This window comes from Telmatherina bonti (assembly GCF_933228915.1).
Source record: "Telmatherina bonti genome assembly, chromosome: 7".
In the NCBI taxonomy this organism is placed as follows: Eukaryota; Metazoa; Chordata; class Actinopteri; order Atheriniformes; family Telmatherinidae; genus Telmatherina; species Telmatherina bonti.
In genome coordinates, this window is record NC_136625.1 from 17871223 (window position 1) to 18001785 (window position 130563).

Below are 130563 nucleotides of genomic sequence, written 5' to 3' on the forward strand. Positions count from 1 at the left end.
TATATATATATATATATATATATATATATATATATATATATATATATATATATATATATATATATATATATATATGTATATATTCAGCTTCAAGGCACAGAAGTTTTTATTATTTATAACTAAAACCAAAATAAACTGAAACTATGTGTGGTAGAGGATTAAGAGTATGTGGGGAGTATGTCCAGATCACTTGTTGGTTTTTAACTTTTCATAGGATTCGGTGAGGACAGCAACTCTTGTTCAGATGGCAGTGGTGATTTGAGTCAAACACAGATCATTTGAGTCCTCCCAGCTTTGATAAGGCATTGAGGACACATCCATGGCTAGTCATACGGGCCTGGCCTGCTTCGTGTCTCCCCGAGCGTCAGTGGGGTACGTGTGATCCCGCAGGGTGCTTCGAACTCTGCTCACTCCCTGACAGTCACTGTGTCCCTGAACTCCAGGGCAGCAAAAGTCCCTGAAGCACCTCTTAAAGTTCTCATCCAAGAATGCATAGAGAATGGGGTTGAGGCTGCTATTGGTGTAGCCCAGCGCCACACAGAAGAAGTAGGCAGCCATGACAGCGGTGGTCTCGGGCACATTGGTTGAAAGAGCTTTGATCAAGATGAAGATGTGGATGGGGGTCCAGCAGACGACGAACACAGCGACAACCACAAGCACCAGGCGGGTGATCCGACGCAGGTTGCGGTCCTTCTCACGCGAGCCTGACAGGAGGCGCACACTCTTCAGCCGCAGAACCATCAGCGTGTAGCAGACAGTTATGATGATGAGGGGGGCCACAAAGGCAAAGATAAAGACGCAAATCTTCATCAGGGTGTCCCAGTAGGTGTAAGGCTCAGGGAACTGCAAAGCACACTCTGTAGTTCCTATTGGTTGCAGGAAAAATAAGAGTTACAGAGCGTTTTAGACCAGAGTTGACATTTTTATCTGCATTTTGTCCGACGAGTTCTCAGCTTTAACACAATACCCCAGAGCTTTCGCTCAGAGAGGATGATACAACCAAGATGTGACTGCAGGTGGTTTGAAAGTTGCCACAGACTATTTATTTTAACCCTTACTAAGCTGTTAACTGTGTAACATTATTGACTAAACACAACCAGAAAATTGTTACGAAGTGTTTCAAGGGCAACAAGTAAAATGGCATCCATAATGGTAGTCATTTTTTCCAAAATGACTCTGCCAAGACTTCATGGTTTAAACAGCTGAGGATAAGTGTGCTCGTTTTACAAAGCCTACAAAACACCTTATGACAATCACTTTAGAACATTTCACTAAAACAGCACAGATAAAACATGAAATAAAAATCCCAGTGCTGGATAATGTGTTGTTGTACATGATCATTATGAAAGTTTAAGCTGAGTTTAAATTTGAGCGCTAGTTTGTCTGCTTTTGGCAGTCCATTGGACAATCACTGACGGCCAGGTTTCTATGAAGCCAGTTGTTCGTTACGTCCTGTTCTGGGAATTGAACCAGTCAGAGGGGATAATTGAGAAAGCAGACTTGCTTTGAGTGTGAGAAACACCATTTGCAGCAAATGAAAGGTATTTAGTTTCTATTACATATGAATAAAACACTGAATGAGAAAAAAAAAAAATAAACCCCTCGAATCTTTACTTAATAGAAATAGAGGACTAAGAGCTGTGCGAGGCCAGCATACCATTATTGGTATTAGTGCTTCCGAGGACCATGGCAGGGATCCCAGCGGCAGACGACAGCGCCCAGATAATCACATTGATGATCTTTGCTTTGATGGGCGTGCGGAAATCCAGGGCTTTAACAGGGTGGCACACAGCTACGTAGCGGTCCACGCTCATCATGGTCAGGGTGAAAATGCTCGTGAACATGTTGTAGTAATCAATAGAGATGAAGACTTTGCACGCCACTTCTCCAAACGGCCAGGAGCTGAGAAGGTAGTCGGTGCTCTGGAAGGGCATGGTGGTTGTGACCAGAGCGTCTGCAACAGCCAGGTTGAAAATGTAGATGTTGGTGGCTGTTTTCATTTTGGTGTATCTGTGGTGAGAGAAGTAAACTGCATCTGAAAAAGTTGATCCACTGCAACAATGCAACAAAAGTAAAGAAAGACTAAAAACATAATACAATGACATCCAAAAAATGTATGCCATATTTTGAGATATTACGGTGTGTTTTTATCCCAAACCCAAATCAACTGTGACTGAGAGTCCAAACATGAGAAGATGCTGGATGATGTTGGGTTGGAAAGGAACCGAACTTAGTAACTTCGCCTGACAGTCTGTGGTGTTACACCCCTGTTCAACCAATCATGCTCTCATAAGCATTTTTGAACATATATTGGTCATGCGACGTCACATTTACGACAGCTTCACTTCAACTCGTCACACCTTTTTCAAACATAGGCATTCAGCAACGTCATTTTTAATGCTGCACCTTCCATATTGAATCATATCCTGTTGTAAAAACTCTCCTAGCATTGAAGTACATGAAGACCAACCAATGCAGCTCTGAGAGTAAAATCTCTGCCCATCCATGCAACAAGTCAGCAGTCTCAGTCGTATTTTTCATTTCTAATGTGCTCAATGTTTTTAGTGCGTGGCAGAGCTGGACTGCAGACAGGTCAGTTGAATACCTTAAGTTGTTGTTACTATGGAGCTATGCTGTTGTAATACCTGCAAAATACGGTTTAGCATTTCTTTCTTAAATGACCAACGCCTTCCTTGAGGACAGTATTGTGTATTACTTCAAGACCTGTATGTGAATTCTTTGGGATCAAAGTTGCCTTTCAAATTGTGCAATTTACATTTGGACATCTTGCATTATGAGCCCCCAAAACCATCACTGGTTCTGGTTTTTGAACATGCCAGATGGTATCACTCCTCTTTAGCCTGAAGGACACAGCATCCATGATATCTGAAAAGAATTTCCAATTTTCATTTGGCAGACTGCAGGACAGTTTTCCACAATGCTCGAGTCTATCTTAGGCGAGCTGAGGCAATCATTTCTGCTTTTAACTCTGTGCTGCCTGAAGGCCTAAAGATCTCTGAAGAGCTTGGTCACTTGCAAACAGAAAACTCAAAGATTTTTTGAAAATTCAGAAGCAAAGGCTGAATTGATAAACTATTTGCTCATTGAGGCTGTGACACAGAACAGATTTCTCCTCATCTTTGCTTCTGAAAAACTCAGCTTCTCTGCAAAGTCCTACTTAGTCATCAGTCACTTAACCTGATTAGCTGAGACGTTTCACAATGTTCTTCTTTTCATTTTTTTAAATCTTAGTATCACAAACCTTCCATTCTTTTGTTTTAGCTCCACATATCTGTTTGAAAACATGCTGCTGTTATCAAAATGTAATAACTTTTATTTTTATTTTTATTGAATTCTGCTGTCAATTTACATTTTATTCAGTACCATTTTTTTTCTGTAAATGTTGCATAAATAATGAAAATTGCGCTGTTAGTCTTTACATAAGTGTTGATTAAATGACTCAACAAATAAAGCTCACTCCAACAAACCACCTTTTTTTTTTTTTTTTTTTTTTAAATTCAGCTGTTTAGAAAAGGCAGATAACAATTAATTTTTCATCATTATGTTAATTTCTAATAAACTATATTTAAAAAAAAAGTCTTACTGCCTCCATCATTGGATTTTGCAGTCAGCATTAAAAGCTTTGTGCAAATCTTTAGCACACGTAAAATGTGTCCAATGATGTTTGAAAAACAATAAAGACTGCCAATCTTGTTACAATCACTAATACATTGTATCCATGGGTAACAGGCAGAAAGACAAAGAAATATACATGAAGAAGAATAACAATTATTTGCAGAAGGTGCACCAATGCCATAAAGAAAACCCCAAAATCTATGTAAATAGTTATTATTTGTGTAAAGCTTCCCTTTTTTTCCCCTGATGCAGTAAATTTCCCTGCAAGGACCTGGATGCAAGCAAACCTAAACCTAACACATTTCTGACCACACATGAACGCACAGCAATCTCACACACGCACCAATTCTCCTACAGCTATATGAATTGCGTGCATACTTACTTATTCCTAGCTTTTAACATAACATGCGCATCCTAAACGCATCATATACAAACATAAGAACTCACCTGATGATGACATACATCACCAAACAGTTGCCCACCAAGCCCACTACAAACACCACCGAGTACACGGCGACTATGATGGGGATGATGGGCGACATCGGTTCGTGTTCAGTGTCCCAGGTACCGTTGGGAGTGTAATTGAAGACGTCCGATAAGCCAGGCTGCCAGGTGAAGTTTGGGATGCACTCCCCTGGCTGGCCCGAAGGACACCGCTCCTCTTTGAAGATGTGCACCACGCCGCTCTCCATGGTGCTGAACGCCGCTGCTGCTGCTACTTCTGCTTCTGCTGGGCGTAAACTGAGCTCTCAACTTCTGCAAAACAGCTGAACGTCTCCTAAAATGAATAAATAAAATAATCAAATAAATAAATGAATGAATAAAGAGAGTATATTGCTTAAGTAGCAAAGGTTTTTGTCCGTGTGAGAGCAACAGTCCGCGCTCAAGGACACCACTAAACAAGTGTAACACCTCCTTACCTTTTTTTTTTTTTTTTTTTTTTTTTTCTGCCTCCAAAAAGTTCATTCAAATAAACCAAGCCCGAGGAAGAGTAGCTCTGGACGTTCTGTCACAGACTGAAATCTGGATGCGAGAAACTGAGCAGGGACGACAGGTTTCTGGGTGGATGGTGAAGGAGCGGGAACATTCGCAGCCTGTGCCGCCGTTGCGCCCCCGAAGGTGCGGACTGGAAGCCCGCACTGCTCATTCAGTGACATCAGAGGCAGAGCCAACAGACATGACAGCCAGCAGAAAAGCTCTAACCACACGAATCACTGTCAGCACTGTCGTTTTATTTCAATTTGGTTATTCATTTTTTTTAACTTTATTTCCAGTAAAACGCACCCCCAACAAGCCTTGCCACTACATCTGCTCGCTAATTCAGCCATTGTAACCTTGAGAAATCTCTTTTATGTGTTGTCAAGTTATCAAGAGAAATATAGAAACTAAGTATGCCTCAATTTTATGTCCATGTATTTAATTGAAAGGCAAAACTCACATTATTGGTGCCTTAAAACGTGCCCTTGCAACTCCTGAAACAGCAGATTTATTTAAGCTATTACATATTTGCAGGGCAGCTGCCATTAAGTTAGTGTATCCTTCATGCCCTTTATTCTTTCTGTCTGTTTTTTTTCCTTTCTTGCCAGAAACACAATGCAATACACATTTCAGGAACATCATGAAAAGGAACAAACATTAAGAAAGAGTGGAATTTTGCACATCTTCAAAGTGAAACTGGTCATTACTTCATCAGCACTCCTTTCCAGTCAGAATTGGTTTAGCAGCCAAAGAAGAAAAGTCTTGTTTTCACCAGTCTTTCAGCCAGTCCCATAATATACACCCTCTTTCATGTGCTTTCTATCTGTATGATAAATTCTACTTTCCCTCCACCTTAGAGAATGAAACTGCACATCTCTCCCACCGTTGTGTTAACATTACCGAAGGCTCAACATAAAATGACACTGCTATCTTAAATGGAGGAAGAGCTCCTCTTAATGGAAGTCATGTTATGCTTCTTTAACTGGTTTCCTCCTGCAACAGTCAGAAGGCAGGTTCTAACCAGTATGTCATTAAGCAGGTGCTGCTTCCTTTCCCTCAGCTTTCAGGCACTAACAGTAGTTGCTTAGAGACCTATCATGGCCAGGTGTTGCTTGAGTGACAAAGCCTTTTTGTCGGTGTGTTCCCTTTGTCAAGGACCACAGAGGCTTGACTTTGTGAGATGGCCTGTGTTTGTCAGTACAAATATTTGATTAAAAAAAAAAAATCACTCAGAGGTCCAACTTGAACCTTGAACCGGCAACTGCTGAATCACCTCTTCTTTATTAAAAGGTTTCAGTGGAGGAACAACACATTTGTTTACCTTGAATCTTAATTTTGCAGTGCCCAAAGTCTGTTTATGCACAGATATGATCTGCTTCCCCTGGAACTGGTAATAGTTTTTTATTATTTATTTGATTGGAGATTTTTTTTTTTCATTTTATTCTGCCTCCAGGAGGAAGGGTCAAGGATAAATTCCTTTTACTTCCTCGTTATGTAACCTGAGGTGTTGTCTACTTGCTAAATGCTTCAGCTTGTTGTGCATTAACATTGAGACAAAACATCTAGCGAGATGAATAAACTCCACTTTTTGTGGATGATTCCCCAAAGGATTACACAGAAACGCATCAGTTAAAGTTACTTCACCATGATTATGCTCTCAATTTGGGGTTTTTGTTTCTCCTGCCTGAACTGAAAATAGAGCCTGTGTTTGTCTTGTCTGGTACACATCTATTATTATAAAGCTTCAACAGAAGCAGACAGCTGTGTCAGTCATTGAGCAGCTTTTAGGACATGTGAAGAGGTTTTTCCCAACTGCAGATAAAAATGCAGATTTCATAAAGAGATGCACTAATAAGGAAAAATCCAAAACTATTTATCAATAAAAAAAAGTGTTTGCATCCCCAACACTTTGAATGAAATGTCTTGTACAAGTAAACAAAATGCTGCTGGCTGAGTAACAACAAGAGCAGACACCTTCCTCAGTTTCATAAGAGAAAGAAGGGACTGCAAGAAGTCGTCCACTGCTGGTGGTGGATGACATTTCACAAGCTGTGAGCTGTCAAGTATATCTGTGGCTGAAACATTCAATGTGATCATTTGTAGAGCAACAGAAAAGCTAATGACCCCAGAACCAAGGCAAATCAGTATACTGTTCCACTGGCCCCTGGCTCTGCTGCAGACACACCCACTCCTGCCAGGTTTCACCGCCAGATTACTGTATGATCACAACTGCATCCAATTCCATACCTGGTTTCTTATTCTCTTTCAATCTCACATCTTGTCGGACCTCCTATTAGCAATGTTACTTGTCTTCCCTTCTCCTTCCCTGTGCCACTCACCTGGCTGTTGTCTGGACTTTTGAGTGAAATCCTTCCTTTGCCTCCATCGTAAGCAGCCAGTTGGTTGCAGTTCTTTGTTACAACAGCTATGAGCTCAAGCTACAGTCAGTATTATTTTTTAACTTGTAATTTAAGCTTCGACCTTTCTGTGTGGAGTTTGTATGTTCTCCCTGTGTATGTGTGGGCTCGCTGGCTTCCTCCCATTGTCCAAAGGCATGCGTGGTTACTCTAAATTTACAGTAGGAGTGTGTGTGTGTGTGTGTGTGTGTGTGTGTGTGTGTGTGTGTGAGCATTTGTGGTTGCTGGTCTTACGGTGTTGCCATGTGATGGACTGGCTACTTGTCCAGGGTGTACCCTGCCTCTCGCCCAAAGACTGCTGGGATAGGCTCCATCTTCCCTGTGAGCCTTAATCAGATTAAGCAATTTCAGAAAATGAATAAATTTATCTTTGTCTTTATTTTAACAAAAAAAATAAAGCTTGTGTTTATTTAGAAGCGAATTGCTGAATGTGTAGGAAAGAGATTTGTACTTTAAATTGATAATGATTCAACATACACAGAGAGGAAAAAAAAGAGGAACATATGGAAAATGGAGCTAAAAGTTGCCACACTCTGTGCATCTCTGCAGTTACAGCTGAAACATTTGAGCCTCTTTATGCCTCACGTTCGCTCACAAAATGTGAGTGGATGTGTGAGTTGCCTGGAACTCCACTGCAAGTCCTGGAAGGGATTTTAAATGCATGAAATTCTTTATTTTCTCTAACAAAGATATCTGACTGTAGATTGGAAGTTTTAGGAATAAGAACAGGATTAATAATTTATTTCAGGCAAATTAAAATGTATAAAAAGACAACACTGTCTGCTCTATGATGGACCATTTGGTTTGTGACTGGATTTCACCATCCAAATCAGGTTGTACATATTTGACACACTTTTCCTTTGGATTTAATGGAAACATGTCCAAACTTTTGACTGGTACTGTATACAAGCACCTCTACAATTTAGTATGAGTTGTGTAAAAAACAAACAAAAAAAAAACTAAGACCCGTCTCTCACAAATTCTTTGGCAAATAAACTTAAAATGCTCGGGGTGGGGGTTGGATGGGGTGCTTGAATAATGACACACTGGAACCATTCGTAGCCACAAATTGATAATTTTTTTCCCCTAGATGTGTTTGCTGTGAAGGTTGGATGTAAATCTTGATGGAACTGCAGAGGCAGGTTATGAAGCTCCCATTTGACTCTGATCATGTTGTTGAAAGTATGATGTAAAATGTCAGTGATGCTTAAAGAAAACTCAGGATGACCTGTTCCAGTTTTATCCAAACTGTTAAGAAGCTACAACACATTAAATGAGAAAAGTACATGCAGGCAGTTTTATGTCTGCAATTAAATTTACTCACCTGTTATAATTTTAAAGGTTCAAATTAGAAAGTCTCCTTTCACCTTGAAACATCACCTGTTACTATCCTGACAGTAAATGGCAGGTAAATACTATTTTATTGGACTTTATTCTATTTTTGGGGGTCTAATGCTCTCTGACATGAGTTATTTATCAGAAATAAAATAGAAAATAAACCCACCATGTGAAACATAGCTTTCTACATCCCCCACTGAAATTGACCAGAAAACATTTTTTTCCACACCGTTTCCAGAGAAATAATGTCAATGATGCCAGAGACATTTTAACGGGAGTGTGGCTCTCAGAAGTTATTTCCTGTGTCACAGGAAATTTGTCACTGAGCAGAACATTTAAGAGCACAGTGGCAGATCCTGAGATATTTTTTTTTCCTCTTTTTCAGTTGGAAAACTAAATGATTCTTCCACCGTCATTGCTAAAATAAATTCTCCGCCTGTTTTGTAACAAGCACAAGCTTTTTGATGAGTGATATTTCCAGCTGAACCAGGCAGGAGAAAATCATTTTGTTTACATATTGATGTCACTCATAAAACGTGGTGTTCTGGAAATATGAATCTCTGCTAAAAGTACTTTTCATCTAAATCTACTCATTTCTATTCATGAAACTCTTCCCTATTCAAAAGTGCCCCTTTTCAAAGTGTTACTGTTTAGGAAGCCAGAACCCAAAACTCAACAAGGAAGTTTAAACAGATTTATTGAAATAATGGTGTTAAAAGGTGGTCTTGGTAAGTCTGATCTTCAAGAACACACACACACAAAAAAAACAGGTGAACCAAAAAACAGGGGTGAGATAATACCGGAGAGGCCAAGAAATGAATGTTTACTAGGAGATGGGAAATAGGCAGTCTCAGAGCAGTCCTCCAGAGCAGGAAAAACAATCTCCACAATCCAGAATCTCAAAGTCCATAAACAGTCCAGGGTCCGCACTAAAAGACACAAACAAGTAGAAAGAAATCCAAGGAGAAAGCAAGAGGCAGGGCCCAGCAACAGGTGATCAGTTCATACCAATAAGGACATAGCAAAGATGATGGTAGGGGACAGGTAGTGTCAAGACCAGGATTTCTCTCAGAGTCAGGTACATGAACAAGGCTTGAAAGCTGTGGAAAAGACAGACAATCTCACACTGAGCAAATCTCAGGAAGGTGTTTAAGCAGAGGGCAGAACAGGTGAGGATAATCAGCAATCAGGCAGAGGAAGAGAGCAGCTCATTAAGGGCAGAGCAGAAACCATGACACAGAGAGCAAAGTTGCTTGTTTCTAACCATTGCAAGCCATGTATTTTCAAGCATCTTTGATCATGTAGTACTTTTTTTTTTTTACTTTTCAAGTACAGTGTTCAAGATAAAAAAAAAAGGTAATTAAATTACTAGAATTAATACAATGCTTCTGTAATATAAAACTATTTTCTTCTCATTTTGATCCGTACAAAACAAGCAAACATGATTATATTTTTTAAATTCAATGCAGCACCAAGTTTTATAAATGTAATCTTATATTTTTTCAATCTATCCATAAACAACCCATCATCACCAGATAAAAACACATTACCTCTTCAACACAAGTATTTAGGTACTTAATTCAGCCCTTTAAAGAAGCCACTTTGGAATTAATTAAAGCTCTGAGTCTTCTTGGGTAAATCTCTGCTGGTTTGTCACACCTGCATTTGGGAAGTTTATCATATCCTTCCAGAAGGATTCTGTCAAGCTTCGTCAGACTAAACGGAGGGGGGGCATCTGTGACCTGCCATATTCAACTCCCTGCTCAGAACGACTCAGCAGCTCAAGGACAGTCACAAAGCCCTGAAGCCCCCATGGTGTGGTTTTACCTGCATAGTTTACTGATGGGCTACAAGCCTTGATTCAGTTTTAAGGCATTTTGCACATTTATTTATCATTAATCAGTGTCATCAACACACGGTGCATGTCTCAGTGTAGCATCACGTCCCGATTGGAGATGTTGAACAGTGCTCCTGTGTTAAATATGGGTGTTGTTGGGTCTCTTTTAAAAGGTCTGGAGCCACTCTAAAATATTCTGAAGCCCTATTAAAAATAATAAATTTATTGATTTTACTACTGGTTTTAATGATTGTGGTGTGAGACATCAACGAAGGTCCAACCCATGAAAAATGGTTAGAAAAGTTAAATGTTTTAATAATGAAGTCTTTATTATGCCTCTTAACAAAAGATAGCTAAAACAATAAAACATTTTAAGTGGGTGTATTAACTGTTTATTGCCATGTAATATGTCAAAATTTTGATCATGTAATCTTCTGCTTTCTGGTATTAATTAGGGGGCAGAAGACCAGTATCAGATTTTGTTCAGGATTTTAGCCAAGTATTTACCATAAAGTGATGCCTTTCAGAAAGTGTTTTTCATTTGAAGCAATGGGAGCCAGTTTGTTTATGATCACTCCATGTTTTCATTCCCACCTTTCACTCCAGCTGTATGTGCAGTCGCACGTATCACTTCATGTCCAGATAAAAATAGATATATGGATATCCGTGCTTGTTTGTTTTTTTCTTTTTGTGTTTGAAAGATCTAAGGTAGAAGTAGTCACAAACTCTAGTTAACAGCAAAAACCTGTAAATAATTGATGATGTAGATGTTTTTAAAATAAAGCACTTGCTAGTTGTGTTTGGTTAAACCTTAGCATAATGCAAAGTTCTGTTATCAATTAAAAATAAAATAAGTCTTAATAATTATTGCTCCTTTATATCTATGCCTTGTATACACAGACAGTGCAGGGGACAGAGACAACAGAGACGTGTGGAGGATGTGAGTCTGAAGAATTCAACACATAAATGTGGGGTTCTGTAATTATATTCAAGCAATGTAAGTAGCTAAAATGATATCAACCTCTCCATTAGAAAAGGACATGGAGATCGTAGGAGAGAGAAAGTAAAGCATAAGTTAAAAGAGAAAGAGAGCAAACAAAGACATTCAGAAATAGGTTTCATTTAGATAACAGAATTACTGGACCAGAATGATGACACTAAACAGCTGCCCACAAGGTTTTATTCACAGAACAGAGCATTTAATCCATTTAATCCAATAATTTAGGTGAAGGCAGACTGGACAAATTTGGAGTTTATAAGGAATAAACAATGCGTTTAATTATTTTCACTTTGAGTTGGAAATGACCTCTCAGGTTCTTCTACTGTATCTATATGATACAGTATGATATGTCTCTATATGAGAGAAAAACTACAGGAAAATGACATCCCAGTTGAATAAATTTGCTGAGCAATGATTGCAAGCTCGGTTTTAGCCTTCTTATGTGGAAGTTTCCCCTGTGCAGAAATAACGTCCTCCTTCCCGGTGTTGTGTGTTCATTTTTTATTCAAACATTTAGAATTGATATAATTTGATCCAGAAGAACACAACAGGATCATGAGCTCCAAGTAACTTCATCATGTCCCATGCTACATGTGTGTCTAAAAAAACCTCCCAGTAACTGGAGACTATTACAAGAATTGCTCTTCAGTGTTGCTTAGAACTCATTGTTGTCATTCATTCATTATCTGTACCGCTTAGTCTGATTAAGGGTTGCAGGGAAGCTGGATCCTATCCCAGCAGTCTCTGGGCGAGAGGTGGGGCACACCCTGCGTTGGAAAGGTCCTTTTCATCATTGTAAAAAATACTGAATTCTTTGTTGACTCCTGAACTAATTTCCATGAACAGCATTTAAAACATGCAGCTCGATGTGTATTGCTAAATCTATGTAGCCATACTATTGAATCTGCATCACCATAGCAGCAATATTATCTTCATCACATTGAGGTGAAAGAAACTTTGTATGCAGATGCTGTTCAACCTTGCGGAGATCATCACCTGCACATCCAGGCATCCAGATGGCAGGTCTCTTCAGGTCTGTGTGTCTCATGCTCGGTAGTAAGTGTGTGTTGTGTTGTCCCTTCAGAGGATTCAGCTGCATTTTGGTGATGATGCTGTATTTTTATTCTTAGGACAAAAAAATGGAAGAAAATGTTCCCAAATATAGGAACGTTTGGACTCAAAACAGCACCATTAAAGCCTAGAGGATCAAACCTGGCCAAAAGCAAGCAGTTAAATGAGGAGTACATAATGTACTCAGATCAGTCTCATTCTTCTGTGAGTGTACTTAACCACACTCATGGAAAACACAGCCTGCATTTAGTTAGTGCTGTAGTCCAATTAGTTTTTAAGTGTTTCCAAACTTTTGACACATAATGTATATGTCACATACAGCAAATCTTTTTATATAACCAGCCGAGGTTTGGGCTTCATAATGCTAAAAATGAGCCTCCATTACAGACTAATTGTCTCTTGAAACCCTGTCAACACTTTAAACTCAGTACTTCATCTGAGTGCTGAGCAAGTACCTGGCTTATGTCCTGATTAATGTTTTGCAGGAAGACAACCTGGTTAACTATTATTTCTAACATGGGAAAAGGTTTCCAAAACAAGCCATAACATTAACAATAACATAACAATTTTCACACAGCCGGTAAATAAAACAATGGTCATCTGGGAAGGCGCAAGAGGGGCAGATTATACAGTTTCATTATTTCTGTTCCTTGTTATTCAAATCTTTGCAATTTATGATGTATTGATTGTTTTTATTATTAGTAAAGAATGAGATGAATACTTAAAAAAAGAACATGCAACTTGGACAATTTTCCAATATTAGATGAGGAGAGCGGTCAGTCATGTATCTTTACACTGTCAAGCAGTGTAAAGCAGTATTCCTGTCAGGGTTTTGTTGTTGGGATGTAGTGCATCCTGTTGTGTCCAATAAGAAATATGTACTCTAAGATATAAAGGTGTAGTAATGGTCCTAACCAGGTATGTTTTCTTTGTTGCATTTCATAAGACAAGTACTATACTTCACACAGTTCTGCACAGTGATTGGAAGTTACAACAACTCTCATAATAGTGAATGGACTTGGGGTTGAATACACACATAAGATAATGTAAAAACAAACCTGTGACAAATGTTTGCATTAATGTTCCTTTGCAGAAAGGAATCCATTGTTTATTTTTTATAGTCAAACATTAACTTAAAAGGTGTTTGTCTAAAATCAAAATATCTTCAGCAAAAGAACAACTTTTGCTTCTACAGTGACTTTATTTTCCATAATTATAATAATTCCATAATTTGATTACACATGCATGCTTTTCGACTGTGAGTAAAACATGTAAACTCCACACAGAAAAGACTCAGCCAATAATCTAGAGTCCTTGTTGTAGTAAGATGGCAGTGCATTTCTGTATGATTAATAGGGCTATGACGATATGCTTTTGTCCCAATTTGATTACATTCCGATTTGTTTGGGTGCCGATTCGATTTAAATTGCGATTCTCCCAATTTTTCGATTTTGCTGATTTTTGTAGATAAAAAAAGTACAAAACTTCTATTTGGCAGTTATTTTTCTTGATTTCAACTAGGAAAAAACAACCCAGTAGCCAGATCATCATTCTGCTGCTATAACGCCCAAGAAGACAAGTAAAGGGACCAATAAAAACAATAAAAATGAAAAAAAAATATATAAGGGATTATTTTCATTTGTTTAAAAAATATTTTCTTTGGTAAAAAATAGATTTTAAAATTGTGAAGCAAAAAATCCAGATATTCGATTTGATTTTCCCATCCCTAATGATTAATGCACATTTCGAGTATAAAAAAAACCTCTATTTTCTCTGCTCCTCAGACTATAATTCACTACAAACCATTTTGATTTGCTGGATAGGAGAAGATTAATTTAATAAATGGTCAGTTTTTTTCCTTTTAAGTAAACAAGGAGTTAATGTGCTTCCCTTAAACAAAATATTAAAGGAGAACATAAATAAAAAAAACAGAAGAACCAAATGACACCAGACTCTCTGGATGACGCAAACTGTGGTTAATGTAAACTATTAGAAATTCATTCACACCTTTGAGTGGAGAAGGCAGCTTCTCTTGTTGGTGTTAAATATTCCCACATAATACAAACAACTTGGATACCGCTCAACCAAGAGGATACTGACAGCAGTTTACATTAAGGCTACTGGTGTTATTAATATTGAGGGTTTTCTACAAATTACACATAAAACCTTTTGGGTAAAATACATCATAATCAGGTATTTTCCAGATTTGATTAATGGATGTCTTACACTTTAGATACCTAAATAGTCCACTCCTGAAAAATAAGCTGACTGACAAATGATCCTATTCAGTTCAGTAAATAATGCATTGTGTAAAATGAACTCAAGCTCCACAATGAGCTGAGAAAATACACAATACTACGGCAGCTGAGTGTTTAATGGGTGATTGTCTCAGTGCTTTCTAACCACAGGGATCTGAATGTGTCTGTTAAACGATTTTTACTGATTCTGCTTTAACTGTCAGACTGGTCAAGAGCAAACTGTTATTTTACAAGAGTAATTTAGTGTGTCATAAAATTTCAACCTGGAGTGGATGAACACAGCCCAGCAGGAGAGTAATTAGCTTGCCATTTCACTTGGTCATGAGGTGTATGAGGAGAAGCTGGGTAATTCCAGTGTCCACACAGCTCCGCTGATTTCTCAGCATGAGATCGAAGGTATACGCATTTAGTGCTGCACGCAGGGGCAATACTGTCAGATTTAACAGTGAAGCATGAACAACACTCTTGTGTTTGTGGTTCTGCTTGGATGCTGCCTTAAATCAAACTTCATGCTGCGTGGCTGTTGGCAGAGTCTTACTTTGAGTGTCACTATGGGAACGGAGAGTCTTTGACCCATAGTTACAAGAACAAAGGCAGGTAATCAATGCGGCAGGGCAACAACAGCTCTCTTTCGCCAGATCAGGCAGATGATGGTGTTAAATGAAGACAATTTAGGAGCTCCTCCCTTCCAAAAAGTAATTTTAATCACTCATTAAATAGTTGAATATTCAGAAATCATTCTTGTGCTCCTCAGAGAGACAGAGATATCTGCCTTAGGGGAGTTTCATTTATAAACCAAACTGCAGAGGCCAACTGTGTTCACAGTCAGTTTTATCTTTTCCCTCAACCCCAAATAAGAAATGTGGGAAGCATAATAAAAATGGCGATGGGGGAGCATAAACCATTTGTTGCAGGGTCCAGAGTTCACTCAGTTGGTACAGGTGAGTGTGCATTGGGAGAACAATGTGCCAGGCACAGCAAACAGTGCTTGGAAAGCAAAGCAGGGTCAGGCAACTGCAGCCAGTGGCGGTGAGCCTCTACATAAATATTGACTTTACATCCCCGTTCTCAACACCTTTTAGATGCTAAAGCATGAGGGATGAGTGCATCTGAGTTTTCAAAGAGAAAAGCCTGATTCGCATACTTCATGACAAAGATGAAGGACTGCTTACATACTCGGGAGACTGTAGGTGTTAATGTTGAGTGCGGTGCTTTTAAACTATCAAGGTTGAACCCTTTTAAAACAGAAGAATTAAGCTTTTAGAAAGTTTAAACATCCTGATGTGTCCATGAGTTGGTTCAGTTCATGTTTGTACATAGTGACTCTGAGAGACGATAGTGTGACAGCCTCACAGGAATCAGAGTTGGAAAACAAAGCCAGTGTCCTCATGGAGTTTAACATCAGCACCGAAGGCATCTGGAAGCTGGTTTTAACCCCCCAGAGGAATATATGCTGCCAGCCTCCTAGGCTGCTTGGTGTGTAAACAGGTGTGAGTCAGGCAGTGGCTGTTGTAAATACTAATAGATCACTATGTGAAGGTTCGAGTACCCCAGGGCAAATACCACAGTTTGTTAATTTCTGAACTGGAAATCTGTATTCAAGCACCTTACAGGCATTATAAATGAGTTTTTCCTTTATGTGTCACTTTTCTGTGCAGTGAATTAATAATAAAAGAAAAATATTGATGATAGAAAGTTTGTACTAAAGGTTTTATAACCACAGAATTATGAATAACAACACAGATTTAATAACTATCTTATGTTGCCAGCTTCTGCGTGGTAAACCAATCAATTATACACTGAAAACAGGCAGATTATGCAGTATGGTGAATTGTTGCTTATAATAATACATATTATAATATATAATATAATATAATAAAATATAATATAATATAATATAATATAATATAATAATTGAAATCACATTTTCACTATGCTTAAAATGTTATTTTGTCACAAACCATAAATCTGTTCAGCTACTTCTAAAAAACCAAAAAAAAAAACCAAAAAAAAAAACCAACCTTGATCCTGCCATGCCACAAAACTACAGGCCAATTTCTAAATGGCCTTTTATGGCAAAGATCCTGAAAGAGGAGTCGTTTAGCAGCTTATTGATGTCCTAGAGCAACACAATGTCTTTGACATAATTTAGTCTGTCATTTGCATTTAACTAAAGCAGCTCTGCTTAGAATAAGTGATGACCTTTTGATGCAAAAAAATTTGCCCTTCTCCCCCAAAGATTTTACGGCCCATGACCCTTGGTTGGAAAAGTGGTTAAAAAAATGGATGGATGGATAGACTCAGGCAGTGGGTCCATATATCAGGGACAGGTTTTGAATGGTTCTCATCATACCTTTCTGGTAAATCCTTTTCAGTCAATGTTGGCGGTTTGACAACATCCTCTAAATACTCGTCTCCAGGTGTTCTTCAGGGTTCTGTTCTGGACCCACTGCTACTTGTCTTCTTGTATATGGTGTATACAGGGTGTATATTATAAGTGGTACAGGGCTGATATTCAGTTATGTGTTTCTTTTATAACCTAATTACTCCTCCAAATGATCTGTCCTGTTAAGCTGCATCAAGTCACACAACAGAACAACACAAACAAAAGAACAACAACAACAAAAAGGCATTTTAAATGTAAAAATGGTTAAATATAAGGCCTGGAATGAATTGTGAAAAAGTAGCTAATGACCCAAGAAAAACACAACTACTTCTATAGATTATTAACAAACTCTGGCTGCTTTGAAGCTAAATTTAAAAAGTCCCACATGATACAATTATACATTTTTTCATCAATTTCATATGGATGTCAGCATTCCAAACACTGTTTTTAAAGTTTATTGCCCCAAATTTAACCTTGGTCCTTGCTTTCAACCAGTCCAAAAGTGGCTCTTGCTTTCTTTTTGTGTCAGAATCTTTAAATGTTCATGAGTGACGCCTGTCCATGCCCAAGCTACACGCCTTTCAGGGAGGGGATGTAGCTTTCGCTGGTGCTCACTCTGATTTTACTGGTCAGGCTCAGCTAGCTAGGGACAGGTCAGTGACAGTATCTATTACTATTACTCAGGATGGGGCAGAGAACGTGGTGACTGCCTCTTCTGTAGATCACAAAGGGAAAGATCTCGGACTCTCATTCACTAAAACGTAGAGCAAGAATGTGAGAAGTGACAGAAATTTCTCCCTGTTGGGCTTCATAAACAGACTGTGGGGGTACACATGAATTAAAGAACCTTTTGAAAGGCAATTTTGCATAACAGGGGACCTTGAAGACATGAGGGGCAACTTGATTTTTTTTTTTTTTTTTTTTTTTTTTTTGCACAGTACAAACAAAACAAAAGAAAAAAACAGCACTTCAAAGCCAGATGTGATATATAACAAGATGAGATAACCTAGTTCATAACTGGCTGAGTTTATAAACGAAAAGGGAATGCTTCAGTTTAAATCGTGTAAATTTTTTCTTTAGCCCCCTCAGTTCAACTCTCTGTAAGTTATCACACAACATGCCAACAATGAAAAGTTTCTTGGTTCTGAAAAGGTTACATCTGACAGAAAAAAAGTTCTATCTTACGGTCATGGCATTGGTTCAAATGACATTAAAGTAATTATTTCATCTGTCAGACTTGCAGATGTAGGCGTATTGTTCTACAGTGATTCATTATAGGAAAAAAAAACTAAATGCAGCAGTTCACCTTGAATGTGATTTCTGAGTTTTAATCTAAAATCTAATTTTAAATCCTCTATCAACATCTCTGAGGGTAGAATCAGACATACATTGGAACAACAGGCAGGTGTGTGTTGAATGATCTGAAATAATGACAGACAACCTCTGCAAAGCATATACTCAATCAAAATCTGACACTTCTGATTTAATTCAAATTCTGATGGAAATGCACTCCACCAACTCAAATTGGCCCGTGAGACTGATGTTACTGGGTAAGACAGTCAGAAAATGGTTCTGCATTTGCAAGAATATAGAAATTGTGATTTTGGGGGCGATTGTGGACTGAAGGTTTTTGGGCTACTGCTATATATGTGATAACAGAAATCTGCAGCTGATGTTCAGAGAAAGCACACCAACCTTGTCATCTTGATAAAACAGGAGTCCAGTTCTTAGCTTGCCATCATGTAGATGAAAAATGATCACATCTGTCAGTGATTCATCTTAGCAAGGAGAAAAGGTTCAGGCACCTCCATAACATAAGTTTTCACTTAGCAGAAAAAGATGGCAGTAATAACTGGTAACAGGACTTTTCCTACTTTTCAGTGCAGGACGACCCAGTTTTTGAGAAATACTAATGGCATAGTGGTGTGACATCCAACTGACCTATTCAGGAACGATGTCCATCAGCTTAAAACTAGTAAAAAAAAAACTACTTTTCTATCAAAGACTACTGCAAAAGCCAGCAATACAAGCTTCTTTTGTGTCTCTATTACCTAATCTTGACTGCTTGAGAGCAGATGTGAGCAATCAGGGCATTAAACACCTTATTATGCTTTGCTGCGTTCACTTCGGGAACCAATTGAATTTGGTCTGATATTAAAAATCCAATCTCATTAAGTTCATTTTACTAAATCTTTGTTATTCAGTATTTATAATTTCACAAATAACCGAGAGGCAACACCACATGTAAACCTCTTTATTGTAATTTTATATGATGTTTTACAAGTAAGACTTAAATAACTGGTTGTTTTGTACATTATCACAGACAAAGTGCCACTTTTAAACACACCACTGAGTTCTGGGTACAACATGAAGCACAATCAAGTAACATTTAGGATAATTTAGAGAGTAGCTGGAAAAGGAAAACCACATTGTTTAATTTTTAAAGTTATTACACAAAACAAGGACCTGAACAAATGTGAAGTTTAAACTCATCCACACAATAATGCACAAACACACATGCACATGAAGAGTTCAGCTTCGAGCTGCCACAGCTGGAGCCTGCTGCTGGTCAGTGGACTGGAGCTGTCTGCCCAGGTACTCCCTGTGAAAGAAAAATACCATCAGACTGAACAGTTTCAACACAGTTACAGTTATGGATGGTAAAGTTACCTCTTTAGAATATATTGAGTTTTTTTGTGATATATATATATATATATGACTGTAAATCACCAAATATAATGTGGTCTTCGTTGTCAGTTAATCTTCCAGTTAGTTTACACAACACATAAAAAGCGCAATAAGGTAGCCTGTATTATGGAGATTTTCCAGAATTGATGTCAGACAAGGTGATGAGGAAAAAAAAAAACGTGTTTTTAATCATAGAATCAGCATAATTTCTACAAGGCTTTAAATGATCTAATCTCTAGAAGATTTTACTCCCCAAAAATAACTTACATGATTCATTGTTACCATAAGAATTATGAACATAACTTTGTATGTTAATATTTATGAAACAGCCCTTTTTACACTTCAACCCTATATTCTCCTGTTTGTCACTTTAACATATGGCGTTTATTTTTCAATAAAACTGGATAAGTGAGATTCACAAAATGATTTAGAGGGTTAGATTCAACTCGCTGATCCCTTTTTGTTTTCTTCCTAAAGACAAGGCTTTGACCAGCAGTGATAGGAAGATTACTATGCAGACCAGTAGTAGACTGGCCCTCATTTTACAGCTCAGTGCTGCATTTAACAATAACATTCAAGGCCACTTTCAAATCACCATTTATGCATTATTCAGTCTGCGTAGCAGAAATCAAAGTGAAATGTATAAAAAATAAAAAAACAACACCACACTCTTTTTCTGGCTTATGTTCTGCATTCAAACCCTTTTTTCATGGTGATGCAAGTGACACCAGCTGATTACTGATGTCCTAAGCTTTGCATCAGACAACTTCTGCAAATGTAATTATTTTCCATGAAAATCTGTGAATATTTACTGATGGAAATGTGTGATTAATGAGCTTTGGAGCTGCTGAGAATGTAATAATGTCCAGTTATTTCTCTAGTTAAATGCATGTCAGCTTTATTCCACTCATTGTCTGGGAGGAGCCACGGCACTTATTATCACTTAATATGAGTGTGAGCTTTCAACAAGCTTCTCATTTCACAAATATCAGCTTCTTCCACTTCCTGTAACCCAGACATTATGCAGTGCTTAGATATATGTCTGAATTTGGAAAGGTCACAGTTCTCCTCCAGGTATCTTCTTGGCAGCAACAATTTTAGATCATGACAGTCACCTTATTGGAACCAAAAATATGAAGGGCCTCTCAGTAGCCTAATAATGCAAATGGATAGCCAATACCTTTGATGATAGAATGTTCCCTCCTTAAAAAGCACCACTTATACCATCATTTCAATGTTTTTCTTTTCTTTTTCCACTCAACTGAGCAATGCTAGAATTCCCTAAAGAAACCTTTACCTATTTTCAATGAATGGTGCTCTCGGATATTTACACAAAGCATGAATCAGAGCAGTGAACTAATATACTGCAATTTGTAGCCATCACAGAAAATAGCAAAAATCCTTTCTGACAGACACAGAGTACTTTCAAGTGTCCATGTCACTCCTCCTCAAAATAAACACTGCATCATGTTAACTTTAATTCTTCATGCCAGAACTTAAATGTTTATCTTTCTGTTAAATACTGAACCCAACTTCATCAGCCAGACATGCTTTGCTAAACTAATAAATCATGTAGGAGGAAAGTTTGCACTGCATCAGAAGGTTAGCAAACAGGGACAGAGAAAATATGTTTTATGTAAAAATAAGGCCGACTCATCAGACCAGTCATACCCATCAGTTTTTCAGGCTTTGATCATAATGCAACCATCCCTTATCTTCAGGCAGACACAGTAAATATGTTGACAGAGTTGTGCCAGTGACTTAATAAAAGCAGGTGGAAATCATTTGAATGTGAGAATGAGTCATGAAGCCAGTGCTGTGCACTGAAGGCATTTCTTCATGTTTGTCTCGGTAGATGCTGCACAGCTAAATAGGCTGAAGGTATATCAGGCATGGACTTAGTATAAAAAAAGTGAACTAAAAACATTAAAGCTTGCAGAGTGATTACCTTTTAATTTGGCATGGATAAAACCAGTGAATAAAGTGTCTAAATCAACCAAACATCTGATCAACCATTTATGTTTCAGTACAAACAACAGAAATCAAAAGGTATGAAAAAACAATTTTGTTTTAATGTGCTGTTTAAAGAATTCTTAAATGACATCAATCTTTAAGTGCATTACATCTGTCTGCTGTTTTACGGCACTATACTGTATTTAGAATACAAGAGGCAATGTCACACTGGCAGAAAATTACTCAAAGTTCACGTCTGTCGCTTTAAACCATATCGGAAGCCATAATAATGTAAATGTGGATGTAAAATAATTAAATAAAAAATCCGGAAGTCCTAAAATCATACAATTTAAAATGTCTGTCTTTACATAAGAGATTAATCAACTTGAACCTTTTTCTCATTATTACACATCTTATCATATAAAAGTCAAACAGGCAACATGACCTTTTTTTTTTTTTAGTTTCCAAACAAGTTCACATACAATATACTGATGCAAATAAAAATGAGTTACCTGCACCAATACCACAGAAAAAACTTTTTAAATCCATGTTTACATCTAGAGCTGCAGAAAAAATGATGAAACCATCATGTTTTCCAAGGAAATGTCCTTTTTGTTATACCAGGCATAAAAACTAACATGAAACTTTGGAAAAAAAAAAACAAAGGATGGTCCAACATATTTATATGATTGTATATGTGGGTACTTTTAATCATAGGTGCCTTTGCTAAAACAATGCAGTAACGTTTTTTCCTCATATAACGTACAAATGTAAGGTACACTATTTAATTTAGCTTGTTTTGTTTAAGTTTTTATGCACTTATTTAGTCCACTGTGTTAGTGCATTTTCTGTTGTCCTTCTGTGTTTCATATTGTGTTTTGCATTTGTACAGTAAGTGGCATCTCTTTACTGCAAATTTACACTCAGTATCAATAAAGCTACCTTGACCTTTACAAAATCAAATAATTGCATTGCTTCTAAAAGTTGCATTGATCACATGTCCAGATCACTATTGTCTAAGATGATAAGGCTATTTTTTTTTTTTTTTAAATTCATGACTGGCCGAGCATAGCTGAATGCAGTGATGAGATGTAATAAATTGATCTACATCAATTAAATGATCAACAATTGAAAATAAAACCATCCATCAGATGTCAGTACTTTAGGCATTTCTAAGATATTCTTCAGACAGATTACGTGGAACTGTTTACATTTTTCTGTTCAAACAAAATTCTTCAATTCATCTGGCAAAATTTTTTTTTTAAAGATTAAAATGTTTTTTTACTTAAGTATGTAATAAATGTGTGTAAATGATCATATGCATGTCCTAGAGTTGTTTTTAGTTTGGTTGCATCGTTTTAAATGCAATGACAATAAACAGGTGATTTATTTATGTGGTATAACAATGTCTGTACTTTAGTTATTTCAACTAAGTTCTAAAAGCTGTTGAGGCTAAAACTAAGATTAAAGTTTACACCTTGTAGTTGCTTTAATGTAAACAAATAAAAAAGTGTGATTAGTTTTTTTTTTTTAGTTTACATAAACATTTAAAATTCTAATAAAATGAGTAGTTTTTTTCCTCAAAAACATTGATGATTTCCAGCTAGTCTTCTGCCCACTGCCTCCGGCAGTTTATAAGGGGTCCACTGTGATGTCAAGCATAGATCTGGGTGGTCTGATGACCAAAGGCAGGCTACTGAATTTAAAACCCCCCCAATAATATTCAAACAAAGGACAACAACAGGCTTCTAAAAAGTGGAATATACTGAAGTTCAATCACTGAGACAAGAAGAAAACAAGGACATAGACTCAGTCAATGGCTGACAGACTTTCAGACTGAGCCTTCAAGACAGAGTTGATAGACCAATATGGCATTCTTTTAAGATCTTGACAAACATTAAACAAAACGGCGTTTCAAAGCCATCTAAAGGGTACAGCGACAGATAACAGTGCACATTAATCCACGCTGTAGTCATGACAGCAGGAACCATAGATAAGTAAGGACAAGAAGAACTCTGCATGGAAACAAGACAACACACTCAAGGTGAAAGCAGCTGAGATGAGCTGCTTTGAAAATATCTGTACTCTGTGGGAGAATAAAGCCACACCATTCAAAGAAACCTCAGAAATGCTCTCCTCCTGCAGAAGCATTCACACATTTGTTTTCATAGAGGTGAGAGGTGGAGGCACTAGATAATGCAATGCGACAACGCAACCTTGAGACATGACCCACCCCCTCCCTCACGTCACAGATCCTTATGAAAGTAAAGCAAACCCGTAGAAAAGCGGAGGGACAAAACTTTGATGTCTCTTTAAAACCAATTACATGAACACAACATCGTCAGCACACTGTGTTGTCTCCTGAATCTGCACTCACAAGAGCAACGGGTGGTTAAACATCTTTAATGAAGTAGTCGTGTAAGAAGAACATTGGAATACATAAGTATTCGAAAATGATTTGTGTTGTGCTTTGACATGATACACTTTACTTCCATGACTCTTGGAAATAAGCTATGTGTTAATAAATGTCTATTTTAATATTACTACAGCATATGGCTGTGTTTGATAATGGCCAGTCCAGGAGACAGTGTGTGAATTTTTGACATAGAAGTAAAATTTCAATGCAGATGCAGTCAATTATCACTTTCATATCAAGAAGCTGTGTTCAGATCACTCTTTAATGTCTTGTTTATGTAGTTTGGGTACATCAAAACAGAAAACACCACAAGATCAATAAAGCTGTAAATGTGTTCATACCAGTTATGGACCATCAGCTTCTGCACAGCCAACAAGGCGTTGTAACGGACTAGTTGGTCCTCGTGGTGCATATGATTCATCACCAGCTGTTTTCCACCCAGCTGCTCAATCACCCTGAGATGGGAGATAATGGAAGATATCCTTTATACACAGAACACGGATGCTATTTTCATGTTTTAGGTCATTCAGTGATCCATCATGTAATCTAATCCGGGCCGACTGAAATTTTCTATGGATGTTATAATGGGTCACTGGCCTTGTGAAAGGACATAATACTGTGAAAAGAAAAATGGAGCTGAATGATGTTTTTGTAAGTAAATGGTGTGACCAGAGAAAAGAAAAGTACATAAATGTGCAAGAACTTTGCACTCATAATGTTTTTACATCGTTATTAGGCAACTGATCCAAGAGGGTTTAAATGTTAACTAGCACTTAAAAACTGAGATGTCAATTCTACAATTAACAAGGGATGCAAAAGAGACTGGCATGGGACATAACATGAAATATCAACCTTTTCGATAAGAACAATTGAATCAAGAGTTTGTATTCGTAAACAAAAGAAAAAAAAGACATTTTTTTATCCGTTTAATTTCACTATATATGAATATTTTGGATGGTTTAAATTAACACTACATGACAAAACCCTTTTGATCAACCCAATGTTATTGTTATGGCATGTTTAGACATACAAGTAGTTTTTGTTAACACACATTTGTCCTATATACAGTTCAATAGAGCTTATTGGGAGGAGGGGGAGGGAGGGAGGGAGGGAGGGGGAGGGAGTGGGGGGTTGAGACAGACTTGTCAGGTAGATGTTTTCCAAAGGATTTCTGATTCAGTTAATCTATTTCTTTAATAACTGGGCCAAGATGACCAGATCATAAGAAAAAAAGGAAGAAAAAAACCCCATAATAATTACAAACTGTAACTTTAATACAATTTATTTATTAATGCTTCCTTTAAATTTTTTTTTTAGCAAAATTAATTCTTTCCAGCAGTGTAGACCCTTTGTTGCTTTCATTCCATTTCGTATGAAAAGAACACCACACTGTACACTGTACGACCTCCGTCTTGCAACCATGTAACAGAGCAAACAGACCTCCAATTAATCAATCCACACATGTACTCATGTGATGAGCGTTGCCATGGAAATGCCTGTATTCCCCCCCCCCCCATTTCATTTGATTTGATTTTTTTTCCACGTGCTACAAGACTATTTCTGTTGAGGTCTTTGTGGTGCTTAGTGAAGTGTAACTTCTGCAGACAGCATGTCAACTTGCAAAAAAATTTAACTCCAGTGATGAAGAAAGTTCATTAACTGTATTTTTAAATACTAATTATTCCCCAAAAATGCGGCCTCCTTTGTTTGACTTTGATTTCTGAGTAAAAGTGTGGCTCATACCCTATTTTGGGGTAAGGAAATATATGATTGGAAAAAAAAAAAAGGCAAACTGTATTTTTCACTGGCTTTTTCTCACCTGTTTCCTGAAAGATACGCTGACATGACATTTTTTACTAAACCGACAGGCTTTCACAGAAATTAGGTCTTGTGTCAACATAATAGGTTTTTTTTCATTTATTACCAATAAGAAAAGGGCATATGGAGAGCGCTGCATAAAGCATCTTTTCTCAGAAGGCTCTGCCTTCATCATACAACTACAACATCTGACATTTCCAGCAAGGCACTGGTGTTGTCACGTCCTTTCACACATCACCATACGGGCAAAATAAAGAGACACCTTAAACCATCATTGTTCCTTTTAATTCACACATCAAACAGAAGAAGCTCGGTCCCACATTGGTGTGTTCTTACAGGTATCAAAATAATGAGGTTAGAGTGGCCACTTTTGTGATGCCAGCTTGGTGTTCCAGTTTTATGTCTGTTGCAACCTCTATTGCTAGCTCACAGGTTTTATCAGTGGGACATCAACATTTTGTTCCACCACTGTATTTCCACTGTATGACATGATGTGCACTAAATATTCATGAGTTTCAGCTTGAAAAATCTTATGTGAAAAGGCCTAAAATTACTTTCAGCAGGCAAGTGATCATAAGGGCAGAAACTGTTGCCCTGGTAACCAGGAAAATGGAGACAATTTATCTATTTATTTCAAGATGAATGAAATGTCAAATTGTAAAAACTGAAAAATCCAACTGTAGGAGTAAATAAGCTAGATGCTATGCTCATGGTCATAACATTGCCAATGTGATGATGGAAAAGTTTAAAGAGCCTATTTACGATTAAAATGGCTCATAGTGTAATCCCTACATGACAACAGTGCTCTTCTGTTAAGAGAGAAGTACTATGTGAATGCACATTAGGAAAATTTAAGCAAAATATCATTTAAACATATTGTAGGCAAGATATTTCTTAACATTAATCCACAAAACTGTTACAGTCTTTATACTTGTGTTGTCGATCTGCAATTCAATCATATCTCAACATAAGTGCAATGGCTATGGTTGTCAAGAGATTCTCTAGAGCAACTTTGAGGTTTAATGGTAATGTAAGAATATCATACCTTTTACCGCGTGGATAGTGTCGAACGTATTCTCCGACGTCGTGAGCTGCAACTGCTATAACCTGAGGATCATCAGAAACCTCCAGCAGCCTTGTCAATATCCTGTTGAGAAACATGCATTTGTTTTTAAGAAACAAAAAAAAAATCATTTTAAAAGAAGACAACTGTCATGTAATTATGCAATATTAATGTCACTGTCATTGAGATAATCCCAAACTTTTAAAGCTGAAAATATTAAATGTGTGTGCTCTTTGGAATAGTGAAACCCTGGGCTTCAGTGGACGAGACTCAGGAAAAAAGAGATGAATAAAAGAGGAAGGTAATTTAATCTGAGATGATGTCTGAGCTGATTACCGAAAGGACAGTGATAAGACAAAGAGATGGGCAGATTAGGATTTTTACAGAATGTCAATAAGCACACCACAGTGTGTGAGTGGAATAACAAAGAAAGGAGACACATACTGATTATTTATCTGCTGTACTTTGAGTTTTCTGGTGTGTAAAAACACTCACAAAGTCATCAGAGATGATGCTGGTAAGTGTTACAGAGTATTTTCCAGGAAAGGTGTTACCAGAGAACACATTAGTTCAATGTTTTAAACTGAGATTGTTATAAACACTGCAAGAAGTGAGAATTTTGTTCTAGTTCTCAAGGCCACAACAAATAGTTTGTTTTGGTCTGGTCAGTTCATACTCCATAAGAAGCTTAGTCTATAACAGGACGGGGACTCCTGCATAGTCTTTGTTTATATGTGCAAAAAAACAACTGACCCAGTTGGTTCTTACTTAACCTCTTCCACCACAAACCCCCAGTACCGGGGGCTGCAAGAGTAAACATCCCGTTTTCACGGGTATAACTTCATAAAAAATGAATTAAAAAAAAAAATAGACGTGTGGTACCTTATTTAATTTTAGGAATTTGATGAAAAAATTGTAAGTATTTCAAATTTCAGAAAGTCCTGTAAAGTGCAAGTTAAGATGCAGTGAAGTAATTTCCTTTACTGACAATGTCACAGTCGTAAAGCTCGTTTTGTGTCCTTCGGTGACTGAACAAGTTGCACTTTCAGCAGAATTGTTCTTTTCCTCCTATAGATGTGCTTAGGATGTAATAAATCAAGTTTTCAGAGGCCATGAAGAAGATTAACTGTCTGTGCAGAAAAGCCTTCATCTTACTTAAGGAGCTCGTAGTTCTTCTCATTCAGACGGACAGCATTTTCACGCCAGAACTTCTCCGACTTGTGCACAGGACTCCATTCAAGACGGCCAGACTTTAGTTCAGAGCTGTATTCGTCAAACGAGCTGAAGACACATCCAGACACAGGATGAATTTCATTCCCTAACAAAAAAAGCAGTCTGACCACTTTAATCTGTAATTTACAAATAAGAACAAAAATATCTCTTTACACGCAACCCTACTTAATCTCGAGCACAGATTTGAGGAGAGCAATGAAAAGTACAAGTTCATTCATGCATGTAATTAGAGCAGCATTTACAATCAACGCAGTATTATACAGCACTACAATATCCTTAATTCTAATGATCGTTTATTTATAATTACAGATTATTGCAAAAAAAAAAATTAAAGTGCATCACATATATAGTGGAATAAATTACAACAGAAAATGTGAACTGATAGCGACAGCATATCTGTTGGGTACCTGAGATCTTGCACACTCTCTCCCAGCCTCTCCAGCAGGAATTTAATGTCGTCAGTGATGTCCTCATCGTCATACTTCTGCTGCTCAAGATTTTCCAGCTGCTTCAGGACTTTGCACTGAATCATGGCTAAAGCATACTCCTGGCGTGTCTCCCTCTCAGCGGACTTCTCTAGAAGATTCTGTCAACAAGGAAAAGATGTTTGATAACAATCAGCCTTTATTGAGCAAGATATTCAGACCTGAAAGGTACGAAGAATAAATGAAAAAATCATGAAGTGCTAAGAGATTATACAAAAAGAAGTTACACAAAAAAAATGTACAATTAAGAAAACCAAAGACCCTTATATGGGCATGAAGCAGCTTGTCAAATGTGAGGACTTTGGTAATTACAGGACCACAAATGAAATGTCTAAAGATTTGGCTGTTGGGTTTATGCTGATGGAGAAAATTATAACTTATCAGACAAACCATCCAGACTCTGGAAGCTGAACATCAAACATTTAACAATGCACTTTGGTACTACTGAACTTTGATGCACTTTTTAATCAAAAGAGCTGTCCATGTAGGGATGAAATCATCATTTATTCAGGGAATTTTCTCATTTGATTTTAGGAAAATATTCCAATTCTGCATCAAAAGATCAAGGCACAAAATGGATGTAGTCTGTGGCTAACGTGTGTCTGAGTCTGTAACTAAAGTGGTTCAAAGTTTGTAAGACAGATCCAGATCCAGCACCACAGAACCTGGTGCTCTGACCAACAACACAATTGTTACCTGCTGACTGTGCAAAGCTTTACTGTGTGTAAGCAGACACTGATGCAGAACTGATCTTCCTCTGGTTTGTGTACAGATTAACAAGAATGTTTTGTTTTCTTGTTTTTGTTTGCAGATGAACCACAACTATGGTGTGAAAACACATTGATAGAACTGAGGGTTGAAAAAATTACAATACAATTTTGAATTCACCTTTTTTTTCTGCAAATATCAGTCAGTAAAGATAGGATTTTCCTCCGAGGTAGATAGTGTAGTTTGCACTTCTGAACCAGAACTCAGTATGAAGTGTTTACACTTCTAGGGAATAAAGCATCACAGTTTGAAGTTGCAGGCAAGAAAAACATGTTCAGGAATTGTAAAGGCTATTTTTGAGGAGAAATCTGTGCACTAAGCTCAAAACACTCCGCCTGAGGCTTGATGGATGAAAAATGATGGTGGCAACATTAACAGAAATGTAAGTCGTAGGGGTAAGACAGTCGAACGCGTCTACCTTAAGTACTCCTTATAGGCTACACTAAGAGCGTACCTACAACTAATACCTAAAAAGCATTTCACATGCAATCTGTTCACAGGAATCAAAGTGTAAATCCTGCTTGCTGATGAAAACATTAAAGTACTGAAATACTATCTTTATTTTTTAACTTGACTTAAGCCTTAGCTTCTTTAAAACAACATTCAAATGAAGAAAAGGAAGGAAATCTCCTCTTTAGCAACAGAGTTTACTGGAATAATATATCAAAAACACTGCAGGACTACAATTTGAGGATGTTTTCAAGGACATCCAGATGGTGTGGATAATCTAAGTTGCTTTACTCATCCCATGTGGTGAACAGAATCATTAGCATAATTAGCACTTTTGGGAAAACAACAAGAAAAAGAATCATGCTGAATATTATGTAATATTATTTTGTTGAAACTTCAACATGTAACAATCTCAACTTACATGGGGGGGGCAGGCCTCGGGCCTCGATTGAATTTCTCTTTTCTTACACAGTAAATCTCCTTAGTGTCAAGCATGCACAATGAAAAGAAAGCTGAATGACTCCAAGGAAAACTTGCTTTATGTCTACGGTTTTCCTTTGCAGCTCAGCATCGCTTTTAGTTATAGTTAATTAAATACAAAACTTAGACTAATTTTTTTGGACTAAAAAAAACAAGAACCCCTTTCTTTCAAGGTTTCATTTCCACATGTTTAATGAGATAACTGGAATGGTATGTAGTGAGATAAAGACGTTCTGAGGAAAATCAAAGCCAAGACAACATGAAGCCCACTGAGGCAAACACAGGATACTATGTTTACCCTACTACAATATGGTTTCATTTTTATTATATTTTCATCAGAAAATACATTAGAAACACAGTGAATCAAGAGGACGATGACAGCAGAAAAAAACGCTGATTCCAGTCTCTGAAAGAGAAGCCTTAAAAAATGTTGAATTAAAACTTGAATTCAAAAATTCAAACTCGGAGCTCATGTTTCAAACATGTAATCAGCGGCCTTTACATCACCATTGTGCTTCAAGAGAGGTTGCTGATGCTGTTTGACGTTGCCAGGGTTGGACAATGCCAGCCTTTCACAGAAGTCCACATTTCCATCTAGGCCATAGTTTTTTTTTACTATGGTTATTTTGCTACTCTCTGCATTACATTGATTATACCACTAAATATTCATCTAAAGACTGAAAAGAGGAAAAATGTAATGGGTTAAAACAGATATTTTTAAAAATCAATATTAGTATATCATATTGTACAGGTATGTTCACATGTAACCATTTCCATAATCAATAGCTAAGCCCAATGCTTTTCCTTTAGCAGACCTGGAAATTATCGTAATGATTTTCCATACATTTTCCAGATGCTGCAGATATACACTGGTGTTCTGTCTGACCAACTTCCTGCAGTTAAAAAGCATTTTAGCATGCAGAGATAAATGGGGTCCTTGCTAATGATTAAATTTTGTCAACCCGTAACTAAAAGGATTTCATTACCTGGAACAAACAAAAAAGTGCATTGTAAGTTTAATGCTGCTCTTACAACAGCAATAAACCTTCACGGGATGTTTTAAGCCATTCAAGCAGGGAGGTGAAAGAAAGGCACAATCATTAATAACATTTGCTTCAATTTGGGAGCTGACTGTCTTACAGGCTGATTCATTTGTTGTTTAATTGGGACCAATTTATTTCCCTTTTGTAGCCAATTCAGTTCTCTTAAAGAAGTATGTCACATAAATAAATATAGAAATATTTTAAAAGGTGAGGGTAAGGCTCACAGATAGCAGTTTTTTCTCAGGTGAAGTTGAAATTACAGAGGGGTGTTGGACCTTTCTCCCAGGGATGCATATTTTAATTTATATTAATGTAAGTAATGAAATATTTATCTGCATTTTAAAAAGAATAAAAGCATTTTAAAGTTTCCCTCTGCTTGTTCTCTGGATGAGTAGCCACCTGGAAGTAAATCAGCAGAAACTGTGTTCCAACACAAAGTTAATACTAATCCAGATACATTTCTGAACACCTACCAGCCAGTTAAATTAAAAAGTGATTTGCTTGTTATAAAAAAAAAACAGGTGTTTAATTATGATAGAATATGATAGTTTAAATTAAAAATGGCAAGTTTAACTTCTCATTATCTTGCCACAAATTAAATATAACCCTGTCCGCTCCCCTGACTAAGGATTTTGATCCAGTATGAGCTTAAATTTATAACTAAAGATATTCAGGTTACATTTAGACTTGCAATAGTCGAGTTGAAATCTTCTTCTGGGAGTGGAAACATCACCCTTTGTAATGAATCAGTTTTAAAAAGATGATCCAGCTAATAATTAGAGGCTTTTTAATTAATTATGCTTACTCACATTTCAAATTTAATAGCTGCCCCCCAAAAAATATATTTTTGTTTAAATAGATTTTAGTGGATAACTAAATAAAAAAAGACAGACATTGACAATGTAAACTCAAACTGTAGTAATGTTTGGGAAAATACATTTAATTGCATTTCAATTCAAAATAGTAGAAAAGAAATAGAAAATAGACCTGGCAAAGTCAAAGTGCCATTTTAAGTAGATACTTTAACACCTCCAGCTGTTCTCTAATTAAGAGCCTGAAACATGCAACAGCACTTTTAATCTTTTAAATGTTTTCATCAGTTTTTTCTTTTTTTTTTTTTCCATATTATGGGTAACACGTTACAAATTAAAAAGTAAAGCGTTACAATCGCTATATAACCTTCTTGGGCAGCAAAAAAAAGTAATGTATTATACTTAAAATATAAGAAATAAAATGATTTTTGTCTACTGTAGAAACACACTTTTCTGCATAAAAAAGTCATGATTGCCCGTGTGTAAAGTTCTGATCTGTTTAAGTCAGGGTTGCCCAAGTCCAGTCCAGATCTACTATCCTGCAATATTTAGATGCATCCGTTCTCCAAGACACCTGAAAGAAGTGGCTGAACTCCCTCATCAACGTCGTTCAGCTCTGCAGAGATCTGGTAATGCGCCATTCATTGGTTTAGTTGTGTTGGAGAAATGGACAGTAGATCTCATGGACCAATAAGATATGATAAGATAAGATAAGATTTTATAGGCCTCTGCAGGAGTACTTCACAATGTTACAGCAGCAGGTAAATATAAAGGCACACATATAGCACAACACAAACTAAATAAATATAAATATAAATTGTGCAAAAGAATGTCTGTAATCATAACAGAATAAAGTAATGTCAAACATGATGACATTTTTCTTTATACATAAAAAATAGTGTGTGCATGCACTGCCTGTGTGTGTCCTTGCCAGAGCATGTTTCCATAGAGATTGATACGAGTGACGTAACTCCTACTGTGTCCACTTCTAGACTTCATAAATTTCCTAATACTGACGCAAATTTCTTATCCTACTGATATTTTTTTATTTGACTTTACAGATCAGTAGAAGGTAACTCTACGGTGGCCGTTATATCAGCTGATCAGTCCGATTGATCAGCTGCTGTGTGAAACCACTGTGATGTCAGAAATCTGAAAACACTGATGTCTTACAAGATTATAGTTCATAACAAATATAATCTCCTTTAGTGCACTCAGTAAAAACCTCCTCCTAAGACTTGAGCAGGAAGTTAGATCTGAAGGGGTTGCAGTTCTTCTAGGAAAGCGCTGAAATATCTCACATTTGTGTGTTTTTTTGTTGTATTTACCCACAATCCCATATACTGAACCCAGAATGCCCTTTTATTTTGTAGTCCACTTCCTCTATTTGTTCTGCTAGAAACGGATTGAGACATCCGTTTGCAGGTGGACTGAGCCTGCCTCTTCGTTATAAATCATAATTTGTTTGCGCAACCACAACACCCCAAACAAAGCGGACTTTCCTAGCTAACAGACTTGAATACGAATCAAAAAGGCTGGTGTGAATGTGCCCCTAAGCTGCTACATGTTCCACCATGCTCACCATCTGGGTGCTTGCATTGTCTGTTTGGTGTTGAGAAGGTGTGACTTTTGTTTATTAAAAGCAGCTACCTCCTGTGGCAGAAAATGACTGAAAATAGTGAAAGTAGAGGAAAACATTAAGGATAAAGGGACAAAGGCTAAAACAAAGAACCAAGAAAATGAGTATGCAGTTCAGTGCTCCAGTCTTTCAGGGAAATGTTGCATTTCAGAGGCAAAAACAATGAGTGAGATATTTGCCACTAACCCTGAAGGCAGCCAGGATGATTCGAGTGACCTTCTCCTTGACAGACTCCTGCAGGATGTCAGACAGTGCTGGCACCACGTTGTAGCGTCTCAACTGCTCACAAAGCTGAGGACTGAAGGCCAGGAGCCATACGCAGAAGATCATCTGGTACTGGAGCTGGAAGCCACACTTGTTGCTCAGCACTGCTGTGATGCTTTTACAGGACACAAAAAATATTTATATGAAATCTAAAATGGACAAAACAAATGGTAGAAGGAAGCGTTGCATTTACATCTGCTATCTGTTTACTAAGATGAGCTCTCACAGCTGCGTTACCTTCAGCCTGCACCTCTATTATGTCTAATGAGGACAGAGAATAACACGTCCAGCCTTCAGATAATGGATGAGTTGGTGAGAATGCAGTACAGTTCGGACATTGTATGACCATGCAGTAACTCATACATTTGTAGAGACAGCTGTTAAGTGCAGGGATGAGGACTTTATAGATGTGCAATAATTATCTCCCAAATTATGCAGCCAGGCAGGTTTTACAATCCTGTTCTAAGAAAAAAAAAAAAAAAAGTACAGAGCCAAGTCAAAGATAATGGAAATTATTAATTTCATCTGCGTGTCATTTTGACAGAATCAAGAATTTTAAGCTGTCCTCTTTTCAGTCTCACACTTGTTTAACCATCCTCTCTATTTTAGAAATGAGACCACAGGATATTAGGTCTGAAACATAGTTTAAGATCTGAGCCTGTTTGTTCTTCATCTAAATGGTGAAAAAAAACTTAACATTTAGCTCAGACTGTCCATCTAAACCTTAAATCTTTTTATTCTAAATTTGAAGACAAGATTTATCTGTGTATCTATATTATGACAAGTAAATGCAGCAAAATCACAAGCCAGTGAGACATCGTAGAACAGCACAGCTGTATAGCAGGGCTGAGTGAGCTAGATTTAATTATTATGCCCATGTTTTAAATTCAGGATACACTGTTCCTTCATATTAATGTTTTGCCCCTGTAACAATCTCGCTCTTCTTTACAGTGTCACATGCTAAGTTCGTTTACAGCCAAAGTGAAAGAAAAAGACTTTATTTGACTAAGAGCAAATAAAAGTTGTCCTGTATGAGGGTTTTCCCCCTCCATATAGCTCAGGAATAGACAAGACCCTCTACCCTCATTTGCCACTCAGACAGTGGCGTCTGTCCTGCCAATCTGCTGCTTAGGTCTCTTTTAAACTCTTCTGCAAATGCCTCAATTGACAAAGGATGAAAAGTGCAGGTAACAAACGGGGCTGACAGTTGTCAGTGCAACATATTGTGTGTGATCAAAAACAGTGATAGTGTTAAATAATTACACTCAATATTGACCAAAATAACTGTGCTGATTACATGGTCCTATTCTACAGAGAAATTAAGTGAAACTAGAACATGCGTTATGTTTTATTCTGAGTCAGTAAACCTGTAATTATGATAATAGCTAAGTGCACAGCAGTCTAACACTGCCATCATCAACCAGATACTAATGTTTATATTTTATAATTATTAGTGAATATAATTTATTCTTTTACTTTGGTCGAGTAGCTTTTCATGTAAAAAATTTCTAGCAGCCCCGAAAATAATACTCTGGTTGTACAGAAGAAAGTCACGGGTTGAAAAATGAATAAGTTACATAAGGTGTAGTGTTGGTAATATTTTGAATTAGATGGATATATAAGTTTATTTTGTTCAAGAGTCATTTGGCAGACACTTTTATCCAAAGCAACTAACATGTGAGAAGTGATCAATTAACCATAGCAATTAACAGGCATGCTTTGTGGGGGGGAGGAAGCGGACGTACAGAGAAAGAACCCACGCATACACGGGGAGAACACGCAAACTAAACACAGAAACACAGTTTAAACCTCCTCCCAGCTCAAACCAGCGACCTGTGGCTGCTGTGCTAACCACTATGCCCCTATGCTGCCGCTTAAGGTCATAAACCAGGTACTGGAAAATAACTTAAAAACAGCATTCTTTGTTTTTCTAATTTTTTAATTTAAATGTCACTATTTGTGACAAAGGTGCCCCTCAATCTCCACAATACTTCCTGTGATGTTAGTGTATTCAATTAGAACCATTTGCCATCATTCATCTCCTAAACTTTTTTGAAAGAGTGAATATAAGCCAAAGAAGGAAAAAAAGATGTCTTCAATAAAAGAAATTAGAATTAAAAAGGTAACTTGTTCATTCCTTTCTGTATATGATGCATTTACATACATTACATATAACAAATGGAGGAAATAACTTGTAAAACATTGCATCATGCAACATTATGACTGGTAGAGTCAGTTACCCTCCTATTAGCAGATGAGCTAATTGGTCTTAATAGATGCAAATATTAAGCAAAGTTCAGAAAATGTCAAAGTCTAAATCCTAAGGTTGCAACTTAAAAGTAACACCTGGACGGATGAAAAAAAGGTTTAGAAGGAAAGCTGTACAACCAAATTATTCCGATTTATATGCCAATACTGTAAATATTAGGCTTAGTTTCTTTGTGAAGTAGACTTAAATTCTACCAGCGAGTCATAATTTTTACATTTTATGTTTGAACATGATGTAGCATATACTGTATGTGCAAAACCATGAGAAATACAGAACAAAAACTCAAAAAGAACAAACTCCTTGTGACCTTTAAAAGGTATAATTTGTCATATTTTTCTCAACAGTTCAGAAGTGCAGGGACCTTCAGGGAAGTAACTCATCACTCACCAGTTGACTCCATCAGCTTCCACCCAGGCAAACCTATATTCATTGACCCTCAGCATCAGCTGGAGGCATCCAGCCACACACTGGACATACTGGGAGCTCTGAAAAGGAAAACAAAATACTAAAAAGTGAAATACAAAAAGTGCAACACAGAAACATCAGATAGCTGATGAGCAGATAAGAGCATGAGGAAGAATATCTGTCCAAACCTTGCATTACGTTCACGTAGCAGACCTGAGGCAGTGCACATGCAGCCTGCACTACAATACATCAACACATGCTAGTTCACACACCAGATGTACAAATGTACAGCACAACAGCGGGAAAAGTGTCTCATCACACCTGAGCAGAATAATGTTAAGAAAGATTAGAGTGAAGGAAGCTGAGAGGAGAAAATTAATCTGTTAATTGAAATAGGCTGAGTCAAAGCAAAAGTCCAGCAAGAGTTTCAGGCAGCACTGAAGACAGAAGAGCAGACGAGCAGAGGTTACCTGGTTGAAAATGCAGGGGGAAAGGAGATGATAAGTTATTACACAGGTCTCACAAACATATTTCTGAGCACGCCTCTCAGAATAATTGTGCTATGCTTGACATAATATGGAATTAAAGATGGTAGGATGCTGCTGCTGTGCAAATGCTTGTTCAATTTTCTCTCGTTACACTAATGTTCAAGGAAAGCTCTTTGTCATGCGCTTTCAGCATTAGGGAAAATTGGCTTCCGGCATGCATTTTCACTTGTACACTTGAGCTCAACCAGTGGCAGCAAACACCATGCTGTCTAAATGGAGAATTATTTTTGAAACTCCTTCTGTCAATAAACTCGCGTCTCCAACCACCTGGTTATTAATAAAAAAAAAAAAAAATACTGCAGTGCATCAGTAGGATGGGAGAGAAAAAGGGAGGACAGAAGAGATGTGACAGTCCAGTGACTGCTGACAAATGCTAGCTTGCACGTACTCTGCTTTTTTTTTTTTTTCCTGGAGGTGCCAGAGTGAATGGAGAGGCACTTCACTCATACTCACTTCACTGGGGGAAATAGTTCCTGCTCCTGTGCCTGATTCTGGACCTGTACCATGTAGATTCTAACAAGAGATACACAAAAGAAACAGGTGCAACATTGTTCACAAGCCATTGCTTCCAGCTGAGTTATATTGGCCACAAATGCAGGGACAGAAAACGCTCACTGATTCCTTGCCTTGCTGTTGAGAAGAGAGGTTATCATCAAATGCAATTTCAAAATGCAGTTAAGGAAAGTAACTTGGGAAGCGTTTCAAAGAGATGGTGTTCTGAACTGAAGACATTGGTATATGTAAGACATTCTGGTGTGAAATCAAAAAGTGGAAAAGAATTGAAAAATAAATATTCAGCTGTTCCGTTGTCTAAATCTTTAGTGCATATATTTGCCAAGGCAAAGCCAGCACCTACTGAGAAGCTGTCATTAAACCATCTCAAGGTCTGACAAACCTGCTAAAACTTAATATAATGCATTGAATTACAATAATTCAGACAAGGTTTACACTGTCTGCCCAAACTATAATTGAGAATGAAGAAAAACTGACTGAAGGTAGAAATTAGACATAACTTTGGCTATTCAAATTATTAAATACTTGTGTACAATAAACATATGAATGCTTTATGAGGAAAAAGAGTCTAAAAGTTCAATGTCAGACAAATTAATTAACCATAATTTCAAAAAGAGAAAGCAAAGTAAACCCTTTACCTATAAATCTTAATACAACATGTATGCACAACCACATTAGTTTCCATTCATAATCCCAATGCATTGCACCTTTCACAAATACCACAAAATTGCTTCTTATTTACTATATCACCAGATGTTATGACCCTGCTGCATTTATTATAAGAAAATCATTATTTATATACATCACTGGAGTCATCTGAGTTAGCTTATCCATAATGTAAACAGTCACCATCCTTTACCATGTCAGACTAAACCACGACTGAAAGCCAAAACAGACAAACAAAATGAAAAAAAGTTGTTTTGGTTTCACATGAAGTTACATTCTACACAGCCTTGTGAGATGAAACCCTCTGAAAAGCTTTTTCTATTTAGAATCTCCATTTACATAAGGCATGAAAGTTTAGATTAATGTACCTGTGAACTGAGTTGACTTTTGATCCAGTTGAAGTAGTAGTTCAGATCACTCCCCTCCATCAGATCACGGCCCCAGGCAGCCAGCTTAGCAATGATCCTCGCCGCCTATTGTATGAAGGATGAGAATATTATTCCTTCTGTTTGTGTCTGACGACGGGAAACAATTACAGCAAGGCTCAGATGAAATGCACTAAAATCAGTTTCATGGTCCCATATATCCAATACTTTATTACTCTGGTTCTAGTGATAAACATGCCCAATACTTTCTATCAGAATTACAGTGACAGGTCATCCTTTTCTTGTCAACAATAGTTTATGTGTTACTACTTTGTTTGAGACTGATTCCCACAACAGGACAAGCTGGAAACGAGCTCTATCTTTACATGCACCAACCTACACAGAATAGCATTTTATGACTCATGAACACCATCTCAGATATAAATTTCAGGGAACCTTTTACACTAAAAAAAAGCTTAAAGTCTGGGAGGAAATAGTGAGAGCTTAACTTTAGAACAGCTAGTCAAGGAACACTTCCAAAACAGCTGCCTGAAAGCAACACCCATGTTTAGGCAGAACAATGACTGAGCTAAGAGTTCATGTCACATAAACAGTTCAGTATAGGGTAAATGCTCCCTGTGAAATAAAAAAAAATAATTCTCCAATTTCCTTCTTTCCAGGAGAGGATGTGTAAAATAAGTGAGGCTGTAATCCAAAAGCAACACTCAGTATGACTCTCAGATTGAGTTAAGTACTTTGTCACAGACTTGAGGTCCCATTATGCCCACCTACTGGATACCACCTGTCTGGTATTCTTAATTAGGCCATGTGTGCCCTGTCACAGAGCTAGATTTGTCGTTATGCGGTCACTCTTGAACTGCAGAGGATGGCAGAGAGAGGTCATTACATTAATTGCCCGTTTTTGAAGAAAAAGGGTAAGGATGTTTTGTGAGGAATTATTGATGCTTTGCGAAGATTAGAAATAGAAAGATCTGTTAAAAAAATTCATGGCAATGAAAAATCAAACACAAAAATATTATGTTAGATGAAAATGGGAGTTTTAAAAGTTTTATTATTCCTTTCAGCACAAAGTGTTTCCATTTAATTACTTTTTGTCCTTCCCTAAAAATTCCAAGTTTTGGTTCAACTAAGTAATTATGAATACTTTCTATCCAGACAACAGCCCACATACACAAATATAATGCCAACAAGGCTCTGCTTTTTCTTTGGTTGGTTGTTTTTGTTAGACTGTGTTTACTCAATTAGTATGGATCTAGTCAAATACTTTACTTGGTAGGGATGCTTATAGCTTAAGAACTGACCCAAAATACAATGAGAGGTTTTTGAATTCTCTGAATTTTAGGGAAAGGGCCTTCAGAACTTCCTTTGTTATTTTTTATAGCACTGTAAAACACTGGAACATCCTAGATAATAGAAAGGAGATAATTTTTCAACAACACCTTGTGGCCACAACTCTCAAACCGGTGGTCTGTTACGTCTGTCCAGTTGTATTGTAATTTGTCTTCATAAATATGAATAAAGTGAGTGAGTTTGAGCAGCTTATGATAACACACGTCACTTTTCTATTTTTTTTTTTTTTTTTTTAATTATTATTTTCCCAATTACGAACCTTGATAATAATAAAGTGCTTCAAATTATATGTCATTTTACTGATATGATACATACGGTAGTCTCCATTTGACATTATAAGAGTGCATTAAATAACAGAATTAGGTCTACAGCACTTTCAGTGCTGCAACATCTTTTTCTAAGTCTTGGTTTTCAAACAAAGTCAAAGGAAGAGCTGAAGAAAAGATAAGTTTATTAGTTTTAGTTTTTGACAAAACCAAATGTTTTTAATGTGAAATTAGCACTGTTTGCTCCAAGGAGTGTGAACAGGTCCCGTGATATACAGTATGTACACTGCACATGTATATAATATTGTATTTAGTGTTCTGGCTAACGCCAGTGTTAACTTTGACAGTGAAGCTATTAATGTTGTTGATGTCTTTGTCTATTTGAAATAAATCTGAGTTAATCAGTAAAGTTCTATCAGAAAGCTGTTGTCCAATGTGAATGGACTGAAAAAAAAAAAAAATACAAGCTATAACGTCCGTAACATCAATGACACCTTTTGGAAACTAATCAAACAACACACATAGCTAAATTATTAGTTCGACCTTGTCACATGTATCCTGTTGCCGATGATAACAAAAAAATCATGAACAAAGAGTCAGACAATCAACTGCTGCAACGCTGTTACAGCACATAATTATACAATGTTTGCTAAAGGATCTATTTAGGTTCATCCTGCGGCAGAGAAACTGAAGCACAACTTTTTTTTTTCTGGTATGCTACATCACAAAACAGCAGCATTTTGCTTCACAGCACTGAGTCACACACAAGCAACTGGACACCAAGAAACTGGCTGTTATGAATGTAGACTTCATCACAGAAACACTGGGGAACATCACTGGAGAAAGCAAGGACAAGAAAAAAAAAAGAAACACAGCAAGAGATAAGTCCACATCAGGTCAACTTTACTAGCCAGACAGAGGTCAGAGTAGAAGTAGGATGCAGGGTGAATATTGACTTAGTAATAGTTAGGGAGAACCTCACTGAGAAAATCTGCCAAAGTTCAGTAGTGCAGCTCAATTACTTTATCAAAACTGCATATGCTGTTGATAAATAAAATATTTATCTAGCTATTACGCTGATATTCAATATTTTATTCAGCAAATGTTATCTCAAAGTTACTCATTGCATGTTCACTCTCAGACAGTTTGGGAGGAGGCAGTGGACGGTGTAAGTCAATGCTACAATACATGTTTAAATGACATTACAATTTCACTTGCAAAAAGATTAAAGAAAAAAATAAGTGCAATTTTATTCACTTCATCTGGCGATTACTCAAACAAGAGACGCACCTGAGCAATTTGCAGTTAATACACATTCAATTAAATAAAACTAAGTGCTTGTCACAGTCACAATTCACAAATCAACTGTATGCAGATGCAATTTCAGAGCGATCAGTGGTGGTGAGTTGATGGGTTATTTGCAGTTTTCTGTGCTATGCGTGCGTATTCACCAAGTGTATTCTACTCTGACAATGTATGTCAAATAGAAAGAACACCTGTTGTTGTTCCTAACGTTTGCGAACACATTTTTCCTGAAGAGTACAAAGAAAAATATGAACATAATATGAAAAATAAGTTGGATAGATTTTGGATTTATTCATGGTTTGACATAAATAAAAGACAGTGGAAATAAGTTTGTTTAGTTTGTTGAACAAATTGATTCTGAGTGAGGTTAAAAGTACGAAGTAGCAGTGCAGTGAGAAAAGAAAAAAAGAAAAAAAAAAAGGGAAAATAGATACACTGACAATAATCTAATAAATAATCTAATTAAAGCACCCAGAATAGTAATCACATTGTAAAGTACCTAAAATAGCACGCCTCTCATATAAGGCTGGGCCATTAATTGGATTTTAATCTCAATTACGACCTGGGTTTTCAACAATCATAAAAATAAAAGGGTGCAATTTTTTTTTTTTCTCTTTGCAGTTTACTCTTGTTCTGGTTTTAGTTGCCAATCGAGTGTCACTGGCATTACAGCGCTGTGCTGTAAACTCCAACCACAGCCGCTTTGGTTTTATTCAGCCACTGTGTCTAACTTGGCGACTTTCTTTCAAAATCTGACAACTTTCAAAACCCTCTTGGCAACTTTTTTTTGTTGAAAGCAACTAGCGACAAATCTAGCGACTTTTACTGGAGTTATTGGAGACTTAACCTCAAACTCAATCTGTTGGTTTCCTTATATAGGCTATTATGAATTGGCTTTCATTATATTTTCTTCTCTGTCTGTAAAGCGTTTTGAGATGGCATTGCCGTGATTTGACGCTATATAAATAAAGTTAAATTGAATTGAATTGAACTTTTCTGGTGTTTTGGCGACTGACTTGAAGGTACATATTGTTCTGCAGTTACTGTCCGGAATGAGCAGCTGGAGCCTCTCCCCGTCCTTAAACACTCACAGGCAGCCAGTCGGCTCCGGCTGCAGGTGCAATTAATGAAGAAAAATTGTAGGTTGTGGAAGTTCACCACAACATAGTTTATACTTATCTATTCAGTTTCCAACAGTATTTGCACTTTGTCAAGACAAAGCTTCATGTTATTTGTTTGTTTTCTAAACTTTGTGGAATCCTAAAGACATTGTTTAAAAGCCACTGTTTAATGTTAAATATATTCATGTCGTTAAAGACAATGGATAATTGTGTTAAATAATTGAGATCTCAATTTCAGTCAAAATAATTGTGATCATAATTTTTACCGTATTGGAGCAGCCCTACTCTCATATGTGGAAATGTAAAGTTAGGAGGATCTCTGTCAAAGCATAAATGCCTGGATTCCCAGCAGCCCATTTTCCACATCAATGTGCTTTTACAATTCTTCCTTCTTCCAGTTGTGTATCCTACCTTTGTTTTGTTTTTTTACAGATAAAACCAAAACAAAAACTAGAAACAGAATAAATGTTAAGGCAAGATGTGTTTTAGTTTATAGAGTTGTTTGTGTAGTGGATTAGGAACAGAAATGAAAGAATGTCAAACAAGTTGTGGTATGCATATTAAGTGTTATATATATGTGTTTTATATGTATTTGATGTTTATCATAGTATGAACTAAAACTAATGGGAGTAGACTAAAAGACTCATTTAAAAAAAAAAGTTCAGTTAAATAAGGCTTCAGCCTACATAGTTTTGGTCCAATTGTTTTTCTTTTCTTTTGTTTTTTTCTTTTTTTATTTATTTATTCTGAGTGAAAATTGTTAACAGTGACTGAAATAAGCAATAAACAAAGCTAAAAACAGGAATACATTGCATTTGCATCTCTTCATCAATGTATAAAACCTGTTACATTAGGTCAGGTACAAACGATCAGTATAGGTACTCAGACCGATCTGCACTGCACCACACGCTGACATTTTTCCATCCCAACCAGCGTTAATGTTTTCCGCCATTTGCGTGACACAAACTCTTCTACAGAACTGAAACAAACGGACAGCTGTCTCTCCCTCCGAGCACTTTCTTAGAGGCCTTGTTGCCAGATCACGAGCTAGAAGTTTTATTAACCCTGGCAGGCCAGGGTTAAGCACCACTCAGATCTTCAGATGTATTACGACGTCCTGCTTTAAACAACAAATCCAATAACTAACATGTATCCCACCCCTTAACGGATGCCACTGTAATGAGAACAAGGGTATTTACTTTAGCTTCCAAGTTTTATTGTTGTGGCTGTTGTGTGTTTCAGCAACATAAATCCAGCATCCCTAATGATTGACATGCTCCAGCAAGGCCGTAACCTGGCTTTTAATCAACCTCTCCAAGATCAAATTTATTACTCACCATGTGGACGGTAAAGAGGTCCTGACGATTCAGCATTGGGAGGAAGTAGGACCAGGCGGTGTTTTTTGTCTTTTTGGCGTAGTCAAAGAAGATGGTCACTCTCTGATGGTTCTCCTAGTTGATACAGTTGAATGTACACTTGAATATTACACTAACTACATGAAATATGATTAAATTTTATTTTAAAAAATAATAACAGTTTGATCCTCGCAAGCCAAGATGTAAAATAAATCATGAGAAAGTCTGACATCTCCAGGATTAAAGGTGCAGTCAAGTAATAACTCTTCTAATGACTATAATTCATCAAAAATGTGAAGTGTTGATGATGGTGATATTTTTCCTCGATTTTGTGTCAAAGTCTGTTAAAATTCTTGATTTCCAAGAAATTCAGTTTTTCTTAAAAGTGAATGCAGCATTAAACTAAAAATCCTTTAATTGATGCAGATGCCACAGCATTTACTTAAAATAACATTTTAAGTTTGCTTTGCATTTTGTTGCATAATTCCATAATTGGTTGACTTTTTTTTTTTTGTTCATCCTAAATTTATTTTTAAAAAGCCTAAACTTAATGTCATTAAACATATTACAATAATGTAAAATGAAGGCAAAAATCTTCCTTCTTTATTTATACAAGCAAAGTGTAATTATGCAAAGCTGTACCTTCAAACAATAACCTAAAACTTAGAAGCATTTTAGGGTATTGTTAGAAGGTACAGCTTTGCATAATAACCTAAAACTTAGAAGTGTTTAAAATCCACATTGGAGATGTGGATTGGAACACATTGGAGAAAGTGAGTGTGCCCATGACCAGTGGTTGTGTCTTTGTACCTGCAGAGTATCATCGATCAGAGTCAGGATGTACTGGACGGTCTGCTCCTTGGAGATGTGAGCCATCAGGTTCAGAAATGTCTTTGCACACTAAGCAAAAAAATAAATAAATAAATTATATATATATATAAATATATATATATATATATATATATATATATAAATATATATATATATATATATATATATATATATATATATATATATATATATATATATAAATATATATATATATATATATATATATATAAATATATATATCTCCATAATTGTTTACCAAACACAATTAACTTTTTTTCTTTTTTACACAAGCTCAAGTTAGCAAAATGGCAGCTGAAGTGTCTCAAGTCTGAAGTGAACAGTGAGTGAGCACACCATAGGAAAAAAATGCATTAACACATAACAGGCTGCACTGGACTGAACATGTTAACACTGGGTTCAAATAGAATATTTAATATTAGCCAGGTCCAAAGTAGTTTTTAAAAAGCATGAAAGTTTATTTAATTGTTTCAATTCAGGTGTTTCATTCCATCTTTCTATTGTATGTGTTGTTAAAGAAATGTGAAGTCTGTCATGACACACATACAATGTGGCTTGCCTCCAAGTGCGATTACAGTATCAGGCAGCAGGAAACTCTTCTGAATGTATGAAAGTTATTGGTCTCAAATTGTCAAGAATCATTCAGACCAAACTATAACCCTAACAAGAGTTTTTTGGGATGTGCCAGAAAACACATTATGAATGTTTGACACCAGCATTAGTAGAAGGTCTGTGGGGAAAATGAATTCACTGAAACTGCTCCACAGGTCCGTTGGAGAGATGCCATTGCAAATTAATTATGAAAACTTAGGGTGAGCCAAAAAAAAACTAATTTCTTTCATAATGGGATTATACACTATATATCTAACTTTGTATGCATATTGCGTATTTAGTCACATCACAGTGACTCACCCAAAATTTACTATAGGAAACTGCCAATATTATTTGCTATAATGATATTATTTGATAAACAAATAAAACTTTATTTATAAAGTGATTTTCATACAATAAAAACAGCACAAAAAGTGCTTCACACATTTAAAAGCAGCCCAACCCCTTCTCCAACTCTCCACCCTTGCACATGCACACACACAAATATAGATACATTTACTCACACAGATAATGTGTAAAAACCTGTGGCTGAATACAGAGGAGCCAGGTTAGGAAACCCCATCTCAGGAGGCCATCTGCACTGGTTGCTGCTCATGGCCCAAGGCCAGTATGCATCCACACAGGGTGGTCCCCTTTGCAACAGGCCAATGAGGGGCTCACAGCAGCACAGCACTGCAGCAAGCCCCCCACCAGGCCTAGCCAATTCCCACCATGACACAGAGACATCCCAGCCAGAGCCAATGGCAGCCCCAGCACACAAGGCCAAATGAGGAAATATGAAGGAGATTTGAATTTAAAACAAAAAAAATAGGCTCCAGCATCCCTGCGACTCTTAATCAGACTAAGCGGTTAGGATAATGAATGAAAGAAACTAGTTAAAGTCCAAATTAAATAGATGGTTCCTGAGCTGGCTTTTACAAATATGAACATCCTCTGTGGCCCTCAGGTCATCCAGCAGGCTATTCTACAGACAGGGGAAATAGTGCTGGAAAGATGCCTAACCGTAGGTTGATGTTCTAGCTTTGGTGATTATAAAAGGCCAGTGTCAGAGGTTCTCATAATCCATGAGGGGTCATTTGCTAAAAGTAATTCTAAATGGTAAGAAGGTCCAGGGCTTCGAAGACATTTAAAACCAATAAAAAAAAGACCTTAAAGTCAATCCTAAAACACAGGGAACCAATGCAGTGATTCTAAAACCAGTGTCTGCCTATTGGTCTCAGTCAGCATATGCACAGCTGAGCTCTGTAGGATTTATGAACCTTTTTTTTGGAAAGACCACAAAGTAGGAAATTACAGCGGTCAATATGACTGGAAATGAAAAAATATAAGAGAGCCTCTGTGTCAGCACAGGAAAGAAAGGGATGGACTCTAAGATCAGAGTGAAAGATGATGTCCAGATTCTTCACCTGATTTGATGAATTAAAAGATGGTGTTTGCAGTTATGATAGAGCTTTTTCTCCCTGAGCCTTAGGACTAATAATTAAAACATCAGTCTTGTTCGGGTTGAGCTGGAGGAAGTTTTATGCCATTCAAGATTTAAGATATCTGTTAAAACTGTTCTAAAATTTTCTAATCTGTTTTTACATGATAAATTAGGTATTATTATTGCAAGTTCCCTCTTTACAAAGTATTTTTCATTTAATTTCTTTTCAAGTAAATAACCTATGGCCCTGCATGTGAATAGTTAGGTAAAATGATAGTTCATTTATACCAATATGCATAGAAAAAATGCAAAGACAATACAAGGAAGACTCACCTGATGTCCCTCTTTGTTTAAAATAGCTTGTTTCTCCTCAGAGTTGGCTACCTCAAACTTCTTGATGAACTCACAGTCCTCTGCAGAGATCATCTGACTCCTACAAGAAAATAAATTAGGATGGAGACATTTTAAAAAGAAATTACTGTGATGTGTGCACTTCCCTTGAAAACGATGTTCAAGCAAGATTGATTACTATTGGTTTAAAAGTACTTAGGCTAATACTCACAGATAAATCAAAAGTCTTGTCTTTACTGTTGAGATAAACTAACACCACACAATCAGGCCATTAGTACACTGACTGTAGCTTCGCTTTGTCACTAACGTACTGCCTCAAATTGCAAATGCCAACGTGAGCCATACTGACAGTTGACCTGAGCATATCACAGATTCTTGCCATGACACAAACACCCAATTATTTCAGGGTAAATATTAAAGTTATAGATGACTAAATATTAAAACCCAATTAAATCACCATATAATACCTCTACTGGTATTTTGTTTTGGAAGCTTTAGGAAATGACACCAAGTGTCATTTCAGAGTTGCTGTACTAAAACGACTAGGTTCAAAGAGGAAGTATCCCTCAAGACAGTGAATCACAATTCAGGAACTACAGCAGAACTGCTTTTACATCGTCATGCTACAACCTTTTCCTGTCATTTTCAAAAAGGCGAATTTAATGAAAACATACTGGTCTGAAAACATGTTGACATGCTGTCTATTAAACAATATCCCAACAAAACATAAAAACACAAAATAATTGCAACAAAGTCATTAAAACGTTAAATTACATGATGTCAAACTTCTTATTTTTATTAGATGTAAGGAGTAGTCTGTGAAAATGGGTTGTATAGTCGAAGATCCTTACGCATGAATTCATCTTAACAGACAAACCAAAGCCGCTGCATACATGATAAGGTAATGACAACAATGTTCTGAGTATAACATATGTAGAACTTCAACTTCAATCGTAAACAAGTATAAAATTTACCCACTGGATGTTTACAATACTGAAACTTTAAAAATTCAAAAGCAAATTTCGAACATTTCAATAAAGCTGGTGTTAGACTGTAAAAATAATGCATGTGCACTTTAATAATGACACAGCAATATGATAATGTTAAGCAGAGCTTACAGCTGTTATAATGCATTAATTAGTTCCCTTTTTAAGCAACAACTTTTTTTAAAAATTATTTATTATTGATGCTGTGGAATGGCACCTAGTGGTGAACTGCTATCAAATGTTTACTTTCTTGCAAAACATGATTTGTTATGTTGTATGCCATACAACTGTTTGGTTTAAGCAGTGTGAACTTACTGAAGATAAGACTGCCAGTTGACCAGATTGGCCCGAACCTCAGCTGCCTTTGCAGCAATGATGTTGGTGGGGACTGCAGCGTCCACAGCCCCGCGTATATCCATCCTCAAATGTGCCCTCTACAATCTATATATGGAGGAAAAAATAAACTCCACCTGGGAAAAAAATAGAATTTGGAAAAGCAAGTCAGCAGTAGAGAAAAAAATGACAAGTTTTGAACCTTTATCGAGCTTTCAAACCCACTGCTGGGTAAAATACAGTTAGTCTTATATGAATATGATTAAGTGAAATTATATCATACCGGTGCTAGTATAGTCTACAAATAATTAGCAGTAGTAGTTGAAATAATTTTCTATGTAGATATATAGATGATGACTTAAAAGATAAGATTATTAGTTCGGTTTTTCCACAATTTACAAGCTAACACACAAACCAGCAACTGCAGCTGAAGCAGCTAGCAGCAGCAGGTCATGTTAGCTAACTAGTTTAACCCAATGTCACGACTAGATGTGATGTGTCTGTCCGAAAACTGGGGGGACACAACAAAATAAACATCCTAAGGTACTTTAATAAAAGTGGACAGTAGAGTATTAAGAAACAAGTAACACAAAACCACCAATTTAATAGCAACAGTGACACTAGCGCTATTAGCTTAAGGGTAACGGTGTTAACAGTAGCAAAATAACTCAAGATGCTAACCGAAAGTAGCTATGCTGTTGTAGACTCAAAGGCACTATTTACCCTCTCGATATATTACACGAGAAGAGGCACAAATGTCAAAACAATACAGTTTGTAAAATAGATGTATGGGTCAAATAGTTGCCTATATGAGTGGCTAAGAGATTTACTTACCAGTTCTTTCCTGTCTTGTGCTGCGCTAACAGCTGACAGACTGCAACACGTCGTCACGATCTGTCATGTGACAGTCAGCCGGTCACATGATGCATCTTAGTCTGTCCGCAACTGATCTACAAGCTAAACGTTTTTACATTAAATATTAGAGATATTAAAGGCAGAACGTACCCTGTGATAGTCTGGCGAGGCGACCTGTCCAGGTTATAAACCGCGTGTCGGACTCATGTTTGTTAGAAAAGGCTCCTAATTGGACTAAGCGGTATAGAAAATGAATGAATAAAAATACATAAATAAATACATATAAATGCAATATTCTTAAAAAAAAAAAAAAGTTCACTAAAAGTAGCAGGTGGTTTCAGGATTTTGGTGAAAATGTGCTAGATTATCTTTCATTTTAGGAAAAAAAAAAAAAGCTTAAATTATTATAATTGCTGATACATTCTTTATATATTTTGAAGTTAATTTATATTTTCACTCTCATTGGGTCACTTACACCCTTCATTTCGGCTCTTTACTTTCACAATCAATTGAACAATATGTTTAAAGTATTTAAAAATAGTTCCACCCAAACTAACTCATTGTTAACTACTACAATGAAATGCAAAAATTATTTATACTGAATCAATCATAATAGTCTTTAAAAACAAAGTATTTTCAAGTATTGTGAGTACTTTTAGTTTTAATTTTGTATGCTATGCTCTTGTGCTATGTACACTTTCATTTTAGTAGTACTTTCAATGCATACTTAAGTGGCATCTGAAGACTTTACATTTTGATTCAGTCCCCCTTTTTTTAAAAAAAATTCTTTGTCATTCATTACACCTTCCTTCACTGGCCAGAAAAATGTTCAGTTCAATTCAGCCAAGTCATTGTGATCCAATTAGTATTCATAAAAGAGCATTTATAATAAATTACAGCGCACCTAAGGAAAACCAACAGATTGTTTTGTATCTTGACTTTGATTCCATCCCCACCCTAAGTGTGCACAGGACAGTGGGTGAATGTTGGAAAGAAAAAGCTCCATTTCACAGAAAGTAAACACCGAACATAAACAGGCTCAGGGAGGGCAATCATGTGCCTCAACAGGTTGGAGTGGAGAAGACAGGAAAAGGTACTGCAACTTTTAGCAAAGGAGACAATCTGAAAGAGGAGAAATATAAGTGAATGATACCAATACTGTCATAAGTTCATACACAGAAATATAGAAAATAAAGATGAAAGGGGAAAGAAGTGTGGTTTACGAATGGCTTACCATGCCTAACAATGCGATTTGTCAAAAAGGAAGGTTTCCCATCTAATCTCAAACCCACTTATGGATCCATAAGAAATTAATGTGACAGCCAAAGGCATTTCTACTTATAGAGACTCTAGGAACTGCAAATAAACCTGCACTGAGTGAAGTGCTCTGTTGGGAATATATGGAACGATGAGATCTTTCATATACAATGGAGCTTTGTCATGGATATGATCATATGATCTATCCAGCCGGTTTTCATCAGAACCCTTGGTGCAGCAAGAAATACATAGAAGGTGATACATTTGACATTGCAGAAGCAATGGGATAACTTATTCTAATGATTTGTTATAAGACTCATAATAACTGGTTTCACAGATGCTGGCTATTTAGGAGTAATCTCCGCATATTTTGACATGTAATTTAATGATGAGTGACATCTTAGATTTAAATAATCATTTAGACATCATGTGTCCATCTATGATTTTTGAGATGATTAAGCAACTTTAGTGGACATTAGTTTCTTTCAAACAATATACAATTTTAGTCCAAAACAATTGAAGGCTCTCACTGTGCAATATGAAACTCAAGAAATATCCATATTTTGAATATATGGGTGATCTACATGGGAGTGCATTTTGTGACATCTGCTGCTTGATTAAGATCAAGCATAATCTGTCAATGATCTGTCACAACTTTCTTGGTGAGGAGAACACACTGAAGAGTTTAATTTGTGCTTTTTGTGTGTGAGTCTAAAGATACAGGAAGCTATAAATATATATATATATATATATATATATATATATATATGTGTGTGTGTGTATATACATGTCAGAATTCTATTTAAAATGTACAGCAGCCATTGCTGATGCCTAAATTTATGTTTGTATGAATAGTGATACAAAATACATTGCAATTATGTGTTTGTCTTTCTGAAAGGTCCATTAACTAAATCATTTGAATCTGTTGTAATACAAGGGAATTAATCATGTAGCATATACAATCAGAAATTATTCCATGCATGTCACTGGTCTTCCTCCATTTCCATCTATCCATCTAGCTCAGACACTAAGACCTCCAGGCTTAATCTGACCTAAGCTGGTGAGACGCAGTAAAGCACAGAGGAATCAGGATTGCATCCAGTGGGAACATTGTCCTAATCCCCTTCTGCCCTCTCCTTTGTAAACACTCTTCACTTCGTCAGGGTCACTGATGGTTTTTCCTCCCTTCTCCATCTCCCTGTCACAATGTGCTTCAGACCAGATGCAGAGAAAACATAGAGGAAAGGAGCAGGAAGCGTGGATTTCTTATGATCTCAAACAGACTCGGGCCTCACGTGGCGAGTGAGGTCTCATAGTTGGAGCATGCCATGTGCTAGTGTGGCGAAGCAGTGGGAGATCAGGCCCACAACCGTGCTGCGGGCGATCAAACGCACCAGGACCCTGATGTGGCAGTGGACGCGGAGACTGGTCCAGGCCTGCCGGCGTAGCGTGGGGTATCAAGTCAACTACAATGGCCCAAACCAAGAGGAACAGGAAATGGTGTGCCTTGAGGTATGAACATATTGCTTATTTTTTTCATTTGAGAGTATTATTTTTAATGACAGAACCTGTTATTTTATACTATAAAACTAACTATAGTGATTATTGCTTTGAAGCAAATAATTATGACACAAATACAGTTGTGTCCCAGAAAAGCAAAACCAGAAGTGTATGACTATTTACATCAGAGAAAAAGTTAACTAATAACATAATTTAATTGGCAGAAGACTAATTAGTAGCTTACTTATTTGTTATAATTCCAGTAAGAAGCAACACATAATCAAATAACACAAGTCATTTGTTGAAGGTGTCAGAAAGATTAAAGTTTAAGAGCTTAATTAAATCGTCAGTGTCAGTGTAGAAGCATGTCCCTACATTATTCATCGTATTATTTTTTTTTCATTATTAATTGCCTGCTGCTAATGAAGCATCCTTGAAATTGTGTTTTGTTGTTGTTGTTTTGCATAGATGGCTCTTAGCGTTTTTTTTTTTTTTTCAACTTCAAGCCAAACCTCTATTTATGGAAGTACTTCGAGTCCGAACGAGGCTTAAGAAGATTAAAAGAAGCAGATAGAGTGTCTTGAAATAGTGTGACACAAGTTGTTAGAATTCTAAATAAAGTTACAACGTCAAATTAAATTCATGACAACCATGATTATCACAATGCAACGTATTGTAGGAAAAAGCTAAGTTGGATTGTTGAAAATGCAAATAGTAGTGGATAACACTTTGACTTTTGGCCAGTTTTAGGACTGAAGAGTTCCCGGTAAAAGGATAAGTAAAGATTTCCGACAGCTCTCTGTTGTGAGCGACTTGTTGCTATTCATGGAAAGGAAAGGATTGTAAAAGAGTCATGAAAATGCAGGAGCTGCTTCCAAGACAATAAAGAAGACAGTATAAGACAGTATTTAACACAAAGCTCTGTGGCCAGATACCTCACAGACTCACTGCAGAACGGTCAGACTAGTCAAAGGATTTCCACTTATGAAACTAAACTGAAATATGAAAGAATGAAAATGTTCCTCACATACATGTAGTATTGTACTGGAAAGAAGCACAAGCTGGACACATGATGTAAATGAATGGATGTTTCTTAGGGAACTGTAAAAGCACAGGTCAAAACCAATTTAAAAAAAACATTTTTTTACATTTTATATTTAATTGTTGGGAAACCAGTTTAATTCAATTCTAATGAATTCATTTACATGTTTTTAACTTCTGTCTAATTAAACCTCTGTTCGCATTCATTTTCAGCAAAGCGCCAAAGGAATGCAACAAAACTAACTTCAGCTTAAATATGGATGCTTCAAAATGTTTTCTGCTGGACTGAAATTATGTGTGTCAAATTTATACTGTCTGACCAGCAGGTCACTTTATTGCTGCATGCCCTTCAATTTAGAACTGCTGTAATTGAGTTTACACTATATCTGCCCTCTCATCTTTCACATTGATGACCCCTAACATCCAGCTTTGGATAACACAGATAATGTGATTGGTCTTGCAGTCAGTTTATGGTTGTTGACTAATGTGTTTTCCAGTCTAAGTACTGTTTTGGTATTTAGAATTGGCACATACTGAAAAAAAATCAAGCATCTTTTACTTGGATAAAGTCTCAGAGAAAAGGATTTTTTAAGTTGTGTAAATTCACATGAGCATTTTATCAACAAAAATACCTCCAAGGACTTCATAATCTTACAAACCAACCAAAACCAACTCCTTATTCTGAGAGGAGTGGAATGGAAGAAATTTAAGAATGTGAAACAACAGATATCCTTCTTTTATGATTTGCTTTCATGACAGCAAATGGATAATTCTGAAGAAACATTGCAGATTCTGCAAAGTTTCATCAAGATAAAATGCTTGAATGTCATTCGTATGTAACAGGAAGAAATAGTGAAGACATAGTTTGTTGACTGAATAGTAAGCTACAATTTTCTCTGCACACATTTTATGAGCCTGCTGTACTGGCGACCTGTCCAGGGTGTACCCTGCCTCCTGCACGGTGATTGCTAGGATCGGCTCCAGCTTCCCTGCAACCCTGAATTGGAATGAATGGTGTAGAAAATGAATGAATGAGTGAATAATTTATGAGCTTATGACAAATACCTTTTTTTTTATATCTTCAATCAGTAGCAGATATGTTATAATAGCTCTGAAAACTGTTATATCTGAAACTTCCAGAAATGTCTCAAGTAAGATAAAAGTTAGAAATTAACAGCTATTTATTTTATTTTACACAAAGCCATAAAAATGCTTGTCAGTCTGGATGCATCTTTAACCCAACCCTGCAGCACTCAGTTTTCTCTTAACTATTGCATTCTGCACAGAGACCTGCAGCCTTATGTTATTTTATTAATGTGTTGCCAGAGAAAAATCATCTGACAACTCTGTAACCTGATTAGAGGGATTAACACACTGAGTCTGACATTTACAGAGCAAACAGCAACTTGATCAGCACACCTTGGGGAAACAGAAGGATTCATCAACAGAGAAATACTGGCTGAGAAAATGATGTCACCTATAGTCTCTAATTCATGTTTGCTGCTGTATCTGAATAATCTACACCTTCAAAGTGCTCAGAGAAGCCATACATTATCTCTAGAAGCGTTAATGTCGCAGCCACACAGCCTCACCAGTCCTTGTCTGCATGTTGAGCTCCTTTGATTGAAAATGGAGTTAATTCTCACTTCCTTTAAGCTAGGCAGTGATTTGAATCCCTTAATGACATATTGAAAAGACTTTCCTCATCTTGACACAGAGCTCTGTCATCTGCTTTGTCCTTCCAACTTTGTGTGTTCACGCACCCACCCACTCTTATGCTTTCAGAGGGAAATGGATGTGTTCATCAAATCACAACGGCACAAGTGTCATAAATCTCTTGCATGTGTTCATATCAACCTCACAGGACTATTTGGGGGTCTGTTTCATAAGCACATAAGGAGGTGTTGAATGAGGTCCTGGGGAGGGGGGGTAGTGAAAGTCCTTAACACTCCTCAGTTAAGGACTTTCAGAAAGCAATTCATCTGAAGTAAATCTATTTTTCGTCCTTGTTCTGATGAGATAACAGAATAAAAGAACAGATGATTGCTTAATTCACAAGTGGGTCTGTTGGTGATATTACAGAACCAGAGAACCATGCAATGAAAGGGCATCCTTCAACCAGGTCACCATGCACACATGTTGCAGCCCGTGTCACTTTCACTAATTTTTATGTCATCAAGGGACATTGACCTGAAAGACCTGTCCCTGAAAGACAACAGCATGAATGCACTTGATAGAATAGGTGTGTCAAAGTGGAGTTTTACAGAATAAGCAGGTACTGAGTGCAGAGTGCCATCTGGTGATTCTACAATGCAAAACATGTGCATTTCAAAAGCCAAATATTAGTGTTGGCATATAATGGATTATGTGTTAAGCTTTGCATGCAAGTGTGCATTAAATTTCATTCAGCTATAAATCAGTATTAAATAGTCATTGCACTCATACACTACAACTCATAAAAGTAAGTGAAATGAATAGATGGGCATATTAAGATATGTTATTCTGAAAACATAGCTGTCGTTCTCAAGATTTCTGCTGTAGTCACTTCTACCTTCAGATGGCAGTGTTGTCCTCTGTGTGTTTTTTTTTTTTTTTTTAGTTAAGAGCCCTATATATATGGTGGATTAGGTTACTGCAAATAACCCTGGTATATCTGTAAACAAGCTATGAGTTTAAATAGGAATGGGTAAGGATATGCCATGTATATTCTTAAAAATAAATGCCAGTCAGTAATTTATAATTGCATATGCAAATGCAATGCAGACATCACATTATTACCAAAGGGCCACTTTGCATTTGTGCACAGATGCAGTGCACATAGGGCATTTAGTGGAAGACAGCAGCTGTACTATTACTACTGTCAAATGACTAAACAAACAGAAAATCATTTAAGGTAAATAAAAGTATGGGTGAATTCCTAGATCCAAAAATCAAGTGGCAGAATAACTGGAAAACCTGAAAATCACATATTATTGGCAAGCAAAGTATTATACTTTCCTACTTCAGTGCTCAGCTGAACGCAATGCTGGATATGAGTTGCTGCTTGTTTCAGCACCACAGACAGCGACTTCGGCGTTTTGTACACAATAATTACTTTGGGTGATTAATTGGTACTAAAACTATTTTAACCCCAGCAAATAGTGCTCCAAATAGTGTAAATAAAATTATTATTATTATTATTATTATTATTATTATTATTATTATTATTATTATTATTATTATGAATACCTAATGCATTAGTTGTCATGCTGCATTTTTAGTTTCAACGCCCCCCCACCCCCACCCTTCTTTTTTTTAATTAGTCCGCTCCTAGATTCTCCGAAATACGCGCAAGGGTGAACCTGTGCCATACAGTGGAGGTTACTCTCTTCACTGAGCTACTACGAGTTGGAAAGGAGACGCATGCGTACTGACTTGAAGCAGCCGGTTGGAGAAAAAAAAAAAAAGGAGGAAAAAAAAGCCTTATGTTCCATCGGATGTAATCAAGGCAAAGAATTACCTCTTCTCGTTGTGCATACATGGTGAAATTGTAAGTACTGGTAACAAACCGATGTGTAATTTGCAAAGTCATTTTGTGATCAGAGCGTTTTGAGGTCGTTTCCCGGCATTTTTTGATGGCATGTCACAATTTAACAGTACAGTGTGGCTTTTAACAGATCTAGGCAGAGTCTTTTCGGTGGTTGTCCAGGGCAATGAAGCTCTATATGGTTCTTCGTGGTGGTGGCACTTTGCATTGATGTGATGTGCGTCTTGTTAATGCATTGGTTTCTGCCGTTTAATCGCCCAGGAGCCATTTAAACCCGGTGTCGTTTGCGTTTGTGCTGCTGCAAGACTGTAGAAAGAACCGTGGTTTAGTTGCTGTAATCATTATTTATCCCTTGAATGGATACCACCACCCCCACCCCCCCATTTCATCGTCTATAGCGATTGAGTCAAAACCATAGCGCACTGCAATCGTGTCAGCTTTGAAGTCCCCGACACCTAACGCGTAAAATATTCCATTTGGCACGACGCACGAGATGTGCAGCTGATGCCTGCATGGAATCTGAGAAAAAACCGTGGATCCATTTTGGAAATGACCAAATGGTATTGTATTCACTGAAAGGATGTGATAGAGCGATGCTGCGGTGATAGATTTGCAAGCTGCGCCTTCAGCCCCCCCCTCCCCCCCCCCCCCTCCCATGGATGAAATCTTCAGACATTTTTTTTTTTTTCTAAAGCATCGAGTCTTGTGTCAGGTAGTAGGTGGATGATGCCGTGTGTTGTAAGCGACAGCTTTGTTACATAAATGATCTGACAGGATTTGTCAGTGTCTGACCTAGTGATGACACATTTGTTAGAATCAAGCAAGAAGTCATTCTGTAAGCATAGCTTGTCTGTCTATGGGCCTACAGTCCAAGGGGATTCTGATGAAAACGCCAGAGACCCATACTCATAATTATGACAGTGATTCTTAATGCAGGCTCAATTATAAATGTAGTTAAGGGGTTTTTATGACAATCTGAGGTTTGATTAAATCCTAATTAGCCATATAGTACATCATCTGCAAGTGCATTTAATCATCTTTTGCTCAATTTGAGCTCCGTGAGAATTGCAACCTGCACTCCTTTCACACTTACTTTCAGTATGAGAAATTTCAAATATTGGCCTGAAATTCATCCTCTTTCTTTTGCAGCCAGTGTGAAATAGGAACAGACATCTAGTTGGAGATGAGAAAGACTAAAATCTTCTTTGCAGGAGCATTGTCAGCAGATGAAGCTAAATTGTCACATTATTCCTCCATGTTTTATCTACCTAAACAGAGAAAAAGACATTCCTTTACAGAGCAATATTTCAGCATGCCAGCACATGCTCCAACCAAGCAGTGTCAGGCACATTGCATGCAAACCAAACATACAGGTGTCAACTGTAAGGGTATTTGGAGGATTTTTTTTCAATTTTTCTGCCTGCTGAAAGTCCTGGCATTCTTGATTGATGGTCAGGATTTCACTTTAACATCACCTCTGCTGTCGTATTACAGCACAGCCAACCCTGCCTTTGCTACACCCGTTACTCTTGTGCTGATTTCTATCACATTAATGCAATGCAGGCCAAGAGCTTTCCTTGCAAGATAAAATCTCAGTTACATCCTACTCCTGAGATCAACACTCTTAACTCATTGCTTCCCTCTCCTCTGTCTATAGCCCATGGGATCAGAGCGGATGGAGATGCGAAAGCGGCAGATGTCGGTGCAGCAGGAGTCGGCAGCGGGGGGAAATGCACCGGCCCAGCAGGACCAGCCGGGCCAGGCCAACCCACGGGGCTCGAATGCATGTTGCTTTTGCTGGTGTTGCTGCTGTAGCTGTTCCTGGTAGGTCTTTCCCAACTGAGAACTCACTTACTGTGGCACAGCATGGCCGACATTATTGCATGCAAGACAGCACAGCCTGAGCTACTGTGTCTCTACAGCAGGCCTCAGCTCAGAGCTCACGCTCCTGACAGATTTTCATGTGATCCATCAGTTTAGCAGCTGCTTTATTACATTCATTAAAGCCTAAATGTCAACTTATTTATGCATGCTTTTTAGTTGCCTACGGTTCTCTGTTATCAACAGATTGGAATCAGATTTCTTTTGGTTTGAATTTGGATTTGTGTTCGCCACATTCATGCGGTGTAGAATACAAATTTCTAGGTACGCAGATATATGACTAAATAAAAGTAAAAGTTTCACCAAATATAAACCAAACTGTACAAAAACCATAAAGCGCCAAGAGCCAGAATACAGTTTAATGTCAAATAAAGTCTATCTATGTATTTTGTTGGACAGTTAGATATTATAGCAGAAATATTTGATGGGTTTTTTTTTGCTTTTCATAAACATCTAATTAAACCTTTTATGCATGAAGTATGAAGAAACATGTTATTTTTTATATTTTATATTGTACTTTAACAGCCAGAATGTGCTGCTTTTTAAATATGTATTTATCAGTGTACTTTTTATTCATTTAGTTTATTTTTATATATTCTTAAAAAAAAAGTATATATATTGTAATAATTTTTCAACGAATATTCAATGGAAAAATGTACCTTTACCTTTTTCTGCTTTTCTGTCAGTGAGGAAAATTTTGTAATTACAAGATATGCATGTATAGATATATTTATTTATTTATTTTACAGTGAGTGTCAGATTATTGGATGACTCACTGAGATCCACTGAAGTGGCAAATATACAAATATACCATCCCCACCCACGAAAATACATGATAACAGCTGTCAAATAGGTGTCCACTGCAGTGGACAATATGCATAAAAGGGTTAATCGCATAATTAATAATGCACACCTAGAGTAATTAATCAATAGTCAGACTCTTGCAAATTGTCTATATACTTGGACTCACACAAAATCATTACACTGCAGGATGTCCAATATGCTGCATAATGGTCATGTTACATAACGAGGAAAACACATTTATGACCCGTAAGATGAGCAATGCATTAAAAGAAGTTATAATGTTATGCTGTTCATTATTAAACAGCATGCCATTTCCGTAAACGCTATACTGTGCACTTCTCATTGTGTTTATCTGTCTTACTATTAGGAATGAAGACCGGGATGACAGGAATCGAAAGGCATCATATGACGTTAAGGAAGGGACCGCAGACTGTGAAGAGTGGTCAGTAGCCTACAAATCACTGCACACTTCCCTTTTTCTTTTGCAAGATGTTTAACACATAGGAACCCAACATGGCATGTATGATACATACAGTTTCTGACATGTTTGGCATCTCGTTGTGGTACGAACTGCTCAAAATCCTGTGGAACACAATCAGTCTTCTGCCCTTTAATGGACACTAGAAAGCAGAAGATTATACTATAAAAATACTTACAAGTCACATGGCAATAAATGCTAAATATCCCAAAAAATGTTGGTACTTTTTTATCTTATATTTTGTTAAAGGGACAAATGAATGATGATCTTGTAGTCAAAGAAGTGGTCTTTTCTTTTTTTTTTTTTCATGGGTTGGGTCTTTATGGGTTAAGCCACTCTCACTTCTCATTTCCTATGCAGTCCTAAGCCAACGTTGGAGGAAGTGCGCTTGTGGGGGCAGTCCTTTGATAAGCTGATGTGTTGCCCAGCGGGTAGAAACTCTTTCCGACAATTTCTTCGCACTGAGTTCAGCGAGGAGAACATGCTGTTCTGGCTAGCCTGCGAAGAGTTCAGCAAAGAGACCAATAAGAGCGCGATAGAAGAGAAAGCCCGAGTCATCTACGAGGACTACATCTCCATCCTCTCCCCGAAAGAGGTGGGACAGCTTGATTTCTCTTTTCTTTTATTTGTTTCCAAGGTACAACTGAATGGCATCTCTTTATATATATATATATATATATATATATATATATATATATATATATATATATATATATATATATATATATATATATATATATATATATATATATATATATATATATATATATATATATATATATATATATATATATATATATATATATATATATATATATATATATATATATATATATATATATATATATATATATGTATATATGTATATATATATATATATATATATATAAAAATAAAAATATATACATACAATATAATATATATATAATATATCATCTGATGTTCTCCTTATTTTTTTTCTCTTTAACACCAAGAAGTAGCGCTCGATACAACCTCATGATCTTGTCTTTAGAGTTCTCAGTTAGGAAAGGAACTATCTTCCTAGTCATCAATATGTTCTTTCTAACTGGTTCTCCTGTCTACTTTCAGGTGAGCCTCGACTCCCGGGTCCGTGAAGCGATAAACAGGAATATGCTGGAACCCAATTCTCACACGTTTGATGATGCCCAGCTGCAGATCTACACGCTAATGCAAAGAGACTCGTATCCCCGCTACATGAACTCCCCAGCCTACAAAAACCTGCTCAACACTCTGTCAGAGCAATCCCCTGAATCTTAGGGTGGTGATGACCTGTGATCTTTTAACTCTCTTTACCCCCTCCTAAATTCATACCCACTTTTTTAAAAAAATTTTCTTTGTATGTTCAGTGTAGGATTACATGAACCAGGCCTTGGGCCTGGCCCCTCCCAGGGATCTCAGCGCTATTGTGATCTGCACCTGACCGAAGACACTCAGGTCTCAAAATCTCCCGAGGGCTCTACATCACAAGTACTGCTACAGATCAACATAGCAAAACACTCCAAAGGAATATGAATACACTTTATTTCTGTTTTCTTTCTTCTTTCTTTTGATAGAAATAATCTATTTTATTTGTGTTCAGAGTTTTTTATGGTCTACTGTTTTTTTGTATGATTGTTTGGGGTGGGTGGGTGGGTGGGGGTGGGAATGATTCCTACTGTAGACTATATATTTATGAGTTTGTAAATAGTAAAAATGGAATTGTGGATATTTTATGTGGAAACGCCTGGTTCTATTTACTGCGTATGAAAATCAAAGCTCAAGTCAAAGGCTACAAGTTAGCTCTACTTGCAGGCAGCTTTGTGGGGTTCTGTTTGATTCTACCTTGGTTTCACCTTGTTTCGTTTGACCTCACACTTTGGTACCTGTGGCAGCGACTTGGCAACTCCAGTTCACATAGAACCTGTGTGTGACTGACTTTACTGTACGTGTGGTTATCGGTGAAGCAACAGAAAGTGACAATAGCTCGTCACAGGGTGCAATTTGTTTCCGTAAGAAAGTCAAATCAATCATGGAAGGGTGTTTTAACTTTCGTTACTCTGTTGTGACCACAGACGACTGCCTATCTAAGATGTGTTGCTTTTCTTTATTAATGCAAGTGTTACACACTGCACACCACATAGGTTATATATAGATTTACCAATGTGACATTAGAACCTTAGTAATTCTATATTTACCAGAGAAAGTATTTTTATTTATTGATATTTATTGAGAATAGAAACAGTACAAATTATATTTAAACTTACATATGAAGGAAATAATGCTACACTGTAAAAAAAAGTAAATGTTAGAAAACACGTTATTTCACGGGCCTATAATTTTCCAACAACTTGAAATGATTTTCATGCATAGAGCTGTAATTGGATATTTACAATGAAGATGACTTCATTTAAGTCCCAATATTCATGTTCAATATTTGACTCGAGACTTTGAGAGCACAGCTTAGAAACAGCATGTTTATAATAACAGATTGATGATGCTGACATGCAGCGTGCTGACAGTTAAATTAAGTTAAGTTAAATTAAAATAATTATATTCCAGAGTCGCCTGCTAATTGCTGGGATAGGCTCCAGCTCCCCCTCGACCCTAAACTGGAACTGAAATGATATTTCAGTCAATTCAGAGATATAACTGCATTTGTATTTTACAAACTGTCCAAGTCACATTTTTATCTTCTGGTTTTAATAATTACTACGTATTTCCAATAAGTTAACAGATTACCGCTGAGAAAATAAGTGAAAAATTACAGACCTGTTAGATAAAGCATTGCTGAAAAGATTCATCTATTAAATGACACATATGATGCGTTTGACTTATGATCAGAACTGATTCTGGGATCAGGCCAGGTTAGCAGCAGCACCAAAGTTACCATGTAAACTGTGTTCCCATGTTTAATGAGCGTGTTTCCGTTGACTAAAATTGGAGTTGCCAAGTGTTAAACACTTTTACATGTATAGTTTTTTTTTTTTTCTTTTACTTTGTTGCCTCACAAACATGTCACTCAAAGACAAGATCCTCACATGGGGAAGTGCCTTGACATTCAGTTTTATGACATCTTTCTCATGGGCAACAGTTGTTTTCACACTCTTGCCGTAAGGGTGGTTACTGGAGCACAAAGCCAGTTTACTGGAAATTGTCCCTCTCATTGGCCAAATTATCACGTGTTTTGTCTTGATTCCTTAGTCGTGAGTTCATCAGCTCAGATTGGCAGTGCAGAGGGTGACAGCAGCACGTCGATTTGCCGTGGATGGACAGAGATCAGCGGATAAGGCGGGTTGATCACAACTTCTTGCCGACCTGTACGTCTCATGGTGGCACTTGTCTTAGAGTAAACTTTAACTTACTATGTGCAATTTGAGCTGATGGGTACACCGCGCAGATCAACCTCAAAACACAATTGAAGCCATTGGTTTGGAGTGATGCCAATAAATGTTGTTTCTTCTTCTGTTTACGATATGAAACGTGTTATTTTGCGCTGAGTTTACTCAAGAATACATTTTTAAAAAACAAATAATGTGAATGTTTACAGTATATGTTTTAGTTTTTTTCTTTCTTTTTTGTTTTTTTTTTTGTTTTCTGTTATTCTCCAAGAAAACAATGACTTGTGGGCATTTCGATTAAGATAAAATAAAGCACAATAATTTTACTGACTCTGTAGTGATTTCATTATCAGACTATGTGATAATTATGTATCATACTCACATTTATCCAGGAAATTAATTTTGTGTCCTGATAGCAAAGTCACCCCAGTCACTTGGTTGTGAAGAATGCAAGACATTTAATTTTTTTTATTACTATTTTATCAGATAAAAATCAAAATATTTATCTACAACTTGCATAGTTTCTTTTAGTGAAAGTTAATGTTTGGATAAAAGCTATTTTGTTGTGTGAAATATTTAGAAATATAGCATATTTATCCTTATGTCACTGATCTGGGTTAATGCACACAGGAGCAATAGATCTAGTCAGCTTGTTAAGTGTTAAATAACTTTTGCAGTGGTTGGAAACTGTTTGAATATGTCTGAAATGACTGGATATTAAGAAATCCTGTAAATGTTTTAACAGAATGGCTGGTGGCTCATGGCAGAATGGTTAGTAGAAAAACAACAATTAAAGAAAGATATTCTTTCTTTTTTCACAATAAAGTGAAGAGCTCTTTGCAATGAGACCTGGGGAAGAGCATGTTACTCGCATGTTTTTAACTACGTATTTTTCTTTTATCAGCCACCTTTTCTGCACCACGTGAATGTTTTAAGAATATATTTAGTTAAAACCCTTAAGTTTATGATGATACTTTTAATGATTCCAGTACCAAACACTAAAGCATCACCATAGTGTGATGCTACCTCCCCCCCGACACCAACTTTCAGGTTGGATATTCTTTTATTTAAACCTTTTGTCTTTAAAATCTTTTTCTGTGAACTACTGTGTCACATTCTCCAGCACTCTGCTGGGATCTTCCCATCCAAAGATCATTTTCCAGGAAAGGCTGTGACTTTAAATATTTTAACTTTTGCTACATTTTTTGTGCTTCTGTTTCATCAGTGATGTCCATCCGGGTCTTCGCTGGTTCAGTGGTTGCAGCTCAAACCACCAGTTCAGCTTGGTACAGGTCAACCTGAGGCTCTTCAGAATTTTCTCATTGTGATTCTTTATGGTGTCAGAGCCTGTCAATCACCTTTATAGAATGATAAAGACTTGAAACAGACACTTTGACCTCAGGGATGATTGGTTTGTACCGTTTGGGATCGTCTTACATTTTGATAAGAGCCAAGACTTTCCCATAGGTTGTTTCAACTTATACTACTCACAAAAAGTTAGGGATATTTGGCTTTCAGGTGAAATTTATGGAAAATGCAATATGTTCATGCTACAGTGATATAATATCATAAAAGTAAGACATTTAAGTAGAAGGATGCACTACTGATTTCCTCATCTCAAAAAATTCATTCAACACAAAAGGTAACAACAATGGTAGTTACACCACAACAAAAAATTTGAACGTCTCAATATCTCGTCATGTGCCCTTGAGCATCAATTACAGCTTGACAACGACGTCTCATGCTGTTCACAAGGCAACTTATTGCCTGCTGAGGCATGGCATCCCACTCTTCTTGAAGGGCAGCCCTCAGGTCATTGAGGTTCTGGGGTGCAGGGTCTCGAGCCTCTACACGACGGCTCAGATGATCCCACAGGTTTTCAATGGGATTCAGGTCTGGAGAGAGTGCAGGCGATTCCATTTGAGGTACACCAGTCTCCAACAGCCGTTCCCTGATGATGTGGCCTCGATGAGCAGGAGCATTGTCGTCCATGAAGATGAAACTAGGCCTGTGCTGTTCATGTAGGGGCACAATCACTGGATTAATGATGTTATTCAGGTAGTATGGGCTTGTCACTGTACCATTCACAAAGTGTAGGGCAGTTCTGTACCAAGTGGACACCCCTGCCCACACTGTAACACCGCCACCACCAAAAGCTGGCCTGGTGACAACAGTGGCTGATGCATAGCGCTCTCCCTGACGTCTCCAACATCGTTGCCGGCCATCATTTCTGCTCAGTGTGAATAGACTTTCATCAGAGAACAGCACTGAGGCCCACTGGTTCCTCGTCCAGCGTAAATGCTCCCTGGCCCATGCAAGACGATGATGCCCGTGCCTGGTGGTGTGGTCAGGTACCCGTGCAGGTCGTCTAGCACGCAGACCACGCTGATGTACGGTTTTGAATGGTCTGACGTGACACTTGGGTACCTCTCACCTCTCTTAAACGTGCCTGGAGTTGAGTGGCATTCATCATCCGGTTTCTCAGGGCAGTGTTCACAATGTAGCGGTCATCAGCACGGGATGTGGCCAAAGGACGTCCACTTCTAGGCCTTTCTGTGACTCTTCCAGTCTCTCCATATCTCTGTTGCAACCTGCTGATGACACTCTGTGACACTCCAAGCTCAGTGGCCACTTCTGTCTGAGAACGTCCTGTTTGAAGCATCGCAATGGCAAGGGACTGTTGTTCCATTGTTAGGTGTCGTCTTGGTCTCATGATGTCAAAATGTGAACAGCATGATGAGGACAACTGTTTAAACACCAGCTCTAATTGAACCAGGACATTTATTGGTCAATTCAAGGATCACGCACCTGCCGTGATTTTTGCCGTTAAGCTCCTTGTTAGAGAACAGCAACTTGTGCAAAATTTATTGAAACATTTAACAGTTGGACATGTGCATTTAAAAGCTTAGAGAAGATCACATTAAGTTCACCTGTACAGGTTTGAATGCATTTTAGGCTTGTTGTGAAATTTCACCCAAAAGCTGAATATCCCTAACTTTTTGTGAATAGTGTGTGTGAACAGTCTTATTCGAGGAGAGGGGAGCCACTCATTTTGATGTCTCGTTGAAGAACTTAATCTAAATAATTACCCACGATACTATCTGAAGTTATGAGTGAAACTTTTCAGATTTACAGAATTTACCTCTTAATTTCTGGAGATATGAAATAATAAATGTGTATATGTCAGTCGTATCAGTGCTTCTTTCCACGTTGACGTACTCAAACTCCAGTTTGTTGCTTGATATACACATATATTAGGTTTAGCCATTTAGATTCTGAGTTTAATTTTGCAAGTGTTTTAAGATTTTACATAAAAACAAGTGACAAGCATGTGAATAAGGATATACAAATGAATAGTTTAGGTTTTTTGGTCTTCACAATTGCATTTACATGTAATCAAACATTTCTATCCTTGTCAGTGGCATTTATTTAGATGACAGCTCCACCATCCATAGACGCAAGGTGTTCATGTTCATATTATGGCGCACCAAGCCAGCAAATCATCTTGATGAACAGCTATTGTTTATTAGATGTAAGAGGTCACTATTTGCACAAGAATAGTTTGGTTGGTTTGCATCTTTAATCTTTTTAGTTGTTCCAGGCTTTTGGAGTCAGTTCCAAAAAGCACTAAAGTTGTTAATACAGTCAGTAATCTGAGAGATATTTCTTCCCTTTAATTGGATGTTTTTTGGCACCTAAGTTTAAAATTCTTTTAGTCCTCTTAGAAAGTATTACATCTTTAAAACTAGTCCTAAAGCAACTGCTTAATATTCATGATGTATTTGTCTTAACCACAGAGATTTTAAACATTTAATAAAGTTCTTGTGGTATAATGTTGCAAAATTTCATTTAATGCATTTAATCCAGATTCAAATTTCCTGTATTGCCGTCTCAATGAAGCAGCAAAAGGTGCAACTATACAGTAGTAGTAACAAAGTTCCAAGTATTCTGATACTGCAACCACGACTGAAACAAACAAAAAAAATGTTCAGGCAAGTTTGTTTTTTTTCCCCAATAGACTATTCCATCAAGTGGATTCTGATAAACACATTTCCAATTCATATTACTGAAATTACCCCCCCCCCCCCCCAACACACACACACACACACACACACACACACACACACACACACACACACACACACACACACACACACACACACACACACGTCTTCCTCAATATAACTCTATTCATCGACTGCTTTGCTGATCTGGGCTCAGTTTGGATTATGGTGAGGCAGCACGGCAGTTCATCAACACAGAGAGGTTGCACCTGGCAGTTTAAATAAAAAAAAAAAAAAAAAAAAGCTTCAGGAAAGCGGGAACAATTGTGCATCTTCCCCGATCCAGCCAATGACATTATCCGGTCTCTGGACAGATTAATATGCATACATCAGCATTCACTTTGATGTGATGAATATTCCACCAATTAAAAAAACGACACTCCCACACACTCACACAAAATGTTTGTCCTCTCAGATCCTTAGCGGAATTAGCACGATGTTAAAGATTAACAATCGGGAAACTGAAGGCACATCATAAAAGACAAGTAATTAAAAGCACTTCTTTTTAATCAAATGGATTACATTTTATTGGGCATTAAATAAAACAATGCAATGCTGCGTGGAGAAAAAAGCAAAAACAACATTTGCCAAAGTGTTAAAAACTACTTGTAAAAAATGCAGATAAAACAAAATGAGACATGATTGACATATATCTGACAGTGAGAAACAACTAATATCAATAGTAAAAGGATTTTTTTTGGGGGGGGGGGGGGGGGCGCGCTTGGGAACAGACAATGAGCTCAATCTATGAACAAAATATTTATTCAAACTTTAACCGCAGTGGTATGTTGGTATGGTATGTTGTGTACCATATACCACAGATTACAAAGCTCCAAACTGTTGCAGAGAGACAGAACCTGGTCCAGGAAATTTGCTACTTGTCGGAGTGCCGAGGATGATACCAGCCGATTCAGCAGAACTACGACACAAAATAGACAAAATAAATTACACAAGCATTCAACTGAACTATGATTAAGTTATTATTAAGCACATGGAAAACAGAGTGAAAGGCTCTGCATTAAAATAAAATCCAAATGTATAAAAAGAGATTCATTTACAAATTGCTAAGGAGGCATCACTCATTAGATTATTGTCACAGACTTCACTGAAACCAAAATCAGCTGAGGAAGGTGATGAGAGAGGATCATCTTAAAGGTTGACAAATGATATGATGACGAAAGTACATCCTGGCAAGAGGTTGGGTACATGTTTTGGATTAGTCTTTCAGGGGTGAGTTGTTTCTGATACCATTCTAATCAATTCTCCAAGGAATTAGTAAATGAATACCTTAAAGGTCAATTTGCACATTTAAATGCTTAAAAAGTCAACCTGAGCAGTTGTGCAAATGTTTTGAAACTGGCACACCATATATGCCATTTGACCTTCCTCAGGTACCCTACTGCTAAATGGTACGGCTACGGTTATATGGTGTTTTTTTTAATTTGGAACTAAATTATTTGAAATTAATGTATTCTCCTACGTTTAACGTATTTCATGCACATAAAAATAATTATTCCGAATAAACGTTTACATGAAACATGTCCTCACTTAATTCCTCTTTAGAGCGGCGGGTTGGAAAAGGTTCTGTTTGGATAAAGGGTGCATGTGACGTATGACATATACTGGAAATAAACAAAATTTGCTCCCTGCTTCTCGTCTTTTCAGTCTTAACTCTTAAAAACTACATGATGAGTACCAGTTTCGCTGCTACTTTTAGTATAAACTTGAAGTAACAGCTCAAAACGACCATACTACTTCACTTTTTGCTGCAACTGAGAAGAAGAAGAAAGACCGACCACCGAACATGGGAGGCAAAACAACGCGCGTCATCGGGACAGGACAAGGTAACGAGCATGCGCAGAACGACCGGAACGCAGAGCGGAATGAAGGTGTACATGACAGAGGAATTAAATAGATCGGGATTAAAATGCGAATAAACCAGCCACTTACATCGGAATGAAGTTTAATTCCGAATAGAAATTTGCATTAGGAATTTAGTGTTTACATGGTTGTTTTCCATCAGTTTAAAGCAGAATTAACTTTTATTCGGAATTAAAACGCCCATGTAAACGCACGGTATATTTCACTAAGATATTGCTTATGTAGCCCCCTGTATGGGGGACTTTTATGACCAACCAGATTCTTTCTGCCTTCTTGTGTCAACTTCCAGCTTGGCTCATTCACTCTGTGCAGTTCTCAAAAATAAAACCACCACATATTTTCAGCAGTTTAGAGTCTTAACCTGTTTTCCTCTTAAAAGTCCAGAAGGAATCACAAGGATTCTTCCGAGAATTTGTTATTTCTGCATTAGAAACCAAAACTATAAAATAATTTAATACTTCCAGCTATGCTGTAGGTGCAGAGTTGCGATTTGCTCCATACATGTCACACTTTTTTCACTTTAAACTGACCTTACATTAATACCTGATTAACTAACTAGCAATTGGACACAATATGTAAGCTGACACTGAGGGGTCAGACATCTTACCTAAATTGGAACGCAACTAAGGATAAATATTTTAAGTAATTCAACTTCTCAATAATGATAAATGTTTCGCTACAGACCGATGAGCCTACAAAAACTGGTTTTTAAGTCAAAGGAAGGGATTCAAATTAAGGGATTAAGTTTAAGTGTTTACTTTTAGACCATCTACATTAAAGCTTCGATGCATAGACGCAGATGGTATGTGAGCTGATGAATATCGACATGTAAATAGCATTAAAGCCTTAGTCGGCAAACTGTATGAAACTTACCTTCCACCTATTTCCACACTGTTGGCAAAAGACAAATGTGGTCATTGGCTCATCAGCACTGCGAGTTTGAACCTGTCAAATGAACAAAAATAAAAACACAACTTACAACATCATAATGACCAAATTTGTCAGTCACTCAGAAATAACTTCAAGCAATAGCCTTATTAAATAAAACAGAGAAAATGTTCATATTTGATTAGCCAACCAGCATGCTGAGCAGAAATGCATTAGACTGGCCTAAAAAATTGAATTGTACACCTTTCACCACACATCATCACATCAATAAGAGCCTCTGCAGACTGCTGACTCTACCTGTGTGTAAGTGCAGTTCTTTCCCTTGCATTTGCCACAGGTGAAAAGATCAGTCTGAGTGCCCCCGGTAGTGGCCATCTGGTGGTCCCTGACAGCTTCTTTGGTCAAATTCTTCCTCATTTCTTTCAGCTCATCGCTGGCCATTTCCTGCCAAATCACAACAATCATTGTGCTTTAAATGTTTTAGAGGACAACACATAAATCAGTGATGACATCACAGTTGGTGAGTGCTGTATCATCAGTGAACAAACCTCTGCGGTCATCTTTGCCATCCGCTCTGGGGTTACACTTCCACATAGCACCGTCCTCCTCAAATTTGGGTTTTTCACATCCTTCAGATTGGAGATCCGGCTCCGGACACGGTTTTTATATTTCATGTCTGTGTTCTTAAACTCTTGGAAGATACGTGAAAGAAAGTCAAGGAATTGTTTTTCTGTAAAAATTTTCATTTTGAAAAGCCGCCAAAAGTTTCCGTTGACTACGGCCCTTCAGGAGCTGGTGGGGTGACAGGTTAGTCGTTACATTTATATGGCGCTTTTCACGGCATCCAAAGTGCTTTACATTGGACCTTATATTCATCCGCCCCTTTTTTGTTTGAAAAGTTTATTTGAACATAATGAAAACTAAAAACAAAAAGGAAAAAAAAAAAAAAAAAGAAATAAAAGATGACAAAACCTTCAAAAGAAGTGGGTAGAAGCATAAACCCCTCACTCATTCTTGTTAACGGTGAACTAAGTGTGTAGCCACAGCCGTTCGAGGTCAGACTCACGGAAATGTGGCGGCCAATGTGTGTCAACAACCTCTCCGACCACCACCAAAATATTCATACACCAGCGATGCCAACATTGGAGGTAAGAAGGGTGAAGTGTCTTACATAAAAACACAACAACAGATGGCTGGAGGTGCCGGTACTCAGACAGACAGCCCTTCAGTCACTGGATGACCAGCACTACCACCTGAGCCGCTGCCACCTCAAGTCACTTAATCAAGCATGTTTCTCAACTGCTTGAGTTCAATAAGCTGGACGACACATCAAACAAGACGAGTCAAGACAAAAGACTTCCGCAACAAAAGTTTCTGCTTCATATGCATTCAGTAACAAAAGGATATTTTCCTCAATCTGTGCTCCCAGCTCCTCACAATCAGCACCAATAGCAATGTGATCATCTGAAAAAAAGAAGAAGAAATAAAAGTTAGAAAACAGAAAATAAAAACAACTCGTATAAAAATGCTTCAAGTTTGTACCTCCAGTCTGTAGAGCATTGGCCAGCATCTCTCTGCACTTGAGCCTGATAGAGTCAGAAGTGCTCGGGGCCCGAGGAAAGCTGTTGATTAATGTGTTCGGAGCAACTTCAGTGGACTCGCTCTTGTTGCTGGAATTACTGCTGGAGCTGCTGTGGGAGATATGAGAAATGTTTGAACCGGCTACAGCAACAAACAACATTAAAAACAAAACATGGTAAAACTTAATCTGATCAGCATGTAAATAAAATGCTTGCGCTTGTTACCTCTCTTCTTTTGCCTCTGGGCTTCCCTGTGAAGGAGAGACGGGCGTCGTTTGCTCTTTCCTTTTCTCGTCTGAAGGTTTATCGCCACCTCCAGGCTCATCTGTCATGACAAAAATCAGGCAAGACGAGATATAAAGTAAGATAGAGAAATTCAGGTGTCTTCAAGTCTTTCTAAAATGTTTTTTTTTTCTCATCTGTATTCATGCATGTTTAATAGTAGGTGTAAAAACAACTAAGGAGAGATGGGGGGAACTATACAGCATCACTCAAGGAATCAGAGCAGGATGAACAAATTTAGTTATTATCACATTTGCATTATTATATGTAACAACATTAACAAAGGTTGACTTTGTTAAATGAGCAGAATATCCTTAAATAGAAAAGAAAAGTATTGTCATTATTAAGTGGTCAGTTTCAATTATGTCTCACCACCAGCTAGAAATGTGTGGTTGTGTGAAACACTGCTTGTGTTTCTCTTATCCTACTCAGTAAAACTGGAGTCATCTTTCAAGCAGTGGGTCTGTAACACCAATTAATGAGACCTTGTAGGGTATGAGGGCCATAAAAGCATGACAGTCAGGAAGTTTTCCATCTTTGTTGATTTTTCCCCCCTCAAACAAAAGTCCATAGGACAATATTGAGTGTCTGCACACAGCTAAAGAAAATTGCCAAAATATCCTTGTGACTACAAGGACTTGATTTTCTACCTCACCATTTGATTTTTAGCTGAAATAGTGGAGTGGATCCTGCAAAACACTTACTTCCTAAAAATTCAATTTACTTGTTAACAAACCTTCTAAAATGTCATAACCAGTAAATATATATATATATATATATATATATATATATATATATATATATATATATATATATATGAAAAAACCCCACAAATTAATACACAGATACCTCTCTGTCTAATAAAAGCAAGATATGAATTTTGATCCATATAGTCCTGGTGGTCAAGTATAATATGTCTTTACTTTTCTCTTTGTAAACTACATAACATGACACAACTTTGCTGAGCGGAGTGGATACTTTTATATGAATTTTGACAATAGATTTGTTGACAAAGAGCACTTTTAATTCAATAGAAATTCAATTGGGGAAAAAAATGCTGTATGTTAACACCTCAGCTGATGCGATCAGCTTCAGTTACGATCAATTCAAATTGAGAGCGTGGGTTTAAATCTTTCCACCATCAAGTCAATAGGAAAAATTAGTCAAGTCTACGCTCATTCTGATTGGTTTTTTTTTTTTTTTTTTTAGTTTTTTTTCAGGCTTGCATCCTTAAATCACGAGGTGGGTTGGGTGAAAATGGCAACCAAACAGAAAAGGACTGGCATATTCAACATTTTTGTTGGAAACTTAAGAAGTTAAGGATGACTGAGTGTGTTAATGGTTGAAAACCCCAAAACAATTGTATAAAACATATGTTGTTGTTTTATTCTTCCGAATTAGTAGACTTTGCAAATCAAAAGAAAAAGAATCATAATAAATCTCTCTGTCATGAAAACTGATCAATGATCCATGTAAACATGTCAGTTGGAGTGTCTGAACAGGTTAATCTTCATGAGATAGATGAAAAATGTAGCAAGTGAGGACCATTTCTGCAGATATTTATTGAGGGATTTTTTTTAACCCCAATATTGTACTGCAACTTGTCCAGCCTCCCTTATTTATATTTGCTGTCGCCTGCTTGGACAGTACGGCTACCTTATCTCTATCTCGTACTTTATCCCGTATCTCTTCTCCTCAGAGAAGTTTGAATGTTGAGTTTGGAAACAGCAGCTCAAAATTGTGGATTTTTATGGCTCTAGGTGAAAGTAAAGCAACTTTAAAAGTTGGGTAATACTTTGTAATACAAATTACGTGACTCTATAATTAACCACACAGCAATAAAGTAATAGAACTTTAGTCTATAAAATACATGTAACTACTTTTCCTAGAATAACCATAAATGTGAAAGTATGGACATTCTTCTAAAGCCAAACACTGTAACCAACATTACACACATCACAGTACCTTGGTGTTCATTATTGTACACCTATTTGTGCTGCAGTGCAACTCCAAACACAACCATGCAAAACAGCCTTAGATATATAGAAAATCTCTTGAATGGCAAGTTTAAACATACTGATTGTAAATAACAAAAAATATTACCCAAAAGCTTTTTCCACGACTTGATCAAGGACTTGGCTAGAGATGTCACCTCCTCATCTGTGCTCTGCTTGCGAATGGCATTAACAGACATTCCGATTCTGGTGGACTGTGGAAAAACAATGGAAACAGTTTTCCAGGATAGCAACATCTCTTTTTTTTATCTGCAGCAAAGCCTGAGAACAACGAAACCAATATACCTGAAGAAGCTCCAGAGTCATGGGGACATTACGTAACTCCTTCAATAGGTCCAAAGCCCCGGCCTGAAGAGGAGGAAAGGGGGAAGATTGTTTAAGAAAACTGCAACCCATCCAACACTGAACTTCAAATCACAAGATCAAATTTTGGAATTTTTTGCTTAACAATTTTAAAATAGATTTTTTTTTTGCTAATAGATAGTTGTTTTTTTTTATTATTTTAAATCAATTTTTCTTTCAAATCAATTTGTCTTTCAAATTAATAAAAAATAATTCATTATAAAATTTTTGTCATTTTATTATTTTTATTGATCTTTTTACTTGTCTTTTTGGGCGTTATAGCAGCAGAATGATGGTCTGGCTACTGTGTTGTTTTTTTTACCAAATGAAATCAAGAAAAATGATGAGCAAAAGAAAGTTTTGCACATTTTTTTGTTTTGTTTTTAGTCTACACAAATCAGCAATATCGAGCTCTAGCAACTCTACCGTGCTTGTTTTTGCAAAGGTGGAGGTCAACTTCTGTACCTACATAAGCAGATTTCCCACAAAATATAAGCCTATTCTACAAATTATTGTTAAATATTATATTTAGGATGCAGATTTGTCAAAAACCAAAAACCTTTTCAAATGAAAAACAACTAGTTGATATTTATATGTTATACCTAGGAGGTACAGTTATGATTTATTATGCCATTGGTTGTACACGTTACCTCATAGTAACTACCTACAGTTGCATTTAGAAGTGTAGAAGGATCCCATAAAAATGTTTTGCACCTTAACTGTAAAGTAACATGAAATCATGTGAAATTTCATAACTCAAGCACAGTAATTAGGTAAATGGCTTAATGAGGGAGCTAGACAACACTGTACACTATAGTTAGCCACAGATTGCATCTGTACAGAAACAACCCTGTGCAGTTTACAGAAGCAAAGTAACTAAATGGTAAGAAATTAAGAGAAAACAACTTAGCCGCTTAGCAATCACTCAGGCGGCTTAACTCTAAACCATAACAGTGTATGATAGTGTTATTTACTTTCATTTTTCAACTGATATTTAGCCCAAATTACCTCAAGCAGAACTGTATTATATCGTAAAAAACAATGCTTACAGTGGTTAGCCGGCTGCTTAGGGCTAACTGCGAGCAACATAAACAGACTTGCTGAAATGGGATGCTAGCTGTTTGCAGCAAGCCGGTTAGTTACAGAATACAAACATAAAGCTGTGAACCTCGTTGTTGAAGATAAGATTGCAGTTATGTTTAATAAACAAACAGGTTAAACAGTGCATCTGTGTTAGTATTTGGTGCACTTACCAGAAGCTGCACTAGCTAGCATCAAACCTCATAACATTCCTGTTAGCGCTTAAGTTAGCAACTCATCAACATTAGCATTGACAGCTAACAGCGGGAAGGTAAGCATTCATTTCACTCAGACATCTCACCCCGTTCTTCTTCTGCGCCATTTTATCCATCTTTTTCGCAATTCTGATGATGTCCTCTTCCTCCTTCTTGCCCATGTTGACTGATCTGGTTGAATCTAAATAATAAGGTGCAAGCCAAAAAGAAAAATCGCGACAAAGACCACGCCACTGAGGAGCGAGCGGCGGCGTCAACTTGGCGGACCGGGACCGCACACTGACCCTCCGCTGTGTAGCAGACCTGACAAGTTGATGACAGCACAACATCAAGGAGAGTTAATCGAGGCGGAATCTATGATTACCCTTTGACTGCCATCAAAGCTTATTTTTATTCAATCCAAAATACCGACTTAAAACATTACTATTTAGTAGTATTTAACAGTATTATAATATAATTTCCTGTTTAAAACAAACAAGTCTCAAATAGCTATCAAAATCTGTATTCTAAACAGCTGCCCAACCCATCTATAGATGGCGCCAAAGAGTCACCTCTAAAGAAACCCTGAGCTTCATAAAATATGACGGCTTTTCTTCTCATTTAACAATAGCCACATATTTGTAATTACCGCCGTTAAGATTTTGAGACCGTTTTTAAGTTAGCATGGCCAGATACAGATTAAATTGCACTTTGTTCAGATTTCAGTTTAAGGTCTTCACATTGATCATGACTCCAGGTATTTTGGAAGCCATGGATGTTTGCGAATGAAGGTGGTGGCACACAATTAATAGTCCACAGAGCTGGCACTTGTTTGATCTTATTCTGTGTTAATGTGGCTGCCATTGGCTGATGACTTTGGATCTTGGTAAGCCAAACAGGTCAGCATGTGACATTACTTACAACTAACTATCCAAAGTTTGGAGGTCATCACAATTATTTCAGTAATTCATCCACACCTGGTAAGTTCATTGTTAGTTTGCTCTGGACTCTGTATGACCCTCACCTCCACATCCACCCACCTGGACCCACCTTCCTGGAAACTGCACGTGTCAGTGGAAGGTGTTAGCTTTAACCCAATCAGGGCCAATTGGAAACTGGCACACTGCCTGGTAGAATAGCAAAACAGCACTCAGCCTGTGGTTCACGTAGACCATTATTGACCCTTTATAGAGGATCTAAAATTCAAATCTATTACAAATATGTCTGTAAGTGGTTCTGGATATTTCCCACTGACACGCAGCATTAAATCTGACAAGTCCAAATACTGATGCAATGTGTTTTCTGAGATCTGATGGTGGATTTAACAATACCTGCTGTGAGGTAAAAGTGCTCTCTAAAGACCTTATTCTGCCTCATGCTGTCAGCAAGTGCGCAAAATCTTCAAACTAATCCCTATTAGGCCAAGACCTCGCAAATCTGATTAAGCAGGCTGCTTGCAAAGTCGAAATAGTCTGAGCAATCTGTGGTATTGCTTGAGAACTGGAAGTTTCACCAGTGTTGTTTGTGTAGCATAGACATTTAATTTATCTTGACTAACTCTCTCCCTGGAATACTCATGATAGTATGTACTAAACCCTTTAATCTTGCGTTGTCTGTTAGTGCATATACACAGAGGAATTTACTATCAGTAATGTACAAAAATATATTTAAAAAAAAACAAAACATATATATATATATATATATATATATATATATATATATATATATATATATATATATATACATACATATATATATATATATATGAAAAATGTGGGATTTGTTTTAAAAGCTGAGATTCCAAGATTCCAAACCTAATCTAGAGGCAACAAATTTATTTGGGGGGGGGGGTATTGTCCTTTACCTTGAAGAAAACATAATTGTTTAAGTCTATGTTACATTTCCAATATATTGCCATAGAGTTGTTTTGGATTCTCTTTTTCCCTCTTGCCTTATGTGCTGATCAAGTGTTAGCAAAGATTAAGCAAATTGGCCATGATGTTGCATGTCCCGAAATAGCCGTGGAATACTGCTGAGAGGCTTTGACCAGAGCTCGTGGCAACAACAGAGGCACACTTTGTGTTGCTTTTGCTTTTATAATTGAACAGAAATGCAAGCCATATGGTAAGCTTTGTTCATCTGATCATTTCTTATATTTGCTTTATTCAGTTATTTATTTTGTTACCTGTAGGATATAATTTTTCTATCTAGCTTGCATGCTGGAGGCATATAAGGCCTGGTTTCCCTTTAACTTAGACTTGATGCTGACAGTATAGCTCACTACGTGAAGTTTAACATATGGTGTCTGGGTTTTATTTAAATTGCTGATGTACGCTTTTGTTTTTTTAAGGTATTGATCATAATGTTTATTGATTATTCAATATAGTGACATATTTTTCACAATCTTTCTCACCTTGTTTACATTCAACACTCGGCTAAATGAAAAATGCAATTTTTACATACAAATATGTAGCATTTCTTCAGGAAAAACAACAATGTTCTTTCTCCTGTTTTTACTCATTACACATTAAAACAGAGGAAAAGTTCTAAATTAAGACAATGGAAAAAATAATAAAAAATAAAACCAACAGTTATCACTTATAACCAAGAACTTTACATTTAAGTCATCATAGTCTTATGTAATTACCAAGACACTTGGGAGACAGTTCAAAATGCTTTTCTACAATGGCGGTTTAGGAAACTTTCACTGATTCACTGTCACATCAGCTTGCAGGGTTTATTTGTCAGTGGCTTGGGTGTCAGCATAGTTGTACAATATGTAGCATTGCTTCCTTTGGAAAAACCATATGACTAGATTTAAAATCTAATGAGAAAACACAGTCTGATGATGTTATTTTTCTTTTGTTTTTCATAAAAATAATAAACATCCCATGTTTTATAACTACTGTGCAGCATGTGCTTAAAGGAAAAGATTGTAGAACCTGATGAAACAATGGTGCACTACAGAATTTCATTTATTGTGTTTTGTACTTCATTTTTTGCAAATGTTTGCATCTGAGAAAAAAAAAAAACTATAATATACTATGAAAGACTTGAGTCAGCTTTGGTCTAATTCATGTACAAACTTTCTGGAAAGGAACAATTGTTTTTACACAACTTCAGCTGAAAATGAAAGACAAAAGTGTCATTATACCTGAGATCTCCTAATCTTTTTACATTTTTCTCCACAGATTCCTCCACAAAATATGAGCACCACACCTGTCCAGGACCCCCCAGCCCAGGGGTTGTCCTCTGACAGTGGGCAGACATTTCCCTCACACCCCTTGCAGCCCAATTCTGATTCTTCGGTTTCTAAAAGAGTATGCTTCTACAAAAGTGGTGATTATAAATTCAGTGGACATCGCATGATTATCACTACTCGTACTTTCAAGACATTTGATGCTTTGCTGGATGCTCTGTCCAAGAAAGTACCTCTGCCTTTTGGAGTAAGGACCATCTCCACACCTCAGGGCACACACCTGGTGAAAGCTTTAGATGACTTGCAGGATGGGGGAGCCTATGTGTGTAGTGACCAGAAACGAGTGAAACCACTAAACCTTGATGAAGTGAACCGTAGGCAGGTACCCTGGAACACCACCAGACCACTCAGCGCAGGACGACAAAGGCATAAAAGAATCAGACTTGGTCAGTTTGGGAAAGAGAATGATGCAACCAACAGACCAGCAAAAGTTACTGACAGGGTGGCAGTACGGACACCAAAGAAGCTTGTGGTCATCAAGAACAGGGATCCCACTGTTAAACGTACAATTGTTTTGCAGCGAAGAACAGCTCCAACATTTGATGCTTTGCTGGATTACCTGTCTCAGATCCTGCAGTTTCCAGTGCTGAAACTTTACTCTACAGATGGCAGAAGGGTAAGTAGAAATTTAAAATGACAGAAACATGTTAGTTTAATTTACCCCAAATAAAGTGTTTATACAAAAAAAAATGCATTTAGATTGAGAGACTAATGTAACTCTTAAAGGTTTGTGCATTTAAAATGAGTATAGAGCCCATCGTGTGGTAGTTTATCTCAGCATAAAAACAGAAAAGAAGCAACAAGATGAGACTACAAATTTTTATTTTTACAGATTTAGACAATTTACAGCTTATTTATAATGGAGAAAGCTGTATAGCTGTAGTAGACTGTTTTTGTAATCTTTGGACAAAAACCAGGTGCCTGTTTTCTCCTTTATTCAGTTTGTATGCTAAACTAACCTACTGCTCAAGGTAGAATAAATAAAAATCGGACAATTTTTTTTTTTTTTTTTTTTGGTGGTGAAATCAAAGTGAAAGTTGATTTTTTCAATTTACACATTGAAAGAAATAGCATTCCCAAATGAGACTTTGTGGGTATAAAAGACCTTGGAGAGGCTTTGAGGACTTATATCATGCTAATTTACAAGTTTAGAGTATCATTAGGTTGGTCTATTACTACAGGCTTGTGTGTTGTACTTGGCAGCAGCACTTTTCACCACACATCTAAAATGGTCTTGTTTAGACATTGTTTCTTTTAGGAACTCCTTCTAAAAGCCTTTGTTTGAGATTTGCAAACTAGACACGAGACGGTCACTAATTTGTTCCATTTTGATGCAGTTAAGTGACTTAAGTTAAGCCTTAACTAATTTCAGTCATGTCTGGGATAGAATAACTCAAGGTGTGAACTGCATGGGTTTTAAAATGTCATCCAACTCCCACAATAAAACCTCTTTCTTCATGAAGATTGTTTAATTGTGTGGGTAAGTGTCTTACAGCAGTCAGAGATCTGAAAAGTAGTGTTTGACTTTCTTCCAATGATATTTTCTGAATGGATGGAGCTACATGTTGGATGTCAGAGTTGGTCATCTAACCACACTAGGTAGATTGCAATCACACAAAAACATTATTATGCAAGTGAATGGGGATAGACCTCAAATAAACAATAAGTTGGGGGAAATGTTCTCACATTATCTTATTTCCATCACTTCCATAGTCAGTATGATTGATTGGACAGACATTATTTGTAAAGAACAGCGTAAAAAAGACATATCTAAAGTGTACTTTCCTAAGATCAAATAGCGTCAATTCATTGCAATCATGAATACTTCGTGTTAAAATATCAATTATCTAATTATTACACTTCATGGTGATTTTGGCTTTATTGGTTTAATTGTGAGAAAATGTCCAATTGCCTTCAGGAAGCCCTTGAAGCAAGAGTATATGAGTGTTGAATTTGGATATATTTCTCTCAGATGTTTTCCAAATCTGGGTCTATATAGGGCCTGTATTTAAAATAGAAAGGCCCAGTAAATGCCCCGAAAGTGGAACGCATAAAAATTTCACCCACTATTGATTATCTATATTGGCTATAGTTTGGGTTTTGTGAGAGATATTTCTTTAAATACATTTTCCTAATCATTTTTGTTCAAGTACTGTGTATTCTTCAGGGAAAAAAAGCCTTAAATATGGTTAATTTGTCCAGCTTGAACTCAGAAATAAATACCTTCGAGTTCAAATGGAATACATACATGCTCTCTTATAGTTTGTCAATTAGCTACATTTACTGTATATTTCTGAAAATATGTCAGTTTCTTAATAATAAATATCCTTGTGCCAGCATGCAGATTAATTATTGAGTTTGAAAAATTTCCATACAGGACAAATAATTTTATGACCATTCAATCAGCTCAGTGTGGTGTAAGATAATACACCCTATGCTGTTGTTCTTAATAAACTTACCGAGACAGAACACATACTTATATATACAAACAAAAATATGTCTATCCAACATTTTGTCCCACTGATGATGACTAAATCTTTAAATGTGACATTTTTTATCTTGAATGTCAACTTAAGTTGCACAACTAACTTGTTCCGGGGTAAAATTGGCTTGATTTATCGTTTATTCGTTCACAGAAATTACAAGGAATAAGAATTAAGGACTTTGCTATGTTACTTTAAATGATAAAGGAATTCCAAGAAGTGCTAATAGGTGCTATCAAAATATCTACCTCCATCCCCACTTGGTGAGCTTCCACTTTAATCCTTTAACAACAACAAGCTTCCTGTTGAAGAGTGTGAGAACCTTTAAATGCAATTAATTTCTGCGTGGTTTCTGTGATCCAGGGTCTGTTTCATGATCAATTCTGGCATTAATAACTCATAGAACTTTTTTTTTTTATCCAAGTTGAAAGTGATTTGCTAATTAAAGTTTTAATTTTAAAGAAAGAAGTTGAGTATCATAGTAACAGCGGTTACTTATTTGAGATGTGGCAATTCAAAATAGCCATTGCAATGTTTCCATGAAAACGTGCATTGTGATGATGTGATGGATCCAACTTGTCTCCTCTCTTCTTTCAGGTTGATGGTCTTGCTACACTTATCTTGTGCTCTGGCATTGTTGTGGCTGCGGGCAGTGAGCCATTCAGATTAGGAAACCACAGTTCACACAGAACAGCACAGATGGCTCAGATCTTGCGCATTGAGACTGGGGAGCCACTGATGTTACAGCCTCGAACTCGTAAGTGTGGATAAGTGCCATTGATTAACTTTACACTTATGTTTATGTTTTAAATTTTCACAAAAAAGTCTGAATGCAGCTAGTCAGTGCTGCAAATTGGGGGAATTGTGATTTTAATTGTTTAAACATTATGATATTGATCATAAAGTGTGCCTCATATGTTTGATACAGTAGCCTTATCTTAAAGCAAAGGTAGGAAGAAGTCTAAACAAAAAGGAAAAAAATAAAGGAAAAACAGCTCAATTTGAAAATGCATTTCACCTCCTCAACTCTTTCCATCAGAGGAGCATATGCATGTACAAACATTTGAATAAGTTTCATTTGTAACTTAAATATTAAATAAAATTCACCGCCATAGAGGGTCAGTTGGTTAATGTTTTCTGCCATGTTGAACATATCCTACATATCCTGTGTGTCAACAATCACTGCAGGGGTCTAGTTTACTCTGAAACTGTTTGGCTAACCATTTGTTAAAATATTACTTTTTCTTTTTCTTTATTTGTTTTGCCCATATATAAAAAAAAAAGGTATCTATCATATCTTTTGGGCTTCATTACCCAAAAGAGAAAGATACACAGTTTTTTCATGTTAACATTTGGATTTTGATCTGTTTTTTAAACTGTTTGTTTCAGATAAGATTTTCTTTAATGAACATGATACAAAATCATAAATATACATTTTTATTTTCTTGTCATATTTCTGGTTTTACTGTCGTACTTCATATAAAAGCTCCCATCATACTGATATGAATGCTGATTTCAGTGTCCAAAAATAATCTTTTCTCTCTCTGTCCTCCACCCCTCATTCCCAAACACCCACATTTTCATCAAACACCTCCAACCAAAGAGAAAAAGAAATCTTTCTCAAGTGGAAGAGGCTCGAGGAACTTCTCTCTGTCGTCGGAGCGATACATCATCAACCAGATTAATAAGTCTCGGAATGGAAGCACGAACAGCCACTTGCATCGCCGCAACAAATCTTTTGATGCAGAGGCCCATCAGCATCACACCTCCATGCGGACGTGTGAAGCTGGGAGAGGAGAGAGTGAGCATCGCGCTTGCGTCGTACCGCACGACGATGACATCGAGAAGTCTTTCTGTGTAAATCAAGATGGCAGCATGACGGTGGAGATGAAAGTTCGTCTGACCCTCAAGGAGGAGGAGATGCTCCACTGGACTACCACACTCAGCCGCTCCAGCCTTAGCAAGAGGACGGTTTGTGCCTCAGGTTCTGGGTCAGGCAACAGCTCACCTGACTCAAACAATGCCATTGCCAAAGACTCCTCAAATATTCAAGAGGATGAAGCAAAAGAGGAGAACTATCATGCAGGAATAGGAAAAGGTGTCGGCTTTAATGATGAGAGATTGTATGAAGGTTACACTTCAACAGCTTTGGGAAAAGCAAAAAGTTCCAAGCGGACACCTACACCAGGCCCCCGACATGTCAATAAGAAAACGTCTGTGGAGAGTGTGAAGATGGTTACGGAGGCAGGGGTCCAAGAAAGCACGCTGGGTCATTATTCCTACATGGAGAGGACGGCTGATGGTGAGACAACTGAGGGATATTGTGTTGTCAGACACAGCAGCAGCAGCAGCAATAGACCAATCCCAAAACCTCGGAAAACGGCATCAGCAGAAATGAGCAATAATCGCTCTTCCATCAGGTCATCAGAGGTAGCCGAGGTCCTTCAGATACGGAATGATGGGATGGAGGTTACAGAGACAGTGATGCATATTTATGAGAGCCAAGGCTGCTATGACAACTATTTTGCAAATGAGGAATTCAGTGCAGATGGCGCTTCTTTACATGGCTCCCCTCCGGTGGCAGAAAGCAAACCATCCACAGACTCATCCAGCAATGATTGTGATATAGATTGTAACTGGCAGCCACCCACCGCTGACTCACATCAGAGGCAGAAAGAGGAGATGCTATCGCTGTCATCGGAGCCAGAACCTCATCAGGTTACAAACAATTTAACTTTAGTGACCGATAAGGAAGCTCAAACAGCAGTCAAAACAGAAAAAAACGACAATGCTTCGAAAAGCACGAAGACAAAAAGCATTATAAGGCCAGCTGAGAATCCCAAGAGTTCAGCTTCAACAAGCAGCACAGATAAGAAACAGAAGGATAGCATAATCAGCTCATCAAAACGCGGCAAATATTCATCAGCTGACAAGCTTAGCAGTGACGCCAGTGTGGGAAAAAAGAGCCAGAATTCATTAAGAAGTTCTAAAAGTGATCCAACGAATAAAAGAGCACAGAAGCCTCGGTCTAACAAATCAATTAAAGATGACAAGTCATTCACGAAGGAAACAGCCTCTTTAGTTGGCTCTCAAAATCTTAAAATCAGCTCACAAAATACTAATAAATCAACTGCTAAGGATAACCATAATGTAAACACGCCAACTGGAAGGCCTCCCATGAAGAAGAACATGTCAGACATTTTACAAACAAAAAAATCCCTCTCATCAAGTACAATGACAACCAGAAAGCCAAAATCCATGATTGAATATAGTCTGTCACCACCCAAAAAGTCTTTAGAACTGAACGAGAGCGGATCAATGCCTTCTCTCAATCCCTCTCCCTCTGAAGTCCATCAGTATGTTGAGAACTGGTTGGAGAAGGTTAGCCCAGACCAAGTGCCATACATAGAAGAGCCAATCGCAGATGGAACAGAGCCTCACCCGAAGGTCATATTCAAGCTAGGTGATGACTCCGAATCAGATGAGTTAGATGGATGCCAGAATGACTTAAAAGATGCTTTGAAGAAATCTTCCTCGTGTCTCTCGGTTCCTCTCTGCCATGAGGGCCCAGCAACAGGGCTGCTTGAGAGTGACCAGAGACCACGAGGTTTATGTGTTTCAATGCCAAGTGTCCGAGCTGACCCCATGCACCACGAGAACAGACTGAGGTCACACAAATCAGCAGAGGCAATCTGTCCAAATGAAAGTGAAACATCCTCAGCCAACATTTTGAGCCCCAAAGCAAAAATAAAACCCGTCCTTCGGCAGCTTTGCTCATCAATTCAGTGTATCAGAAGAGCGTCCACCAGCAACACGCCGTCCACTCTTCACAATTCCAACAGCCTTCCCAACTTCTCAACGCAAGTAGCCTCAGTGTTTGGCTCATCATGCAAAGCCTTCTTGTCGTTCTTGTCAGTAATGACTCTGAGAGACAACCTAAAAGGTTCCACAGCAGGAGAGAGTGACCACTCCAGAACCACCTCTGAGGCCATGCTAATGATGGAGTCCCTGCAGAAAATTTCTGTCATTGAAGATGAAGAGGAGCAGAGGGCAAGTCTGACTGACCTGCAGAGTCGAGCATCTTCGCAGTTAAGAGAGCGCTGGAAGGATTTCCAGATTCTGAGGGAGAGGCTTGAAAGTGAACCACTTTCCCCCAAAGTATCAGAAACAGAGTTTGCGCTTGATGTGGTTTCTGAAGGTGGGGATCCATTTGAGGAGCAGAATTTGGCCATTGATGAGCTGATGGAGGAGCTAAACATGCCGCAAGACCTCAGAGAGCAGATTACGTCAACATTCCAGCATTCTAAAGGTTTTTACCCTGTTGAGGAGAGCACGTTTGTCGAAACTGTTCAAAACCACTCAGATTCAGAAGAAGACGTAGAGCAATTTGTCGAAGAATACAACGATGAAACAAAGCATTCACCAGAGCTTGATAGCATAACTGAGGATGTAACTGAGGCTAAACAGGGTCATGGTGAGTTTGAGACGGAAAGAGACGAACCGTCAAAGGAGGAGGAAGAGGAGGAGGCAGTAGAGCAAACAAAGAGGAGGGAAAATAGCAATACAACCAATATAGATGATGGTGAAGAAAAGGATGAGGAAGATGTGAGAATGGGGGAGGAAAGAGAAGATGGGGGAATAGAGGAGAATGAAAAGAATAAAAAGTGGGAAGAGTGGGGGGGAAATGAAGAGTATGACCAGGAATCTGTTGTGAAAGTAGCAGAGGAAACAGAGGAAGAGTTGACAGGAGATGAGGAGAAAATAGGGGAAAGATTAGAAGAAGGCCAGAAAGAAGAAGCTGAGGATACAGATGAAGGATTAATGGATGAAGAGACAGAGGAGGGTGATAGTGTGAAAGATACAGATGAGAGAGAAGGAGATGAGGAGACAGAGGAGGAAGAAAAAGGTGAGAAGGAGGAACGTGATGAGAAACACGATCAAAATGAAGAAGAGGAAGGACAAACTATAATCAATGGAGGACAGGAAGCTGAAGAAGATCCATCTTCAGAGGATGCAGAGGAGGACGAAGGCACTGAGGAAATGGGGGATGTTGCGGTGAAAAAAGATGAAGAAGAGGAGATAGATGGGGAGGAGGACGAAGAGGCTGATTCAGTTGCTGGCACGCTTGCAGATGAAGAGGTTATAGAGGAGAAAAAAGAAGAAAATGAGGATGATGCTGAAGTAGAGGAGAAAGAACACTTTACAGAGGCGGTTAGTGAGGGAAACAATGACGAGGAGGAGAATGAGGAAGAGGGAGACACAGATAAAGAAAAGTGCGATTATGCTGGAGATAGCGGAGACGTTCTGGAGAAAACAGGAAGCAGCGGGGAGGAAGAAACAGCAGAAGTGGAAGAAGTCATCGATGAGTTTGCGGGTGAGGAAAACGTGACAGCAGAGCAGACTGTTGATGAAGAGGAGGGGGATGCTGATGAAGAAAATGAGTTAAATGAGGGATTCAAGCAGATGGAATCACAGCCAAACGCCGAAGCGGAGGAAGCAATCGCTACAGAGGATGTGGACAGTTTTGCTGATGATGAGGAGAGTAAAGACGTGTTCGAAGAAGCCCCTTATTTGCAGCAGCGCATCAGTAGCTGCGAAGAATCAAAAGCTGAACATAACACCGAATCCACAAGCAAACACTCCTCTGAGGGCCAGTGTGAGGATGATAAATGTGCAGACACTGTTTATGAAACAGAGGAGGGGGGAGAGGAGCATGAAGATAGAAGCAACAGTTTAACCAATCCCATGGAGATATCGCAGGAATTACTCGACTTTGTTAATCATGCCCTTCAATCTTGTTCTCTCATATTCACGTATGACACTCAGGGCAACATAAGGCTTGAGCCTGACAATGCTAGAGTTGTGCAATGTAAGCAAATAAATCTGCCACAAGTTAGAAAGGATAGCTCTTATGGTTTAAAATGTCTCCCAAGTCCGATCACTTCTGATTTATCGGATTACAGGCCAGAAACATCGGAAAGTGGAGGGTATAAAACTCAGGAGTCTGTAGATGTAGTCTCTGTGAGTGGAGAAGAGGCTTCACAAGAAGCCTCGCCAGTGGTCTCACATTCAACACATTCATCCAAGACAGCAAATGTGAAGCAGGATGACTCCAAACTGTCCTTAGCGAGTAGCTCGGAAGCTTTGCTCAACTCTCCATCAAAAAGCACGAGGAGTTTTTCTTCCAGTGATGCGGGCATTAAAGTCTCAAGGGAAGACCTGTCTTGTTTCAGTGCTGGAAGCTCATTTAAAGCTAACACTGAAGCTGGCACGCAAAATCTACAATGCACCTCTGATAAAGAATCAGCCGACGGCGTTTTGATCGATCGAGGGAGATGGCTCCTCAAGGAGAACCATCTGATAAGAAAATCTCCTCCAGTCTCTCTGGGAATGTACAGTAACCTGGACAGCACCTCCATAGACACGGGTCAGGAGAACACAAGCGAGGATTCTCCACCTCACACCAAACTGCAGCACAGCCCCCTTGCAGCCATATCTTCGTCAGAACTCGAGGAGATGGCGAAGCCCCTTACTCCAAAGTGCACCTACTACAACATGCCACATGGAAGTGACTCTGACCCCTTCTTAGATGACTCCAGCATCAGAAGTGGGAAACACGATCCAAGCAGTACAAGAGGAAGAGGGTTCAGGGTGTCACCTACTGTTGACACTTCTAAAACCTGGGCAAATAGAAATGGCAGTCTGTCGTCATTTGCATCAGTTGAGTTTAGAATCGCAGACAGGAAAGTGCATCCTGAGGGTGAATCCTCAGCCGTGACACAGGCAAGAAGGACATCTAATGGGGAACAGGGTGCACTGCAAGCACAAGACTCTCTGGACTCGCTGCATTTTAGATGTGGTCAATATTGCCCCATACTATGAAAGTAGGACACTATATTTCATAGAAACAAAGCAAGTATCATGTGATTCTTTTTTTTTTTTTTTTTTTTAGTTCCTGCATTGCAGCTAGAAATGTTTTATTTTAGCTCAATAATCACCAACAAGAACCTCATAGATGTGTAGGATGACTGAAGAGTTGTGCCTCTTGTTAATAATGTAAGGTAGTCAAAAGTATTTCTAAATACAGAATATCTTCTTTCAGGGATAGTAATGTATCATCACTAACAATGTTTTAACAGATTCAGTGCTACTGACTGTTATTACTGTACTATGTGTATATTGATTTCTTCTGGAATATAATGCAAAGTGTACATGTTATGTCTGTATCTGCCTAAAGGAAAAACAGATTTATTGCCTGTATTTGTATATTTAATTAATTGTTTATTTATTTTTTGATTATTCCACACTGTCAATTGCATGCACATTTTCCATGACGGGATTCAACACTACCCTGGGACAGCATATTACAGTATTTTACCACTCTTATTGTAACAATCGATTCATTCTGTCCTAAACTCTAGAAGCTTTTCCCAGTCTGTGCCACAGTCTGGACCCACCATCAACAGTTTTCTAGACCCATGGCTCTGTTTTCTGTGTTTGCTCATTGGCTATTTTTGTTTTTTCTATGATATTGTAAAGACTTTGTTTTACTGTGTAAAGTGTCCTAAGACAATGAATTTGTGCAATGACTAAGAACTGAATTGAGCAGAATTTTAAGATGTATTTTGGAGCCTTTTGAGACAAAAACCTTAAGAAGGAAGCCGATCATATGTACACTCATGTTTTTCATACATCACTGCTTAATCAGACTGACAAACCAACTTTTTTTGTTAAGCAATCTAATACCATTACTAAACTGGCCCAAACTGTTTAGCTTATTTACTCAAGAATAAGTTGAGACCCAGAATAGAGCAAATATGAAGAATATATTTCAGTTTGTTCGATAACGCATGTTATTGTTTCTCTCTGTCACCACTATTTATCTCCTCAACAACTTCTGTCTGATTAACTTGCTGTGTGTATTCAAAGCTTATTTCTGACACCAAATCATTAAAAATATGTTTTTGCCATTTATGTGATGCCTTCTTTAAACAAACTTCTTCATTTTTGCTCTGTTTAAAGATTTGGATGACATAACCCTGATTTTGAGAGTTACTTCCAGGGTTAAGATGTAAACTAATCCCATTTACAACAGATGCATCTGCACTCTGCTGACAGCAGCTGATGGGAGCCATAGACGAGCCAAAACAGTTTATTTCCAGAAATTTTCACACTCAGCCAAAGCGTTTTTCTTTTTTTCTCATCGTTTCATTAAATAATCATGTAAAAGTTAAAAAAAATTTGACTCGCATCATTCAGATTTAAGAGATAAATTTGTTGCAGTTGGAATAAGTGTTATAAAGAGTGAAGTGTAAGCAGAAAATCTTTCCATAGTTTTTGCTGCCAAGTAATATACTAGTAGTAGGAGAGAATCTCTTCCCATCAAGCGACACAAAATATTCTTCAAAAGCAAAACAAAAAATCTGAATTGTCCTTTATATGTATGACAAATCCTAATCAGTCTTTGGTTGAAGCTCCACTGGCAGCAAAGGAAACCCTCTTCTTAAGAGGAAACCAATACGATCTCCTCATCTTTCTCTTTGAGATTTCTCCCATTCCTCTATGCAGAATAACGTTGACCTTGTTTACCAAAATGTTCTGTTCATCTTTATGCCTTGTGCAACTAAAGGTACATTTGTTTGGAAAACAAGGGTGGTCTCATCATTTTTCCACAAGTGTGTATCTAGGCACAGGATCCAAGCTCTTGCTGGATCTCTATAGGATGTTTCCTGAGGCCACTCTTGTGGCTTCTTGGGGGTGTACTTCAGGCTGATGTATTATTGAAAGGTACAATTTTCACCCCAGTGTGATGTTTTTACTTTGCATCCAGCCATTTGTTTCCATCACACAAGTTGAGAACCATGACCAAATATCTAAATCTTTGTTTCCGTGGAAACAAAAGATTTCATTACACTGATTTGTGCTTTGGTAAGCTCAGTTTGCCAGCTATGATTTACCCTTTTTTGAGGAATTACATCTTTCCAACTAATTTATATTAACAGGCTGGTGAAATTTTGCATCAGTTGTCCAGTATGATTTTTCAGTCTTCATAAAAATAACTCTGGATCCCATTCATGGCAAGTTGAATGGAAGCTGCTGTGATTATTTAACAGATTCTTCAAAACCCAGTTCTTGATTTATGATTGTGCCTTACAGATTTTAGCAAAAACACTTGATTATTTCTGTTCTCCAGAACTCTTTTCATGGTCCAAATAATTTGATCCAGGCAAATATTAACAAGGAAGCCTCCAATCTCTGCAGTGGATTGCTTTTTGGAAAACACATCAGTAGATGAAAGAGAAACAAATTATTTATTTATTTTAAAATGAGTATGAAATATAAAATATAGAAAATTGTAAAGTATCCTGTCAGTGCGTGTTTTCATCTGCTCCAGGGTTTTTTCTTTTCTCATCTTCAGGCAGGCGAGGAGAGAGCGAGTGTCACCTGCAGATGTCAGCGATGTCCCCTGACGCAGTCAGGCATATTCCAGTAACACTCGATGCCATCTTTACTGACAGACTGGCTTGAAATGTGTGACCAGGAGGGTAGGGTCATTGAAATAAGTACAAATGGCAGCAGTGTTATGTTGAAATAGATATTTAATTTTTAAAATTTGATCAAAGCTGTCAGACAAGTTCTGCATGAAGATTTTATGGTGAAGCAAGGGGACAATGCTGCAAGAGACTCTGGTTATTAGAGTGTGTGTGTGTGTGCGTGTGTGTGTGTGTGTGTGTGTGTGAGCGTTTCCCTTCCAGTATCTGACCAAATCACTCCCGTCAAGCACACATGCACAGAATGAGACAAACAAAGAGGGAGACAAAGAGAGCGACAGTGAGAGAGGTCTTTACAAAGTGACCATTCTGGATACTTTCCAAGGGTTTTGCCAGTCACTATGGAGATCTGGAAAACAGCCCCTGCAGTTTAAATCCTCTGTTGTTACTATGTTCCAAAGGTACCAGTGAAAGCTTCACTGCCCTAAATGAGTTACTGTCCATGCTCTGCTCATTTGGCTTCCCACTGACACAAAAGGATCAGAATTTTTAAGAAAATACACTTTCCAAAAGTGTAAACTTTTCAAATCACTCATAAAGTCCTGTGTTTAACCTGTTGGTGTTAGACAGTGTGTGTGCAGGTTGTGACAAGTCAATATGTATTTATCTAGCCTACCTTCTAAGCACCTACACTCACCTACGCTCAGATCCTCTGACACCACTGAAGAGTTGAGGTTCTTGAAATCTGAATGATGAATACCTTTCCAGCCTACAATCATATGTGTTGATGCGGTACACACTTACGTCAGAACAGTTGCAAATGCAATTTACCTGTGAAGCCATACTAGCAGCAGATAACAGGGCAACAAAAACTGTCCTGTTACAACAGCAAGGGTCTAGCAACAAGTCTTTAATCCATAAAGTTTAAAATTGCTGGATTTAATGGGATTAAGTTAAGATTCATGTTAAAACTAAGAAAAATCATCCACCTAAACAGACTTGCTATCAAAGTTAAACTAATACTTTTAGTTTTATAGCAATGAAGTACAACAAGTATTTTCCTATAGTAGCTTTTGGCGCAAGTATTGTGTACATTTATCTTAATATATCCAAAATTCTAACTACAATTTCCTATTTGATTCTGTCTTTTTTTAAATTTTAACAAATAAAAGCATCTGTATTGCTGTTATTCAGTGACATTGAACAATAAATGACATATTTGGCTCATAAAAAGGTTTTTTCTTGTATTAACTTCTGGCTATATTATGATTTTTATTCATTGTTTTACTGACAATTCAGGGGCACTAAAAAGTTTGTTTATTCTGTCATTCTTACTAAACTGCAGGGTTTCCGGGAAGCTGGAGCCTGTCCCAGCAATTAGCAGGAGAGAGGCAGGGTACACTTGCACTGGTTTTCTAGTCTTTCACAGTTTGACCCATTGTCAATCTTGGAGGTTGTGGGGTTTAATGGAAAGAAGCCAGGAAAGTTTTTTTTTTTTTAAACATTTCCTTCACGTTTTTTGCAATGTAACCTATTTAAGATCTTTACCACAAAAGATAACAAATAAAAGAACCACCTCAAGCTGAATGCAACACAGCCTGAGTAGCATCAACACCACCAAAAGCTACACATTTTTTGGTGAGTTTGTAAAACTGGATCTCTATCTTAAGTCGAATTGCTAGAAGTCTTTTAAACATCAAAAAATCAACTTCTGATATTATGTCTTTTATACTAGTTTACCAGGTTTTTACAAATAGATGATGGTGCTGTCAATGCTAAGTTCATTTTTCCAAGTTCCCAGCGGAAATACAACTTGAACGCCCCATTAAGTTGAAATCCCATTTGGAGAGTCTGAGCAGACTCACCTGCAATGGCTGTCCAACAAAACTGTGCCCAAAACCAAGAGTAAATATACATTAATATCTAAATATATGTACTTAACTGTACATCAGCTGGATGGATAAAAGTAGCGCTTTTATGTCTATTGTGTTCTTCATACAGAGATGGTCCATAAATGAAGAGATGGAATAAGAACTGGCCCTTGATTCTTTGAAAAATCAGCTGGATGTGAAAAGAAAAATTATACAAGAAAGAAAGAAAGAAAAAAGAAAACAAAAAAGGATGAAAGAATGAATTCTGAGCATTCTTGAAAGTTTTGTTCTTTCTTCAAGTTGTGGGTATTTTAAATGGAAGCCACTGGTTTAAATAAATTGGCTTATTTACTTCCCATCTCTGATATTAACCTGACCATCACACACTGACTTAATAATAGATCCCCGGGGGTCCCTGGCAGGGATTTACTGCATTTGTGACCTTTAGATTTACTCCAGCCTGCTTTCCAAGCACTCACTGAGGCGCATTGTGCCGCGACACTCCCACCACTAAATCTCCTCTGTCTCAATTCACAAAAAGGTTCACCAATTCATTACAGCAAAAGCCAGAGAAAAAAAAAACAAAACACACTACTAACAAGAAAAGCAGTAAACCAGACTAATTCATGCACATTTATGGTAAAACACAATACGAATTTCCTATTTGTGTTTGTGAACTGAGCTGCCTCTGTGTATGTCTCTTTCCTGGTTTCGTCTTTGACAAATAATGTTAGAGACGATTGCTATGGCTACTGTGGACACGGGTTGGTGATTCAACATCATGGGAGATCAGACAAAGGCTGCTTTTTGCTGCCCATTGCCTGCAGGTTTTGAAGTGATGACACCCAGAAAAGATCTGTCTCCCTCCCTGTCCTATAACAGGCTGACTGACCCTGATTAATGTTGAGACTTATTTGATGCATCTCTCACACCCCTTTTAATCAGCTCCCCTGCAGAGCTGTTTGTTTGGAATCCAAGCAACATAAATAAGGGGACAAATGATAAATTCCAAACATTGCCAAGAATGGGAGCTATTCGGCCCAAACTGTAGCACCAGCAAACTGTGGCCTGCTGTCTGCATTCTGTTGCTGCAGTTAGGTGACAGATCAGCAGTACACAATCCCTGCTCTGTCTGTGACAATCCCGGCCTCCTCTGTCTGTCTCTGTAGCCAACGCTAACAGAGCAGCCTCATAATGGGCCCCGGGAGCAGGAATTTTCATGGCCCCCACCCCGGCCTCTAAGTGAGTGTTTTTATAATGTGAATTTTCCAAGCCAGTTTTAGATGTTTATCCAGGCCATCCATTGTGGGCCATCCAGCACCACTGGCCAATGAGTATTTATGCTTTAATCATTCATCCTGCATTCATTTAGTTTTCCTTGTGGAGTTTGGATTCATAATCATTTATTTTAAAACACAAATGTACTTTTTCCTCCATTAGGCATATTTCTAGGAATATTTTGATATTCTGACAGCAGTTTACATCTAAAAAAAGATGAGGAGCTTATAAGGGATCGTGAAGTCAAGTCAGTAAAAAATGACTGACTTTTTCAAAGATGACAACAAAACTTTTTTATTACAATATTTTATTGTTTAAAACCAAAAGAGAAATAGCTTGGGAACCCTTACTTCTCAAAAATATGATTAGACCCCCCAAAAGAACCTTTAGTTCTTTGGGAACTCTGGTAAATCTAACAGTCCTTTTGTATGTGCCCATGGATGATTAATAAAGATATATTTGCGGGGATGTTGAATGCTGAGAAAAAAACTTCCATTCAAAACTCTTTGGGCAAAATACAAACTGCAGATTTGGAAATATGCTGAGGGTCACCATGCTATTCTATGTTTTACATACAGATGTTTACTTCTTTGTTATTAATGCCAAAATGTTTCAGTGTCTGCAGCATCAGCCCAAAGCATGAGCAACCTAGATCAGCCCCATCTGTGATTAGAATATTCTGTAGTTATTTTCTTTTTTTCCCTAATAACATACATCCATAAAAGCCATAAAGTTGTATTTTAACTCATTCAGACCACAGAAATTGTTTTTGATTGCTCAGGTTTGAAAACAATGATTAATCTTTAAATGTATTCATCCTGTTTTGAATTTGCTTATAGAGATAAATGTAAAAATGTTGTACTTGAAAAGGAGCAAATCTGGAAAAAAAAGAGAGACGAACTCTGCAATACTGCACAAATCCTCCAAGTTGAAACAACAATATTTAAAGGTTGCTTGTTCATATCTTTAACTATTACCAATCACGACACTGTAAATTAGGCCTATACAAGTAGCAGGAGGCATATATGACTCTTTTTTAAGCCTTTTATCACATCAGGGCACATCATTCGTAAGTCTTTCATTCAAAATGATACAAAGTCCTGGTAAAGAGCAATGAGGGAGATGGATATGTGAAATGCTTTTAACCTTTTTCCATTGTCGGATCTGAGATTTAGACAAACATGACAACTAGCAGTAATCACCACTGATGTAGATTTTTACAACTAATTTGCATTTGCTCACATGACAATGACAATTTGCATCTTCTTCCAGTGCTGCTATACATTATATTGACCAGTACAAACTATGTGGGTCTCCTGTTCATCAGTGATACGAGACTGTATAACACTTTTTGGTTTCAACCTCTAAACAATGATCTGATTATGGTGGTGATCTGAATTTTTCTCTTAAGCGTGGTGGAATTTATGAATTACTTAAGTATGGTGGTGGTTTTTTTGCCCTTGGTTGTTATAAGTAATGATGTTCATGACTAGAATCATTTAAAGAGCCAGAATTCTGGGTTTCTTTTCATACAAGATACAACAGAAGAAAGCCCAGTTCGACGTTTATGGTTAATACAAAGGACTGGACTGAGTAAAAATTCTACCATCAGAGACAGATTTTTCAGATTTTGTTGTTATTTTACTTCTCTGATTGTAAACCCTTCTAGTTTTATGTTTTTGTTAGACCCTGCTGTCATACTTTTAAATCCCTTTGAATGATCTTGTACATGAAATGTGCCATACAAATAAACCTGCTAGTAATTTATAACTCAATCATAGATTAATCTGCAGTGAAACTTTGGTAAAATGACTCCACTATCAAACCTCTAGTAGCTATGTAGATAAAACATTGATCTTTCTATTAATCTTGCGTCATATCTCAACATTAATTTCAGGAGCTGATTCATGATATTAGAAGGAAACTTATTGATGTATCTTTAAACTCTGTTCTAAGAAAGAAAAAGCTTTGGGTGTTTACAAAGATGTTCAAATAATGTGATTATTTACTGTGTCTAAACACAGCTTTAAAGATAATTTTGCTCCAAAACAGCATGAAATTTCACAGATGTGAACTTTGATTTAGGTCCCAAAATAACTTTAAAGCTCAGTTGCTGTGCCTTTACACACTCCTGATACTGAGCCTTTATTAAGTTTCTTAATGTGATTCTGTGAAGCAAAGAGAGCTTCACTTGTGCTTTCTCTTTTTTGCTGTTATTTTCCAAAAATGTTCACTTCTCCCAGATTTGACTTCAGTCCCATGTTTAAACCCGAGCTATTTCTACTTCACTTTTTCCTATTTTCTAAACTTAAACTTTCCAATTTTGTAAATGCTTTATGTCTGTTTGAAGGCACTGTAATCAGTTACATTTGATATTTATAATAAACACATGTGCCTGTGGGAGAAAAGTGATATATAAAATGGTCTGAATAAGGTCCATATATATATACTAATGCAGAATTATGCTCATTTATAGTTATTAATCTATACTGAAAAAGTTCTTCTTTCAATTGAGTTCTTTCATCTTTGAAACTTAAGAGGTTAAATTTAGGTGCTAATATTTAATGCAAACCTTGAGTTGAAACTAAAAATTCACATAAATATGTTTTAATCACTGTTTCATCTCTCAAACTTTGATTTGAATGCTTTTTCCAAACAAGGCTAAGTGTACAATCATGCAAAAAAAAAAAAAAGTTGTTACACCTTTCATTTATGCTTCAGGATCTAATGAAAATAATCTGGTCCTCACCAGGTCTTGATGTTAGGTAGGCATCACATCAAGATAAACAAGTGACATATTCCACAGTATTTAACAAAAACTATACCAAAACAGCTTCCACTGGAATTAAGACATATTTGATAAAATCTTATAAACCAAAGTATTCTTGAGTCGCGCAGTCGTGAGCTGTCTGGAACTTAAAGCTAGGCTGACATTGGGGTTATATGTCAAAATTATGAGTCCAAGCACAGCAGAATGTCAAAAAAAGAAAAGTCAAAATCCAAACTTCAACCTGACTAATATCTGGTGGCAGGATCTTTAAAAGTGCAGATGATTAATTTCCTGCAAAATTAAGCTGTTAAGCAGGGTGCATCAAAAAATCTCCCACAATGATGGGAAACACATTCAGTGTCATATAGAAAATGATTACTTAAAGTTATTGCTGCTCAACAATCTACTGAGTCACAGGGGGTTTGTTGTCTTTCAATTTGAACGTGTTGGTCAAGGCCGGCTTATGCAATGGGCATTGTGGGCACAAGCCCAGGGGCCATGTCCACTTGGGGCCCATGTGGGGCCCATGTAGGGCATATATCAGCAGTTTGGACATGAAACAAAATGTATATAAAAGCCAGATAGTTATGCCACAGTGTCTAGTGTATTGCTATTGGCTGAGAGATGTTAGAAATGCTGTTTCACAGTGTATCATTCACAATTTTTACAACGTTGCGGTGGGGAAGGGGGCCCCTGGAATACTCCTGTGCACTTTTAATCCGGCCCTGGTGTCGGTGCGTCCTCACACACGTCCAACCAGATCTTGGTTGGATCATTAAGCAAACTGCTCAAAATCAGTGCAGTCATCCACAACAGGTCAAAAATTCAAAAATCTCCAGATAACTGAGCCTATGGTTTTAAGAGATCCCACTGCTTGATTTCTATTTTCATGTCCACCACATAGCTAAGCACGCCGAACAGCACCAGTGACTTGAAGGTGTAGAGTGTCACTGGCTCAGCTCTGCTGTCCTGCATCTCCCTGCAGAATCCCTGAATCTCAGCCAGTCAGCAGCACTGCAGCACTCAAAATGCGGAGAGGAGAGATCGAAAGACAAAGGGAAGGGGAAAGCTCCTCGACGTAAAGATCAGCCTTCACTGACACATTTGATAGATTTTTATTATCAGTCTGATTACAGGGGGATAAACAGCAGACTTTAAATGCACAAGGCTGCAGGAAACCTGACCGCATGACTTTGATTTGCACCCAAACTAACTTCTCTGTCTCTGTCTAGTGTGAAATCCCACAGAGACCTATAATGTTCTTTAAACCTGATTAACAGCTGTGAGGATGCTGACTTGCTCATACTTTGAACAACATTTCTCTTCCTCTATTGAGAATTACCAGGACACTCATAATACATCTGATACATTCACACTGAGGCAAAACATGCACTCGTAGCTCATAAATACTTTGAACATGCTGGATGACAACTTAGTCTTGTGATGCAATAAACTCACTGAAAAGCTGAAATAGGGCAAACAAAAGCGTGTAAAAATGCAAATGTATTTATCTATCTCTGGAGGCAAGTAAGTAAGTAGCCTTACTGATTTAAGTTAATTAATTAGATATACAGTAAAGAAGTAATCCTAATGATTGCATTGCCAGATATTCTATGTCAGAGTGCAGTTTGCTGAAAAATCTCCCTTTCCTCTCATTTCATTTAGCTGGATTCAGAGAATGGTGCCTTGTTTTATACCAACACTTTCCTGTAATGATGCACATTGTCCCAATTATAGGCACTCAAATGAGCTTAGTTTCTTGGTGAAGATCAAACCCATATTAAACTTGGTCAGAACAGTCACTTCATTGTGGGCAAATAAAGCTGCCACCTCCAGAACGAAAGAAGTTTAGATGTAACAGGACATGGGATGCCAACCCTCGCGTAGCCTGCTCCTATTTCCTTGTGAATGAATCATATTGCTCCGGGATTTGCATTTATGGACCTTAAAGTTAGGTTTGTATGCGTTGCTTGTCTTTATGTGTGTGTGTGTGTGTGTGTGTGTGTGTGTGTTCCGATTTCTGATTGGATTTACAGTGTGCCACTCAAGTCACCGCTGCGTTATTTGCATAAGGAGGAGACTATAAAAGAATAATTATTTCGGAAACGCCTTTCCAGGCGCACTCCGCCGATGCTACTGAGGCTCTAACAGACTCCCATCCCACGTTGCTCTGGTGGCTGATTGTCGAAAAGATGTCCTACAGAACAGCCCCACATTCCTCCTACAAGAAGATGTTCGGTGGAGACAGAGTCTCAGCCAAGACCAGCTACTCCAGCCGCCAGTTCTCCAACCCCGTGCGCTCCTCTCGGGTGTCCTACGGACTCTCCTCCGCTCCGGCTGTTTACGCAGTGAAGACCCAAAGGCTCCGGAGCAGCGCCGCCATGCCCCGGCTGGCCTCTGAAAACTTGGACTTCTCCTTGTCCGACGCCATAAACAGCGAGTTCATCACGAACCGCACCAACGAGAAGGCGCAGATGCAGTCGCTCAACGACCGCTTCGCCAACTACATCGAGAAGGTGCGCTTCTTGGAGCAGCAGAACAAGATCCTGCTGGCGGAGCTGGAGCAGCTGCGGGGCAAAGGCACCACCAGGGTGGGGGATCTTTATGAGGACGAGATGCGGGAGCTGCGGCGCCAGGTGGACCAGCTGACCAACGAGAAGGCCCGGGTTGAAGTTCACCGGGATAACCTGGCAGACGACATCGAGAGGCTGAGAGAGAAGTAGGAGGGCGTGACTCTTTCTGGTCTCAAATCTGTATCTGTCTTTGTTTGAATGCACAGGCTCATAAACTCCCAATGCAGTCTTTGTAGCTCCTCGTTTTTATTTCAGGTATATTATATACAGAATAGTGGTTGAAACACTTAAGTTTCTCGTTGTTGACTAATACGTGTTTGTCACTGCGCAAATGAACTGCCCCCTTACCCTGTTAGTTCTCATGCAAGAAGTGATGGCAGAAAAGGGCCAACAGAACTGGGAGAAGAAAATCAATTTTTTTCTTTCTTTTTCTTTTTAAAGGAATAAACTTTCCTCTGGCTTGTAAATAGACAACTATTGCTGTTTCTGTCTTTTGCAGGTTGCAGGATGAAATTTCCCAGCGAGAGGAGGCAGAAGCAAACATGCAGAGTTTTAGACAGGTACAGTATGTTCCACCTAGTTTTTAGTTGATTAATATAATGAACAGCTCCTATTTTGTAGTGCATTTGCAGGTGAATGAATGAAAAAGGAGTTGCAGTTTAGATCATCAGTATAAGATGCTGATGGAAGCAAGCCGTCCACTGCCCCTTCCTTCTCAGCTACTTTAAACACAAAAATTCACAACGAAATTAGGTCAGTCTCCATTTTCTGTTAGAAAATCTCACTGAAGGTTTTTTTTTCTTTTTTTTATGCAAAGTTTTTCTTTTTCTCTTCAGGTTTTCTTTAATTATTGCGCATGAGCTGCACAGACACTCTGCTGATGGCACAACAGCAGACTCTAGTTTTAATCCAAAATAGCTATAGAGCACAGACTGACCCCGGCCTGGTACAAAAGGCCAAGTTTTGGCTGTTGAGTTAAATCAGGCCTGCAATGAGAGGAGATCTTTTTAAGTCTGAGTGGTCACAGTGAATGAGCTAGACATCAGCGCGACAACAGTGTGGATCCAATGCGGTTATCAGAGCGAGAAGAAAAGCCACCATGTGATCCGGCTGTCTCATTCTGGGAGAGCACCGTCACACAAAAATCTTGCTTGTTATGGTCTTGTCAGAGATTGTTTCCTGTGACTTGATTTCATGGTAAATAACAATAAGGGGTCATGCAAATACTTTTGAGTAGATATCTGTACAGAAAAAGGATTCAGAGTAGATTATGAACCTGTTTTTTTTATTTTTTTCAAAAGATTTTTTTTTGCATTCAGGATTTTAAGTTGCATGATCACAGCCTTGTCTATATGAATGGCAGGAAGGAAAAGCCCTGTGGCCTGCCTCGATGGCACACGGACAACAATGCAGGGCCTGCAGCCGGCTCTAGCTCAGTCAGGCAGACAGTCACTCTTCCAGCCTTGGGCTTGTTTGGGAAACCCTGCTGAATAGCTCACTTTGTTTGTGGCATTAGTGCAGGCGCAAAGCTGCTTCATTTTCTGATACCTCACTTACCAGCCTGCCAACGCCCTAACCAAGCCGTGTGGTGCCACAAAAAGTGTGCAAGTACAAGAGTTAAGAGCAATAACATTGACCACAATGGGAAAATTAAAGTATAATAGAGAATTTCATATGACTTTGTTTTAATCTATTAAGAAGAATAATTAATTCTGGAAGTGAATAAGAATCAAATTTCTAGCAGAACAATCAAAATAGAACATCAGGTTGAAAATGCAATAAGCTGATAGGAAACAGAAATTGTTGGAAAAAAAAAAAAGAAACTAAAATGCATGAAATCTTTTCACTGAAACAGGACATGCACAGCACACAGCCATAGATTTCCAATTAGCTTGTGCAACTGTACATTAAATTGCCTTGGCAGCATTTTACAGCTTATCTCCCACCAACATGGAAGAACAGAGAAAGTATTAAGCCAAATTAAGCCTTTTCTATATCACTTCATCTTGTAACCAATTTTGGATAATTTATGTAGTAGGCTGGTTGACAATTGTATAGAACTGTAGCATTTATAAGATTATCCTGTTTTGCATATGACTAAATATGATGAACGACTCAGCTTTACAATATTACTTTATAAGAAACAGAACACAACAGAATTGCTGAGGTGAATTACCTCATTACTTGTCAAAGGTGCAGTTTTAGTGCAAATGTGTTTAATTTCCATCGACTGGGAGTCCGCCTGTGGTGGATTCAGGAATCATTGCCGAACAGCTGCTGCTCCAATACAACACATTAGAATCACAAGACAACACCTCCTCATCTGTTTCAAATATCTGCAGTGGCACATATCATGTGCCTACAGTTGATTTTTATTAGATGCATGTGTTTATGACCTTGCTACTGCTACATATGGAGTGTGAGGTATGTTCCTTTTAGCACGTGAAAGACCTCATTTTTCCCCGTGTCAGCATATGCATGATGCATCATTCATGTCCCCTTCACAAGTCACCTTATTAAGAGGCAGTGTCATGGCACAGGATGTGGACAATGCTGCCCTCGCCAGACTGGACCTGGAGCGGAAGGTTGAGTCACTTCAGGAGGAAATTAACTTCCTCAAGAAGCTACATGATGAGGTAAACTTTCCTTTTTAGTGGCAAAATCCGAATCAGGACCACTGCATATCTGCTTAATCTGTGAAAGAAAAACCAAATCATTCAAAATATGTGTTAATCTGCTCAAATGCTACATTTGTTGGATTTAGTTCAACAGAGCTTTTCTAATACACCCAGGAACATTGTTTAATATTTTAAAAAGGGGATAAAAAAAGAAGTGTGCTGCTTGTACGGTGTTGCAGGAAATGCTGGAACTGCAGAGCCAACTTCAGCAGCAGCAGCATGTGCAGGTTGACATGGACATGGCTAAACCCGACCTGACTGCAGCCCTGAGGGATGTCCGTCTGCAATATGAGAGCCTGGCTTCCAAAAACATCCAGGAGTCAGAGGACTGGTACAAATCCAAGGTAAAGACTCCCTGTAATGACATATATAAAGGAAAAAAGGAACATGAAACTGATGCAACACATGCTCCAGATGCTCACAAAACATAATAAAATTAAATACAGCTTGAATAGAATCCCACATGCCTCAGATTTCAGATTACATTTGAAAAGGCAATGATCAAAGGGCTTTTATCAACAGAAGTCCACATGATTACTTGCGTGTAAAAAGGTTTGTTTGCAGTAAACCGATTCCAAATGATCAAATGACTACAGTTTTCAAAGCGTTTACAAGTTACACTGCAAATTGCTTTTCATTTTCATTTAATTTTTATTTGATCACAAACCTTAAAAAAGTAGATCAGACTTGTGTTTCTAACATTCTTACTAACCCTTTACTTTCAGTCGGCAGAGTTGCTTTAAAAGTGCCTCAATATCAGACGGCAGCATGACGTCTTGGCCACATCTTTTATAATTTACAGGCTTTAAACTGTGTTCACGCTCCCTTGGCTTCTGACTCATCACTTATTAAGCTATTGATTATCTAATGCCTGTCCCTTCTGATGTCCTGAGGGTTTTTTTTCCATCTCTGTTTGTCCCCGTGACTTCCAGTTTGCTGACCTCACTGAAGCTGCCGCCCGGAATAATGACGCTTTGAGAGTAGCCAAGCAGGAGGCCAATGACTTCAGACGCCAAGTTCAGGCACTTACCTGTGAGGTGGATGCCCTCAAAGGAACTGTGAGTATTCAGTTTTTGACTTAAACTGTACTATGTTATTAAAAGTTACCGCTGGACTGGTGTAATTTTATGTCACCTTATTGGATATTGTCCTAGAATGAGTCCTTGGAGCGCCAGATGAGGGAGATGGAGGATACCTACTCCATGGAAACCAGCGGGTACCAGGACACCATTGCCCGCCTGGAGGAGGACATTCATAACATGAAGGATGAGATGGCCCGTCATCTCAGAGAGTACCAAGATCTGCTAAATGTGAAGATGGCGCTGGACATTGAGATTGCCACCTACAGGAAGCTGCTGGAAGGAGAGGAAAGCAGGTAACGGAGGAAGATAAGACCATTCATTTGAGTTGGTTTATTTACACTTATTGATTTTCTGACTGCTTTTTCACCCCCCACAGAATCTCCACCCCGCTGCCAAACTTCTCCTCTCTAAACTTGAGAGGTAAGGTTGCTACTCATATGTTGATTTTAGGAATACTATTACTGGTTATTATTTCATGTCATTTTTATTTACTATTTCCAATAAAACACATTTTTTCTTTATCATTCCACAGAAACAATGATTGATTCTAAACCTCATGTTGAAACCACAACTACCAAGAAAGTTCTTATCAAGACCATTGAGACCAGGGATGGTCAGGTAGCGTTAAACTCTTTTAATTAGTTAGTTTTTGTGGTCAAACACACCTCGACTCACCAGCTTCACTGTCCTTTTCTTTAGGTGATCAACGAGTCGACCCAAAACCACGATGACATGGAATAATGCCGTCTCTGTTTTTGCCAAACAACCAACACAAGCAATAAGAAGAAACACATTTCACGGGGGCTACAAGCAAGCAGACAAACCAGCACCCCATAAAAAAAAAGCAAACAGCTTCAAAAAGTGCCTTTATGTGTGATGATCCAGTACACCTGTTAGTTGACACAGACTGTATTTTGCTTCCTCTGCTGCTGAAAGTACTTTGTTTAGACAAAATGATGAAATCAGCACAACTTAGTAATCCTCACTGAGGTCTATGAAACCTTTCTTTGTATCCAAAAGTAGTACTTTTGATCAACACAGCATGCACACTTCAATAAATCTCTATGCTAAAGATGTCACGAATGCCTGTATGCAGCAATAAACCATGAAGACTTAGCACCATGCACAAAGTGTAATATTTTACCATGCAACATCAAGCATATATACTTCAATATTTTATTATTAGGTGGTGAAATTGTCTTCCCTTGCAAGTATTTAACTTGTACAATAATTCTTTTTTTTACATTTTTTCTTAGTTTGGGCACATCACTGACTTTATGTTTTGAGAGGAGAGATAATAAACTTTTTATGTAGTTATTCATTTTGTAAAGTTAAATAAATGGATTTTTGTGGGTAAAATGAAAAATAGTTATTTAAAGGTGAAGTAAAATTACCTGCTTTAGCAGTTTGGGTACTTATATTCCAGATAGTTACATTATTTTTCAGTCACTATGTTTGTAGGAGAGTCTCAGTTTAAACCAACCCATTCCTCGCAGCCTAACTTATCCAAAGTGTAGTTAAATACACATAAGTCAAAAGTGGAATTCTACTCATGTATTATATTGTGTAACTGTTCTACCACGTTCTGTGGAAGATCTTACAAATACTCCATCCTTTTCTATGCGTCAATAAGGCTTGTAGGGATTGCAAGCCTGTACCAGCTGCCAGTGAGTAAGAGGAAAGGTACTTGATGAGTGAAAAGAATGAAAGAAAATAATTGACATTAGTGCTGGATAATTAGATGTAATTTTCAGTTAACTGACACAGAAAGAGATTTCATGTGGCTTATCTTACTATGGATACTAAAACATTTTACTTACCAACATAATTTCAATGTTGATTATTCATATCTATATCTATATCTATATCTATATATGCCTCTATATCTTATTCATATTATATTATCTCAATAATATGGCACACACACAAAAACAATCTTCAGTTCAAATAAATCATATAGAGCCAATAAAACTGGCTCAGTCTTCAAAATTACAGTGCTGAGACATTATTGTATTAATGGTACTATTCCAATAATAACATGGCCTTTATAGGCTCACAAAATTTAATTAGAACCATTAGGCTCTTAAAGCCATGTTAATATCAGAGTTCTGCCCCTGCACAATCCTGTTTTGCTTTTGAAAATTAAACTTGATTTTTAAATCAGGTTTTACTAGTATGCCCTCAGCCGACTTGGTTTTACTGCCATCAGTCGGTGACTGAAGGAACTTCTCGCAGAAACATCGTCAGCGGGCTGAATAAACCAGGAGCTTCATAAAGTCACCACTTTAAAGTTCTCAGCAGGTTGACTATCATGTCCTCAAGTGTTTAATGCGATTTTAACAACAGGAAATGTAGATAATGGACATTTAGAGAGTGGCTAATTTTTAGCCCATTTAATTGAGTTGCTACATACGCTTTCTCTGTCCACTCTGATCATCCTGGAAACTGGTCGGTTAATTACTGTCGCTAATTTTCACCTGTTTGTCCCGGGAGATCAGTGTGTTTGTCAACAGAGCAACTTCCATGTGACGTGTATGTCAGAGGAAACAAACCCAGGGAGATGCAAACATGTTCACTCTAACTCCTTTGCTTGTTTATTTTTTCAGCTTTAGAGATTTTTAGTAAACCTTTTTAATTAAAAAGCCGAATAGTGAAAGACGTTTAGGCTATATTGTTTTGTTTTCCAAGCGGAGCAACGCGGTTTCAACAGGTTTTGAGGGAAAATGAAAGGTAAACCCGAAAGAACTGCTTCCTAGAGTGGTTTTAACCTTTGCTATCATGGGTTCGGTGACTTCTGCTTTAACTAGGACCAGGAACGCTTTAGTGAAAGTAGGTTCGGAGCCCGAGAACCATGACCCGGAGAGGAGCCGGTCCGCTCCTGAGTCGGACCGAGTCAAGAAAAAGAGCGCGCGGTTCAACGTCTCGGGCCAGACCGGTCGGCAGAGTTCTCGCCAGTCGCTGTCTGAGGTCCTGAGCAGACAAGACTCCGAAGGAACAAGACAAAGTTCAAGAAAAAAGATTTCTGAAGGTCAGCAGAGCGGTGAGTTAATGAACAAATAACAGGAGTGTCGTCTTGTGTTTCCCGTTTACGTTTTGATATGTTCCTCCGCTCTTTGACATGGTGCGGTGTATCATCATTGCAAAACGCTGCATGTGGGGTATTATGTACACCATTTTACACCTGATTCTCTCGCTGAAAAACAACCATAAGAAGTCTGAAAATGATTTTCTTTTGTGTCCTGCATAGCAGTCTGTTTTTTTTTTTTTTTTTTTTTTTTTTAAATAACTTGTTAGTTTATCTGAAGAAATATATTTTTGCATTTTTTTGTCAGCCTTTTTTTGACCAATGGCACTGATAAAATATCCAACCTTAGATTTTGAATTAGTTTTTTCGAATATTTTCCATAAAAATAGTTTAGTTTACTGTTCTATATATTTGGAGATTACATCATACAAACTGGTCCTTTATGCATTTTTCTGAAAATAAAGTTAAATGTTTGGACTGGGACAACAACAAAAATGTACTCATGTAATTATATTGTATGGTATTTATTTATTTTTTAAATTAGCTACCACAGTCGTGCAGTGGAGTTATTTTCAACCATCTGTCCTTTGACTCACAAAACAAAACGTATATATTTTGGACTGAATCTGATATTAATAGGTCTGAACTCTTTTTAAAATGTTTTGCAGTGACTTTTGTTATGAGGGACAGACAATTACCTCAATCCAACACGGTCTCTTGACAGTAACATTTTCCCCTGAAGAAAAGTCTTTGGTGACATCATTACAAAATCAAGTTGAGTTACATGTAACCCATTACTTAGGAGGAGAGAAATTCAGTGGATATTGATAATGATAGAAGCCAAGACTGTTTTTTGTGAGGCATTTAATTTCTTACACTTGTGCAGGTGACTATTATTCACTGTATCTCTGTATACTTGAGGTGACACTTCTTACAACAGAGCTTATTCTCAGCAGAAACTTTGGCCTGCCATGATTACAGAAGCCCAGCTGAAACTCGTATTATTAATGACAGCTCGGTACCATTGTACTTTTATACTAAATGTAATCTGTAGAAAGTTGAAATGGAAGGTTTTGGATTTATCATTTTGCACTACCACTTTCACATAATATTCTTCATAAAATGTTTAGACTTTATACAGTCCTGCCAAGAGGTGCTAAAACGGCACTTTTAAGAGTATATTGTATCCTAAAAGATCTTACCTGCAAAACTTGGATAATGAGTACAAGTGTTGGATATGTGTGTTTACACTTGCAGTTAACTCTAACATGGTCATAAACTACAGGTCACACAGGACATAATTGCTTTTTTTTTTTTAGAGTTTGCGAATCCCAACAACTATCTATTTCGAGGATAAATTATTTCTAAGCCATTTTAGCAAATTTATTAAACCTTTTCATTCTTTTCTCATTGTGTATTTCCTGAGTTTTTTGGAGTATTGTGGGTGCTCTTTTACTTCACACTGCAGATCTCAGTTGTTCAGGCCACAGCTTTCTCTGTAGATGAGAGCAACTGGTAACATCAGAGGATCAAGTAAATATGCCATTGATAAAAATTTATTCACTGAATGAATACCAGTTCTTTGAAGAATAACCTCAATGCATCATATCTCCACTACCAAAACTACCACTACCAATTTGATGTCATTGAGCCATAATGAAATAAAATGACCAATTTATTTGTATTAACAAATTCATATATGATGGTCTTGTTTGCTTGTATGAAAATACATAAAGAACCCTTTTTTTGTTGTTGTTGTCATTGAAGGCTCACATATATATTAAAAGTATGGAGACTGCACCGTTACAACACAGTAACTTTACAGATTGAATGATCACAATTTAAATGTTTTTGTTTTTTGTAAAACATAAATAAATGAATAAATATACAACAAACAAACAGGTCCAACTGCGCTTTTACAAAATGGTGATCTGTTTTTTAGGGACATATCTTACTAATGTGAGCATACATGTGGTTTATAAAATGTGTTTGACATCATGTATTGCAGTTTATGAAAAGTGCTTTTAACTCTCATTTTAACGAATTTGTAATGAATAGTTCTTTCAGGACTCATCACTGTTTGCTTTGCTCAGGTTAGATGTCTTTCCTTACTCCTTACATATGTTGCAATGTTCATTGGTTCCCTCTCATTTGTAAAACACTCCAAGGTCATTCAATTTCATATCTAACACAGCCTCTGCACCCAATATCAGTAGTTAGGAACAACACATAATATCCCCATCATATCATGCTACACATTCTAAAACCCAAATCTTGCTTTTTGCCTTTTTTTTATTTGCCCCATCAAATGCCTGGATCTTGGTACAACTAGGTTTTATTTAAAGAAGTTTTTTTTAATCACATCTTGAAATAATTTGTCACAGGCATTATTATTATGCATTATTGTGTGATGGTTTTTTTTTTCTCCATTTTCTTTCTGTCCCACAAGAGCATTCTGACACTTGCCAGGCCAACATTGGAAATAAAAAAATGTTTTATAATGTTGGGTGCTGGTAGAAAAAAAAAAAAAAAAAAAAAAAAAAAAAATATATATATATATATATATATATGAAACAAAAATTATGTGTCTAATGGTTTTGACCTTTATCTGTTGCTTTAACTGTTGCTTCCAATACATCCTGTTTATCTTCACTTCATTACATTACTGCTACCTCTAGTACCAACTCCCTGCATATCTGTCCCTGAGGAGAACACTTCTCCCTGGTTGGTTCCTTAAATATAATCTGTACTGTGGTGTTTCCATGACTATATGGCAGTGTAGACGCCTGTCGAGTTTCCTACTTGCTCCCCAGTGATACGTACGTGTACTAAGGTGTCTCATCTTGACTCCCTACCTGATTGAACACTCATCTGTTCCCTCCTGAGGAACAAAATGCAGGCACCTGCCTCCCCACCAGCTCATCTGATAGAATCACCTCAGTGTTAGACAGACCTTAACCACGGCTTAGTTGTGCAGAAAGCAGTTTAGCATTGGCTCTTAAAGTATAGGCTATGTCTATTATCTGAGCTGCCGCGCCACATGATAGTATATGAAACACACTACAGTAATGATATCAGGGCAAAGATTTGACAAGGTTTGTATCTTTAAGCAATCAGTAAACATTTTAACAGTTTTCTTATTAATGTGCGGTGTATATATATTTCTAACTTACTTGTAAACCGTTTGCTATGTTTTGAGGTATCTCCGATTTTTCCTTTACCAAAGAAAAAAAAAAGTGTACTGACTCATACAGCATTTTAACTATGTGCTTAATTCATATAAGAAAAAAAAAATCTGACATTTAGCTTAATTTAGATAATTTGATATTTTTCTCAGCGGATTAACAGCACAGAGCCTCTTTTGTCATATTGGCGTTTCACAATATTTTCAATATAGAGATGTCTGGACTGTTGACTGTCAGTAAAGTCATGAGATTTGGTAATATTTCTTTTAGTTATATTTATGTGTATATTCTCATAGTTCTGCACCTTGCATATGATTATATTGCAAAAATATCTTTTTTTTTTCTCCCTACTCACTTTTCTCTTTTCTGCCATTTTCAAAATAGATTGTGGTCCTAGTCTTTGCATAATTTACAAATAAGCTCATTAGTAAAAGCCTGCAGTGAAGCTGAATTAAGTTTTCATCTCAATGATGCTTTTTAAGTTAAAAAAAAAAAAAAAAAAAAGATAAAATCTTAAAAATTGCCCAATGCAACAGCAGCATATTAGCCTGCTTTTTTTTTTTTTTTTTTTTTTTTTTTTTACTGTACAAGATGTCCAAATGGTGTGTGTTCCTTTTGCCACCAGTATACTTTAGTACATGCAGCCTGTTATCTCCAAAGTTTGTGCCAGTCTGTGTCAGTTTCCATGACTTTGTTCAAATAAAACAGGTCAGCCACTGTGTTCCCTTTTCTGAAGGATATGTGGTTTGTAGGATGTTAGTCTCTAATCAAAAGGACTAGATTTGTTTTGCCTGCTGACCTAACACAAACCCAGCTGGTCTTGCCTGCGTTTGATCTAGAACCACACTGGTGCGAAAATCATTAGCTAAACTTCTGCACTGTGTTGACTTAAAACTTCTTTTCCCTGCACTTTTCATAGTGCTGGTGGATCAGGATTTGAATGATTCTGTTTTGTCAGCTTATTTCCCTCAGGTTTGCAATGCAGGCTAATATTATCCTTAAAGCTTCTTCTAATTAGTATTTAGCAGCGGAAAAGGCAAGCTCCCTGGCACCCTGTGTGTCTTAATTACATGAGTGTGTCACTGTGGTGACAGTAGTGTGGGGACTGACAAAGTCTGTGTCATTCCACAGAGCAGAGGAGACATAATGAGGTTGTTTTTCTGTCTGGTTGCGTAGCTGTTGTCATTAATTGTGATGTGCTTGTTGGACAGATTATGCAATCGAAGGGCAGAAAATGTTATATTTGAATGTATTATAAAGGCAAAGGTGGCAAAATATCACATAGCACATGCAAAGAATACTGTGTTGAGCAGTGAATCCAATTTTTTGACAAACAGTTTAGATATGAGAGTTTAAAATGGGCAACAACCCATCACATATAAAATAAATTATTTTCAACATTTGGATCAGTTTAGTGCACAGAGCTGTTTTTAGTCCTTCAAGTTAGTCCTCATCTCCCCTTTATCTTCAGAGCGAATTAATATCTATTGTTGATGGCCTGTCCCAGTGTTTGATGGCCAGATCAAAGGTTGAGCGACAGTTCATCTTCTATAGACACCAGTAAAAGACAGCAGGTGTGTTTTTGTGTCCAGAATCCACTGTAGTATTGGTTTGTTAAAAAAAAACAGTTTATGATGACAGTGGAATGAGATCAGTCTTCATTTCATCAATAGTAAAAAAAAAAAAAAAAAAAAAAAAAAGTGTCAAATGACTTCCGCATACAGAAAACAATAAAAATCACCATAATGAGTATCATCTGCCAAATTAAACCCTTGTTATCTTCAGTGAAATATATTCAATAGACTGAATGTTTGTCTGTCAGGTCTTCCTGTTGCCTAGTGATAGGGTCGTTGGAATGACTGTTGTAGAAAAATGAATCTTGACAAGGATTTAATAAAAACGTGTGCTTAGGACACACTTTTCAAAACAGCTGGTTTAAAACACTCTTAAAATCTGCTCTGGCAGATAAAACTACAATATGAACAGGTGGGAACCAAAAATATCTGGCTTACTGTTTATGCGTAGTAATGCTTGTCTTTAAACATCCTAGAGAAAATAAAAAACACAGAAAAAAAAACAATGTTTGAAACTGTGCTCTCACATTATTACTACTTAACAAGAATTTCTTCTAGTTCAGTCTTAAAGCAAACCACTCTGGGAATATTGGCTTGTTTGAGGATTTACAATGAAATATCATGCAATGATTTCAAGATTAACAAAAACTGAACATGATTTTCATGGAAGTTACAATTTTCTCTTTTCTGCTTTTATTTATTTATTTTTCTTTTACTCGTGGTGAAACATACTAGTCATAGTTTGCATTGCTGTGGGAACTGTTTATATTGTCGCCCCTTTGTTTGTGAATTTGTGAAAGGAGTATGTTTCATCTGCTCCCTGCCGCCAAAGAGGAGATGTATCATACCAGAAGGAGTACAGTGTTAGGAAATATCAGCTTGGCTATCACATAGCCAGGCTGTACAACAGCACAACCTTGAGTGTGATATCAGCTCCTCTTTTATAACAGTTGTATAACTGTTAAAAACAAGAGCCAAATGAGTTTTCGACACTGTATGCCATATAAAAATTATACAGTGCTTTGCAAATCAATCAAACCTTGTATTTAGAAAATAATACTAGTGAAAACCAAGATGTTCTGATTTGATTTCTTTAAAAAAGCTTATATAGAATTTGATAGTAACAATAACTTTTCTGTAAGTGTAAACAAATTTTCTTTTATTTTTGTGCTTGATTCAAGATTCAACACATTAACTTTTATGATATATCTGTGTTGTTGGAATATATGTATGATGGAGTCTGACGGAAACAACATTTCCCCCAATAGAAACAACATTTGGAGCATCATATTTTGCTCTGAAGCCTGTATGTTTCCAGCATGATGGTGCCATCACCATTCTGGTCACCTGTATCATATGTTGCAGCTCCATATTATTGAAGACTTTTTAAGAGTGCTGATAACAATGTGAAGTAGTTGGTGGTACCCTGGTACCCTGGTCCCCGGCGAATGTGACTGAGACATTGGAGTGGGTTCTGACCCATGTTGGATGGTCCTCTGGTGAGGCCTGCTCCTCCTGGACATCAGATGGGGCCCCTCCCTTGGGGGATAAGTGACTCTCTGGTTTGTCCGTGAGCCTTACAGTCTACCTGCTACTGGGTGGTCCAGGAGGGCTGGTGGCTGTTGTCTAAGGCCCCTTGGGACCTACATTGGTGCTCTTGCTGGGGTTTACCTCTGCTGTTCTTTTAGGTGGATTTTTGGTCATTTCTGTGGTGGGCTGGCTGAGATTTGTGCTATGGGGCTCCTGCTGGTGTTCTGGATCTTGGGGCCACTCTGGCCTGCCTCTAATCTTTGCAGGGGCCTTTACGGGGTCACACTTGATCTTATTCATCACTGAAAGCTTTTCCTTCCTGATATTTTGCCCCTACATTCACTAACTTGCTTGCTCATACAGTCACCTTGTTGTATGGTGGGTTTAGTCACCAAAAACTACAGTTACATTTATCTTTTTATTTGTTGCTGTGACTCTTTCTCAGCTTGTCTTTTTATTAGTGTTCCTGATGATAGTCAGTTTTTGTTTTGCACATGACATAGGTCACCTGTTGTCTTACAGGCGTAGCAGCTGGTTGCCTGTTGTCCGAACAGCTGATGCGGTTGGTTCTCTGATGCAGCTTCATTTCCTTTTTTTCTCTTTAACTTTCTTGTCTGTTTACTCTATCTTTTCTTTTGCCACCATCCCAGTCAAGTTCAAACATTATTGTGTAAATTCAGAAATGGACTATTTTTAAAATCAACAATATTTAAGTATGTAGAGTAACCTTATATCAATGACACTCCTCATTGGCAAAGCAAATATGTTCTGGTGCAGTTGGCCCTGGGTTCCTCCTAATGGAAGACAATGCTAGACCTCATGTGGCTGGAGTGTGTTAGCAGTTCCTGCAACACAAAGGCATTGATGTGACCTGAATTGAGCACATCTGGGACATCATGTCTAGCTTCATCCACCAACGCCAAGCTGCACCACAGACTGTCCAGACAGATGCTTTAGTCGAGGTCTGGGAGGAGATCCCTCAGGAGAACATCTGCCGCCTCATCAGGAGCATGCCCAGGTGTTGTAGGGAGGTCATGGAGGCAAGGCAGGCAATTATATAGACATGCACATGGAGGCCACACACACTACTGAGTGTCATTTTAACTTGTTTAAAGGACATTACATCAAAGTTGGATCAGCCTGTAGTGTGTTATTCTACTTTCATTTTGAGTAAAACTCCAAATCCAGACCTCCATGGGTTGGTAAATTTGATTTTCATTTAATTTTTGTGTGATTTTGTTGTCAACACATTCAACTATGGAAAGAACGAAGTATTTAATAAAAATATTTCATTCATTCAGATCTACAACGTGTTACTTTAGTGTTCTCTTTAGTTTTTTGAGCAGTATGAATATATGTATATGTATATGCATATATATATAATATATATATATATATATATATATATAATATATATATATATATATATATATATATATATATATATATATATATATATATATATATATATATATATAATATAATATAATATGCATGGACACTTAACCACTTTCCCCATATCATTCAGGCCTAGTAACCAGTCAAACAAGAATTGAAATTCGCTCTGGTAGAATACAGGATATTATTACAGTCAGTTAATGCCTTGAGTCGAGAAGAAATATTTATAGAAACGTTGATGTGCTTCCAGTCCCAGAAGCTGATGTATTTCTTTTTAATAGCTCTGTTTTCACTAAAATCCATAATGAGACCTATCTAGTTTGTAACTAAAATGTAACTAAAAACCAGAATGCAAGGATTCATAAATATCATTAGCCAATGTTTTTATTCATGATAAAATGTGGTAAACAGAACAAATAAATACATTTGGGATATAGAAACAAAACATTAAAATGAGTGAATACATTTATAAATATATTTAAAGAAAAAACAGAAAGAAAAAAAAGATGTTTGTATATGAAATGATGAATCACTAAGAAAATATGTTCTATTTAATTATTGTATTCACTGATTTATTGCCTATTTTTAGGTTATGTTAGTACAATTTAATGGCATAATGAGCCATGAATGAATCATTCAATGAGTGTGTTTCAAACAGTTTTTAGTTTTGGCGTTTAGGTTTTTCATGTCTGCCAACCCCCAGGTGTGACGGTAGCATCGAGGTGTATGTGCAGTGAGAGGCAAACTCTACTTAATGATCCAACAAACACTTGGCCTAAGGCACCAGGACACCTTTATTTTAAGAGTGACAGAAGACAAAAATCTAAAAAAAAAGTGGATTTTATTTTTTCCCAGCTAGTTTTGCTGATGTTTGCTTTTAGTAACAAATGGACAAAGTGGTGAATACATCAGTGCCTTCTAAAGCTTTTAACAGTGCTCTCTGAAAAGCTTCTTTGTCAACTTTTATGGGAGCAAACATCAAGTTGTAGAACACTATATAGCCTCCTAAAACACTACAGAAATAAAAACAGAAACACACTCCTTCAGTAAAGTGTATTGTATAATCTCCACTCTGACTTCTCTAACCCTAAGTTGCATTATTAAACATGGAACTGTGGATATGCAACAGAACATGTTGACTATGATGTGAAATATGCTTTTATTGAGAGCATTCTTATTTATTTTCCAGCCCTTGAGCACATGTTTTCTCTGATTTACACATTATTCACAGTCTACTCTGGACTCTTCAGCAGTATTAGTATATCATTATTCATATTGACACTGCTGAGGCATCAACAGGGTATTCATCATAAAAGTCGAAAAGCTCTAACTTGCCTTTGCCCTTTAAACAAAGTCTTCTGAGGAGAAGAAGAGAAAAAATAAATTAAAATGTTCCGACACATCCTTCATTAATATAAAAACTATTGTGGAACAGACAGCTAGTTGATGCTACAGTGACAGTGTTTTAAAATTAGGAGCCTCACAAATTGTTAGATGGAGAATGAATTGCAGGCCAGGCAGAACAGACTGACATAAAAAGAAAATATAAAGAGCTCCCTCTGTAGCTCACTAACAAAATGCACTGTAATTATCTAACAAGTGTAACATGCATCAATTGAAAAGTCACTGAGTGACTAAAAGTGTCTGGTATAATTGGAAATCTGCCCAGACTGTAATAGATTTTCTTAGATTCCTTTGGTGCTGCATCTTCTAGAAGTTATGCCTTAACTATAATTGACAGTGTTAAACTGGATGCTCTTACGTGATTATGTCTTCGTTTGACTTAATATTTGAGCACTCAATTCCAATATTAGATCATTCATATTAGCACGGTGTCTGTGCAATTGCTGTCTTTGCCACACAGACATCATGCGGCTTTTATTTCCATCCTGTTGACCCAATAAATGTAATTAAGATCAATAAAATTAAGTCTAAGTCTAAACATTACTTTGTTAATAATAAACAATTTAGCAATCACAACTGTCCCCATATTGAGTTTTCGTGACTTACAGATGTAGCTTAAATTTAGATTCCTCAACACAATAGCATCCTATGTTCATATGCTTGTTATATGTGCTGCTTGTATTTATATGGTCAAAAATGCTTCTATGAGGGCTGGAGACGATGCGGGACAGTGCTGTTTTCAGCTGTTATTGTTCTTTCCTTCACCCACACCTCAACTCATTCAGGATATGTTTATACTGTTAACATGTTACAATATGTATGGTTAGGTTTATATTTAAACCTACACACTTTACACATTATCCTGTTCATGGGCTGTTGATTCCTACATGTCATCTGCAGGCTGCCTTGGAGAAAACAACAGACAGGATATATGTCTCTCAATTTGCAACTATGGATTGTGAAGTATTACATTTTGAAAAAGTAAACAAAGCATTTTTTAAAGCTTTGCTACTGAGAGTGGGCTGCCCCATAACTTCCTGCTTACTGATTCTAGGACATACTAAATAATGAAATAAATACATGAATAATTTATTTAAGAAAAAAAAAAAAAAAAAAAAAAAAAAAAAAGACCTTTATCCCTAAATGTAATCCAGCTAGTTATTGAGTTGTCCCTAAGCCTTATCAGAAAAATTAACATTTTGTTTGTGTAAAACAACATTTTCTAGTACACACTGTTGTTAATAAACTGTAATACTGTGGGCGTGTTGTAATGCCTCTAAATCCCCTGGCTTTGCTGTCATATTGTGCTGATTATTATGCACTGATTGCAGCTTAGAAAAAAAAAAATGCAGGTAAGAAACACACTCAGTTAACACACATTAGCTAAAAATCATTAATATTCTGTTAAAAAAAAGAAGTTGGGTTGTTTTTATTAAAACATACATTAAACCAGATTCTTTTAGATGCCTTGTATTGGACAAAAACCCAAACGAGGAATAATATTAAAAGCCATCTTGCCATTGGATTTGAGAACGTGCTATTAAAGGCTCATTTATTGTGTTTGATAGAAGGTCAAGCCAGAAGCCTTTATTCAGAGCACTCACTGACACTCATCATGGGAGAGAATTAAACATGGAAAAATTCCACACTGAAATGTCAGATGGTGCCTTTATTTTTCTTTTTTCTTTATCAGTTGTTGTTCTGGTTTGTGCAGGTGTGTGTGAGTGTGTGTGTGCTACTTGTGTAAACATTAGATGTGTGTCGGTAAAATGAAATCCAATTTGATTAAGCACACAGAGAAGATAATATCTGTATGTCCTTGGTTCAGTCGTAACAGTCATTTGAAAGGAAAAAAAAAAAGTTAGGATGCATTTAAAGCAATTTCAGTGCACTCGCAAATGTAGCTATTCAAGCAGAGATAGATGGTTTTTTTCTGTCGAAAAACATGCTTTTAATGACCTTCATTTTCCTGTGCTAGGGCAAAAATCTCCTGCAAAATGAAGAGCAGTTGTATTGATTTAATGACAAGCTCTGGCAAAACACAAACTACCATTTTCTTATTTCTTTATCACATTCTTTTCATATGAGACACTGTATGATTTTTGAGTGCATTTTTGTATTTTTCAGAGTGAGTGGGCAAAACTAGAATACACAGTCATGGCATAACTCTGAGCATTCAGGGATTTTTTTAAAATTTTTTTAAAAAAAATATAAATTCTTGACAGTAGGAGGAGTCACGTTCAGTTAAACACTGCTAGAAATGTCCTCTCCTCCTAACCACTACCTCCACCTCCACCACAACCACCCACCGAACACAACTACTGTACCTCTTGGGGAAGAGAGATGAGGAGAGAGAGCAGGAAGGGAGGGGTGGAGGAACATCGAGAGGAGAAAAACAAATCAAAGAGCCATAACCCACTTGAAACAAGCTTGTTCAGGTGTGAGAAACGAACAGAGGGAAAAGAAAAGCTCAACAAAGACACGCGGTGGATAAGGACTTTAGAGATATTACTCAGCTTGCTTTTTGTAACAAGAAGTGGCACGTCTTTGGCAGTCTACCTTCAGTGCTCCACACTAACCAGAGTGAAAGGATTGGACTCTTCTTTCTCTCCACGAGGAGAGTTACCCAAACAAAAACTGAAACAACGCACCGCAACTGACAAGAGGCATTAAAACAACATCATAAGGGAGCAGGGGTGACAGGAGGGTTGCCACAGTGAAAATGGAAGCCAACTCTAAAAAGCATCGATTTAGGAAGGGTCGGAGTGCCACCTTCAGCATTGACGGCTTTAACATCACCATCGGTAAGAATCTGAACAGCAGGCAGAGTGAGAAAAGTGTGTTGTCATGTGAGCTAAATGTAACAAAGTATATGTGAGAGGAGCAGAATACATGAAAGTATGAGAGATCATGTGACTGTGTAATGAGGCTTATAGCACTAACACAACATCATTAAATGCATCACATTTAAGCCTCTCTGCACAACTTGCACATTAGTTCATTCTGCTGAAGTTGGTGCTTGCCTCAGTAATCCAACTACACCATGGAAACAAGGGGACTTCAGACTGAAGCTGTGCACAGCTGACGTCACCATGAATTCATTCTATTGTCTTGACAACCATAGTTTATTAACTTGTGTGCCACATGCATTGTTTTAATGCTCTTATGTGTGAGAGTGACAACACATGGTTGAAAATAAAGTAATCTTAGAAGGTGTTGTGGTGTTGACAGAAGAGGATTTGCTCTAGTTTGTGTTAGTTAAGAAACTCTATCATGTATACATCAGTATTTACCTGTTTTCTCAAGTGCAAGTTGTGATAAAAAAAAATGTGCTCATGAAAATGTGTTAAAAAAGCAAAAGGCTCACTTTTTGTGTACAAAAAGAAAATGCATGATGAAACCAGTATTGAAACTTGTTATACTTTCGAACACTAACTTTTTCTATGTAACTCAACCCTGAATCAGAAAAAGCTGAAAACAGTTGCTGTACATTTTGCCACCCCCTTATGAATGTTGCCATGGCAGCGTTTGAGCAAAGTTGACAGTAAACACTGTTTAAAGCTTGAGAGCCTACAAGTGACCAAACTTGTATAATCTCCAATCATGCTTGCTGTGTGGATGTGACAGGCTGGCATAGGATGGATAGTGACTGCGAATGATAAATATTTTAAATTGTACTCTGCAATTTGTTAAGACTGCAATTGTCTCCAATATGACCAACAAAGTAAATTACTTTGCAGTGAAAGTGGTAGCTCCAAGAGACAAATCAACAGAAAACTATCATTCAGGCTAAATGCAACTGCATTGAGGCTTCATGTTGTTTTGGCATCTCCCATCTCATTACATTGCTTTTACAGCCTGGTTACGGTAAACTTGTTCTCATACCTGAATGCTATAATAAGTCTGTTGCCACGTAAACAATGAAGTGTGCTTTAAGTTAAGTATAAATGAGTTATTGTATTTGCAGGTGTTGGGATGATGAGTCATATGGTTTTTTAATCAGGATCAGTAAAAGAGCATGGCAACTGTTTAAGTACTCTTAACTATGCAAACCTTGCTTTGGATGGCAGATTTCTCTCATATGCAACTATCTTCCTGCGTTACCAGGGTGATGTGTTCCACTAACTGCCATGAACCTTTACCTTTCACAACTGCAAAACACTGCAGGTGTGAAAATCACAAGATTATTTGAATTGACTTCATGCTGAAATCTGTGTTCATTGAAAAACAAAGTTATATAAAAAACATAAAAAAGAAAAAGGTTTGACAAACTAAAACTGAAAACAAAACAGACTTGGTGTGCAAAGGCCTTAAAGCTGAGTTGAACAAAGGGAATTATTCATTCATTCATTCACTGGCCTTTTCCTCAGTGGCCTTGTCAGCAGCTATTAAATGATAAAGGCAAGTTCAGGTTTATCACATTTGAATTAAACAAATATTTCCCTTTGTTTAACTGTGAGCCACATGGATGCACATGGATACTAGGCAATCTGTAGAAGAAACACGTCTCTGAGATAAGATTTTACTGATAAGAAAGGAAAAAGTTTAAGGTTTTACGATGTATTTGATGACACATTTAAAAAATCTTTCAGGACATAAAAGCTGTCCTGAAAGGAAAATAAACCCAGTATTTTCCACTTACAAGACTGCATCCTTTTATATTTAAAAGACTTGACTCAATCACACAAGGATTATATCTCGGCCACTCTCCACACAAGCATGGTTGTTGTCATGGCAACCCACATGTGTCACAATCAATTGCTCAATGGTCCTAGGTTTCAGACTGCACAGCATCACCTCCTCTGATGCGTGACTCCTTAGCGCTGGTGTCTCATTGCCTGGCTTGACTTGTTGTATTTTCTCCTCTGTTAAACTCTAAACCTCAACTGTACCTAGCATCTTGGATTCCAGCTGAGGTGTTAAGCCATGTTTTGGGCTTATTAGCACTGTTGATGAGAGAAAGTTCATGCAGAAAAATATGATTTTAACTTTCTCTTACTGTTTAAGAGTGATGAGCTTCACAGTGCTTTTTAGCAAATGAAGATCTGGTACATTGCAGTTCTGTTCAAACTGTTTTCACCTTCTGTTCTCATACGACTAATGTCTGAGTTTGGGAAATTGTTTTTTTTTTCTTCCTCTGCCAAATTTAAAGTAAGCATGCTTTTCTGGGGAAGTTGTAATTACTGACAGTTTTTGTCTGTGTTCTGCAGTAGCTGTGTAAAGACCTTAGAGACTTGACACACAGTTTGTCTTTCCATAAATAAACGTTCTCATAGCTTTTTCAGGTAAAAGGAAATTACAATATTTGTCACATGTGTAGAGTATTTTACTTACCTTCAAACACATGAGCAGGTATTACTGTTAAAGAACTGAATCTATCAAAAACATCCTCAATGAACAGCATTGTTTGTTTATGATTATTTGAATATGTCACTGTATATAACTTGCTTTAAGAAGTAAACACAGTTAACCATAGCAGTCTGAAAAATCTGAATGCTCGGCTTAACAGCTTTAACCTTTACAATGTCACAGCTTATAGAAAATCCATCTGATCTAAATCATGTGATGAGTTTGAGTTTTGTGTTGAGTTGAGTTCTTGTTTTCTGCCGTTTTTCTGTTTTTTTGTTTAAGCTGTTTTGAAAGTGCTTTTAAACAAACCATGGTCAACTTTCATGAATAGTATGGTTTGTTTGAGGTAGTGTGAATGTGCATACAGACTTTAGTGTGGATCAAACAAAACTTTGCTCTGCTTGGAAAACCTTGTCCCTCCCCCCCCGACGGTCTCCATGGCTGCGGGACCATGGATCAGGGCAACGGACATAAAAAATAAGTTTCACAGTAAAGACTAACCCAATAGATGATGGATAGACTGTTAAAAAAATGTTTGAAGTATTTCCTTGTCGCTTTGGACACACCCTTCCACTCTGATTTGTATAGCATGTTTTTTTTTGTCTTCTTTTTTATGATTTAATTTTTGCAGAACTACCTGTATATTTGTGAAACAAACAAGTGTGGACTTTGAATATCCACCAGGAGAATTGTTGGAAAATATTCTTTAAGCATAATATGCCTTGTGATACCACATATCCTTCTCTCAGCGAGACATGGCTTTTTTCAGAAGAAGATAGTTAGGCTTTCAGAACAAGTATGCAGACTTTTGTTTTGCAACACGATTGAACAGTATGTCTTATTTTACCCTTAGATAATCTTTATAGTGGAAATGCTGTCTCTGGTTTGCTATGGAGAAAACAGATGAAAGATGAAGGACACAGAATCAAACATCAGTGAGTTGGATTTTATACCACAGTTCTTTTATACACACACTTACTTTCGTTTCCATGGTGAGACCGCAATCCTGTTTTTCTGCTGATGGCATTGGAAAATCTGAATACATTTTGTTTCTGCATCTGACATTTTCTACTCTGTAATTCAGTCAATAGTTTTCTTACCATCATTTTGGTTACCCTTTACCCTCTCTGCCTGGTAAATTAGCTTATCAACCATTCCTAGCCATAAGATTCTGTACTACAATGCAGCAATATGGAGAACCATGTATCAGAATTTGACACCTCATCAGGGATACTATACACATTATAATGTAAGTATGTGAGCATTTTAGCAAAATATCTTGAGTATATTTAGAATTGAGGGTGATATAAATAAAACTCACATGGATTATAGTGAGGTTATCTTATCTATTGGGACTTTATCATGTGACAGTTTATTGTAAAAACATGACACGTATCATGTTATACAATATGAAACGTTTTATGGTAAAAACTTGAAACTTATTACATTATAATGTGATATGTTTTGTGAAAATGTGGGACATAAGCCACACTCCTTTTTTTATGTAGAAACTCTTCAAACAGTCACAGGAGAGACTTTAATGGTGAAGTATGAAGGACACTGAGATAAACCAGATAAGACTATGTTTTCCTGTCCCATTCCCAGTGGTGCATATAGCTTTTATAATTTTAATTTCACTTTTTAAAAGACAGCAAGGACATAGGCTTAACCACTGGTACAGGTTAACCAAAACCAACACACATGCCCAGTAGCGTCACCTGCCTCCATCTCATGCAGGCAGGTGATGCGTTACACATAACTGCCCCACATTCCTGTGTGTCCAACAATAAATCAAAGTAGAACAATTAATCCTTGACAAAAACAACTGAAATGTTTCTGCTTGACAAGACTAATTTCCATAAAATGTAATTTTCACAAATATTTTTAGGAAGCAACAACCGTGTGCAGTACTTTGTGTTTAATGTTCAGACAACAAAACTTATTACATAACATGACCTGACACTTACTTTGTCGTAACATCATAGAAAACAATATAGTATGATAATAAGCAGACTTTTGTACAATTATGGTGTAAAAAGATAATTGCAATAGCAGGTTTGATAGTCGTCTCTCCATCAGTGTGGCTTCGCAGAAAATAAGTTTATTGAACCTCCACTAATTGTTACTCAAGTAATGACATCTGTCTGAGTGCATGCTTATTTCATTAGGTTGAGTGGGACAGTGTTTTAATCTGATTCTTTTAAAAATAAATTCCAGTGAGTTTGTGTGCACCCAGTCCCCGAACAACCTTTTGCAAACTGGAATCATGGTTCTGTGACTGGGTATAGCCGTCCTACACATGCATCTCCATGTTTCAGCTGTGGTGTACTCTTTTTTTTTTTTAAATCAAGTTGTTTTTAGTTTTGTTACTCATTAGCAATTTCAAGTACATTTCAAACTAATGTATTTTTGCCAACTCCAGAGTAACTTGATATTTCACCATTGAGACAAAGCTTCACCTTTTATGAGAGTAAATTATTTCTTGCCTTTTGATTAAATGTTGTGCAACCTTTTGCTGCTTTTCAATTATGTTTTTGTATAAAAAAAACAAAACAGGTTGTCTTTTACCAAAGTTTAGTCTTTTCTGCGCTCAATTTTTTTAAGGTTAAGATATAAAACCTAATCAGATATCAGGAGGCTGTTCTGAAATGAGAATTATTAAAGATATTATGTGACTGCTGTGTGTAATAAACAATAATTTGTGCATTGGTTCCTTGGAAGGCTGTAAGATTGTTTCTTGTATTTCTGTTCATTCAGATTACTTTGGTTAAGGTAAATATGGTATAAATGCTTTTTGGGGTACTCATTACTTTACTATAAGAACAGACAGGGGTGGCAGTCTTGTAGAGTGTCGGAACTATTGCACACATTGCTTTTATATGGGAATGTGCAGGAGTATAGAGGAAACTGTTTTATTGATGCTTTTTTAGGATAATCATGTTTGATAATGTTTCAGTCGATGTAATGAATATTTTCCATGGGTTTCTCATATTCAGAGTTGCCTACAGCTTTCAGTAGGGATTTTTTCAGCATGGTGGCATAACAGACTATGAGCAGGACATTAAAGCTTGGTCACTCTCACTGTTGAGTACAGTCCACTACTCATTCCTCAAGTGTCTTGTGTTTTCTGTCGAGATGCTGTAACATGGAAATTTTGCTACTATGGAAAGCTAGCTTGGTCTTACAGCGAATAAATTGTCCAGTCTTATACTTTGGTTTGTGTTTGAAATTATCTCCTACTTGGCACCTTTATCTCTGGCTGTCATGCTTTTTTCTTCACTCTGTAGCTTCTGTCCTTTCTCCTCTGATTCCATCACTTATTGCCATCAACAAGCACACTTCTCATTTACTGGCGGGTAATAGTTTTAAATCAAATCAATCAAATCAAAGATACTTTTTTCATCCCCAAGGGGAAATTCAAGGTTCAAGCCAGCTTGTCCAAGGTTTGACATACAGACATTTAACACTTATGACAAGTTTACAGAACCAAACTGAAGCTTAGGCCCAGACAGTTTTTCTGGCACCGCCTTATAAATGAAGAAAAGATAACATAAGGAAGGATGGATGAGTGTTTAAAAAAAAAAAAAAAGTATCTTTACACTTCACCTAAAGGGGAAAGGATAAAGATGCAACAAAAAAACACACCTCTAAACATAAGCACAAATTCAGACAATAGACAACACACAAAATGGGAGCAGGGTCTCCTAGACGGCCAAGTGAGGTTGCAGCCGGCCAAGCAGCACGGCCATTCAGCTCGCCGTCCATGAGTGGAGGGAGGGGCGAGGTCCAGAGAAGGCGGTGAAAGATAGAAGAGTGTGCCTGTAACAGTGGGTGTGAGTGTGTGCGTTCAATGAGTGAGTCTTTGAACTTTCCCCAGTTCATATGTGCCACCCGATGTAAATGCAGCCTTGAGAGCTGAGTTCAGTTTAAGTTCCAGCTCTAATTGAAATTATGAGTTCAGAAGCTCTAAAAATATCTTGTACAATAACGTATTAGCCAACTCATCTACTAAAAGTTTCAGCTCTCTGTGTTTTTAATATCCACATATCGCTGCCTGTTCCCTACAGCCTTAGTCACTTCATGTACTAATAGGTATTATTATTCATTATCCACATTTGAGTCATTGCATTTCTATTTTATTTATACAGAGAGCCAATTATAAGTCAACATTTTGTAGAAATGGTTGTGACAATCTATCTTTGACATTGTTATTCATCATGTGCAAATTTATCACTCTGTATGGAGGAAACATGCACTTTGCAACGAGGCTCAGTGCTGATAAATGAGCTTCATCACATCTTGGCTTCTCAGAGGAGCCATATATGCAGTAGAATTTAAATTTATGCTTGTTACTAGTACAAAATATTAACCTTTTTTGCCCTCTTTACATAAATGCAATAGAAAGACCTTTTATTCGCAAATTCACCTTCATTTACCGTAAGACTATGCAGGTTTTTGTAAGTATAGCCAATTAAACTGAAAAGCTTGACCATGTCATAATGACCTTCACATAGAAGCCAGCCTTGTTAAATCCCACAGCCCTGAAGTTCTGTAATATTCTTTTCTGACATTGAACTCTCAGCTACACGATAAACATTTAAGGGAATGGAATACTTCTAGACTAATAAGCCACGGTTGTGAGTTTCTTCATTTTTGTAAAATAATAAAGAAACAAAGAAATAGCTAATATTTCAGTTTGTTTGTTTTGTCGTCAACGTTAATACAGTAATACATGATGTGAAAATGTTTCAGTAACATTTTTGGATTTGGCACCGCTTATAAAGGTTGTATTTGGATATTTTTATTTGTCATAAATGATCAATTTAAGTGTCACTTATTCTGTGTTGTCATGCCAGTGCTTAAATCAATTACAGGGACCTTTAAGCTCAGGCTTTCAGAAGGTATAAATGTAATTAAGTGATTACTATTAACATTAAAAAGTTGATAAAAAAAATGGCAATAATTTATTGAAAGTGGTTTTATTGGTTCTGTCTAACATGATGACTCTACAGAACATCCAGTGCTACTTTTAACACAAAAGCCTCAACATTGTTACCATGACACAAAATAAACTCAAGAGGTCCAAGAAATTGATAGAGGAGCAAAAACCAACAGCAGTCACATCTTCCTCTATACAGGTTCATCTGAAAAAAAATTGAAAATTATGAAAAAGTTCACCACTCATTTCAGAATGTGAAATCTATATATTTATAGATTCATTACACAAACAGGTGAAGCATTTCAAACATTAATTCCTTGAAATTGGTGTTCAGGCATTCATTTGTCCTTTTCTATTTCTGACAGCTGTATGGCTGAGCTAGGCCCTCTCATGTTTTAGTTCAACATGAAAGCTCAACAAGTTCTCCATTTAATGCACCTCTGCACATCACTTCATGCTCGTGTTGTTGTGCTGGCATTTATATCTTCTCTCTCTCCACTCAGGTTTATAACAGTTGCTGACTAGCTGTGGCTGTGAACATTCAGCACCAGTTTTAGTTGGGCTTTACACCCATTCACTGACCCTTACTGACTAGAGTTGTATGAAGAAGACAGTACAGTGGATCATCATAATTAATAGTCTCAAACACCACCACTCTGGTAATTCTCTCTGGACACTAAAGGATGATTTCATCAGGTGTAAATATGTGTGTATTTTGTGATCAAGTAATGAATAAGTTCCTTAATGAAATTGTTACAAATTTCCTTGAGCAGTTTATGTTTTTCTGCTCTTTGCACATTAACTATTACATTGAAAACATTATGTGCCACAACTCATTCATTGTCAACATTTTTTGCTTTATGCCCTCAAGAGGAGAAAAAAAAGATAAATCTGTTATTTTATTAAAATAGCTTTTTTCTCCAACAATATGTAGCAATATCTTCATTGCTAAGAAAGTGGTGAAATTAAAGAAAACAAACTACTAAAGAAATTTCAACCTAAATTAAAATGAAAAAAAAAAAAAAAAATGCATGAGAGTTTAACTCCTGCAGGACTTTTTAATATGTTCAACAGACTTTGCATCGCATTTGCTGGCATGTTGATCTCGTTCTAACCAGTTTCACACAAGTATTTACAGTGCACTGTTGTACACTTTGTGAGATGTTAACAAAAAAAAAAAAAAAAAAACCCTTCAAACTATACATTTGAAAGGCATTACGAAATGTACTTAATGCAATTCTGGTTTGTTACAGTTCATGGCCTTGCTGAGAGCTTGTTATACAATTGTTACTTTCCTCACAATTTCCACTATATTTTTGTACTGCAAACACACACACACACACACATACACACACACACACACACACACACACACACACACACACACACACACACACACACACACACACACACACACACACAACGATAATAATAAAACAAGGGCATTAAGTCTGAAGTCTCATTTAACCCTTTTAAGCCATCAGGAGTGCAACAGTTCCTGATGTTCTGCATGCTTGTGATCCTGTCAAGTGGTGCCTATGATGTCAGGCACTTAAAGAGTTCAACTGATTGTGCGGCTCGCAGGATACATTTTATATTCATCTGTGAAACTGTCTTACCTGAACTGGATAACCTTGTTCAGTTGAGACAATTATTAAGTTAGTTGCTGAAGTCGAGATTGGTTTATAGTTCTGACTGTTTGATTAATTATTAATTATTTTATTTGCCCTTTAATTATGTGTCTTACCACTATTTTTCCTTCAGTGGCAAATGAGGATGGAGAGAGTTCTACCAGACCCCAGGCCAGCTTTGCACGTAAGTGTAATGAGCACTCCTGTAGTTTTAGTCATTAGTACTCAGTTCACAATATTCATTCATTTGAAGCCAATTCACCTTTTAGATCAAAGCATTACAGAGTGTTTTTAGCCTCTGTTAATGAGATATTGGCTATAGCAATTAATGGCCAGCTCATTAAAAGGGAAATGAAAGGACATTAAAATGATTATTTTACAGATGCTTTAAAAATGCCTCTCCTTTGCTATAAAATTGATCAATTTTAACATCTAATGCATCTCCATTAAATATCAGAAACTGACTCAAGTTTGTAACTTGAAATAAGCTGACAAGCTTTCTTTTAAATAAAAGCAGACAACTTCTACTCGTAGTATCACTTGTAGTCATTTTAATGGTACACAACCACTGACAGTATTTATCCACATGGGGGCAGCATTGCAGAGGCATTAAATGATCCAACACGTTTGTGATTCAGAGAGCTCTTCTTATGAAGACACAGCGACTACCTCTTTTCTTTTTCTTTTTTTTCTATTTTGATGTTTAGATCTGTAAAATACATCTTTAAAATAAATCTTTTTGTTGATTTGTTTATATATAAATATGTATAATATATTTATTTTTCAGGCTCAAAGTCCCAGAATGCTTTGTGGAATGCCATCACAGCAGGAATGGGGATCAAAGGCAAAGAGCAGAAGGCCCCCCTGAATGACCCACGGAGTCCTGAGGAAATTCTGGCCGACGATCTTCCTGCAGCAGATGAACCAGATGCCACAGAGAAAACTGCCATCAGGTTTGCCACTATCACCATGCCTTGGCGATGATGCCAAAATAATAGTTGTCTCACAAAGAAATAATTGAGATTCTACAGGTATACCGTGTCAGGAGTACTATATAGTCTGGAAACAAGTTAGTGAATAACTAGACACTATTCTTCACTTTATATTGGTTTTGTGCTTTTGGAAAAGAGTTGGGTTAAGCATTAATTTTATAAGATGTGTGCTGAAACACTGATTGCTGCCTGTAGACAAGGTAGTGTTGTGTCTGACATTTAGCTTCCTTAATTCACTTTCACACACTGGTAATTGCTATGTATGGATGCTGACCTCAAGGGACTTGGCCATGATTGATTCCACCTTGATAACAGGAACTTTAAACCAGCATTAGCATAACCATGTTGTCTTTTAACCCCTGATTCCAATTAACCTTCACGGCTCCAGAGAATGCTACAAATGATGCAGGTGGGAGAACTGAGCAGTTGTCAGAAGATACTTAAAATTCACCGAATACTGCAAAAAGCTCTGATGGCATTTTAAAGAGCTTTACAAATAATGGTGTGCTTGATATCAGATTTTGGGAATTTCATCCTGTTGTTGTTTGTTCTATTTTGCTTTTCTTTTACCTCTGCAGTGCCTCTCTGTGCTATCTCAAATTACAGTGCTATTTTTGGACATAGGGTTTACCCTTACCTTAGATCCCTTTTCTAAACTTGGGTAGTGACAAGTAAAAAGTGATTTTCCTCTTGACTGGACACAAAGCCTGCACTTACATAAAAAACCCAACATTTGAAAGAGAAGCATTAGTCAGTACAAAGCAGCTAAACGTAACCTTCTCTTCTCGGATAGAAGTGTTGGTCATGAAGACAGTTTATTTTAATTCCTCATATGAAGTTTATCTCACACAACAAAACAGCAACAAACTGAGAAACTGTAATCTTCAATTCATTGAAATAATCTGATAAAATAATGACTGCAACAAATTAGTGTTGTTTCACACATATTAAGTCATTTTATTCCTTGTGACTTTGTTTGGTTAATCCCATTAAAACCTGGCGACGGCTTTGACCACACCAACATTAGTTAAGAGAAGGCATCTCTACTGGGAGTAGCAGGGATCTACAAGTGAATGGTAAATAGCCAGATTATGCTACTGGTTGATTAAATGAACACAGAACCCTAATCCATAAAATGATGTAACCACAGTGTCATATCTGTAATCCTCCAGTGAGTGATAATTAGATTTTATTGGTCAATGGAGAATCATATGAGCAGATATAAGCAGGATGGACGTTAAAACAAAGGATGGATTGACTGTCACAAATAAGAGGTGCTACAATATTTCCAGTGAAAACAAAAAGCTAAATGTCTGTCTTCATTGAATTGCTTTTTGATTTCACAAATTTGATGCTGAAAATGCTTTTGGATTCCAACTGTTAAAAAGACAAAATTAAGAGCACATTTAGTCTTTTATTGAGGCACTAAAATCCAATATTGAGCCATTAGGGATTAAACACATGCTGACTCATCTGTGTGGTTGGTGCCACGCAATGTTGTCTTCTCTCATTATGGATGGCTTATGCATTTAAAAGCACCAGCTAGCATTCAAATGATTACACAGTGCTGTCTTGTGGTAGGTGAAATCTGTTGCTTTTTTTTTATATATAAAGATGCAAAAAACGTCCCAATGAGCGCTACATGTTATTTGCACGTATTTATGAGCTTCATTTAGCCATGAACATTGTCAGCTAAAGTTAGATTACAAACGGAGCTGAATATGGGCCTCTTAGGTTGTAGTTCTGGTCAAAGTTCAACAAGTTTAGATTATTGTATCACAGTTTAGTCCTTGTAATTTAATTTACATGTTACACAAAAAACTACAAATATAAAGGATCCATAACAGAGGTCTATAAAGTGCAAGCTGAAGACTCAGTTCTTCAAGGAGCACTTCAACACTTGGCTGTATTTATTGGAAAGTTGGAGAACTTAGCCCAGTTCTTTGCAACAAACATTATGGTATTAATTATTTGTATTATAACATAGGTGATATTATGGGGTGGGAAGAGAGTAGACATCAAAAAAAGAAAAAAAAAAGTGAGTACTTACAGAATATTGTAAAGCAAAGTATTTAAATTTAGTTGAAGAAAAAAAATTAAAAAGCGTCTTTATTTTGTATGCAGACAGATTGTCTGCATAATCATCTAGTTGTGTTAGCAGCTCTCTATGAATGCTAAGTTTAGTAAGTGCAAATATTTATTCAAAATATTCAAATAGATTACATATTTGATCAAAACTGAACCAAATTCAGTCCAGTTTTTGCCTGGAGGTCT

The 130563-nt window shown here is 37.3% G+C and overlaps 7 protein-coding genes across 10 annotated transcripts in view; 4 read left to right on the top strand and 3 right to left on the bottom strand.

Moving 5' to 3' along the window:
• Window positions 1-327: 327 nt before the first annotated feature.
• On the bottom strand, window positions 328-4328 carry oprk1 (opioid receptor, kappa 1; the record flags this gene model as incomplete). The annotated part of the gene is made up of 3 exons (XM_079243344.1): window positions 328-866; window positions 1658-2010; window positions 4084-4328. The coding sequence occupies 3 exons, from the start codon at window positions 4326-4328 to the stop codon at window positions 328-330; spliced, it is 1137 nt and encodes a 378-aa protein (XP_079099470.1).
• Window positions 4329-19159: 14831 nt separating this feature from the next.
• Window positions 19160-49665, bottom strand: atp6v1h (ATPase H+ transporting V1 subunit H). The gene is made up of 14 exons (XM_079243204.1): window positions 49606-49665; window positions 48754-48908; window positions 47435-47534; window positions 45028-45117; window positions 44200-44313; window positions 38803-38907; window positions 37709-37768; window positions 36690-36787; window positions 33956-34148; window positions 28500-28678; window positions 28015-28140; window positions 26842-26943; window positions 24320-24433; window positions 19160-19523 (listed from the first exon to the last, which is right to left on the bottom strand). Exons 2-14 carry the CDS (start codon window positions 48855-48857, stop codon window positions 19454-19456), a joined length of 1455 nt encoding a protein of 484 aa, XP_079099330.1. The 5' UTR covers window positions 48858-48908; window positions 49606-49665; the 3' UTR covers window positions 19160-19453.
• A 2541-nt stretch (window positions 49666-52206) lies between these two features.
• Window positions 52207-61391, top strand: rgs20 (regulator of G protein signaling 20; the record flags this gene model as incomplete). Of its 3 annotated transcripts, none has more annotated exons than XM_079243504.1 (5): window positions 52207-52395; window positions 58608-58774; window positions 60003-60077; window positions 60474-60708; window positions 61203-61391. In XM_079243504.1, 5 exons carry the CDS (start codon window positions 52207-52209, stop codon window positions 61389-61391), a joined length of 855 nt encoding a protein of 284 aa, XP_079099630.1. The 3 variants fall into 3 exon arrangements, with proteins under 3 accessions (XP_079099630.1, XP_079099631.1, XP_079099632.1); XM_079243505.1 differs by lacking the exon at window positions 52207-52395 and adding an exon at window positions 56905-56953 and having other exon boundaries at window positions 59991-60077; XM_079243506.1 differs by lacking the exon at window positions 52207-52395 and adding an exon at window positions 56906-56953.
• Window positions 61392-68054: 6663 nt separating this feature from the next.
• tcea1 (transcription elongation factor A (SII), 1) lies at window positions 68055-76064 on the bottom strand. Of its 2 annotated transcripts, none has more exons than XM_079244152.1 (10): window positions 75885-76064; window positions 74447-74509; window positions 74250-74355; window positions 72090-72189; window positions 71827-71975; window positions 71692-71748; window positions 70833-70987; window positions 70582-70728; window positions 70270-70341; window positions 68055-68434 (listed from the first exon to the last, which is right to left on the bottom strand). In XM_079244152.1, exons 1-10 carry the CDS (start codon window positions 75957-75959, stop codon window positions 68426-68428), a joined length of 933 nt encoding a protein of 310 aa, XP_079100278.1. In that variant the 5' UTR covers window positions 75960-76064; the 3' UTR covers window positions 68055-68425. The 2 variants fall into 2 exon arrangements, with proteins under 2 accessions (XP_079100278.1, XP_079100279.1); XM_079244153.1 differs by having other exon boundaries at window positions 71827-71972; window positions 75885-75977.
• Window positions 76065-78983: 2919 nt separating this feature from the next.
• LOC306758453 (uncharacterized protein) lies at window positions 78984-88401 on the top strand (the record flags this gene model as incomplete). The annotated part of the gene is made up of 3 exons (XM_079243780.1): window positions 78984-79652; window positions 82117-82276; window positions 83123-88401. 3 exons carry the CDS (start codon window positions 78984-78986, stop codon window positions 88399-88401), a joined length of 6108 nt encoding a protein of 2035 aa, XP_079099906.1.
• A 10720-nt stretch (window positions 88402-99121) lies between these two features.
• On the top strand, window positions 99122-104250 carry LOC306758853 (vimentin-like; the record flags this gene model as incomplete). Its single annotated transcript, XM_079244269.1, has 9 exons — window positions 99122-99648; window positions 100002-100062; window positions 102043-102138; window positions 102360-102524; window positions 103113-103238; window positions 103335-103555; window positions 103639-103682; window positions 103795-103880; window positions 103962-104250. 9 exons carry the CDS (start codon window positions 99122-99124, stop codon window positions 104001-104003), a joined length of 1368 nt encoding a protein of 455 aa, XP_079100395.1. The 3' UTR covers window positions 104004-104250.
• A 13850-nt stretch (window positions 104251-118100) lies between these two features.
• The window catches only part of fyco1b (FYVE and coiled-coil domain autophagy adaptor 1b), a gene marked incomplete at its 5' end in the record, with an annotated part of 190474 nt that continues 178011 nt past the window's right edge, over window positions 118101-130563 (top strand). The window contains 3 exons of the mRNA XM_079243154.1: window positions 118101-118182; window positions 127431-127481; window positions 128085-128250. Of these exons, the coding sequence (XP_079099280.1) occupies window positions 118101-118182; window positions 127431-127481; window positions 128085-128250 (299 nt within the window). The remainder of the gene's footprint in view (window positions 118183-127430; window positions 127482-128084; window positions 128251-130563) is intronic.

Coding starts and splice junctions, on each gene's coding strand:
- tcea1 (XM_079244152.1), bottom strand. CDS start 75,959: ATGGGCAAGAAGGAGGAAGAGGACATCATCAGAATTGCGAAAAAGATG. Junction 71,976..72,089: donor CCAGAGGCAAAAGAAGAGAG/GTAACAAGCGCA, acceptor TATCTCCCACAG/CAGCTCCAGCAGTAATTCCA. Junction 71,749..71,826: donor CAATGCTCTACAGACTGGAG/GTACAAACTTGA, acceptor TCTTTTTTTCAG/ATGATCACATTGCTATTGGT.
- atp6v1h (XM_079243204.1), bottom strand. CDS start 48,857: ATGGATATACGCGGGGCTGTGGACGCTGCAGTCCCCACCAACATCATT. Junction 44,314..45,027: donor TGATCGATGATACTCTGCAG/GTACAAAGACAC, acceptor TGTATCAACTAG/GAGAACCATCAGAGAGTGAC. Junction 37,769..38,802: donor AAAGTCAACTCAGTTCACAG/GTACATTAATCT, acceptor ATCTCTTGTTAG/AATCTACATGGTACAGGTCC.